This window comes from Xenopus laevis, chromosome 3S (genome assembly GCF_017654675.1).
Source record: "Xenopus laevis strain J_2021 chromosome 3S, Xenopus_laevis_v10.1, whole genome shotgun sequence".
Taxonomy (NCBI): Eukaryota; Metazoa; Chordata; class Amphibia; order Anura; family Pipidae; genus Xenopus; species Xenopus laevis.
This window is the reverse complement of record NC_054376.1, coordinates 115,354,591-115,498,769: the sequence shown is the minus strand read 5'-3', so window position 1 is coordinate 115,498,769 and position 144,179 is coordinate 115,354,591. Positions and strand designations below refer to the sequence as shown.

At 40.2% G+C, this 144,179-nt stretch overlaps 4 protein-coding genes across 9 annotated transcripts in view; all 4 read left to right on the top strand.

Annotated features, from left to right (window-relative positions):
* The window catches only part of ankhd1.S (ankyrin repeat and KH domain containing 1 S homeolog), a 75,950-nt gene extending 57,785 nt beyond the window's left edge, over positions 1-18,165 (top strand). Inside the window, exons 27-34 of one of the 2 annotated variants that reach the window (XM_041588761.1) lie at positions 1,637-1,771; positions 4,130-4,279; positions 4,682-6,225; positions 7,841-8,005; positions 10,433-10,675; positions 11,548-11,723; positions 14,299-14,475; positions 17,325-18,165. In XM_041588761.1, coding sequence (XP_041444695.1) covers positions 1,637-1,771; positions 4,130-4,279; positions 4,682-6,225; positions 7,841-8,005; positions 10,433-10,675; positions 11,548-11,723; positions 14,299-14,475; positions 17,325-17,384 — 2,650 coding nt within the window. In that variant the 3' untranslated portion in view covers positions 17,385-18,165. Of the gene's footprint in view, positions 1-1,636; positions 1,772-4,129; positions 4,280-4,681; positions 6,226-7,840; positions 8,021-10,432; positions 10,676-11,547; positions 11,724-14,298; positions 14,476-17,324 lie in introns of both variants that reach the window. The other variant, XM_041588760.1, reaches the window with a different exon arrangement.
* Positions 18,166-42,820: 24,655 nt separating this feature from the next.
* On the top strand, positions 42,821-67,385 carry hnrnph1.S (heterogeneous nuclear ribonucleoprotein H1 S homeolog). Of its 4 annotated transcripts, none has more exons than XM_041587596.1 (12): positions 42,821-42,971; positions 43,428-43,556; positions 43,646-43,801; positions 45,296-45,439; positions 49,505-49,643; positions 50,193-50,365; positions 53,844-53,915; positions 62,128-62,234; positions 62,321-62,456; positions 64,949-65,032; positions 65,664-65,762; positions 66,811-67,385. In XM_041587596.1, the coding sequence occupies exons 2-12, from the start codon at positions 43,463-43,465 to the stop codon at positions 66,927-66,929; spliced, it is 1,323 nt and encodes a 440-aa protein (XP_041443530.1). In that variant the 5' UTR covers positions 42,821-42,971; positions 43,428-43,462; the 3' UTR covers positions 66,930-67,385.
* Positions 67,386-80,555: 13,170 nt separating this feature from the next.
* hbegf.S (heparin-binding EGF-like growth factor S homeolog) lies at positions 80,556-96,267 on the top strand. 2 transcript variants are annotated; one of them, XM_018256211.2, is made up of 5 exons: positions 80,556-80,783; positions 80,963-81,121; positions 90,895-91,060; positions 91,680-91,835; positions 94,539-96,267. In XM_018256211.2, exons 1-5 carry the CDS (start codon positions 80,744-80,746, stop codon positions 94,603-94,605), a joined length of 588 nt encoding a protein of 195 aa, XP_018111700.1. In that variant the 5' UTR covers positions 80,556-80,743; the 3' UTR covers positions 94,606-96,267. The 2 variants fall into 2 exon arrangements, with proteins under 2 accessions (XP_018111700.1, XP_018111699.1); XM_018256210.2 differs by having other exon boundaries at positions 80,571-80,783; positions 90,892-91,060.
* A 7,181-nt stretch (positions 96,268-103,448) lies between these two features.
* Positions 103,449-113,993, top strand: LOC108713285 (prefoldin subunit 1). The gene is made up of 4 exons (XM_018256208.2): positions 103,449-103,604; positions 104,836-105,002; positions 109,465-109,549; positions 113,766-113,993. The coding sequence occupies exons 1-4, from the start codon at positions 103,527-103,529 to the stop codon at positions 113,847-113,849; spliced, it is 414 nt and encodes a 137-aa protein (XP_018111697.1). The 5' UTR covers positions 103,449-103,526; the 3' UTR covers positions 113,850-113,993.
* Positions 113,994-144,179: the final 30,186 nt, after the last annotated feature.

Genomic DNA, 144,179 nt, shown 5'->3' with positions numbered 1-144,179 from the left:
TCTGCTGTAATCTGAGCCCAGAGCAGGGAGAGACTCAGTCAGGAAGTGATGTCACACCATGTTAATACTGCAGCTCCTATCCTAAACAGAGAGTTTCTAGAGCTTTTTACTCAGGTATGGTAAAACATTCTACAGAATAAATATAGCATTATAATACACAAGAGCCATGAATATCTTGTAAATGATATCTTTATAAACGGTGAGTTCTGATGTCATCACTTATAAACGGTGAGTTCTGATGTCATTTCTGTCACATGACTCACTGAAACTTGTGTATTATAATAAATAAATTACCCTCAATTGCAAAATATGAAGATATTAGAAGTTATCTTGGAGTTCCATGACCTCCTCGGTAACTTATAATATCCTTATATTTTACAAGAGGGGGTACTTTATTCACTATCTATCTTGCACTATTGCAGCTAATCTATTTGCAATAAAATGCCTCCATAGCTTTCCGTAGGAAAGGCTAAAATTAATTAAGCTTTATCAGAAAGGTCTATATTAATACATCAGTAAACCCTCAAAGTAATGCGGCTCTGATTCCTTTGTCAAAAGGAACACTGCATTTCTTTCCTTCTATTATGTACACATGGGTCTCTGTATCAGACTTCCTGTTTTCAGCATAAAGCTCCAGTGTTTGGGCTTGAGCATGCTCAGTTTGCTCCTCTCTCCCCCTCCCTTTTCCTCATCCCTCCACCCCTCCCTGCTGTAATCTGAGCCCAGAGCTATAAGTGAGCAGGGTGAGACTCAGGCAGGAAGTGATGTCACACCAAGCTAATATGGCAGAATAAATATAGCATTCTAGCTTGCTCTATTTTGGCTAATCTATTGGCAATAAACTGCCTCTGTAGATTTCCTTCTCCTTTAATGCATTTGGAGAAAAAAGTCGCCATAACAAAAACGGGCATTGACTTTAATGCTTTTGGAGCAACAAAAATTCTTGTGCGCTTAAAACCCGCCATTGACTTCAATGTGTTTTTCGAAATATCGACTTTTCACGGGTTTTTGGCAAAGCGAAATGGGACAGATTTGCTCATCACTAATTAGAAACAATCACTTCAGCCTGTAGTCCATTTTCCTTGGATGTGGAAAAGGTTTAGCTTGATGGCATTTGTATTTCACGTCTTGAATAAGAATTCTTACTGGAAATCTCATTTATATCCAGCATACGGGGTAAAGCACAGGTCAGTGACTGACCATAGTAATTTAGTCATCTCTTCCAGCTCAACTGTTAGGGGGTTATCAAAATCCGCATTTATCTCATTACTTTCTGAAATATACTCCGACTAAATCCGCACAGGTTATTTCCCCAATATATTTTCCTGAAAATTTCTTGGTTGGGATTTAAATCGTACAAATTTTTCGGGTTTTTCCATCCGGAAACCCGTTTTTTGCCCGAAAAGCATGAAATATTCGGATTATTACATGAAACCCAGCGCAGATCTGGATATCTTCAGGACTTCTCCCATTGACTTATATACAACCTCTGCAGGTCTGAGATTTCAGATTTCTGACTTTTTCCATCCTCAGGCTATAATAAATCCTGAAATCGTTTTTTTTTTCCTCTAAAAATTTGGTTTTATTTGGCATTGGGACTTTAATAACCCCTTAAATGTTTATTCTTTTTAAACAGACTTGAAAATGATTTGTGCCACAATGCACTAGCCAGTTACAAAACTGTGAGCGTGCCACCAATTGTGAAACTGAATCTAACCAGCCCTAAAAGAGGACAAAAAAGAGAGGAAGGATGGAAAGAAGTTATTAGAAGGTTGGTAATGGAATACAAATGTAATGTTATGTGTTATTCGGACTATGCAAGCTTTTGCCTTTTCTTTTATACTACTCGAACCTTGATTTCCTATAGAATAAAATCCTTAAATGAATACAAGAGCAAATCAACATTACTATTATAGTTCTGTTTTCCTTCATTAATAATTGCTGTGCAGCACTGATTTTCACGACTGTTACACGATGCAGTTGCCTGGAATGGAATTTTCCTGCAGGATGTTGGATACATTGTACAATACAGAAATTAAATACCACTAGATGCATTTTGTAATTTTTACTGGAAAGCCATGCAGATGAATCCAGATATGGAGTACAAATTCACATCAATCCCAGAGATCCCCCCAATAGATTGAAACAGTCACAGTTCGAATTAATCTTGGTAACTCTCCTCCCCAGTGGTAGTAATGCCTGTATTCGTGATCCTTTCCCCAGCAGAGGTATACTCACGGGGGTATCTTTCTGTCTGTCCCCTCCCCCCTGCCCTTGTGCTTACCCATTCTCTGTGATCTCTTGCTTCTTTGGCAAATCTCCTGCTCTAAGCTCACCCACTCATGTCCCTGTGCTGGCGGCTGATCACAGCAAGATTACTAACCCCACTAGCTTCCTCCTTAGAGCCTTAAGCTGCCTGACTAAACAATCTGGCCCTGCTTTTATCTCCTAGAGCTACTATAACAATGTTAACTATACTGAACTGTAACTAACAGGCCTGACAACGACCTGGACCCAATCCTGCACGGAGGAAGAAAAGCCCTGAGCACGTGTGTTCTCCTTTTATACTTTTAAACACTGCCACCTACTGGGCAAGCCTTGACCTAGCTCCATTACAATTGACCCAGGAAAAGGGACAAAGTTGCCTGGGTGAATCCAAGGCATACCTCCCAACTGTCCCTTTTTCAGAGGGACAGTCCCTCTTTTGACAGCTCAACCCGCAGTCCCTCATTTGTACTGGAAAGTCCCTCTTTTTTTCTGCACTGAACAGCCAGAAAAAGAATCAAAGTTTCTCACTTAATTGGCTTTTAGCAGAGAGCCCAGAACAGCTAACAGGTGCAAATAAGATACTTTGTAACAATTTTGAGACACAAAAACACAGTTTAGATAAGGAGAAATATTTTCAAACTTTCATAACCTGCCAAATTTTGTAAAACGAACATGGTAATTAGGGGTTGTGGCCACAGAAAGGGGTGTGGTCAAAAAATTGCTGCGCTACGTAAAAAAAATGTTGTCCCTCTTTTTACTTCCAAAATGTTGGGAGGTATGATTATTCCAAGGACCACTTAGGTGTCCCAAATACAGGAGAAACTGCCTGAGTAAAACATACCTAAACCTCAGGGTCTCTACACTAGAGTAGTCTTTATTAAAGGGCAAATAAAGGCAAAACAAATAAAATCCCATTTTTACTTTCTTTAATGAAAAAGAAACCTATCTCCAATATACTTTAATCAAAAAATGTGTACCGTTTTTATAAGAAACCTGACTGTATGCAGTGAAATTCTCCCTTCATTTACTGCTGTGGATAGGAATTGGCAGAACTCAAGCAGCTTTGTTTATGACGATCCCTAAGCAGCACAGACAACACTGAGCATGTGCACAGTCTTAGTCTTGCAAAGATGTTTAACAAAGTTAAAAGATGGTGACCCCCTGTAGCCAGCTTTAAAAGTATAAATTATTTGTTTGATTAGGCTTGTGGTGCAGTAAGTTCATGTTTATATTTAGTATACAAAATACAGCATTTCTAGCCTTATTCTATTTTAGATATGCCCTTTAAAGGACCAGTGACAGCAATTTTTTTAATTAAAAAATGTGTTGGTGTAGAACGAAAAAAACCCCACAAAGACATTAAACTTTTAAATCGCTACGTCTTTATTTGCGCCCCACAAAGACATTAAACTTTTAAATCGCTACGTCTTTATTTGTGCTCCTCTTCAAAAAAGGCAATCCATTGTGCGGCGCTCGATTTCTCCTCCCTGCTTTCCTTATAGGAGATAGCCAGGGAGAAGAAATAGAGCTCCGCATGATGGATCGTCGCCTTTCCTGAAGAGGAGCGCAAGGGGAGTTTCGGTAAGTTATTTCTTAATAAACACTTAGCGATTTAAATGCTTAATATGTCTCTTTGTATGTTTTTTTCGTTCTACACTAACTATTTTTTTAACAAAAAAAATTTGTTACTGATCTTTTAAACAAACATATAACTTTTACCAGCAGTGCATTTTATTTTAATTACTTTTTGGTGTTACTTTTTTTGTTCATTTTGTTTTACAAACCAAGAAAAAAAGCACACGACGAGAAGTTTTCATACAAATGCTGATTTTTTTTTTAAAATGCTTTTGCCCCACCACAGGTCAAAGAAGCTTTCTGTACCTGCATCTGTAGTTTCCAGGATAATGGGGAGAGGAGGATGTAACATTACTGCCATTCAGGATGTGACTGGTGCCCACATTGATGTCGACAAACAAAAGGACAAAAATGGAGAGAGAATGATTACAATCCGGTATGTTCTAATAGTATCTGGAAGCTGCAAGTCCCACATTTCTCCGTGAGAGAACAGTTGTAATCCATGCACCGTACATTGATTATTGTGTGTTTTTTTTATTTTTATTAAATTTACACATAAGTGACCCAGAAAAAGTACTGAGTTTAACATGATGGTATAACCCTTCCATAGGAGCAGTACTGTGCTGTTGCAGGCTGAGCAATAACTATATCAAATGACATGGGGAGTCATTAGCCAATGGACTAGCCTGCTTTGGCTGTATGTTTTGAAAAGTATCCGTAAAGCAATATTTTTCTTTTTAATGGGGTACTTGTTAGCAAGTGTAAATACGCCACATTTCACCTGACCAAATGGGACATGTAAAGCAAACAGATCATTAACGTTCTCTTTGTTTTTCAGGGGAGGTACAGAGTCGACCAGGTATGCAGTGCAGCTTATAAACGCTCTCATTCAGGATCCCGCAAAAGAACTTGAAGACTTGATTCCAAGAAACCACATCCGCAATCCTATCAACTCGAAACTAAATTCCATGTCTCAGTCGGGAGCAAGCAACTTATCCTCAAACAAAGCTGCGTTTTCTCTGAGTACTGCCACAGTATCCACGTCCCAGCCTATGGGTTTACCAGTGTTTCCGACCCCCAATAGACCAAACAAAAGTATGCAAACAAATGTACGTTCACCTTTCAAAGTAAGTCTCCCGGTATCTTATTCTCATCCTCATTTTGCCCTTTTGGCTGCTCAAACAATGCAGCAAATCCGACATCCACGTTTACCCATGGCCCAGTTTGGAGGAACCTTTAACCACGCCCCGAGCACATGGGGTCCTTTCCCTGTGAGACCAGTCAGTCCTGGTAGTGCAAACAGTTCTCCAAAGCACAATGGTAATGGGCGTTCAGCTCATCAAATGGGAAGCTCCATGTTCACAGACAGCACAGCAACATCAATGAGTAGCCCAGTTGCAATGTCTCCCTTAGCTCAACATTTGTGCATGGCCGATAGTTCTTCTCCCTCTTCCAGAAAACAACTGACCTTCTGCCCTAAAACCAACAACGTGTCCTCTGTGACTTCCCTGGCATCCAGCATCACCCCTCTTCCTCCGGATTCATCAAATAGTGGGACAATCTCCAGTGCACTTTCACCTCCCAGTGTTGCACAAACAGAGCACTTTATTTTATCTAAAAGTGAAGCTTTTTCATCACCCAAAGAAAAACCTTCCAAGATAGATCAGCCAGCGGATGTGTTCTCTTTATCTCCTGCCAGGTTCAACAACTCTTTGTGTAATAATAATCGAGTAGGCCAGTCCCACCAAAATAGTAGAAAAGATGAAATGCAGCTTTCTGGCATTTCAGATATGAGCCAGCCAAAGACTGTGTCCCTAATGCCTAATGTAGATTCCTCCTCAGTATCTCCATCCTCCATAAGAGCTGCAGTACAAGGAGGTGGGGAGTCTCCGGATAACGGCAGCATTTTACATCTAACCGCTGCTTCGGTTGCAGCCCCAAATGGCTCTCAGAGAATGCAGTCTACAGGTACTTTCTACTCAGTAGGTCCTTCTATGGTGATGCAACAGGAGAACCAGGCTATTTATGGGACAGATCAACTTTCAAATACCCCTCAGGAAGCACAAAAACAACTAAGCCAACAGCCTGCGGTGCCAATGACCCCTGTTATGAACAGTTCACAAATGCACCTTAATGTGGCCAATAAACATTTGCCTCCTTCGTTTGGACCAGCATTTCTCAATCACTTTTCTAGTCTTTTTGATAGCCGGGTATCATCAATGAACCAAAACTGGGGGGGATGCCCAGTGGCTCCACAAATGGGCGATCCAGCTTTTCACACCCAGTCTCCTTTTATTGGACATATGGACGGTATGCATTCTTCAGAAGGTTCCAAAGCTCCAGGCTTTAGGTCATCTCAGAGAGCGCCATCTGGTTCAATCGGTGAGTTATCGTAAATACTTTAACGGGAAACTATTGCGTAAATTAAAATTTAATAGAAGCTTCAGCATGCTGAAATAAGAAACTTTCTAAATACAGTTAATTAAATATTCTGTACTGTTTCTGAAATAATCAAGTTTATCTTCCCTATTCCTCTCTCAGCATCTGTTTCTCGTCATTCTCTCTTCATGCAGCAGTTGGGTGTCAGATATTCATTGACAGTTAGATCCAATATATCTTATAGGGGGGCTCCTTTTGCCTAGAAGATGTATTAGAGCTTCCTCTATTAAAATCACCAGTAGGGATGTAGCGAACTGCCGAGTATGTGTTCGCGAACGCCGTTCGCGAACACCGGCAAAAAATGCGAACAGTTCGCGAACAGTTCGCGAACTTCGAACATCCGAAAATCGTTCGAATCGAACGATCGAAGCCATTCGATCGAATGATTTCATTCAATCCAATGGCTTCGATCATTCGATTCGAACGAAAATCGTTTGATTTTAGCGATCGAATGGTCGAACGATTTTGACGCGAACGCCTATTGGCGAACGTCGCGCGACGTTCGCGAACTTGCGGCGGACGCGAACAGTCGAAGTTCGCGCGAACTAGTTCGCCGGCGAACAGTTCGCTACATCCCTAATCACCAGACATCATGTCTCTCTACATGCAGAATTTTTGCAAAAGGCAGTTATTTTGTCAGATTTTGTTTGTACTGGAATCAGTTACAAACTGTTTTTTTGACCATCAAGAAACAGGAAGTGCTGTCATTGTAAACCGGAAGTGACATAATTAGAAGTAGGCGTGATCAGAAAAAAAGGAGTAAAACTCGCTATTGAGAAGACCCATGGCCCGAAACACGAGCCGCAAACCCGGAGAACCGCTAACCCCCGTCTATACCCGCTCCCGTAACCTCTACCTGCTGGTAACTCGTGGGTACCCGACCCACTGCAGGCCTCTACTACAAGGGTCATAACCAGCAGTGCAGGCACAGACAAAAACTGCTTTCCGTTATAATTAATGAATATACAATGGATACGTTTTCCTAGGGAGGAGTGGGAGTATAGTCCTGAGTGTGGCCTGTGTTTCAATGTACAAATTTATTTTCTGCTTTAAGTGCTTTATATACAAGTTATATAATTTTGGATATTTAAAGGAGAAGGAAAGCTACCACGGCAGTTTGTTGCCAATAGATTAGCCACAACAGTGCAAGCTAGAAGACCATTTTAATTCTTTAGAATGCTTTTCCATACCGGAGTAATCGGCTCTAGACACAGTCTCTGTTTGTTTACTAGCTTGCTGTGACATCAGTTCCTGCCTGAGTCTCTCCTTGCTCGCTCATAGCTCTGGGCTCAGATTACAGCCGGGGGGGGAGAGGAGCAAACTGAGCATGCTCAAGCACAAGCCCTGGAAGTTTGAGCTGAAAACAGGAAGTCTGATACAGAAGCCCATATGTACACAATAGAAGGAAATAAACGTGGTGTTTCTTTTGACAGAGGACTCAGAGCAGCATTACTTTGAGGGTTTACTGGTGTATTTATATAGACCTTTCTGATTAAGCTTACTTAACTTCCTTCTCCTTCAAAAAGATAAACCACATATATTCCATTTTTATTTTTAGCTATAGCCTCTTTAGAGACATCGGACCCTTCCTCTTCTGCACCCCTGATGGCGTTTTCATCAAGTGTCCATGCAAATCAAGCCTTTCTGCAAGGTCCTACAGGGACACCCAACTTTAGCAGGCAACATTTTTCCCCGCATCCTTGGACGAATGCTTCCAATACATGTATGTACCTTACAGGTATGGGAATTTGTTATCCAAAATGTATGGAAATCTGTTCTACTAAATGCTTAGGACCTGGGGTTTTCCAGTAATTTAGATCACAGGATCTTAATTCTACTGAAAAGTATTTAAACATGAAATAAACACAATAAGATTGTTGTACGCCATTAAGAATCCATGCAGCTCTGTTTCATTTCAGGTACTGTTTTGTTGAAACCGAGTCATAAGCTTAAAATAGAATCCGTGATGGGCTTCTTGTAATTCACAGCTTTCTGGATAACGGGTTTCCAGATATGAGATCCTATACCTTTTTATTTGTTTTTTTATTACGTGGTCATAGAATATGTTGCTACGTAACATACCTCACAGGGCTGTCTATAAATTTGACTCAACATGGTTGCTACAGAAAGTTTGGTGTACTATGGATGAAATGTCCCTTACCAGTGATGAGCGAAATTTTTTGCAGACCATTGATTTGACGTGTGAAAAGAAATACTTTGATGCATTGTACCGAGTTTCGCAAGTTCTTAGCTAAGCGAAACAGGTCAGATTCATCCACCACTAGCCCTAACCAATTATTATTCTTGTTTTCGAACTTTGCCAATGGGAAAAGAGAGAACACTCCCTTGGGTTTTATTGCTTCTCTTGCTAGCTAATAAAATCCCTATGGCCGTGTGCATTTAGGCTATGGCATAACCCAATCTGAACTGTCAATTTTGTGACACTTGCTATGGGCAAGAAATTGACTGCGATTTCATAATGTTCACACTGACCCCGTGAAAAGCTTTAAAGCACTGTAATTACATGGTTATACATTTACTTTTGAGGCCTCTGCTAGTGTAGACAAACAGTGTACATTAATATTTACTGTTATGATATTCCAGAATAGAAGTTGTAGGTTTGTTTTCCTGCATATTGATATATGATCAGGTGCAGGGAGTTGCAAGGGAATAAATGCAGCAGTTCTGGGATGATTTAGTTTAATTGCAGGGAGTTGCAAGAGAATAAATGCAGCTGTTCTGGGACAAATTATGACCAGGTGCTGGAAGTTGCAAGGGAATACATGCAGCTCTTCTGGAACAATTTATGATCAGGTGCAGGGAGTTGCAAGGTAAAAATGCAGCTCTTCTGGAACAATTTATGATCAGGTGCAGGAAGTTGCTAGGGAATAAATGCAGCTGTTCTGGGACAATTTATGACCAGTTGCTGGGAGTTGCAAGGGAACAATGCAGCTCTTCTGGAACAATTTATGATCAGTTGCAGGGAGTTGCAAGGGGAAATGCAGCTGTTGTGGAACAGTTTATGGTCAGGTGCAGGAAGTTGCAAGGGAATAAATGCAGCTCTTCTGGAACAATTTATTGTCAGGTGCAGAGAGTTGCAAGGGGATAAATGCAGTTGTTCTGGAACAATTAAGGTGCAGGGAGTTGCAAGGGAATACATGCAACCGATGTTCTAGAAATGTATAACATATAATAACAGATACAGGGAGTTGCAAAGGGGGAGGGGTGAGCAAAGTCTTCAAGCTAATACAGACAATTTTGATCTAAAAGGTATTAAAATAAAAACGATTTCTTCTATTTTACATGGTTTTAAGCATTGTGAATATTTATGCTTTATGTCCCCTTTAAAGGAATTGTTCAGTATAAAAATAAAAACTGGGTAAAAAATGTTTCTAATATAGTTATTTAGCCAAAAATGTAATGTATAAAGGCTGGAGTGACTGGATGTCTAACATAATAGCCAGAACACTACTTGCACCTGCTTTTCAGCTCTCTTGGTTTCCATTGATTGGTTACCAGGCAGTAACCAATCAGTGACTTGGGGGGGGGGGGCACATGGGTCATAACTGTTGCTTTTCAATCTGAGCTGAATGCTAAGGATCAATTACAAACTCACTGAACAATTATGTCCCATTTGGCCCCCCTTATAGTCACTGACTAACTCAGAGTTAGAGAGCTGAAAAGCAGGTTTGTGTTCTGTTATTTTACACATCCAGTCTCTCCAGCCTTTATACATTACATTTTTGGCTAAATAATTATATTAGAAACATTTTTAATTTTGCACAGCCTATCTATCCAGTTTTTATTTTTATACTGAACTGTTCCTTTAAATTTTCACCATCGCTACCTTAAAGTGGAGAAGCTGTAGGTGTTTGGCACACAGAAATGTCCCTTTTCAAATATCACAGGTTTGCACAATACATTAAAGCTGAAATAATATCCCTTATGAAACATGGGTGCAGTACACTAAGATCGATTTTATTTGGGGCCATAAGCAAAGCATTCCTGGGGAATATAGTGAGTTGCTGGACACTGTATTTTAGATAAAAAAGGACAAGACTGTGCACTCGTTGGGAATAAGAGGCATATTTTTTACACTGGCAGCATTTTGGGAAATACTTGGTACTTTACTAATCTTCACATTTTTCAGGTGAGTGTCCAGTTTCGTCTGGAGCACCATCTCCATTGTCCTCTGTATCAACATCTTCGTCCCTGGGTCAGCAGATACCACCCAACTTGACTTACGACCGCAAAATACCTCCTCCAATTGGAACAGAAAGGCTTGCACGAATACGACAGGGAAGTTCAGTGGCTCCTGCTGCTTTGGGAACCGGGTTTTCAGCTCCAGTTGGGAATGCCGGCATTTGGTCATTTGGAGTAAACAATGAATCTGGTAGGTAAATGCCAGGTTAAAGGAGAACTAAAGCCTAACTAAATGGTGTACATTATGTTTTGGTCTTATGTACCAGCCCGAGGCAACCACAGCCCTTTAGATCTGTGTCTCCAAAGATGCCCCAGTAGCTCCCCATCTTCTATTCTGCTGATTCACTGCACATGCTCTGTGCTGCTGTCACTTACTGAGCTTAGGGACCCACTCACAATATACAGTACACATAGAATAGAAATGTCACAATATAAGGCTGATTAGTAATTAATACAGATAATTACTACATGGCAGCACAGAAACCAGAGCAATTAGCATCAGAATTCAATAATCAGCCCTGTAGCATCAGCTTATATTACAGGGGAACCTCATTTTCTGCTGGATAATTAGTGACGAGCCCAAAGCTTAGCTTCTCAACAGCTGCTCAGAGTCCACTGAGCATGTGAGTGTCACAGACACTTTCCAAGATGGTGACCCCCTGTGACAAGTTTGAAGTCCCGGATCATTGCTGCTATTGACAAGCTGAAACTTTAGGCTGGTGCTATGGGTTCAGTATATAAAATGAAATTTTTAGCCATATTCATTTTTATGGGTAAGTTCTCATTTAAAGAGACAGAATGGAATTGCCCACCTGTTGCCATGTTGGTTTCGTTTTTTTTAATATACCCAAGCTTGAATGCGAGTTCATAGATCTCTCACATTTCTGTAGGACACTGACCACAAACCTCTGGTTTTAGCAGTCAGCTCTCCATGTAGAATACGTCTGCTCCTACTGTACCTGACTGTCAACATTTGTATGGTTCCCCTTTTCTTTCTATCCAGCTGCCTCCTCCATATTTATTTTATGTCCAATGAATGAATGCTTGTTTTTATTCTTTCAGAGGATTTCTCTGGTTGGTCCCACCCAGTCATGGGCAGCCATCCTATACACAAGGCTCATCCAGACAGCGTGGCCTTTTCACAGCATCAGCAGATGGAGCGAGACGAATCGGGAATGCTGAATCCTTCCAATTTATTTCACCAAACCGTGTCAAATAATTTTGTGGATATTTCAAAAGTAAGTTTGCATGAGACTATTTACTTCTGGCTGCCTCCATCTCTTTACATTTTTTTCTCAGCCGTGTCCTGTTGCTTTTCCTTGCTGTCCAAAACACTGCCTTGCAAAAGTATTTACCCCCTTGGCTTTTTACCTATTTTGTTACATTCCAACCTGTAATTTAAATGTTTCTTAATCTTATTTTATGTGATTGATCTGCACAAAATAGTCTAAGTTGGTGAAAAAAAATATATAAAATATATATAAAAAAGAATTTAAAAACAAAACTGAAAATTGCCATGTGCATATGTATTCACCCCCTTTGCCATGAAGCCCCTAAAAAATCCTGGTGCAACCAATTACCTGCAAAAGTCACATAATTAGTGAAATGAAGTCCACCTGTGTGCAATCGAAGTGTCACATGATCTGTCAGTATAAACACGCATTTTCTGACATGGTACCACAACAAACCTGCCAAGAGAGGGCCGTCCACCAAAACTCAGATGGGGCATGGAGGGCAATAATCACAGAGGCTGCACAGAGACCAAAGGTTGCCCTGAAGGAGTTGCAGAGTTCCACAGCAGAGACTGGAGTATCTGTCCATAGCACCACAATAAGCCATAGGCTCCATAGAGCTGGTGTCACATTCGGCACCCTAACTCCAGAACCAATGCTAAGTTCCCTGGTCCCGGCTCTTGCTTCTGCCATTAACATACGCCTTTCACCTCGGGAGGAGCCCTCAGCTAACTGGATGCCGTCATGTCTTACTAAGAGAGTAGCAAAGCTAAAGGTTTTGGACGAGCAAAGGGGCACAATTGTCTCACCAAGGATACTGGATGGAAGAACACAACTAGGAAGGCAGAACAGACAATACAGCGTGAAACAGGCAGGCTGGGCCAGCACAAGCAGAGTAGAATAGTCCGCCAGGCCGGAATCAGGATTGGAGAGCATAGAATAGTCAGACAGGCCGGAATCCGGATTGGAGAGTGTAGAATAGTCCGCCAGGCCGGAATCAGGATTGGAGAGTGTAGAATAGTCAGACAGGCCGGAATCAGGATTGGAGAACGTAGAATAGTCAAGACAGGCTGGAATCAGGATTGGAGAGTGTAGAATAGTCAGACAGGCCGGAATCAGGATTGGATAGTGTAGAATAGTCAAGACAGGCCGGAATCAGGATTGGATAGCGTAGAATAGTCAAGACAGGCTGGAATCTGGATTGGATAGCGTAGAATAGTCAGACAGGCATGGGTCAGCTTGGAGAGGTCAGAATAAACAGGCAAGGTAAGGGTCAATAACCAGAAGAACAATAGAATATACTTAGAAATAGCACCAGGAACAATGGGCAATGTGTTTAATTACAAAGCCCCTTTAGAATTTCGTGCTGTTGCACGATGATGTCATCACGCCGGTGCGTAAACCGGAAAGCGTGCAGTCGCATGCACCATAGGAACACCGGCTCTGAAGGGGACCAGAAACATGCGGCGGGTTGTCCCCACTGAAGGCACAGCGTACGCCCCGCATGCCAGCGAGTGGACCACTAGACCACCAGGGTAACTATTTGTCGTTACAGCTGGGCTTTAAAGAAGAGTGGCCAGAAAAAAGCCATTACTCAAAAATAAGAAGGCATGTTTTGAGTTTGCCAAAAGGCACATGAACGACTCCCCAAACGTATGGAGAAAGGTGCTCTGGTCAGATGAGACTAAAATTGGACTTTTCGGCCACCAAGGAAAATGCAATGTCTGGCGCAAACCCAACACATCCCATCACCCCAAGAACACCATGGCTACAGTAAACACGGTAGTTGCATCTTGCTCTAGGATGTTTTTCAGCAGCAGGGACTGGGAAACTGGTCCGAGTTGAGGGAAAGTTGGTGCTTAATACAGGGATATTCTTGAGCAAAACCTGTGTCAGTCTGTTTGTAATTTGAGACAGGGCCAGAAGGAGCTGGAGCAGTTTTGCCTTGAGGAATGGCAGAAATCCCAGTGGCAAGATGTGGCAACTCATAGATACATATCCTTAGCCACTCGCATCTGTAATTGCCACAAAAGGTGGTTCTACAAAGTACTGACTTTAGGGGGGTGGGTGAACAGTTATGCACACTGAAGATTTCTGTTATTTTGTCCTAATTGTTGTTTGCTTCACAATATAAAAAAAAACAAAAAACATCTTCAAAGTTGTAGGCATGTTCTGTAAATGAAATGGTACAAACTCTCAATCCATTTTTATTCCAGATTGTGAGGCAACAAAACATGAAAAATGCCAAGGGGGGTAAATACTTTTGCAAGGCACTGTATTCCCTCTTGTGTCTTCTCTTTTATTTTCTTTCATTGATATGCCACTGTCTGGCAGTAGCCTTTGTTTCTCTATGGCTTGCTCCATATTTATTCTGTTGCACTGTACATTATGTATGAACGCCTCCTCTTATGTTTCTCCAGCCAGATTTTGAAATGAAATCTGTTGGAAAATAACTCCATTCAATTTGGCCTGTTCTCAACCTTGACAATAAAGTGCAGATAAAAACCAATCTCACTCAGGACCGTACAGATTGCTTATTACTCCTGGATATTAAATAGAAAAACACTTTTGATTTCAATAGGGTCTCCCCATGTCTTTGTATGGGGGCACAGTGATCCCTTCACATACACAAATGTCGGACGCTCCTGATTGTCCCGTATTTAATGGAGTTCACCCACAAGATGCTGCTGCTGCTGCTACTTGGAGTCCAATGATTAAGGTGGTGCCCAGTTCAGTCGAATGTACGGATGCCCAGAAGGTACAATTTACTTAATCTGTGTTTTGTTTCATTATTTAAAGGGGACATGCATCCACACAACTACCCTGCACTTTGTACAGTTTTAAAATGCCATGGAGTTTGGAATCTGTGCTGAGGGGCATATTAGTGATAATCGGGGCTAGTAACCTGCCCTCACCCAAACCTGAGATTGAGCCGTGCCTCTGCAATGATTTCTCGAGGAAATGCCCCTATTTTTATATACAGATTCAGGCATCGGAGTTCCACGCAGCCATCTTCCGAGTGAGAGACTGGTAAAGCGGCGCATGCGCAGTTGGAGCAATTTGCCGGTATGCGACAACTGCACATGTGCCGAAATGGACAGAAATCGCAGAAGTGCCGGAAGAAGACAAAGACCCGGAGATGGCTGTTTGGAACTCCGATGCCTGAATCTGTGCCGACGGGTAAGTATAAAGTTGGGGGTATGACCCCGGGGGGCAACTATGCTGGGGAGGGAGGCGGGTCTACGTGGTTGGGGGGTAGGGGTTTTTTTGACTGCATAAAACTGCAAAAAATAGTAGGAATGCACCGAATCCACTATTTTGGACTCGGCCAAACCCCAAGAATCCGTCTCGAAAGATTCAGCCGAATACCAAACCGAATCTGAATTTGCATATGCAATTAGGGGTGGGAAAAAAATTTTACTTCCTTGTTTTGTGACAAAAAGTCACACAGGATTCAGTTCAGCCGGGCAAAAGGATTCCGCCGAATCCGGATCCTGCTGAAAAAGGCCGAACCGAATCCTGGATTTGGTGCATCCCTAAAAAATATAAAAGAAAATTGCAGTAGTGCTTACCGGTAGTCAGTGGTTTCATTTTAGCTTTGCCTCTTGAATCTTTTGGGGGGCTTTTTTCTCTTTCACAAACTCCTTCTTTTTGTTTTTGCAGTGGTTTCAGATTTTATGCTCCCTGTTCAGTTGTTGCTGACCATTTCCCCAGAGACAGGGACACTTTTTACAGTAACAGTTGGTGAGGGGTGGGACAGAGGCTGATGCAGGGGAAAGCGGTTTTGTTCTCCTTTAATTTCCCTAGCAACTAGACAGCAGCTGGAAGATGAATTGTCTTGAATAGAAACCTACATAACAAAAACTGTAATAATAAGACTGCAAAGCAGAATGGCGAGGGGGATAGTGATTCAGCAGCCATGAAAATAAAGCTTGAAAACTTGCTTAGAATTGGTCCATGTATAACCTACTAAATAGGGATGCACTGAATCCAGGATTTGGTTTGGGAGCCTTTTTCAGCAGGATTCAGCCGAATCCTTCTGGCAGGCCAAACTGAATCCTAATTTGCATATGCAAATTAGGAGTGGAGAAGGGAAATAGTGTGACTTTTTGTCACAAAACAAGGAAGTAAAAAATGTTTTCCCCTTCCCACCCCTAATTTGCATAAGCAAATTAGGATTTGATTCAGTATTCGGGCGAATCTTTTGCGAAGGATTCCGGAGTTCAGCTGAATCCAAAATAGTGGATTCAATGCATCCCTAATACGAAGTGGCAGATTTATTAAGGGATGTACGGTAAATTCGAATTTTCAAATTGTATTTTTGGTCAAAACTCACAAATTGGAATTGGGAATAATCGAAACTCGATTTGAATTCGAAATTTGAGATTTATGAAGCCTTGACCCTGGGAACAGCTTGAATTTTGACTATTCACCACCTAAAATCTGCCGAGTTCATGTACAAGTCAATGGCAGAGGTCGAGTGACCCATTTGGAGATGTTAATAGCCTTCCTGACATTAGTCTTTTTCAGAAAAAAAAAACTATTCAAGTTTATTCGAATCAAATTCAGTTAAGAGTTTTCGAGTCGATAATATTCGTTCGCGTTTTAGAATATTTCTTAAATAACCTCCCATTAAAATTTTGAGTATATTCATAAAAAATAAAAAAAAAGTTCACACATATGGAATTTGACCTTTGATAAATGGGCCTTCCCATGTTCATTTAAAGGGGAAGTAAAGTCTAAAATAGAAGGCTAGAAATGCTGTATACTAAATATAAACATGAACTTACTGCATCACAATTTTCAAAACAAATGATTTATGCTTTTAAAGTTGGCCACAGGGGGTCACCATCTTGTAACTTTGCTAAACATCTTTGCAAGACCAAGACTGTGCACATGCTCAGTATGGTCTGGGCTGCTTAAAGATCGTCATAAATTATGAAAACAGCACAAGTCAAATAATATCTGCCAGAAGCCGATACAGCAAGAAATTAATAATCAGAATATACAGACTGCACTGGGTCCTGTGTTGATATATAATCTAATGTGGATTTATAGTTTTTGTATTGTTTAATACAAACTTTCTCCAACTCTGCAGAACCAGTGGCTACAGCAAAATAAACCTCCAAATAGAATCCCAGTTTATTTGTTTAAATCTGGCTCCATGATCGTTGTCCCTGCAGCTGGAGCTGGAAACAGTAAAGGGGATGTAAAGGCAAAAATAAAATCCAATACAAATCTCGACATAGTCGCCGACTGCTCTACAGGGAAACAAACAAAGCTGCTTGAGTTCTGCATGGCTGGGAAGTAAGGCGGGGGCTCCCCCTGCTGTTCATAAGTATGATTGTTTCCCTGCCCAGCAGTTAGGGACTGTCTGACAATTCCTATCCACAGCAGTAAATGAAGGGAGAATTTCACTGCATACAGTCAGGTTTCTTATAAAAACGGTACATATTTTTTAATTAAAGTATATTGGAGATAGGTTTCTTTTTCATTAAAGAAAGTACAAATGGGGTTTAATTTTTTTGCCTTTACATGCCCTTTAAAGATGAAAATCTCCTCGTCATTCAATATTGTCTGACAGTTTCTTCTTCTTCTTCTTTACAGATGTGGCCAGGAACCTGGACACCCCATATTGGAAATGTGCATTTAAAGTACGTTAACTGAATTAGAGGAAACCGTTCAACACAAAACTGAAATACTTGAGCGCACCGGGGAGTTTGGTTTATTTCATTTTTATGGTTTAGTTTTCCTAATGACACAGTTCTAAGGTGGGCCGGTGGGCCGGAAACAGAGTCCCGTTGCTTCAGAACAAACTTTCCATATTTAATAGCGAAATTGGGTTGAGTCTGGTCATGTGAAGTAAAAATCCATGACTTCATGCAGTGGGTATTGGCCAAGCATTATTAAAACATGGCGGCATTCAGACAAGAAACATTTACGAAAAGGGGATTTCCATTCATAAAGTGAAAACATAACATTTTGCATAAAGTTTAAGAAAATAATAATAAAGAGGCATCGGTCTGATCTTTTCTATTCTCTGCAGCAGAAACAAAGCAGTAAGAGTCGGCTCTCCTCCTGCCAAGACTCCAGGTATTGCGGGGACTTCAGTCTTTCCAGGAGGGAGTTGACTCTGATGTTTCAACAGTCAGGAGCAGCAGTGCAGAGGATTGAAAGGAACGGGGGGGGGGTTCTGATTTCAGTTACATTTACAAATAAATCTATAAAAATCAAAAATGTTTTCAATGCTTTATTTCATTATGTAAAATGTAATGGTTCTCATTGTTTGGCCGGAGTTCCCTTTCAAGACGGTAAATGTTTCGCGGGTTTTCAAACCCACAACAAAATCTGAGTGCAGCTTCCTGTTGTTTAGTTGTTCTGCCTTATGTAGCCTTTATTAATGTGAACTATATTCCCAAATATACAATAAAAAAGTGCTTACACCAAACTCCAGCTTTAGCCGTCATTTTCTGTAGTATCTTTTTTTAGGGTGAGGAGCCTCCTATTCAAGTGTATTTTATTAGGGGCATATAAATAATAAAACTTGTCAGCCATTGCAGTCCTTTCCCAGGTCATTTGCCTTTCTTTCGTTTCTACAAATTCACATCCACAATCTCCGCTGTCGCCATCTGAAGGGAATGTCGTCTGTCCAGCCAGGCCCAGAACAATGTGCAGGTTACAAGATAACCCATCTCCCTGATTCCTGAAACTCTCACCATGTTTCTGAGCTGCTCTGCTTCCAACTGGCAACACCCTGCAGGTGGAAAAACCAGACATTGTTTTATCTAATGGAGGAATGGCCAAAACTACCCATGATGCCTTTCATTCACTTTAAGGCTAGGACTAGTCTGGGCCTAAGTTCATCAGCCTGATGAAATCCACAAGCCGACTTCAGACCCTGACCACTAGCAGGATCTTCTTCTCTGTTTATGTCTGGAAGCCTCATGTCTGCTCCAGTCTGAACACACCAGGTGGATTGCGCTGAAGAAACTCAAAACTTTGCATTTGAAGCTGAAATCCGCTCTTTGGGGCAGATTTACTAAAGTGTGTAGTGGCCATCGCTAGCGACATTTTGCCAGAAATCATCTGCAGGGACATCGCCAATTCACTAACAGGTGTAGAGGACAATTCGCTAGTGTACGAGACCGTTGCTGTCGTTCAATCCGCTCTTTGGGGTGTAGGGTACAATTCGCTAGTGAACGAGACCGTTGCTGTCGTTCAATCCGCTCTTTGGGGCGTAGGGTACAATTCGCTAGTGAACGAGACAGTTTTGATCGTTCAATCCTCTCTTTGGGGTGTAGAAGACAATTCAAACGAGACCGTTGCTAGCGTTTAATCCACTCTTTGGGGCAGATTTACTAAAGAGTGAAGTGGCAGGCGCTAGCGAAATTTCGCCAGAAATCACATCCGCAGGGACATCGCCAATTCACTAACATGCGTAGGGGACAATTCGCTAGTGAACGAGACCGTTGTGATCGTTCAATCCGCTCTTTGGGGCGTAGAGGACAATTCGCTAGTGAACGAGACCGTTGTGATCGCTCAATCCTCTCTTTGGAGTGTAGAGGACAATTCGAACGAGAGACCGTTGCTAGCTTTTAATCCACTCTTTGGGGCAGATTTACTAAAGAGTGAAGTGGCAGGCGCTAGCGACATTTCGCCAGAAATCACATCCGCAGGGACATCGCAAATTCACTAATGGGCGTAGAGGACAATTCGCTAGTGAACGAGACCGTTGCTAGCATTCATGCACACGCTTATCGCCAGGCGACTTTTCACTCTAGGGAACGGTCGTTACGCCGCAGATTTTACTGAACGTTACCTCTTACCCAGTGTACGAGACCGTTGCTGTCGTTCAATCCGCTCTTTGGGGTGTAGGGTACAATTCGCTAGTGAACGAGACCGTTGCTGTCGTTCAATCCGCTCTTTGGGGCGTAGGGTACAATTCGCTAGTGAACGAGACAGTTTTGATCGTTCAATCCTCTCTTTGGGGTGTAGAAGACAATTCAAACGAGACCGTTGCTAGCGTTTAATCCACTCTTTGGGGCAGATTTACTAAAGAGTGAAGTGGCAGGCGCTAGCGAAATTTCGCCAGAAATCACATCCGCAGGGACATCGCCAATTCACTAACATGCGTAGGGGACAATTCGCTAGTGAACGAGACCGTTGTGATCGTTCAATCCGCTCTTTGGGGCGTAGAGGACAATTCGCTAGTGAACGAGACCGTTGTGATCGCTCAATCCTCTCTTTGGAGTGTAGAGGACAATTCGAACGAGAGACCGTTGCTAGCTTTTAATCCACTCTTTGGGGCAGATTTACTAAAGAGTGAAGTGGCAGGCGCTAGCGACATTTCGCCAGAAATCACATCCGCAGGGACATCGCAAATTCACTAATGGGCGTAGAGGACAATTCGCTAGTGAACGAGACCGTTGCTAGCATTCATGCACACGCTTATCGCCAGGCGACTTTTCACTCTAGGGAACGGTCGTTACGCCGCAGATTTTACTGAACGTTACCTCTTACCCAGAGTTTACTTCTCCACCTCAGACCAGTCAAACTGATATAAAATTGAGGAAGATGTAGATTCGTTTTGTTAGTGACATCATATCCTGTCTGACGGAAATGCATTAAAGTTGTAAAAAAATGCTGGCGACTTTTTTTTTTTTTTTTTTTTTTTAAACCGGGTTTGCCTTCACAAGTCCAAACTATTAAAGATTTTTGTGAGGAATATTTTAAAACTAATTTGAGGGACATGCCACATTTGTTTAAGGGTGGGCTCATGTCTAGGGGATTAGAGGATTTCTTTAGTCTTTATTATGGCTCATTGGACGTGTTTGAAAAAGTGGCCAAACATTTGTACCAACATTACTTATAAAGCCGTCCATACAACTTTTAGGCATCCGCCATATTCAAATGAACCTAAGTGCAAGACTGCTAGCAAAGTTTCGCTAGGCCGAAATGAACGCTACGAAAATTTGCTGTGAAATGTTGGCCCAGCCAAAGTAACTAGAGAAAATTCTCCAGTGTTTGGCTGCTGAGACGCAACTTTACATTTTGCTAAATTAACGAATTTGCTCCTGGTTAAGTGTCGTGGAGTGTGTTGAAGGGGTCGCTGGCGAAAATTCGCCTTTTAGAGAATTTGCCCCATTGTGTTTACGCCTGAGCTGACACGAGGCTTCCTTACTCGAACAGAGAAGAGGATTCTACTAGCGGTTGGGGCTGAAATTGGCCTAGATCAAGGGTTAAGTATATACCAAAAAAAGATGTGGCTTGAGGCTATTCCTCCATGAAGATATTTTGGTTACAAGAGACCCTGAAAATACAAATCTGCTTCTTTTAACTCCATGTTTACAACAGAGGAGTTACACAAACAATTGTTCATGTCTGACACAGGTTAGGGTTCTTGAATATCAAGGACTCTGGTATGGTTATGTGTTTGAAATTTAAAAATACATAATTCACTGGTGCACTTAATGGAGCGAAGGCAAGTACCTGATAGAAAACCACTTGTAACCATTCAGCAACACAAAATCAAGCTATTGTCCTGTATTCTATGGGCAGAGACGCACGCAAAGATTCGGGGAGATTTTGTCGCCCGGTGACAAATCGCCTCTTCTTCAGGCGACTAATCTCCCTGAAAATCGTCGGCGGGATGGCAATCGAAATGCTTTGTTTTCTAAAGTCGCCCGAAGTTTACTTATGAGGCGACTTTGGAAAAGAAAGTGATCAGAGTGCCATCCCGCCGGCAATTTAGATTCTAGCCGGCGGGAAGGCAGTTTGGGGAAATTAGTCGCCTGAAGAAGAGTCGATTTGTCGCCCGGCGACTAAATCAGCCCTGAATATTCGCGTGTGTCTCTGTCCTCAGATGTAATGATCCATGAGATGAAGGGCATTCTTCCCTTTACAAATATTCAGTACAGCAGTCAGTATTCCACTCTAGAGTACACAAAAGGGATATTAATGACAGAAATAAATAAATAAGAGAAAGTCCACAGGCGCGACTCAGCTGATAAAGGGTAAGGAAGGTCTCAGGTTAGAATGGTTTTATTATAGTGAGAGCTGTGAGGTTGTGTGTGGTAGTACTGGCAGCTACATTACATTGTTTCATGGTCACATGTCTTCTTAACAGAGAAGATACAGACATCACTGAAATGAACTCTTAGTACAGACTGGACTGAAATGAACTCTTAGCACAGACTGGACTGAAATGAACTCTTAGTACAGATTGGACTGAAATGAACTCTTAGCACAGACTGGCCTGAAATGAACTCTTAGCACAGACTGGCCTGAAATGAACTCTTAGTACAGACTGGCCTGAAATGAACTCTTAGTACAGACTGGCCTGAAATGAACTCTTAGTACAGACTGGACTGAAATGAACTCTTAGTACAGACGGGCCTGAAATGAACTCTTATTACAGACGGGCCTGAAATGAACTCTTAGTACAGACGGGCCTGAAATGAACTCTTAGTACAGACTGGACTGAAATGAACTCTTAGTACAGACGGGCCTGAAATGAACTCTTATTACAGACGGGCCTGAAATGAACTCTTAGTACAGACGGGCCTGAAATGAACTCTTAGCACAGACTGGCCTGAAATGAACTCTTAGCACAGACTGGCCTGAAATGAACTCTTAGTACAGACTGGACTGAAATGAACTCTTGGTACAGACTGGACTGAAATGAACTCTTGGTACAGACTGGACTGAAATGAACTCTTGGTACAGTCTGGCCTGAAATGAACTCTTAGTACAGACGGGCCTGAACTTGAAGTCAGGAAATAGCCAGTAATCACAATTTTCCATTTTAGGGAGCCAGGTGGCAGAAAAGCAAAGTATTTCAGTGATTTTATGGAGACTACATCAGTTCTCAGTGGCAGCTCTCAGCTCATATACAGTGTTCAAAATAATAGCAGTGTGTTTACAAAAAGTGCATAAAGCTCAAATTCCTTTTAATAACTTTTATTTCCATAAAACTGCATTGGGGACACTGCACATTGTATTCCAAATCAAAACATGAGGTAAAATGTATCAAATTACAGAAAGTGAAGAAAGGGGAATATTAGGCTGTTCCAAAAAAAAACTAGCAGTGTCTGCATTCTTCTTTACAAACTCAAACGTTCACTGTATAAACTGTAAAATATCTCAAGATTTTGCTTTCCTTTGAATCACTGAACTGATATTTAGTTGTATAATCAGTGTTTGTGAGAACTGCTACACATCTGTGTTACATGGAGTCCACCAACTTCTGGCACCTGTTACATTCCATAATTCTTCTGCATTTCTTGGTTTTGCCTCAGAAACAGCATTTTTGGTGTCACCCACAAGTTTTCTATTGGATTAAGGTCTGGGGATTGGGCTGACCACTCCATAATGTCAATCATGTTGACAAGATGCTGCTCATTTACTGGTGAATTTGGGGTCATTGTCTTGTTGAAACCTCCATTTCAAGGACATTTTTGGCATAAGGCAACTTGACCCCTTTGTGGAGGTTTCTTGCCGATAGCTTGGCTTCACATAGGAGTCTTCTAATTGTAACAGTATCACAGGTAACTTTACACCTTCTCTGATCTTCCTGGAGATGATCATTGGCTGAGTCTTTGCCACTTTGGCTATTCTTCTATCCATTCAAATGGTAGTTTTCTGTTTTTTTCAGGTTTTAGTGCCATTTTAAAGCATTTGAGATCATTTTAGCTGAGCAGCCTATCATTTCCTGCACTTCTTTGTATGTTTTCCCCTCTCCAACCAACTTTTTAATCAAAGTACTCTGTTCTTCTGAACCATGTCTGGGAAGGGCCATTTTCAGAGAGAAATGCACAATAACCAGCAGCACAACATTTGCTCCTTCCTTCCTTAAATAAGGGCCGGAATTGACACTAATTGAACTCCACACTGCTATTATTATTATTATTATTTGGAACAAGCCTCAATGATACAAAATCTTCAGCATGTCATTATTGTTGGGTCTGTTGGTTTTCTATTGCTCTAGTGCACTTACTAGTAAATTGTTTGTTATATAGAAATATAATTTCTACCAAAAACACTGATGGATCAGGTTAGTGATGTTGGACTGCTATTATTCTGAACACAACTGTGTATTATATATGTGTATATATGTATATATATATATATATATATATGTGTGTGTGTATTAAATATATATTTAAAAGGAGTATGGTACTTAAAAGACCAACAACAATTGTTCCTACACAACGGAAAAAAAACACCAAGACACATTTAACTTTAAATTCGCAAAGTCTTTATTAAAGTGATACTGACACTAAAAAATGAATTTAAGCATATGAATGTACATTAAATGTTACCTATAGGTCATGTTGATCATTTTTTTTTTTGCTGAGAGGTTTGTTTTTGTATATAATTGTTAGTTGAAGTTCCTAAGCCTGACTCTCTGACACTCTGACTTTGCCAACCTGACTGTCCCATCTCAGCCTGTTAGTTACAGTTTCTAATACTAACGGACTCCTGCTGCACAAATATGGCAGCCCCCTCATACAGGAACATGGGGGATCAGACAGGTAATGGAAAAGCATCATGCAAATACTTTATGGCAAAGTTAGAAGTAGCTTAAAAAGCCAATATTATAATAGATGTAAAAAAAAGTTTAATTTCAGGTGTCAGAATCTCTTTAAGGAATAACTTACCGATTCTCCACTTGCGCGCCTCTTCAGAAACGGCAACAGGGCTAATTTTGTAGGCAATTATAAGTAATATATGGTGTTGCTTTTACATGGTGCTAAAAATTAATATTATCTTTAAAAATAGCCCCTTTATTGGAGCTCCCTATAGATGTTCTCTGGTCCCTGTCTGTGTTTCAAATGAGGGGTGGGCGTGTCCTAACGGTCCCTGCCAGAAGCACAGTAGGAGGGGGACAGCCAATCACAGCCCTGCAGTCACACAAGCACAAACAGGCTTCGGTTCCCTATCGGGTCCTGCTAGCTGCTGATTGGTTCCTGTCCCACAGTGCAGTGAGCTGAGAGCCTCCACCTCCCCTGCACAGCCTGGGAATTCAGGGAGCAGGAAGCGGAAGAGAAGGGAGGAATAATTAAGGTTTTTGCAGAAATATTCAATAAATCAGCCTGAAACACTACTTTTTTAAGCACAATTCTTCTATATCTAAATGATTACAATGCACTGGTACATTCTTATTTTTTATACAAAATGTCTCCTTTAAAAAAAAAAAGGTCTGCCATTTGCCTCAATATAAAGTAAAAGCCGTATTATCGATCATTACACAGACAGACCGGCAGTGGTGATGGCTTTTTGCACTTGTTCTTGTTTATCAAGTAAACATTGTTCCAAGGCAGGTTCCAAGCATTACTGTTATACTTCACCGTTCTATACATCCGACACACAAAATCTCATATTGTCAATTTAAAAATAGTTTAAATATTGGTTTCAATAAGAATCTACAGTATAAAAGCAATATAGAAATACAAACATCAGCAATTCCTTTGCACCAACTGTGACAGGCAGTTCCAATAAAATTCTTCTGCCAGTTGGTAGTTTTGGGTGTTTGTCAGCGGAGAGTCTCGCTGGTGTAGCGTCGTGATTTTTATGATGTCGTTTTTATTTCTAAATGACACTGTTTACACTGAAAATAATTCACTATACAATATAAAATGTCATTCCTGAACCAGCAAGTGTATTTTTTTAGTTGTAATATTGGTGTGTAGGGGCATCTCAGGTCATTTTGCCTGGTCATGTGATTTCAGAAAGAGCCAGCACTTTGGGATGGAACTGCTTTCTGGCAGACTGTTGTTTCTCCTACTCAAAGTAACTGAATGTAACGCAGTGGGACCTGGATTTTACTATTGAGTGATGTTCTTAGATCTACCAGGGAGCTGTTATCTTGTGTTAGGGAGCTGCTATCTGGTTACCTTCCCATTGTTCTGTTGTTAGGCTGCTGGGGGGAAATGGAGGGGGGTGATGTCAATTTAACTTGCAGAACAGCAGTAAAGAGTGGTTGAAGTTTATCAGAGCACAAGTCACATGACTGGGGGCAACCATATCAGATTTCAACCATATCAGATTTCAAAGATTTCGAAGACGTTTCACTACTCATCCGAGCAGCTTCTTCGGTTCAACCTGGTTGAAACTTGCGGCTCCTGAAGTTTCCTCGAGAGACAACTTCCGCCTACTCTAAAAATAAAGCGACGTGTTGGCTTTACCACCGGGGATTTCAATTATTGCCAGTGGAGAAGCGTTTTTGGAAGAGTTGACATCCGCATGGGTGCATTTTTTTTTTTGCGGGTGAAAAATGCTCGGCCACGACCCAGTTTTTGAGCTATGCTTTTACATGGGTATATTAGCAGTGTTTTTTTTAAATTACCCAGGATTTTTTTCTGCCCTCCATAAACCTTTGCCCAAATTCACAGATCCCAAAAATCAACCACACACAATTCGAGTGGTCACACCCGCACATAATGCGCAATAAAAAGAAACCATTTGCAGCAATGCATAATTGAGCCTGTGTTTATATCGGGAATGATTTGCAACAACATCTACAATGGACATGGAGCCTGAACAAAAGACATTAAATAGTATTACAGGTAGAAGACCAGTTATCCAGCATGCTTGGGATCTGGAGTTTTCCACATAAGGGATCTTTCCATAATTTGGATCTCCGTACATGAAGTCTACTTAAATAAACCCAATAGGATGGGATTACCTTGGTGCGGATGAATTGTAGCTTAGTTGGGATTGAGTTTACTTTACTATACTTACTATTTAAGAACAAATTGAAATGTCAGTGATAGTGGTGGGGGAAGAGAAATACTCGACCCATACACTAACCCTCCCAACATGCACCAGGCCCAGCCCCCCCTCTATTTATAGACCGCAGTGACGTATATATTTAGGCACCAATCAAAAGATTTTGTGAAAGAGCTGCTTGAACTCTCCCGACCCAGGGGTTTCAGGCCGGAGCGCATATCACTATTGAGGGATATCCTGGAACTTTGTAACACAGTGAGAAAATGTCATAGATCTTTAAAGGAAAGGCTTGGTGCACTTCGGGGTGCCAAATGTTAGGTACCCCAAGGGAATGAAGAGAATCTCTCCATGGTGCTCACTGGTATAACCTCAGGCCGTTGCAGTTTTCTGCTGAGAGGAGCACCGGCCCAGGGTTTCAGGTAAGTCAATACAATCACTTGGGGTACCTAACATTTGGCACACCAAGCCTTTCCTTCTCCTTTAAAGGAGAACTAAACAATTAAAATGAATATGGCTAGAAATGCCATATACAAAGTTGTGTCCCCATCTGCTACACTCACATTCTCAGTGGGTTCTGAGCAGCTAATGAGAAGCTTAGGGGCCGTCAGAAATCATCAAGCAAGAAATGAAATGTCATAAAAGCAGATGCCAATTGTGCTGGTTGCCAATTACCAATAATTACTAGTCTCAGACTCCGTATATTTAGCTTTAGTTTACCTTTAAGCTAAGACAATATTATTATATTGCCTATAAATAAGGAAACATATCGTTTAATGTGTTTAATATTCACAGAATGCTGCATGAATAAATTCATAATCAAGAAAAAAAACACATCAGAAATTACATTTAATGTAAGCATTTTTTAAAATATAAATATTGAACTTTACATAATAAGTTTGTGTAAATAATCAATTTACATGCATAAACTGCCAACAGCTTAGACGTGGTCACATTGATATAACACACAGGGCATTTCACTCACCACTAATTGCTAAAGAGAAGCAACAGTGATAAATACAAATGAAAGACGTAAAAAAAAAAAAAAAAAGCCTGATTAGATTTTGTATGTACAAAAATGACAGGATATGATAATACACAGAAACGAGACGAAATACAATACAAATGCAGAATTCAGAGTTTGGGACAGGCAAGTGTTTGTAGGTCCCAGTGGCCAGTCTTTTCAATTAACTTGCGGTTAGTTGCTTTAAAATAGGGATACACCAAATACAGTATTTTGGATTGGCCGAACCCCCGAATCCTTCTCTAAAGATTCGGCCGAATACTGAATCAAATCCTAATTCGGTTTTACAGATTAGTTTTTTGTTTTTTTAAAAATAAACAAACCCCCCCAATCGAATTTAAATAAAATCATTCGTTAAAAAGGGGAAAAAAAACTCATTAATTCAAAATTCGACCCTTGATAAATCTGCCTGTATATATAGCCAATAGCAAACAATTGTTTTGTTCAGATGTTAAGAGCAGTTATATTAATGGCTCCCACTCTGCCGGCTCCTAATACTGTAAAAATCATTGGTATTTGGTAGGGATGCACCCAATCCACTATTTTGGATTTGGCTGAAAAGATTCGGTTGAATACCGAATCCGCATATGCAAATTAGGGTGAGAAGGGGGGAACAATTACTTCCTTGTTTTGTGACAAAAAGTCAGGCGATTTTCCTCCCCACCCCTAATTTGCATATGCAAATTAGGATTTGGTTCAGCCAAATCTGAATCCTGCTCTAAAAGGCCAATTCCTGGATCCCTAGTATTTGGATATATTGAATACGGCTTTTGGGGAATAATAATATCAGCTATGGCTGTGACATACTAGTTTTGTATGGAGTATCAATCTAATTCCATTTGTGGCAATCGAGCAAGGCAATGGCAAACTTTCCATTCACAGGAGTAGTTGACCCTTGATCACATGGTTGTTGTCAGGTACCCACATTATGTGCTCGATCACTAAATTACTTGGAAATAGACATACGTTAACAATTGGTTGCATGCTGGGGTCCTCTAGCAAATAGAGGTACAGCCTCAATATTTCCATATAAAAAAGAAATCCCACAAGCGTGTTATTAAAGGGAATGTAGAGGCAAAAGAATAAAATCCCATTTTTACTTTCTTTAATAAAAAAGAAGCCTATCTCCAATATACTTTAATTAAAAAATGTGTACCGTTTTTATAAGAAACCTGACTGTATGCAGTGAAATTCTCCCTTCATTTACTGCTGTGGATAGGAATTGTCAGACGGTCCCTAACTGCTGAGCAGGGAAACAATCATACTTATGAACAGCAGGGGGAGCCCCGCCTTACTTCCCAGCCATGCAGAACTCAAGCAGCTTTGTTTATGATGATCCCTAAGCAGCCCAGACCACACTGAGCATGTGCACAGTCTTAGTCTTGCAAAGATGTTTAACAAAGTTACAAGATGGTGACCCCCTGTAGCCAACTTTGAAAGTTTAACTTATTTGTTTGATTAGGCTTGTGGTGCAGTAAGTTCATGTTTATGTTTAGTATACAAAATACAGCACTTCTAGCCTTATTCTATTTTAGACTTTACATGCCCTTTAATATAAAAAATAATTTTATTAAATCATTTTAAAGTATCAAACAATCCCCACATGGAGCCTAATGCGTTTCATGCTTACCTAGCACTCTGATCTCTGAGATTGCCTAATAAAATTGTTTTTTATATTAATAGCATGCGTGTGGGATTTTTTTGGAAATATTGAGGTACCAACATTATCCCCCTCCCAAAAAAAAACCAGCTACACACCAGGTGGGTACTGGCACAAGCCATTTCACTTGTGGAGAGTTTGTCAACGTTGAGGTAGTAAAAGTTATAGTGGATCAGTTTTAAATATTAAACAACACTATGACAATAAAGTATGAAGTTACAGCTCACTGTAGTACTGCAGTAGGAGTAGTGGCACTTCTGTAGTAGTTGTATCACTCCATGGGCACAACACTGTCTGCAAAACTGTTGTTTATCAGATATGGAGCACCATCCAAGCCTTGAAAAAAACCCAACACAAGCTTTGTGCTGCAAAAGCACAGGAGCTCCTTTTGTAGCCCGTCTAAAACTACATATTTATTGTAATTGCTGCTTTTTTTTTTTTTTTAATACTCTTCTAATCAGGCCAAGTCCTATTCAGATTAGTCTCTTATTCAAATGAATTCATAGTCTCTAGGGAGCTTTGGCCCCTAGGTTGCTGTAACTGCAAACCTGAGTTTGTGAATAAAAAGCTAAAAAAAAATTCTCAGGTCATTTTCAATCATACAAAAAGTTAATTTAAAGGTGAACACCCCCCTTTAAAAGAGAACTAAAGTAGGTAGAAATGCTGTACATGATGTTTTGTGCTTCTGTACCAGCCCAAGGCAACCACAGCCCTTTAGCAGTAAAGATCTGTGTCTCCAAAGATGCCCCAGTAGCTCCCCATCTTCTTTTCTGCTGATTCACTGCACATGCTCTGTGCTGCTGTCACTTACTGAGCTTAGGGAGCCACTCACAATATACAGTACACATAGAATAGAAATGTCACAATATAAGGCTGATTAGTAATTAATACAGATAATTACTACATGACAGCACAGAAACCAGTGCAATTAGCATCAGAATTTAATAATCAGCAAACCTGTAGCATCAGTTTATATTACAGGGGAAGCTCATTTTCTGCTGGATAATTAGTGACGAGCCCTAAGCTTAGCTTCTCAACAGCCAATCAGAGCCCACTGAGCATGTGAGTGTCACAGACACTTTCCAAGATGGTGACCCCCTGTGACAAGTTTGAAGTCCTGCATCATTGCAACTATTGATTATGAAAATTCAGGCTGGTGCAATAAGTTTAGTATTTAAAATATGGTATTTTTAACCATTTTTAAGGTTTAGTTCTCCTTTATGATGGCCGAGTTCTTATTTCAGCACAAGGCAGTGACCTTTCCATGCAAAGCGGATTGTGGAATTGATGAAGCTTTCATTCAAGTATAAGGGCATTCACTTCTGGATACTCACTGCAGATATGGGTTTCCTATCGATCAAATATGCCAGCAAGTAAGGAATATCATTTAGAACATTAGGATCTTAATACACAGTGGTGAAAAGCTCCAGCCCCAAACTTTAATGTACTTATAGAATATTAAAGGAACCCACAACGGAACTCCAATCAAATCAATTGGGTGGATATAGAAATGCGCAAACCAACATAGGAAGTCTTCCTTTCTTCACAGAAGATTAGAGGGAAGCCAAAAATTCCTTCATCTGTAATTAAATAACATTTTTTTAATGTAATGTACAATAAATGTTTCAATACAATGAATACATTTCGTGGACACAGGCTTACTTTGTCGATCGATGCTTCCTGTTTGATTTTGTCTTTTTGAAGTCTTCGTTAACGTCCAAAACCAAAACGGGCGTGTGCTGCAGGTTTTCAAAATCCACCCTGAGACAAATAGAAAATGAGACACCACATTCTGCATGTTATACAGGCCAGTAACATTACTTTTATCTAGGGATGCACCCAATCCACTATTTGGGATTCGGCTGAATTTCTGAATCCTACATGAAAGATTCAGACAAATACCAAACCCTAATTTGCATGTGCAAATTAGTGACAGGATGGTAAAAAGTGGAAACAAATTTTTTTTTACTTCCTAGTTTTGTGACAAAAAGTTACGAGATTTCCCTTCACGCCCCTAATTTGCATATGCAAATTAGGATTCTGCTCGGCCAAGCACAAGGATTCAAATGCTGAATTAGAATGCTGCTGGAAAAGGCCGAATCATGAATTCGGTGCATCCCTTCTTTTATCCATTCTTGACAACTGGCTCATTAACCTCAAGAGATGGTTTCTTGAGCTAAACTGGGAGCAATATTGGGAACTGAAGCAATGCCATGTTTGGTCCTTGTGAGTTGTACAATTAGATTTCCAATGCAGAGTGGACTGGTAATGTATTAATCTACCTCAATAGGATCAAACATGGAGTAGTGTCAAATCCAGTTTAGCTGAAAATATAAAAAAAAAATTGTTGCAATTAAAACAAGTGTATATTCAGCACAAGCACTAAAATATTGTTCAATAAAGGGGTACATTGACTGACCCTATAAGGGGGAGTTTATTTACCAAACAAAAACCACAACTTTTTAAAGGGAATGTAAAGGCAAAAAATTTTACTTTCTCAATGAAAAAGAAATTTATCTCCAATATACATTAATTAAAAAATGTTTTTATAAGAAACCCGACTGTATGCAGTGAAATTCCCTCTTCGTTTTACTTGCTCTCACAGCTGCAGATAGGAAACTTCAGACGGTCCCCAACTGCTCTGCAGGGAAACGATCATACTGTCAAACGGCACGGGGGAGCCCACCACCTTACTTCCCACAACTCAAGCAGCTTTGTTTGTTTCCCTGTAACAACTGTGTAGATTTGTATCCACAGACCCAGTACAGTCTGTATATTCTGATTATTAATCAGTCTTGCTGTATCTGCTTCTGGCAGATATTATTTGACTTGTGCTGTTTTGATAATTTATGACGATCCCTAAGCAGCCCAGACGACACTGAGCATGTGCACAGTCTTGGTCTTGCAAAGATGTTTAACAAAGTTACAAGATGGTGACCCCCTGTGGCCAACTTTGAAAGCATAAATCATTTGTTTGATTAGGCTTGTGATGCAGTAAGTTCATGTTTATGTTTAGTATACAAAATACAGCATTTCTATGGTTTCAATTCTGATGGATTGCCCTAGGTGCCAGACAGCAGTGTGGAAGATGAATAGGGGAAAAAAAAGCATAAAAAGTTAAAACCCTCACTTCTATTTGTTGCTATGGGGACATACAACTGCTGCAGCCTAGAAAGGCCAATTCAAAAACAATACAAAATAATTTAGACCAACTGAAAAGCTGCAGAAGATGGCAAACATAAAAACTTTCAACCAAGTACTCACAACATTGTTCTGTCATAAAGCCAGGATTCATGCTTGTAATGTAAACTGTCCAAGTATTCAAGCTCAATGCCTTGCTCCTCTTCTTTACCGCGAGTGTGTAACCGATCCATACATTTCTGTTGGAACAGCTGTAGTTAAAAACCGGCTCTTGCTTTAGGTCGGAGATACTGTAAGCAACTTAATTCCGTTGCTTTAAAAAAACATCCAAAACATTTTAGAAGGGAAAAAGTGCTCTATAATTCCTGCTGTGCTCCGTGTACTTAGTGGTAGTGTAGATCAGTTCAGAAGGAATATTCTGGTGAACTGCCTCTGGCATGTTAGAACAATGTAGGTAAGGTAAGTCAGATCCGTAACTTCGAGATAAGGATTGGCTCTAAGGGCTGGAGCACGAAGCGTGGCTGGGCACGCGCCGCGGCTGGACTAGGCGCCCTGGCGGCCTCCATTCTCCCGCCCCCCTCTCTCTCCGGCGTCCGCTCGCGGGGGGCCGGGAGCCGCCGGCGGCTACTCTGGACTCGCACCGGGCCCTTCCTGTGGATCGCCGCAGCTGCAGCGCGCCCCATCCCCCATCATAGGACAGGGCGCAGAACAGGACACCCCATTATTAACCAAGCACTATTTGCCAGTGATCAAAACAGCCCTAATGCCAAATATGAATTGGAAAGAATGTTGCAGATTGTGTTGATTTGTTTCAGTCATTCATACATGGAGCATGAATCTGGTCAGTAGGTTTGGGCGAATTTTACCCGTTTCGTTAAAAATTCACTGGCAGCGAAATGTCGCCAACACCCATTAAAGTCTATGGGATTAAAAAATAAAAAAAAAGATGCACACCATTTATTTTTTTTTGGCGCACAAAGCCAAACAAGTCTATGGGCATCATTTCCATGGCAAAACAATTCGCCCATCCCTAGTGGTCAGTAATGAGTGGTGCAGTTGCGGATACAGGCAATGGGTGTTTTAGGTCACCTAAAAAGGGTCTATAAAAAGGGTCAGTTGGCATCCTAACTAATTGAATATTATATGAAGAGCAACTGCTGCTTGTATGTAGACATTTCTCCACCAAATATTAAATAATGAGTTGCAAAAAGAAGTTAATGGGGAACCATCGCGAAAAATTAAAATGTAATATAAGCTTCCTCATGCTGAAGTAAGAAACTTTCTAAATACAATCAATTAACACTTCTGCATCATTTTTGAAATAATCAAGTTTATGTTCACTATTCCTCTCCCCATTTTTGTTAAAGGAGAACTATCGCGGAAATGGAAATATAAGCTCCATCACACTGAAATAAGACACTTTCTAAATTAAAAATCCTGCATCATTTCTCAAGTTTATGTTCACTATCCCTCTCTCAACATCTGTTTCTCTTCATTCTGTCTTCATGCAGCAGTTGCGTGTCAGATATTCATTGACAGTTAGATCCAATATATCTTATAGGGGGCTCCTTTTGCCTAGAAGATGTATTAGAGCTCACTATTAAAATCACCAGACATCATGTCTCTCTACATGCAGAATTTGTGCAAAAGGCAGTTATTTTGTTAGATTTTGTTTGTACTGGAATCAGTTATTTGAGTGAGCTCTAATTCATCTGCTAGGAAAGGAATCCCCCCCTATAAAATATATTGGATCTAACTGTCAATTAATATCCGACACCCAACTGCTGCATGAAGAGAGAATGAAGAGAAACAGATACCAAGAGAGTAATAGTGGATGTAAACTTGAGAAATGATGCAGGATTTTTAATTTAGAAAGTGTCTTATTTCAGTGTGATGGAGCTTATATTTCCATTTCCGCGATAGTTCCCCTTTAACAAAAATGGGATTGCTGTCTCATGTTTGAACACACTTTGCCTATGTTAATGCATAGGGGCATATTTAACAAGGGTTGAATTTGAAAAACTTCAAAATTCGAATAAAAAAAGACCAAGTGAAATTAAGTTGAAGCTTTTTTTGGCCGAATAGGTCCGTTTTCCATTGAATAGGTCATATTCGGCCAAATTCAAATCGTACGAATCGAAGTAATAGTGCATTAGATTGAATTCAAATCTAAGTTTTTCCAAAAAACCAACTGATTTTTCAAAGTCCAATTGACTCCAAATAGGTTCTAGGAGGTCCCCCATAGGCTAAAAAAAAGCAAATTCAGCAGGTTTTCAATGGCGAATGGGCGAAGTTGAATTTTTAAAGAGACCATACATGATAAATTTCGATATTTAGATTTGATTTTTTTTTTCAAATTTGCACTATTCCCTAGTCGAGGTACACAAAAATAGAATTTTTTTTAATTCGAAAATTCACCTCGACCTTTGATAAATCTGCCCCATAATGTAGAAATTAAGAAATCGACAGTTCCCACCAAGACGTGAGGGAGCTGCCAAACTCTTAGCTGAGGCGTTCTCTAAAGACAAACGAGAGGGCGTCATTTAAAACTTCCAACGGTAGAATTTGCTTTGCTAAACAAGGAAGAAATCTGGTAATTTTTCTATTACTAAATCATATTACATTTTTATAATTTAAAATATTTTTATAATATTTAAAATGTTTTGGGAATATGATCTACATTGAACACCCTGAGTGTCGGTACCAACTGGAGCATACAATGAAGTGTCTCAGGTAAAGTGCCGAGTACTGTATGTTACATGGGTATAGGGTTGCCACCCGGCCAGTAACACGACTGCCAAGGCTGGTATTACAAATTTACGGACAAAGAAGATAAACTTAATGGACAAGTCTCACCCCCTCCCCCCCCCCCCCCGTGCTCTTAGGCCAGTGTCCTCTCCACATGCAAAGATACACCATCAGAGGAGGAAGATTTGGTCCCTTATGAGTGCATATGGACAGGCACAGCTGATCAGCATGTACATTGCGTCGCAAAAACACATAGTTGCCTGTTGTAAACTCCATTCCAAGTGCATGCTGATGGGCCAATGCTGTGGATGCAAAAGTTAGAGGACTTGACCTCCAGCTCATCGAATCGTCATGCAGCTTTACCGGGACTTCAGATTCTGTGACCAATAAGGGAAGAAAATGCTGTCACTAGAAGAAGATGCAGCCACCTGTGCTCCCCCCATGCCTTCGGACATTGGCACCTCCCAGACAGCAGGTGGACCACGCTAATGAAGTGCAATATGGCAACAATTTTTCATTTTAAACTTCGGGGGGGGGCAATATTTTTACAATAAAAAAAAAAAAAATTGGTGCCCAGGGCCTCACCACGTTGTAAAAACATTGGTTATAAATATTTTTATGAGGTGGGGGGCACTAACCACCAATAATTTTTAATGGGGGGCCCTGACCACAATTTTTTTTATGGGGGGTTCTCTCCTTGACAGTCTAATTCTTTCCACCAGAATCTGCGCCTTTTCCCCAATATAAGTGGCGCGCCAATACTTTCAGCCACTGAGCGTCCGCTGCCGAACAGCAACCAATGAGAGACGAGTGGCTGTCCCTTACTGTGCGCGCGGGTTTCCCAGTGATGCAAATGGGTAGTGACCCGTTAACTAGTTTTGTTGCCTTTTGTTCTTTCCGGATCGGGCTCACTGATTTTTAAGGTTTTATCATTATTCTCAAATCTGGGAAACGTCAATAATCTGCCGTTACGAATAATAACGATGGCAGCTAAATACAGAGTCGCAACTACCCCCCTCTTCGTGGTACAGTCCAGATTTTGACAGCTCAGCCTGCAAAGTTTATTGGAATCCCCCAAGCCGACAGGAAACCATAACATTTCTAATATTAAATGAGTCTTTTTAGCACAGTCCTAGAATGAGTAACCTCTGCACTAAGTTACAATTGTAACTAATAAGATGAGCCAGATTCTTGGTGAACTAAGACATGCGCTTTAAAGTGGAATTTCACATTCATTAGCAAACACTGTCTGTAATAACAGGAGCAGGCCTGGACTGGCAATCTGTGGGTTCTGGCAAATGCCAGAGGGGCTGCTATAAGATTCCATAGACAGTCACTATTTATTGGGCTGCTGGGTGACTGTTTGGGCCTCTGTGTACTTGAAATGCCAGGGCCTATTTTGAATCCCAGTCCAGATCTGAACAGGAGGACCCTCGGACCCCAGAAATGTGGGGACCGAGCGGTTGCACCAGACGGGTGATAGTAACGAGTGGCCTAGGGGCACCCATGATCCAAGTTCGGCCCTAATTATATTTAAGTACCTTGTGTGTGATATTGAGGGTCCTTGCTTCCCTGAGACCGCCTTTCTGATGCCACCCAGTGGCGTAACTATAGAGGAAGCAGACCCCATGGTCTGCTTCCTCTGTAACCAACAAGAATCCCCTGGCCGCTCTCTTACCTGTGGGGGGAAAGCAGAGCACGTCGGCACAGGGCTCATAGTGGGCGGAGTCTTGGCGGGGGAGTGAACAGAGTCTTGGAGGGGAGTGGGCAGATTCTGGGTGGGAGGATGGGGATCAGAGTGCGCTGGGCCCCTCTGAAGATTTCATTTGTAGGGGGGCCCGGCACACTCTAGTTGTGGCACTGATCAGTGGCGTAACTAGATCTTACTGGGCCCAACAGTGGTTGACCTGTTTTACCAATGTTTATTGAAATTGTGTATGAATTAGAGCCTCATGGGGCCCCTATACCTCTTGGACTGGAATAAAGCTATCAGACTGTTTCAGAAAAGCAGTCAAACTATCAGACCATTTATTTTAATGCACACAGTCAAACTATCAGACTATCCTTTTCCCTTGCATTCCACCACTAGTCAGGCCTGGGTTTGTGGAAGGTCGGGGCCTAGGGCGGCAGGATTTTAGGGGGTGGCATGCTGCCCAACCACAGCCACATTGGTTCAGAAACATTGGGGATGCACAAGAGATAAGATAGTTTTTTAAATTTCCTGTGCACCAATCCCCATTTGTATGGTCCAGATAATGAAAATTTGAGTGAATAAAAGGGAGGTGATGGCGAACGGCAGCGGGCCTAGGGGCGCCCACTATGTAAATCTGGCCCTGCCACTAGTGCCATGAAGCTTACCTATACCTGACTAAGTCCACTTGGGTTCATGCAATTTCACTGACGAATTTTCTCCTCCTTATGTGATCAATTCTGCAAGAGCAAAACACATTCACCTGACTCAGTCCACTCAGTTTGCTGCAATTTCACTCTCAAAATTTACCATAACACTGCACCAAATATTGCAAGTCCCACAAAGTGACCACAAAATAAGTGTGACCAAAAATTTCATGATACTAAGCAAAACAGATCTTTCTGTCGTTCTTCACACATTGGGAGGCATGTTGGATCCTCAAAGCTGTGAAGCTCTACTCGGATAGGTGAATGACGTATAATCTCTGTAAAGTGCTATGGTAGATATTTACATAATTTTAGGTTGAAAAAAAAAGAAATGTGAAAAAAAAACTGAAGCATGTAAAATCAGGGAACAGGGGTTGTTCGCCTTCCAATGACTTTTTTCAGTTGTTTTCAGATTGTTCACCATAAACAAATACTTTTTTTCAACTGCTTTCCGTCTTTTATTTTTGACCGTTTTCACAAAATTTTAATTAAAAGTTGAATGTTGTTATCTCTGATGTTCAGTCTGGCTGCTCATTGATCCTGGAGTATTTTCTGAACTGTTACAATTTGCTCCATTTAGTTGATACATTTCTCATCAGCATGGGTGCAATATTAGCAACTATTGTATCAATTCTAACAGCCGCCTTTAATGAAACTCTGGGATTCTGCTCAGCAGGGACAAAGACAATAAATGTATCAACTAAATGTATCAATTTACAACAGTTAAAAGAGTTGGAGACCCCCCCCCCTCCCAGAGCAGCTTTAGAGGGTGAAAAATTAAACTTTACACTCCAGTATTGGAAAAACTGTCAAATATAGAAAATACAAAGTAATTGGAAAAAGTCTTTATTTCTGGTGAATTAACTGAAACCAATTGAACTGGAAAAAGTGTTTGAAGGTGAACAACCCCCTTTAAGCATTATATATTGGTGGGACCACAAAAATACAGTGGGCAGAAACTTAAAGGGATACTGTCATGGGAAAAAAATTTTTTTTCAAAATGAATCAGTTAATAGTGCTGCTCCAGCAGAACTCTGCACTGAAATCCATTTCTCAAAAGAGCAAACAGATTTTTTTATATTCAATTTTGAAATCTGACATGGGGCTAGACATTTTGTCAATTTCCCAGTGGCCCCAAGTCATGTGACTTGTGCTCTGATAAACTTTGATCACTCTTTACTGCTGTACTGCAAGTTGGAGTGATATCACCCCCTCCATTTTCCCCCACAGCAGCCAAACAAAAGAACAATGGGTAGGTAACCAGATAACAGCTCCCTAACACAAGATAACAGCTGCCTGGTAGATCTAAGAACAGCACTCAATAGTAAAAACCCATGTCCCACTGAGACACATTCAGTTACATTGAGAAGGAAAAACAGCAGCCTGCAGGCACAAGTCACATGACCAGGGGCAGCTGGGAAATTGACAAAATTGACAAAATGTCAAAATCTGTTTGCTCTTTTGAGAAATGGATTTCAGTGCAGAATTCTGCTGGAGTAGCACTATTAACCGATTCATTTTGAATATTTTTTTTTCCCCATGACAATATCCCTTTAAGATCAGGGTATTTAATATTGAGGTTTCACTATATATAGGTGCTATGTAAATCAACTATTACCCTTGAAAATTGCAGGAATATCCAGAGATTTGCAAACGCATTCATCCCCTTGACCAGTTCTCTTGGTGTACTGATTCCAAATCCTACACCACATGAGGGTAAATTTGAACTCAAATAATTGGAAGATCATTTGTTTAGCCCTAAATAGAAGCTTAAAGGAGTCTAAATGTCATAATTGTAGTCCAAATTCCCTGATATTTTATTTAAAAGCACTGAAACTTACACTTTAGTAACATCATATTCTGTGAAAAATAACATAAACTGGACTATGTCATTTGCAGAAGTATTCAGCCTTTCACACTTTAATATATTTAAAGCAAAGCTTTTGCAGCAATAACAGCTTGTAGCTGAGAATTGCATGAAAATGTATATCCTCCCCACTTCGTAACTAATGCCTAGTCTTAATCTCCTAGAGAAAGGGCTCCTCACTAAACATAAACATGACCCAAGGGTATGGCAGGAGTATTCAAATGCAAAATCTTTTTTTTCCATATCAAAAGCAACTGTTCCAATGAAAGTGTAATGTATTGTAAAGTTGTAGTGATTTACATTATTGTTAAATGAGCAGCTTTTCTCTTCATTACTATTAAAGGACAAGGAAACCCCCCAAGCTTTGAGCTGATGACTGAAGCGATGTCGATATGATGGTCGCATCATTCTTCAAGACTGCCTGCGCTGAAAGGACATACTTAAATGTACGTAATTCTGCTCATGTGTGTGGTCTTGGTCTTTGCCTCTGAAACGTGAATTCAGTGGATGTGACAAGGACAAGCTGTAGAAATCGATTGTTTTGTAGTGAGCTGCTGGGGATGCCTAGACACAGGAGAAGATTTGGAAGTGCCTAAGCTCTACACCATATCCATTTTTGTAGATCGTCTAATCAGGGAATATGTTTTGGGACATATTTGAAGGATGACTTATTGGTTAAGTTAATGACCTTGACATATGTTCCACAGCATGCAGTACTGGTAGCGTTGCCACCTTTTAGAAAAAAAATTTGGGGGCGGGTGTGATGTCAAAAGGGCGGGGCGTAACATCAAAAGGGGCGGGGCCACTCAACGGACACACGCGGACGCTAGAAGAGGCAAAAGAAAAGGTAAGTTGCAGGGGATTGGGGGCAGGCTGAGGGCTCCTTTTGATCGTATAACAAATTTACCGGCAGCTACATTGCCGGTAAATTTGTAATACCAGCCCAGGCAGGTATTTAACTGGCAACCCTTAGTACTGGTCACACTGTACGTCGAGAGCCTCTACACCTCTATCCCACATGATGGTGGTATGAACAGAGCCGGATTTACATAGTGGACACCTTTATGCCCGCTGACGTCCATTGCCCCCATCCAGGCCCGGACTGGCAATCTGTGGGTTCTGGCAAATGCCAGAGGGGCTGCCATAAGGTGCCATAGAAAGTCACTATTTAGTGGGCTGGTGGGGGCTACAAACCTTTGTTGAATGCATTAATGGGGCCTTACCACATCTTAAATTTACTTTGCATTCTGATTCCCAAGACATTGCATTTTTAGATACTAAAGTGATCAAAGATGGAAAACGGTTGATAACAGATCTGTTTGTGAAAACAACCGACAGAAATACCTATTGCACTTAAACTCCTTTCATCCCTTACAGACAAGGAAATCCCTACCTAAATCTCAGTTTATGAGGGTAAAAAGGATTGCATCCAATGAGATTAGATTATCTGAGCAACTGGATAGAGGAAAAATTTGTACAAAGAGGGTACCCCGTTCCCTTATTAAAAAAACAAAGATCTGTAGTTGAACAAAATGACATGAGGGCTGTACATTCATCAAGTGATAAGGTGAAACGGGTTCCCTTTGTCTCGAAATACACTTCCCTGAGTGAAAAGGTGGCACAAATCATACTGAAACATTGGGGAATACTCATGGATGGGATCCCCAGTGTGGAGATTTTTAAGGAACCCCCATTTATGTATTATAAAAGAAATAAAACTAAAGGATCAATGCTGGTTAGATCTGATGTTACACCCCAGGAATAATGGATCTTACCCATGTTTGTCCTGCAGCTTTTGCTCAAACTGTTTAAAAGGGGACACTATATACCATCCACGGAGAGGTACCCTTATTAAAATCAGGGGGTACTCTACTTGTACATCCACCTTTGTGGTGTACATTATTAAATGCCCCTGTGGGCAACTTTATATGGGACAGACCATTAGAATCATCAAGGAAAGAATATGAGAACATATGTCGACAATTAAATTGGAAAAAAACAGCCCGTTACCCCTTGTTATGATCTGATCATTGGGACTTAGGGCCCACAATCGGATCAGTCCAATATTGCCCACCTCAAGGTGAGCATATCGGGGAGAGATCCGCTCGTTTGGCAACATCTACAAACGAGCGGATCTCTCAGTGTATGGCGACCTTTAGGGAGCTGCTATCTGGTTACCTTTCCATTGTTCTGTTGTTAGGCTGCTGGGGGGGGAAGGGAAGGCATGATATCAGGGCCGGAACTAGGGATAAGCAGAAGAGGCACATGCCTAGGGCGCAAAGGTGAGGGGTATCTGACACCGTACCTCTTCTTCTGCCTTGCCCCTAGTTCAGACCTTGTTTCCCCACCTGTAGCAGCAATCTCTTCTTCTGGGATGTGCGCAATCTTCTGAGCATGTGCACACACTTGGCTTCTGTGCGTGTCCCTGCGATGTGTGCGATCTTGTGATCACACACGAATCAGGAGTGGGGTGATGTAGTTGGCCAGGTTGCCTTGGGCGAGCGGCCAACTTGGCCTGGCCAGTGGCGTAACTACCGGGGGAGCAGGGGGTGCGATTGGGCCAGGGCCGCACCCCTCAGGGCCCCCGGGAGCTCATGCGCCACGAATTCCGGGTGGTTCCGGGCATACTGTGACAGGGCCCACCCCCCTCTAGTTGCATTACTGGTAGGGATGCACCGAATACAGGATTCGGTTCGGGATTCGGCCAGGATTCGGCCTTTTTCAGCAGAGTTCGGATTCGGCCGAATCCTTCTGCCCAGCCGAACCGAATGTGAATCCTAATTTGCATATGCAAGTTAGGGGTGGGGAGGGAAATTGCATGACTTTTGGTCACAAAACAAGGAAGTAAAATGTTTTTCTCCTTCCCATCCCTAATTTGCATATGCAAATTAGGGTTCGGATTCGGTATTCGGCCGAATCTTTCACAAAGGATTCGGGGGTTCGGCCGAATCCAAAATAGTGGATTCGGTGCATCCCTAATTACTGGGCCCGGCTCTGGATGATATCATGTAGAAATTCACCGGCACACAGGAATTAATTTAGCAGGGCAAGCCCTTGCAATTGTATTAATGCAGTGCATTAATACAATTGCAAGGGCTTGCCCTGCTAACTTAATTCCAGTGTGCCGGTGAATTTCTACGTACCTTTGAGGATGCCGTTTTCTCTACCACCGGGCACCAGGACACGCTGTTTTGGTTTTGTAAGGTGTGCGGTTCCTCCAATTCTGCTTGGATCTGGATGATATCACTCCAACTTGCAGTACAGCAGTAAAGAGTGACTGAAGTTTATCAGAGCACAAGTCACATGCCTGGTAGCACCTGGGAAACTGACAACATGTCAAGCACAATGTCAGATTTCAAAATTAAATATAAAAAAATTCTGTTTGCTCTTTTGAGAAATGGATTTCAGTGCAGAATTCTGCTGGAGCAGCACTATTAACTGATGTTAATTGTTTTTTTTTTCCCCTTAAACGTTTGTCATCCTGCCGTACAGAAACCTAAGACCAGCATCAAAAAAAAACTTAAAAAAAAAAAACTATCCCACGCAACACCACAGAACATTATGTGGGAGGAGACACCGGGTGAGGGCGTGGTTTAGTGGTAGTCTCTACGCGCATGCGTTGTTCAGAGAGCCTTATTACAAGAACGCTGTGATTGTTTCAGTCAGACTGCAGCGCAACTTCATCGAGCGGTAAGATTAGGCCACGGGCTGGGGGTGATTTAATCTCCGTATTTACATGGAGTTTTCATTCAGAGAGGCTGAGAGAGAGAGTTTATTAGCCGCCTGCTTTGTTACTGGGCCCGTCTCCTCGTTCCGTCCTTTGTTATAATGTCGGTCGCTATGATTAATGGACTGAGTGTAACCGCTGGTTCAGAAATAATCATTGATCGAATCATTTATTCAGACGCAACACGAGCGTAAAAATGTTTTCTTTATATAATTCTCTCTGTGTAACGAGGAAGCGCTCCCTTTTAGACTTTGAGAGCCTTTTAAACGTTTAAGTTGTTGCGATGTTGCCGCAGTACTACAGGGGCGGCTCATATAAATATTACGCGGTGCATTGTTTCCAGGGCTAGAGTGAAGGCCGCTCATTTCCGCGGTCGCCATTTTGTCTCGCTAATCATTGCAGTCACGTGTCTGTTTCAGTTAACTCCTCCCCCCCGAGACGTATCAGCGGCAAAATGTCCACCTCCGAATGCTCCGATGGGTTTGTGGTGAAAGTGCGCGGCCTGCCCTGGTCCTGTTCTCACGATGAGATCGAGAATTTCTTTTCTGGTAAGATTTGATTTATTTATTTGGGGGGGGGGGGTGTTTACTCTTTGGTCTCTGTTACAGTATTTAGCTGCTCTTCATCTTCCACACAGAAAGCAAAATTGCCAATGGATTAAGTGGAGTTCACTTCATCTACACACGGGAAGGAAGGCCTAGCGGCGAGGCTTTTGTCGAGTTTGAAACTGAAGATGACCTGCAACTGGCCGTGAAGAAAGACCGAGCTACAATGGCCCACCGATATGTAGAAGGTAATGTGTGTAGCACGCCATGTTCCTAGCAACACACACACGCTGCAATTTGGGGAGATTAGTCGCCCGGCTACAAATCTCCTCTTCTACGGGGCAACTAATCTCCCCGAACTGCCTCCCCGCCAACTAGAATGAAAATCGCCGGCAGGAGGGCAGTCGGAGCGCTTAGATTTCCAAAGTTGTCTCATGAGGAGATTTGGGGCAACTTCGGAAAACAAAGTGCTCCGACTGTCATCCTGCTGGCGTTTTTCAAGCTAGTCATCGAGGAGGCAGCTTCAGGGAGAATTGGAGAGTGTGTCTATGCCCTTAAAGGAGAATTCAACCCTCAACTAAAAAAAAACCCCTACCCCAGGCAAGTCCAAAATCAGGCCCGCGGGCCATTTTCAGATTTACACCGGCCCTCAGCTTCCATCATGAAATTATTAATAATGCGGCCCCCCCAGCACAGTGCAATCAGGAATCCCATAGCAGTAATATTTGGGCACATTAGTGAAATGATGTGTGGGGAAGGTGTGCCCATGTATTACAGCTACGCGATTTCTTGTTAAAGGAATAGTAACACCAGAGAATGAAAGTGTTTTAAAGTAATGAAAATATCATGTAATGTTGCCCTGCACTGATAAAACTGATGTGTTTGCTTCAGAAACACTACTATACTTCATATAAACAAGCTGCTGTGGAGCAATGGTGGAAGTTGAAAAACGGCTATATGGCACAGGTTAACGAATGGATAACAGATAACACCATTAGACAGACAGAGCTTATTTGCTATCTGATGTGTAACCTGAGCCTTTTCTCCTTTGAATGGCTGCCCCCATTGGTACACAGCAGTTTATTATATAAACAATAGTAGCTTTCATAAGCAAACACAGCAGTTTTACCAGTGCAGGGCAACACTGCATTATATTCTCATTACTTTAAACACTTTTATTTTTTGACGTTACTGTTCCTTTAAATCCAAATAGACTCCACTTCCTAAACGCTGTGTACGTGTCCATCTCCAGGAGTGATTGACCCTGATCGCAAGCTAGCTACCTCGAAATGGATATCAGGCTGAATGGTCGGCCCCCACACGTTTTCAATATGCCTTATAAAGATCTATATAAAAAATATATATGTAAAACTTCACAGATGGTAAAGTTTGTCTTTATAAAAACAATACAACTGTCTATTAAGAACACAAAACACTTCAGCAGCCCTGAATTTATTATCAATATCAAGCATGTTATAATCCGATGAAAAACATTGGCAACTGCCTTTCTTTATACAGTAATATTACCCATCTGGCACGGTTTGTATTATCAATGTTACCTGCCGATTACTTTGTCCCTACATAGACTTCGTTGTCTCTAGTTGTTGCTTGTGTATTTGCACCCCCCCATTATTAACATGTATTTATAGAGTGCCGACATATTGTGCAGCGCTTACTCAAAATATTAGCTGCTGTGTGATGCTACTCGCTTGTTTGTAACAATTTTTTTTCTTTTATTACAGTTTTCAAGTCAAATAGTGTTGAAATGGACTGGGTTCTAAAACACACGGGTCCTAACAGCCCAGATACGGCAAATGATGGCTTTGTTCGTCTCCGCGGTCTGCCCTTTGGATGTAGCAAAGAAGAGATTGTACAGTTTTTTTCAGGTATGCGGGAAAACATTAAAAGTTGAGTTGCTAGGGAGGTTCTCGTGTTAGCAGAAACTTTTTAGGTTTTTACAGTCCTGAGGGGTACATTGTGGGGAAATGCTCCGACTACAATTATGGGAAGTATTTTGAGTAGCTTTTGGGAGTGATTACAAATAGAACATGCTTTGTTTATAACAGTGCCCATGTTCACTAGGATTATACCCCTTTACTATGCAATCTGTAAGAGACCCAGCCACCTGTCTCACAACACAGGAGATGGACTGTTTGCATCAGATAAGAGCATAGTTGTGAACATTTGCTCAAATGCAGTTCCCTATAGCAACTGGCTTTTTTTTTTGTTTTTCATCTTGTACTTTTCAGGCTGTTTACATGTCTGGTTGCTATGAGTAACACTGGTGCAAGGTATCTTCTATGTTCTTTAAAAGGACCAGTATTTGAATGATTTTTTTTTTTTTGTACCATGTTTTCCTTGTAGTGATTTTCTATAAAGTCTTGTGGAATTTTTTTGTACTCTAGTGAGCTATGGATGGCATGTAACTTTTTTTTTTTATAGTCCTGTGTAAGAAGGAATCCACTGCATTCTGTCCCGCTTGTTCTTTATGTAAACATGGCAGATTTTAAATAGGATGCCTGATCCCCCATGGCTACCGTAGCAACTTATTTAAACCCTTTATTGTTTCTGAGCAGTGCAGGTTAACTGACGTTTATGTGAAACCTTTCATTTCTTGCCCTTTCTAATATGTATTTACCCGTTATGTTTAGTGAGTTACATTTTCTTAATAAGGTGAATGTGGCAGTGCTGAAAATCTAATTTACTTGTTTATTTTTGTGCACTTCTGAAAGTCCACTTGTCCATGTCCAACCTGCATTTGAAAGCTCTCCCTGCAAGAAAATCTTAACTTGTCCCAGATTCATCGTCTGGCTAGATGTTATGTTGAGTTCTGTAGACAAAGTCTTTTATACTGTAGGAAACCGTATCTATTTCTGAAATGTTACAAATTATCGCTTGTGTGACGTAACCATGGAGCTTCTGTCCCATTTTTCAAACAAATTGTTGATAGGTGCCCCCCCCCCTCCATCTATGCAAACTTTACTCAGGTTAGTTGCTGGAAATCTTTGAGGTGCAGCTGTAATAAGTGAAGTCTAAATGCTAGTGTATACATGCGGGTAATTGTTTTCAACTATTCTATGTGCTTAATGGAGCAGTAACATCAAAAAATTTATTTGTTTTTAAAGTAATGCACTGGTAAAAATGGTGTTTGCTTCAGAAACACTACTACAGGTATGGGTTCTGTTATCCAGAAAGTTCCCAAATTACGAAATGGCCATCTCCCATAAACTCCATATTATCAAAATAATCCAAATGTTTAAAAATGATTTCCCTTTTTGCTGTAATAATAAAACAGTAGCTTGTACTTGATCCCAACTAAGATATAATTAATCCTTATTGGAAGCAGAACCAGCCTATTGGGGTTATTTAATGTTTACATGATTTTCTGTTAAGGTATGAAGATCCAAATTACAGAAAGATCCGTTATCCGGAAAACCCTAGGTCCCGTGCATTCTGGATAATAGGTCCCATACCTTTATATAAATAAGTTGAGTGTCGGGCAGGTTTTAAGAAACTATTCATTTAAGGAGGCAATATTGAAAGACTAAAAATCTGAGTACCACACCAAAGAACATTTTTTGGTGGTCCAATGTGTTTATATATGAAATTTGCTACTCCCATAGTACCTTCCTGTGACCATAATAGCAGGGAAAAGACCGTTTTTGTTTTGTATTATAAGACTTGTAAAATTAGCCACCTAAATGCTCCAAAACCCTTTGTTTTAAAGTCCTGGACATTTCTGGATAACGGATCTCTCTGTAATTTGGATCTTCATACCTTACATCTACTAGAAATAACATAAAATGAACCCAAAAAGCTGGTTTTGCCTCCAATAAGGATTAATTGTATCTTAAGGTGGCCATACACGGATAGATCCGCTCGTTTGGCGATGTCGCCAAACGAGCGGATCTCCCTCCGATATGCCCACCTTGAGGTGGGCAATATCGGGCTGATCCGATCGTGGGCCCTAGGGCCCAACGATCGGATCCTAGCGTTCACCAAACGGGCGGTCGGATCGCGGGACCGCATCAACTAACAGATGCGGCCGCAATCCGACGGGATTTTTAATCCCATCCGATCGAGAAGATCTCGATCGGGGAAGCCCGTCGGGGGCCCCCCATACATGGGCCAATAAGCTGCCGACACGGTCTGTCGGCAGCTTTTATCGGCCCGTGTATGGCCACCTTTAGTTTGGATCAAGTACAAGCTACTGATTTATTTTTACAGGAAAAAGGAAATCATTTAAAAAAAAAAAAAAATGTGATTATTGGATAAAATGGAGTCTATGGGAGACGGCCTTTCTGTAATTTGGAGCTTTCTGGATAACTGATCCCATACCTGTATAAATGCAACCAGAATATATATGTTGTGCCATACCAAACAAACTTTTAGCTGGTTACTACAAATGAGCTGTTTCAATTTGGGTCCAGTAAATCAGTGGTGGTACTTAGCATTGCAACATGTTTACACTGTCCCAGCACTGATCTTGCAGAGACTGGGATCTGGTTAGAAATTAGTGCACATAATTGGGTTATTTGTTCCACGCTAGTCACCGTAACTGGGGATTTTCCCCCAGTCTTGAATTTGTGTATCCAGATTAGCACTCTTAATTTGGGACTAAAGTTCATGGTCTGAAATAAGTACTTGTATAGGAAATACAGTTCACTACCTAAAGCATTTGTCATTTCTTCTTTGTAAAGTGCATCTGGTTTAACATTCTTGCGGATGCTTTAAAATGGCCTCCATCCAATGCAAAAATGTTCTTCCTTAAAGCATAGCCCAGGTAGCCATGTATTTAAGGTTCTTTCAAAGTAAATGTTTGCCATTTCTCTGACTTTCTGGTTTGACTTAAAACCGTTCCTTGTTTATTTGGCTCACTGATACTCGTGACCAGGCATCTGTCTAAATGTCTGCTAAAAGTAAGGCCCCAAAATGACTGCATTCTGCTTACTTGTTAGGGACCCAAGCAGTTGGTTAAAGTTGCTTTATGAAATGTATTATCCAGAATGCTTACACCCATTACAAGCATAGTTATCAAGTACAGGTATGGGACCTGGAGCTTTCCGTAATTTGAAACTTTATACCTTCAGTCTACTAGAAATGAATTTAAACATTAAATAAACCCAATAGGCTGGTTTTTGCTTCCAATAAGGATTAATTATATCTTAGTTGGACTCAATTACAAGGTACTGTTTTATTATTACAGAGAAAGGAAATCATTTTTTTAAAACTTGGTTTATTTGGATAAAATGTAGTTTATGGGAGACAGGCTTTCCGTAATTCTGATTTTTCTGGATAGCGGGTTTCTGCATAACCGATCCCATACCAGTACAATGTTTTCTACTGCAGTGAGAAAGCAAATATTATGAATAGTTATTTACACTCAGTATGACCCCATCTGACTTAGATGGAACATGCGTTTTTCATGATGAAAGTGCCTCTTGAAAGGTGGGGCAGGCAGTTACTTTCACTTTCCATTCAGCACTTCCTAGATGTCACTGCTCTCCCCACATTCCCCCAGTTCTCTTTACCATTTAATTGTGTAGCCAGGACATGGGGATGGACATCAGGTCCCCCATTCTGGTGCACAAACAAGATTCTGAGATGATACAAGACTTGCCTTAATAACAGTGTCCACAAAATGGCTCCTGCCTGCTTGTTATAATTATGAATTCCCAGACTGAAGGAAACAAGATTCAAATAATTTATATAGTGTAATTAAAGTTCATTTTGCTTGACTAATGTGATAGGATTTTGAGAATTTTTGTGCGACGGGTCCCTTTAATTTCTGTACATGGCCTTATTTGTTTTTTTGTTTGTTATAACTGAAGTAAATGCTACTGAACTTTCAAAACAAATGTATGTTCTACTTTATGTAAAGAAATGAGATGTATGGGCTTGTGATTTTTAATCTTAAACCCCCACTGGGGTTATTTGTCCTTGGGTTGAAGGGTTGGAAATCGTGCCAAATGGGATAACATTGCCGGTGGACTTCCAGGGGAGGAGTACGGGGGAGGCCTTCGTGCAGTTTGCTTCACAGGAAATAGCTGAAAAGGCTCTAAAGAAACACAAGGAGAGAATAGGGCACAGGTGGGGATGGATGGTTGGTTGCTTGTCACTTTTCTTATGGTATAGTTGCTTTATCCATTGCTTAACAAAATATCTTTTACTTTAACAGACCTTGAATGCACATTTTAATGTTTTCTTACTACGGTGTTTAATTTAGGCAATTTGTGAAATGTGTAAAGGGACGGAATGTTTCTAAAAGTAATTACTAGATTAGTATTACCATAAGAAAATGTGATATGTGCTAAACTTTCATTTACTTTATTATATGGTGTCTTCTGTTTAGGTAAAATGCATATTTACTGTCACAATGGGTTGTGTTACATACCAGTGACTTGTTTTACCCATAAAAATGTGCAGTAAAGTTTTTATCTTGGTGTACATAACATTTACACTGTTAAGATGCACATGTGGTAACACTGCTGATGTGCTTTATGAATAAACCAACTGCAGACGTTCTCATCTGCCGTCACTAATGTTAAAATATTCAGCATTTTGCTATAGCCGTTACCTGCTTATTTTATGTTCTGCTTCTAAACATCTTCTTTAGCTCTCTGCATTCAAATGTTTTAGGTATATTGAAATCTTCAAGAGCAGTCGGGCTGAGGTTCGTACAAACTATGATCCTCCCAGAAAACTCTTTGGTATGCAGCGACCGGGCCCATACGACAGGCCAGGAGCCGGCAGAGGCTATAATAATTTAGGCAGAGGTTTTGACCGAATGAGACGTGGAGCATATGGAGGAGGTATGTATTTGTGTATTACTAACTGCTACCTTTTACTGGTAAAAGTTATATAGTGAATAAAGTACCACCCCCTCTTGTTAATTATAAGGATATTATAAGTTACAGAGGAGTTTCATGACCATATAAAAACACGAGGCCAAAGGCCGACTGTTTTTATACAGGTCATAAAACTCCGAGGTAACTTCTAATATCCTCATACTTTGCAACAGGGGGTACTTTATTTATTATAATACACAAGTTTCAGTGAGTCATGTGACGGAAATGATCAGTACTCACCGTTTCTAAGGATATAATTTACAAGTTATTCATGGCTTTTGTGTGTTATATAGTGAATAAAGTACCCCCTCTTGTAAATATAATATATATATAATTTATAAGGATATAATTTACAAGATATTCATGGCTTTTGTGTATTATATAGAAATATCCATGTCTTATAGGGTGGTTCACCTTGAAGTTCACTTTTAGTATGTTATAGAATGGCTAATTCTAAGCAACTTTTTTAATTGGTCTTAATTGTTTATTTTTAATAGTTTATGAACTATTTGCGGCCTTCTTCTGACTCATTGAAGCTTTCAAATGAGGGTCACTGACCCCACCTAAAAAACAAATGCTCTGTAAGGCTACAAATGTATTGTTGCTGCTTTTTATTTCTCATCTTTCTATTCAGGCCTTTCCTATTCATATTCCAGTTTCCTATTCAAATCAATGCATGGTTGCTAGGGGAATTAGGGTCCTAGCAACTAGATGTCTGAAATTGCAAACTGGAGAGCTGCCACATAAAAAGCTAAAATTGAACCACAAATAATAAAAATAAATAAAATCAATTGCAAATGGACTCACTCTCTACATCAAGGGTCTCCAACCTTTTTACCCTTGAGCCACATACAAATTAAAAAAAAAAAAAAAAGTTGGAGAGCAACATGCATTTAAAAAGTTCCTGGGCTGCCAAATATGGGCTTTAATTGACTATTTGCCACTATGTAGAATGGCAGCCTCCAAGAGGCTCTGTTTGGCAGTACACCTGGTTTTTATACAACCAAAACTTGCCTCCAAGCCACGAATTCAAAAATAATCAATTGCTTTGAGGCCACTGGGAGCAACATCCAAGGGGCCGGAGAGCAACATGTTACTCACGAGCTACTGGTTGGGGATCACTGCTCTTCATCATACTAACAGTTAATTTAAAGGTGAACAAACCCTTTAAGACTTATGTGGTGTTTGGCAGTTTAGGATGTAAATGTACATGTACAATAGAAATCCATATACAGTACACCGAAACTGAATGTGAAGAAAAACAAATCCTGGTTATAATAAAGAGGTATTCAGGCCCTGAAGAAAACCTTTTCACACCAGATTTGATACTTGTCATTTTATATAAATTCGTTTTGTTTTTTACTTAGTGAGAAATCAAAAAAACTTTTTAATAACTCTGATTTTTGTTTTTCACATTTTTCCGTTTTGGTGTATTGTATATGGATTTCTATGTATGGAATTTTGACTTTATTTTTCTTTGTTTTTCTATATACATTTTTTGGAAAATGGATTATTTAATATGAATGCCTATTCGCATATATGGAACGACAAATAATAATAAAAAAAATATATATATATATTTTGATATAATCACCAACAGAGGGCGTTATTCTATGTATCTGTATATAGAAATTATTCTTTTGGATCATCTGCTGTATATGTCCATTATCAGGCATTTTCAGATAGTTAGTCATTCACCAGCAGAGGGCGTTGTGATTTAGGCCTGTTCTTAATTATGGATAAAAAAACGTAAGCTATGTTAATACTCTGGCATTACATATACGTGTGTGTATACCGTATATACATTGTTCTTTTAAGGGTACATTAAAGGGGTGGTTCACCTTTAAATTGCCTTTTAGTATGATGAAGAGTGATATTCTGAGACAATTTGTAACTGGTTTTCAATTTTTATTTGTGGTTTTTGAGTTCTGTAGCTTTTTATTCAGCAGGTTTTCAGTTTGTAATTTCAGCAATATGGTTGCTAGGGGCCAAATTACCCTTGCAACCATGCACTGATTTGAATAAGAGACTGGAATAGGAGAGGGTCTAAATAGATCAGAAATAAAAAATAGTAATAGGAATACATTTGTAGCCTTACAGAGCATTTGTTATTAGATAAGGTCAGTGACCCCCATTTGAAAGCTGGAAAGAGTTAGAAGGAAAATTATTCAAAAGTGATAAATGAATAAATAATGAAGACCAACTGAAACGTTGCTTAGAATTGGCCATTCTATAACATACTAAAACTTGAAGGTGAACCACCCCTTTAAGGGCTGAAATGCGTCAGGTGACACTGCGTGCTGTTTTAATGTGGATTAATAAATTGTTTTATGCTACACCATGTTTTGGTAAGTAGATAATTGGATAAGCAGAGCAGATAACCCCTCTACATAATGGGCTTCTGTTTGTGTGGACTGGCCATCGATCTAAGTTAAAGATGGCGTATCTTTAGTTTCCCTCAGTCTTGAGTTAAACTGAAGAAATAAAAACCATATTTTCTGTGAAGCATAATGTTTGTTCAGCACAAGTCCTCTTTATTAACCCCATGTTGAACAAGTAGGTGTACTGCCTCTTTAAGTGATTCTACTTCTGTATCAGAGTTGGGTGAACAGTACTGAATAGGATTTTAATACTTGGTACAGTGTTGAACCAGGGGCCATCTCCACATATTCTCCATAATTTTTATTTATTTTTTGGCCAGTGTTATGGAATACCTATCTCTGTGCATGTGTTCTTTAAAGGAATTGTTCGGTGTAAAAATAAAAACTGGGTAAATAGATAGGCTGTGCAAAATAAAAAAATATTTCTAATATAGTTAGTTAGCCAAAAATGTAATGTATAAAGGCTGGAGTGATTTGATGTATAACATGTCAGTCTGAACACTACTTCCTGCTTTCAGCTCTCTTGGTTTACACTGACTGGTTACCCTGGCTACCAGGCAGTAACAAATCAGAGATTTGAGGGGGGTGGGGTATGCTGAGAATCCAATACAAACTCACTGAACAGAAATGTACCATGTGGCCCCCCTTAAGTCACTGACTAACTCAGAGTTATAGAGCTGAAAAGCAGGAAGTTGGATTCTGGCTGTTTTATTAGACAACTGTTCACTCCAGCCTTTATATATTACATTTTTGCCTAACTATATTAGAAACATTCTTTATTTTGCACAGCCTATCTATTTACACAGTGTTTATTTTCACACTGAACTATTCCTTTAAGCGCTAGGGCACATTCTGCTTTTTCCCCTACTTGTTGCACATATGAACTAATGCTGTCTGTCATCACATTAAGAGCTTTGGTCACCCCTCCATGTGCAGATGTTACTAGTCACAACCTTACAGTGAATGGACTGTGATCTGCAGTGGCTAGTGATTAACTTTTTTTTTTTTCCTCTCCTGGCTTCTTTATTTCCCCTCTTAATGTGCATTTTCATGTATCTTAGGTTACAGTGGATATGAAGATTATAACGGATATAATGAGTATGCTTTTGGTGCAGATCAGAGATTTGGGCGTGGTAAGTATTTGTCACATTAGATGTTCAGATATCGTGTTTTTTTAAGACTCCCATTGATTTTTCTCTTCCTCGTCTAATCTCGTGTGTCGCTCTTATGGTTGAAGGAAATATTACCCCTACAAGCAGCTGAGCAGGAATTGCTACACTACCCATCTCTATTACAGGGGTAGTTCGCCTTCAAGTTAACTTTTTAGCATGTTCTAGAATGGCCAAATGTAAGCAACTTTTCATTTGGTCTTAATTATTTATCATTTAATTATTTGCCTCCTTATTCTTTTAGCTTTCAAGAGAGTCGCTGACCCCATCTAAAAACAATTGTATTGTTATTGCTACTTTTTATTACTCTTTCTATTCAGGCCTCTCCTATTCATAATCCAGTCTCTTATTCAAATGCATGGTTGCTAGGATAATTTGGGCACTGGCAACCAGAACGCTGAAACTGCCAACTTGAGAGCTACTGAATAAAAAAGCTAAACTCAAAAAACAAAATTAAAGAAAATGAAAATCGGCTGCAAATTCTCTCAGAATATCACTCTACATCAGGGATCCCCAACCTTTTTTTACCTGTGAGCCACATTCAATTGTAAAAAGAGTTGGGGAGCAACACGAGCATGTAAAAGGTTCCTTGGGGTGCCAAATATGTCTGTGATTGGCCATTGATAGATCCTATGTGGACTTGAAGCCAACAGGAGACTGTTTGGCAATACACATGGTTTTTAAGCAACTAAATCTTGCCTGGAATTCAAAAAGAAGCACCTGCTTTAAGGCCACTGAGAGCAACATACAAGGGGTCGGAGAGCAACATGTTGCTCAAAAGCCACTGGTTGGGGATCACTGCTCTACATCATACTAAAAATGTAATTTAAAAGTGAACAGACCCTTTGAGTTAACTATTGGTACAGGTATGGGACCTGTTATCCAGAATGCTCGGGACCTGGGGTTTTCCGGATAACTCATCTTTCCGTAATTTGGGTCTTCATGCATTAAGTCTACTAGAAATTAATTTAAACATTAAATAAACCCAATAGGCTGGTTTTGCTTCCAATAAGGAAGTTTGGATCAAAGTACAAGCTACTGTTTTATTACAGAGAAAAAGGAAATAATTTTTAAAAATTTTGGCTTATTTGGATAAAATGGAGTCTATGGGAGACAGTCATTCCGTAATTCAGAGCTTTCTGGATATCGGGTTTCCGGATAATGGATCCTATACCTGTATTATGAAGAGATTGAGTTCACCATTTGCAAAATGTCTCACAATTTCAAAGGGGTTGTTAACCTTTAAATAACCTTTTTAGTATGATGTTTAAGTAATATTCTGAGAGAATTTGCAGTTGATTTACATTTTTTATTATTCAGCAGCTCTCCAGATTGCTATTTAAGCAGTTTGGTTGCTAGGGTTTAAATTCTAGCAACCATGCATTGATTTGAATAAGAGACTGGAATATGAATAGGAGATGAGGCGAATAGAAAGATGAGTAGCAATAACAAATGTGTAGCCTTACAGAACATTTGTTTTTTTTACATGGGTTCAGTGACCCCACTTGAGAGCTGGAAAGAGTCCAACGAAAAAGGCAAATAATTAAAAAAAAAAAAAAAAATGAGGACCAATCGAAACATTGTTTAGAATTGGCCATTCTATAACATGCTTAAAGTTAACTGAAAGGTGAACCACCCCTTTATGGAAAATGTCAGACATTAAATATATTCTACTAAATATAAAATTGTATAGAAATAATAACATACTGAATAGTGATGTGCGGGCTGACCCGATACCCTCGGGCAGGTTTGGGTCGACCTCTCACTGCTCCTTGCAGGTGCGGGTTGAGCTCTTCTCCTGCTCTCCCTGACCACCACCTTCAAATGCCGGGTTCCGGTTTTATAGTCTCATGTCTGCCGCCCCTCTTGTGAAGTCATCGGCGGGTCTATAAAAGGACCCCAGAGGTGCGGGCAGGCTGGAGCAGGTTATGGTCGTGTATGTCAGGAAAACCCTGACCTGCACATCACTAATACTGAAATATAGGTTGCTTGACTCCTTTAGTTCTTTCCTGCCATCCAAAACTCCATTTTCTCTTGCCTAGATTGGGGGACACAGGCACCATGGGGATGAAGATCCTGTTGCTTGGAGAAAGGACACTAAAAGGTTAAAGTGGCTCCTCCTCCTCCTGCTCTGGGCTTCATCCCCGCCTACCTCCTCAATCCTCAGTTTCTTTTAGTGTCCTCAGAAGGAGGATGGACACTTCGTGGCTGGGAGCAATGGTACAGATTTATTCAGTATCATGCCACTACTAGGGGTCAGTGTTTCTCTTCCAGAACCCCTCCAGCCAAGGACTTCTGATCTGAAGATGCTCTATAGCCTTCCCGCTCTACGGAGGCTGCAGGCTGGGGAGCTCCCCCCCACACTACCCTGGGCACTGGTTCCCGCTCTCCGGAGGCTGCACCAGTAGCCACGACGGAGGGTATATCTTTTATTGAGCATTCCTGGCTGGCATGAGGAGGTAAGTCAATTCCCTCCTCCCTCCCCCCATTACATGCTGCCTGTCAGCTCTGCAGAAAGGCATTTAGTTTCACTTTCACTGCTATTCTCTCACACAGATTTTCCTAAGCATTTAGTTTCACTTTCACTGCTATTATCTGACAAAGATTTCCCTAGGCCAGGGATGTCCAAAAGGTAGATGGGATCTACCAGTAGACCTTTAGCTGGTCATCAGTAGATATAAAGACACTGTCAACACACAGTTTGTCTAAATCACCCTCCTGTTTCATGCTTTTTATTTGATATTTATGTTAAGGTTACAATATACATTTCCTCATGAATCAATATTAAGTAATATTTTCCATAGAACAGAATTCTAACAATGCTTTTATATATGTAGATCATAATGGGACAACAGCACTAAAAGTAGTCCCCGCATTGGTAACCCAGTGCCATTCCCAGCGATCTTTCGCGCCACCATCTGGCGCTGCGTCTATTTCATTGTGCACGAGTCGCTGCACACGCGCCTCACGGGCGCCATCTTACTAAGGTACTATACCAAAGCCCGGGAAACCTCTCTGGCAGCCATTTTGGATCCGCATCTCTCTCTCCAGTACTGAGCGTTTCCAGCCTCACTGTCTCTCACAGAGAAGAACAAGGCACCATTCCTTCCTACCTTGGTGAATAGGTAGTTACACTTCCCTTACTCTTTCTCTAGGGGATTAACACTTCCCTCTCTCTATGGGACCTACTGTGGGGTTTTTCACTACTTCCCTCTGTCTCCACAGATCGCACTCTAAGGGAGAAGTGGTTCACTCCTCTGGACTCTCCTAATATTCCCCAATATCTTACTTACTGGGTTGCACTACATAGTATAGCCATGCAGGCAGGGCAGATGACCAGTCCCTTCCCAAGCAGGCAACTGCATGTACCACCAATGCAATTTAGTATTTGGCATGGGCTACTTGCAGACCTAAATTTGCTAGTGTTTTGGCTGAGCCAATATGTGAAGCCTGTAAGACTGCAGCAGTCACTGCACAATTACAATCCCACACAGCCCTACCAGCCAGCTCTGCGACAGCTACGGCTAATCAAACGAGCTTGGATTCTGAATTGGTGTGCGCTCTATCTCTAGCTGGTCTACAAAACCTAGCCAGAGTTCCAGAGACTCTAGATAAGGTCCTACAGCATCTATCTACAGAGCCTCACAGACCAGTCACTCAGCAGTCGGCCACAAAGCGACCTCCCCTTTCCCCACCTGTTTTGCCTGATGAACAGGAAGAGGCATTGGGAAGAGGGACAGATCCTATCCGCAGATGAATAGGATCAGGATACCCCTATATCACAATGAGAGGTCGAGAGCCTGATTCAGGCACACCCCACCTTTAGCAGAGCGAACCAATAACATTTTCAAGAGGCAAAAGAAGTCTTCTTGTGTCTTTCCAGCCTATGAACAGCTGGGTGACATTGTTAAAGCACAATGGAAAACGCCAGACCATAGAGTCCAATTTTCCATCGCTTTACTCAAACTTATCCTTTTACTTTACAGACCTTGGTCTTCACCCCCAGCAGTGGACCCACCGGTCTCTAAATTGTCAAAGACCACCACCATTCCAGTAGTCGATGCGGCTTCCTTTAACGATCCTATCGACAAACGTCTTGAGGGTTTCTGCAAGTAGATTTTTACAGCAGCAGGCAGAACTCTACGACCTATTATTGCCACCCCATGGGTATCCAGGTCAATGGAAGTTTTGGTGGAACAGGTGGCCCAACTCATGGCTCAGAAGACCCCTCCACATACCTCTTTCTAGCTCCGATAGCGGACACAAATACATAAATTTGCGTAGCAGTCCTGGATGCGGCTAAGCTCGTCACAAGGGCTTCGGCATAATCCATTGCAGCCAGACGTTTCCTTTGGCTAAAAAACTGGTCAACAGATCTTACCTTGAAGTGGTCTCTGCTTGGTCTCCCATTCTCTGAAAAAAAAACAAAACTTTTTGGTGCTGAACAGAGAAGGAAAATTCTCAAGCTACAGAGCCAGAGGTCCCAACATGAAAAGCAACAAGCTCCGACCCGCCCCAGATTCCAGTCAAGGCAGAGCACTTCTTGGTCAGGAAGCAGAGCAGCACCTAAGCCCGCACGGGACAAACAGCCTCCGCATGAGGAGGTGCCCACCCCTGAAAGCTAAACCCTTTGGGGGACGCTTAAGTCACTTTCGGGAGGTGTGACGGCATAGAGTACTGGAACCCTGGGTCCTACAGATCATTTCTATCTCATAGAATTCGCTCAGCTACCTCCGAGGTGATTTTCCATCTCAAGGCTCCCTACCACAGAACCCAGGCACTCAGCTTTCCATGGGGTTCCACACGCCCCTGACTGCCTCCGCGGTAGTAATGGCGGTCCCTCAAGGGTAAAAGGGGCTTCGGTTTCTACTTAAACCTGTTTATAGTACCCAAAAAGGATGGATCTTTTCACCTGGTGCTAGACCTAAAGGCACTAAACGACCATGTAAAGAAGCACCACTTCAAATGGAATCCATCCAGTCAGTCCTAATGTCCCTGGACATAGAGGATTTCAGGGCGGTGATCGACATCAAAAGATGCATACCTGCATGTCCCCATACATCCCAACCACCACTGGGTCCTTCACTTTTTAGTGGCAGGAGAACATTGGCAATCCCTGGCACTCCCCTTCAGACTATCCTCCTCGCAAAGGCTATTCACAAAGGTCATGGCTGCGGCTCTAGAGGACCTGCGACTGCAGGGAGTGAGTGTCATACCATACCTGGACGACCAACTGGTAAAGGCCAGTTCCATGGCACTGGCCACAACTCATCTCCAGACACTAATGCTGTTCGGTTGGCAGATAAACTTCCAAAAATCTCGATTCATACCTTCCCAGAGTACAGAATATTTAGGGCTTGATCTAAATTCTTCATTGGGAAGAGCCTTCCTTCCCCAATCCAAGATCACCTCCATGCAGGGGCTCCTGTCATCTCTGCAGAAAATGGATCAGGTACCTTTAAGGTTGCCATGAGAGTGCTAGGGACTATAGTGTCATCCTGCGATTCCATATGCGCAGCTCCACACCAGAGCCATGCAGAGCCTTACTCCAACACCAGAGGAGGAACTGAGCGAACCTAAACTGCAGGATTCCCCTATCAGATCTAGTTTGAACCTCTTATCAGTTGGTGGCTTTGACCAACAACACTTCCGTCAGGAAAACCCTTCCCCAATCACCAGTGGACAGTCATCACAACAGTTGCCAGTCTAGAAGGTTGGGGAGAAGTATTGGGAGACCTAACCGTACAGGGACGTTGGTCACAGAAAGAACTACTCCCCATCAACATCCTGGAATTAAGAACAATCTACCTGTCATTGCTCCAATGGTCAGGCAGACTTCAAGATCTACCTGTAAGAATACAGTCAGGCCATGTGACAGCGTTGGCTTACATCAACCACCAGGAGGCACAAGGAGTCAAGCTGCCCTCGCAGAGGCACAGCAAATTCTTCTGTGGGTGTAAAACACGGTACCAGCTATCTCCGCAGTATCCCTGGAGTGGACAACTGGATAGCAGATTTTCTCAGCCGAGAGACCTTAGATCAGGGAGAGTGGAGCCTACACCCAGAGGTTTTTTGATTCTGGCAAGGCGGGGCACTCCGGAAGTAGACTTAATGGCATCCAGTTACAACAACAAGCTTACGAGGTTCTTCACAAGAAGCAATGACCCTCTGGCCCTAGCATGGACACACTGGTGGTTCCGTGGCAGTTTCACCTAGCATATGTCTTCACACCACTGGCACTTCTGCCAAGGGTAATCAAGAAGGGTAGAAACAGTTGTAGTGGCACCCTAATGGCCACACCACACTTGGTTCGAAGAGCTCATAAGTTCATCAGTGGACGCACCATTCCACCTTCCAGACAGAATGGATCTGTTATCTCAGGGACTGATCCTCCACCTGAGTTCACCATGGCTGGATTTAACGGCATGACACTTGCAGCCATAATCCTAGCCAGATCAGGAGTTCCAAAAAAGGCCATACCGACCTTACTATGGGCCAGAAAGCCCGTCTTCGCACGCATCTACCACAGGGTATGGAGGACATTCATATCCTGGTGTAAATCTAAGCCAAAGACCCACAGTCCTGGGACGAAAGTAGCCTATTGTTATTCCTTCAGGAGGGTTTAGAAATAAGGGCTGGCACTCAGCTCACTGAATGTTCAGGTATCAGCCTTATCTATCCTTTTTCAGCAGCAGCAGCTTGCAATGCTGCCCAACATAAAGACCTTCCTACAGGGAGCATTGAGGATGATACCTCCATACCGTCATACAATCCCTCCCTGGGATCTCAATATGGTACCTTCTGTATTGCAGGAGCAACCGTTCGAGCCATTGGCTCAATTCCATTAACTCTGCTGACTCTTCAGGTAGTTTTCTATTAGCCATCACTTTGGCTAGACTAGTTTCAAAACTAGCAGCTCTATCTTGTCGTCCACCATTTTTGATTTTTTACAAGGACAAGGCGGTGTTGAGGCCTACCTTGGATTTCTTCCTAAGGAGTTCTATCTTAACCAGGACCTGCTGGTTCCTTCATTTTGTCCTGAACAAAAGACAAATTTGGAACAGTTACATACGTAGATGTGGTTCGTTCTCTCAGAACATACACCAGGGCTACCAAGAGTAGAAGGAAGCTAGACAACCTCTTTGTCTTACCAGAAGGACCACGGAAAAGCCTTAAGGCATCTAAGGCTACCAATGCAAGATGGATTAGGTCAACAATCTTGAAGGCCTATGAGGTACGAGGTAAGGCCACACCCTTCCGGGTTCAGCTCATTCTACTTCTTCACTCAGCACTTCTTGGGTGGTTCGCCTCCAGGCTTCAGCAGAACAGGTCTGTAGGGCTGCAGTGTGGTCATCCACACACACCTTTTCCAAATTCTACAAGGTGCATACATTCGCCTCAGCCGAAGCGAGCTTCGGCAGGAAAGTGTTGCAGGTGGTTATTCCCTGAACACTAGGGGTAAAAAGTCCCGCCCTCATGGTGCCTGTGTCCCCCAATCTAGGCAAGAGAAAAATAGATTTTTGTACTTACCGTTAAATCCTTTTCTCTTGTCCTACATTGGGGGACACAGGCCTTCCCTCCCTGTATTAGTTCATGTTAATATTGATCAGGTAATATCTTATATAATTTTTGTTGTTCAAATACCAACAATTTCAAACAGCAGGTGGTTCATACCTTGCGTAGCTTGCATTGGGGTGGAGCTCCTTCTCTTCACATGGGCAATTGGTAGGGCTCGTCATCTCTTCTTCGGTCAGAAAACTGAGGATTGAGGAGGTAGGCGGGGATGAAGCCCAGAGCAGGAGGAGGAGGAGCCACTTTAACCTTTTAGTGTCCTTTCTCCAAGCAACAGGATCTTCATCCCCATGGTGCCTGTGTCCCCCAATGTAGGACAAGAGAAAAGGATTTAACGGTAAGTACAAAAATCTATTTATTCCTTTTGCAAAATGTTTCCACAGAGATCTAGTAGAAATATGCAGTCCTGATATATCACTAACTGCCATTACTGCAAAGTTCATTCTGGGTTTCCCTTTAATATGAATTGCCCTTTTGACAGTCATGCAAAATAGTGTTGTTCTCAAAATGATTTGTATGATCCACCATTAGGCTGCCCATAGTTCCAGATAGAGGTGTGTGTGTTCTATATATAATTTATTTATTTTTTTAATTCTTCCATCAGTGTCTGATAATAGATATGGAGATGGCAGCACGTTTCAGAGCACAACTGGCCATTGTGTACACATGAGAGGACTCCCCTACAGAGCGACTGAAACAGACATTTACACAGTGGGTTTTGGTTGCTTTGTAACTTATACATTCAAACATTCTGCTTTATTTCAACTTTGTTTTAATTAATTTTTTTGTTTCTTTAGTTCTTTTCTCCTCTGAATCCAGTGAGAGTTCACATTGAGATTGGTGCCGATGGTAGAGTAACCGGAGAAGCAGATGTTGAATTTGCAAGCCATGAAGATGCAGTAGCAGCAATGTCCAAGGACAAAGCAAACATGCGTAAGCTGCTCGTCTGTGTACAGTGTCTAGTCTCACATTAGAGGCAGAAATATGGGGGCTTTTAGCTTCTCATTGTGACCTTTAAAGGACCAGTAACGTCAAGTTTTTTTGTTTTTAAAAAATTTGTTCATATACCGTATATACTTGAGTATAAGCCGACCAGAGTATAAGCCGAGGTACCTAATTTTACCTACGAAAACTGGGAAAACGTATTGACTCTAGTATAAGCCTAGACACAACTACAGCCCTGTCTCCCAGCAGCGCACATTCTGCCAAAGCGACCCCCCCCCCAGCGATCAACCGGACTTCTTTGCAAAGTTGATGGTGACATAGAATTGCCAAACGGATTACTGTGTGCATTGTCCCACTACCATGTGCAGAGGGTGCTGTTTGATATTGCCATCACTGTTAATCTTTCGTATAACCAACAGAGGGCGCTGTGTGATATTGTAGTCACTGTTATTCTTTCATATAACCAACAGAGGGCGCTGTGATATTGCAGTCACTGTTATGCTTTCATATAACCAACAGAGGGCGCACTGTTATTCTTTCATACAACCAACAGATGGCGCTGTGTGATATTGCAGTCACTGTTATTCATTCATATAACCAACAGAGGGCATTGTGGGATATTGCAGTCTCTCCCCAAGTGAACTGTTGGTATAGGAATGATTAAAAGTGACTGCAATCTCAACTACTCGGGTCGGGTACCGCTGACCCGAGTATAAGCCGAGGTAGACTTTTTCAGCACATTTTGGATGCTGAAAAACTCGGCTTATACTCGGGTATATACGGTACATGGGGAAAAAAAAACACCAAGACAAATTAAACTTTAAAATCACAAAGCCTTTATTAAGAAATCTTACTGAAACATCTCTTGCGCTCCTCATCAGAAAAAGCTTGTGCATCTATCATGCCACGCTCTTTCTCCTCCCTGTCTTACCTTATATGAGAGAGCCAGGGAGGAGAAATTGAGCGCTGCACAATGGATAGTCGGCTTTTCTGAAGAGGAGCGCAAGCGGAGTTTCAGTAAGTTATTTCTTAATAAAGGCTTTGTGATTTTAAAGTTTAATTTGTCTTGGTGTTTTTGTTTTTTTTTCTATGTAAACTAACAATTTTTTTTAATTGTTTTTAAATTACTGGTCCTTTAAAGGGATGGTTCACCTTTAAGTTTGTTATAGAATGGCCAATTGTAAGCAACTTTTTAATTGGTCTTTTATTTTTATTTTTTATAGTTTTGTAATTATTCTTCTGAATCTTTTCAGCTGTCAAATGGGGGTCACTGACCCCATCTAAGAACAAATGCTCTGTAAGGCTACAAATGTATTGTTGCCACTTTTTAATACTCTTCTTTCTATTCGGAGCCTGTTATTTATATTCCAGTCTCTTATTGAAATCGGTGCATGGTTGGTAGGGTAATTTGACTCCTAGCAACCAGATTGTTGAAATTGCAAACCGGAGAGCTGCTAAATAACTCAAACCAAAAATGTAAAAAAAAATGAAATCCAATTGCAAATTGTTTCAGAAATCACTTCCCTACATCATACTGAAAGTTACCTCCAAGGTGAACAACCGCTTTAGAGCTTATGTTTGCCTAAACATTAGATATGTAACTAAGCTTGTATTAGCAATCTATTAAGAGCCATCTGACAGGTCTGGGGTTCCCCCCCCCCCCCCCCCCCCCGAAGTTCCTGCCCCTTTGGATTTATTTGAATCTTCGCGTGTTAAACACTTCACAATCATTTTATTTAATTTTGAAATCTGACATGGGGGCCAGACATAGGTCAGTTTCCCAGCTGCTCCCAGTCATGTGACTTGTGCTCTGCTGAACTTCAATGACTCTTTACTGCAAGTTGGCGTGATATCAACCCCCTCCCTTTCACCCCAGCAGCCTAACGGAGCAATGGTAAAATAACAAGATAACAGCTCCCTAACACAAAATAACAGCTGCCTGTTACATCTAAGAACAACACTTTATAGTAAAATCCAGGTCCCACTGAGACACATTTCAGTTACATTGAGTAGGAGAAACAGCAGCCTGCCAGAAAGCCGTTCCATCTTAAAGTGCTGGCTCTTTCTGAAAGCAAATGACCTGAGATGCACCTACACACCAATATTACAACTAAAACAAATACACTTGCTGGTTCAGAAATTAAGTTTTATATTGTGGAGTGAATTATTTGCAGTGTAATTTAGAAATAAAAAAATATATCACAAAAATCATGACACAATACCTTTTAAGCTTTAGATAAAATTAATGTCTGACCCCAAAAATGACATTTTATTTTTAAGTGCTTTACAAAATAGCTTTCATTAATGGTTTAGACCCTTATGGTAATGTATGTTTGAGGAGATTCTCTGCTAAATCTTATCTCCTGTTTCAAACTGAAAGTCATTTGGGTTTTTCCAGCAGCACCCATAACCCAAAAACACACAGATTGTCTGAACGTTTTGCAGTTTGCAAATGTAATATATTTTTTATTTTCTTTCAGAGCACAGATATGTGGAGCTGTTCCTGAATTCGACAGCTGGAGGATCAAATAATGCATATAGCAGCCAGATGATGGGAGGATTAGGTATGTGATCGATTTTATATTTTTCTCTTGCCTCCACAGACAAATCTGTATCGTGTAGTGCCACAAGGGTGGGTTTTATGGCCTGCTTATAAATGCAGGACAAGAATTGTCCGTGCTTCTGTCCGTTGTGTCTACACAAACACTGGGTTTGCCTCAGTACAGACATGCAATGTTGTTTTTTAACAAAATACCTACATTATGAGTGCAGGCACCAGAATGGGCGGAGGCCTGACAATCAGCCCTGTGTGGAGCTGTCCTTAGGAGCATATTTACTGTGGAGGCAAACTTCATTGGTGACATTGCTCTTAGCAACCAATCCAATCTTTGCTTTTGTTTTCTTACTAGTATATTACTGTTCATATCTAATTGCCCATTGGCTGCTATGGCCAACTTAACAGGTGGTTTGCCTTCAGTGTTAATAAATATTTCCCTTAGTTTTTGGAAGGAGGAGATGGGTGGCTTTTCGTGAACATCCTGTGTGTATCGTTTTAAGCCCTCCATGTACTTTTTTTTTAAATTTCATTTAAGAAGCTGTTTTTAGAGCACTCACAATAAAATCAGTGTGTATGTATATAGATGCAATATAGTGATGTAATATTCTATGCCATTATTTTTTCCCCCAATTTAGCAGCTGCAGGTGCTCAAACAAGTTATGGCAGCCCCGGGACCCAGGCTCTGAGTGGAAGCTATGGTGCAGGGTATGGAAATCAAGCCAATTTAAGTGGTTATGGTAAGTTGTTTTAACAGTAACCCCAAACAATGAAAGTTTTAAAGTAATTACAATGTAATGTACGGTTACCCTGCACTGGTAAAACTTTGCTTCAGCGACAACACTATAGTTTATATAAACAAGCTGCTGTGTAGCCATGGGGGCAGCCATTCAAGCAAAGGATACACCGTAGATATCAGATAAATACTACTATAGTTTATATAAACAAGCTGCTGTGTAGCCATGGGGGGGCAGCCATTCAGAGCTGAAAAAGAAAAGGCACAGGATATACAGCAGATAACAGATAAGCTCTGTGGTATACAATGGGATTCTTTATAACTTATCTACTATGTATCCTGTGCTTGAATGGCTGCCCCCATGGTTACGCAGCAGCTTGTTTATATGAACTATAGTGTAGTTCCTAAAGCAAACACCAGTTTTACCAGCAAAGGGCAACCATACATTATATTTAATTTTTTGGTGTTTCTTTAAGTTGAGGTCGTTTTTTTTTTTTTTTTTTCCCCTGAATATTTTGAATTTAAAATGCTACCATTTTAAAAAATTCTTGGGCAAAAACGACCCATCCTTTTGAGTGAAACTAGTTTGATGTCTGTCTTTTGTTGTGTACACTTAGTGAGACGTGTAAATAAGTTCTACATAAATCCCCTTTGTTTTGTGGCTAGTTTCTCAAGCCGTTACCCTTAAATTTATACACTTAGGTCTCCTGCACACTCCATTCTAAAACTGCAAAATAAATCATTTCTCCTCAAACTGCACGGGTCTACTGACCTATGAATGTCCTAATGCCATTCATTACATGAACCTGTAAAGGGCCTATTCCAGGAGTTTGCCTTTCTATACAGCCTTTAAGGTAACGGCAGTTATTAAAGTGACCTTTGCAGGACATTGTTTAGTCTTCTAGATGTAGTCCTACCACTTTGTATGGCCCAAGCTGTATAAATGTTTTCATCCAGACCCCATAAGTTGTTAATGGCTGATATTTTTGAAAAGGCTTAATATTGTTTTAGATCACTAAGTTTTATTTTTTTATTTTTCCCCTCTTTCCAAGGAAGTACAAGTGGAATGAGCAGCAGCTACTACAGTAGTGGAACACGAGGATCATTAGGCGTAAATGGAATGGCGGGCATGTCCAACAACATGAGCATGAGTGGTACTTGGGGGATGTAACTGAACATTTTTGACTCCATTTGTTTTTTTTTCTCCCCCTGTTGGGAGGTTTGTTTTAAGCAAAACAAATTTAAAAACATGGTTTTTTTTTTTTTAATAACTCAATATTTCATTCAGACATCTGGGTACGGTGATCTGAAGTAGCATATGTATCTGTTAAAATTTCAGGATTTCAGTCAGTTTTGTAAAAGTACATATGCAAATCTCTTATTGGATTTGCTTTTCCAGTTGTTGAGTATTACTGATGTGTACATTGTTCTTAATGCGTGTTAAAACATGCTCCCTTTTGTAAAATATATAGGCTTTATTTGGGCTCTACTGGTCTGCTTTTTAAGATGTTGTTCTGTGGTTTTTTTTTGTTTTTTTGAGTAAACCTAAAGCCTGTTTGTTTTCGTTTTTTTGTATTACTTTTGAGTTATTGCTCAGTGTACTTTATCAAATAAATTGGTAAAAGTATTTTACTTCTGATCTATTTCATCAATTCTTCATGTAGTTCCAGGCCTCTAGTTCCTGTGGTATCTGACCAGCTCACATCCAATAGACTCTGTATCTCAACTTTTATTGACCACCATATTTTACATTTTTCATATGGAGTGCAGCAGCTTCTTTCCAAAATGCTAATTTCTCTGGCTGGCTCCCCCCTTTCCTATTTAAGATGAGATATATGGAAAAGGTTAAAGGAACATCTAAATAAACACTACTTTTGCCCCAAATTAAGCACTGATCAAATTTACATTCACCTATTTTAAAGGTTTACTTACCCTTTAAGTACTGGGGGGGGGCAAAACACCAAGTGGCTTGTTTAGAAAAAAGTTCTACTGTACAGGCACACTTTCCACTGGAAGTATATTGCTTAATACATAGAAAACATTTTAATCTTTATTTAAAACAATAACACAAGTTCCCACCCCTGGCAGTGAATAAAACAGATCTGATATACATGGCTATTCTGAAAAACAAGGTTAGACAATGTAAAAAATTAATACATGGGAAGTAAGAATTTAGAGAAGTAAATCTATGGAGGCATTTTATTGCAAATAGATTATAGCATTCTAACTAGCACTGTTGCAGCTATTTATTCTGTAGAATGCTTTACCATACCATACCTGAGTAAACTGCTCTAGAAGCTCTGTTTAAGGATAGCAGCTGCAGTATTAGCTTGGTGTGACATCACTTCCTGCCTGAGTCTCTCCCTGCTCACTTATAGCTCTGGGCTCAGATTACAGCAGAGAAGGGAGGGGGGGGGGAGAGGAGCAAACTGAGCATGCTCACGCCCAGGGCAATGAGGTTTAAGCTGAAAGCAGGAAGTCTGATACAGAAGCCCATGTGCACACAATAGAAGGAAAGAAAAATACATTGTAATTGTTCAGTGGCAGATTTATCAACGGCCGAGGTGAATTTTCTAATGGAAAAAAAAAAAAAAATTAATAAAAAAAATAGAATTTCAAGCTATTTTTTGTGTACTTCGACTAGGGAATAGTCCAAATTCGATTAAAATTTGAAATATAAATTTATCATGTACTGTCTCTTTAAAAATTCAACTTCCACCATTTGCCATCTAAAACCTGCCGAATTGCTGGTTTAGCCTATGGGGGACCTCCTAGAACCTATTTGGAGTCAATCGGTGGACTTTGAAAAATCGAAGTATTTTTTGGGGAAAAACTTCGAATTGAATTCAATCGATTGCGCTATGAATTCGAAAACAGGCCTATTTGACCCAAAAAAAACTTCAACTTAATATCGGTTGGTCTTTCTGAATTTGAATTTCGAAGTTTTTTTTCCAATTTGAAATTGGACCCTTGATAAATGTGCCCCTCAGACTTTTGGTTTAGAAATGGCCTGATGTGTCTGTGTCTAAAAGGAATTGACTCTCCTTTTTTTATGTTTTGTGTCTCCATTTATGATTGATGTTGTATCACCACCCTCTTATTTCACATGTTGCTTCCAAAATACCTCCCCTTCTTTTATTTTGATAGAGACTAGCAAAAGGGTTTTTTTTTTAGTTTTTTTTTTTTTAATCTAGTTCCTGTGCTAAGGGCTAAGAATAAATGTAAATGAATTACAATTCAGACAATTTTGGAAGGCCTCCTGTGATAGCTGAATAAAGTTTTGAGTGAAAAGAACCTGCTACTTCTGTTACCTGCACCTTTCGTTGGAGATAATATTCTTGGGCAATATGTGCCATTTAAATAGATCCCCCGAAGTCACCTCAGATTTCCATGTCCTGTATAAAAGTCATGGAGCTCCTCGTGATTTATAATCTTATATTTTACCATAGGGGGTCACTATATTACCCCCAGACAAATTGTTGCAGAAGCAAAAAATGTCCTAATGTGTCCAGTTCATAAATTATTTTTTTTTTTTTTCTTCTTCTATATTTGCCATATCACTTGCTCCATCACGTATTCTTTTAAACTGTTGTTTTCTACTTAACTACCACTGTATTTGTTCTTGGCCACAGCCAGTTGCAAGAAAAATCCCATTCATTAAAGGAGAACTAAACCTTAAAAATAAATTTGGGTAAAAATGTCATATTTTATATAGTGAACTTATTGCACAAGGCTAAAGTTTCAGCTTGTCAATAGCAGCAATGATCCAGGACTTCAAACTTGTCACAGGGGGTCACCATCTTGGAAAGTGTCTGTGACACTCACATGCTCAGTGGGCTCTGATTGGCTGTTGAGAAGCTAAGCTTAGGGCTCGTCACTAATTATCCAGCAGAAAATGAGCTTCCCTGGCTGTAATATAAGATGATGCTACAGGTTTGCTGATTATTAAATTCTGATGCTAATTGCACAGGTTTCTGTGCTGCCATGTAGTAATTATCTGTATTAATTACTAATCGGCCTTATATTGTGACATTTCTATTCTATGTGTACTGTATATTGTGAGTGGGTCCCTAAGCTCAGTAAGTGACAGCAGCACAGAGCATGTGCAGTGAATCAGCAGAAAAGAAGATGGGGAGCTACTGGGGCATCTTTAGAGACACAGTAATCAACTATAAAAAAACATGACCGATTAAGAATTGTTCATTCATCCCCTTACTGTCAACGTCTAATCCAACGCCCCTTTAGGTGATTTGGGTGGCTTTGGATAAAAGGACTGCCGTGGATTTGTCCTGCATTTCTTTCTTTCGTGAGATATTATTTACCATGCACATGTCCCTGAATGTATTTTTATTTGTTGGAAAACCTGCTATTAGATTAAATACTCAGATGAAACCAGTAATGTAGAATCTCTAGAAATTCAGGCATTTTGATGTAAATAATCTAGGGAAAACAGTTCATATTTCAATAAGATCTTTTTATACATTTTCTCTTATCATTTCTGTTTGGCATAATTACTGGTTTTATTTTCCTGATTCTGGCAATGAAATATTTAGGTTGCCATGTGACTCATCAACTATATTATGGTGTTTTGGCTGCGTTTCAGCTTGACCCTCAGCCCACCACAACTTTCCAACCTGACATCACTGCTGCCCCATGGCACTTTCACTGGCCCTTGGCATTTGTTGGCCTCTTTGTGCTTTGTCAGGAAAGAAGCACTTACAAGTCAATGACTATTTCCATAACAATCCCGGCTACTCTCTCTGGGAGGCACAATGTATAGAATAAGAATGTTGTGCTCTATAAGAATGTATGGGCCTTTATCCATCTTGTTCATGAACTGCTTTATTCTTCATAATACATAAAAGCTGTAATAAGCCGAAATGGGGGGGGGGGCCCATATACTTAGTTCGAGTAAAGGAATAGAGGAAAAAAAGTTCTAATTTCCAATGGTCGAATATGGCTTCATTCGACCATCGAATGGGCTACTTCGACTACGACCTTCGAATCGAACTAGAAATCGTTCGACTATTCGACCTTTCGATAGTCTGAGTACTGTCTCTTTAAAAAAATTCTTCAACCCCCTAGTTCGCCACCTAAAAGCTACCGAGGCCAATGTTAGCCTATAGGGAAGGTCCCCATAGGCTTCCTAACAATTTCCTGATCGAAGGATTTGATCATAGGAATAGCGCAAAATCCTTCGATATTCGAAGTCGAAGGATTTTACTTCGACGGTCAAATATCGAGGGTTTATTAACCCTCGATATTCGACCCTAGGTAAATGTGCCCCTAAGAGGCACATTTTTTTTTTTTTTTAAACTCCCATAAAATAAAATTTATTTGAATTACATTTTTTAAAGTCAGACTAATTGAATTGACCCGAAAACTCGAATTACATTCCAATGATAAAAAAAAAAAATTTGAATGGTAAAAAAACGCGAATGTCAGGTTGCAGACATCGCCAAATTGATCCCTGGACCTCTCCCATTGACTGGACAACCCCAGGTCCTGAGCATTCTGGATAACAGGTCCCATATGAGTACTCCATGTTTTCAACCATTTTAGTGCCTGCCATGGCTCCCGTGCCTATGACTAAGTGCTAGGTAAGCGTGAAACGCGATAGGCTCCATTTGGGGAGTGTTTGATATTTTAAAAATGATTTAATAAAATTACACTTTTTATCCTATAAGCATGCACGTGGGATTTTTTTTTGGAAGTAATGCAGCTCCATTTGTTGCCTGAGGCCAAGAAAAGGTAGACATGTGGATTCTGTGGAGCAGTTGATTCTGCAGTCAGTGACAGGGGTTAATGAGTCTGAAGCCAGCTGTAATTATGGAGAATGTATTTGGCTTATTTGTGCACCACAATATTGGTCACCACCCAGTCTGTACAGAAAACACCCATGTTTTTAGCACCAATTGCTGCCTGCTGTCATATAATCATGTTCCATGAATGAAAATACATAGAATTCAGGGCAAAACTACTTGATAGCAAATATATTTTGTGAGCCTTTTTAACACTTAACCAGTGGCATCACTAGATATTACTAGACCCCACAGTAAATTATTTTTCAGGCCCCTAAAGGCTGACCTGTTTTACCAATATTTATTGAAATTTATATAAAGGGCCTTGTGGGGCCCCTATATCTCCTGGGCCCCCCTGCAGCCGCAGGGTCTGCTTCCTCTAGAGTTACGCCCCTGCACTCAACCTTACTAATTAATGATGCACAGGGTGTGCTGAGGGTTCTGGGTAATAACATTACAATGGGAATATTATTATTCTCTCTAGATTGTAATCCATGGCAACCAATCCGTGCTCAATTTGCAGCTGTCTGAAAAAAGCTAATCTTTAAAGGAGAAGGAAAGCTAGAATGCTATATTTATTCTGGAGAATGTTTAACCATACCTGAGTAACAAGCTCTCTGTTGGTTTAGGATAGCAGCTGCAGTATTAGCTTGGTGTGACATCACTTCCTGCCTGAGTCTCTCCCTGCTCACTCATAGCTCTGGGCTCAGATTACAGCAGGGAGGGATGAGAGGAGCAAACTGAGCATGCTCAAGCCCTAGCCCTGGAGGTTTAAGCTGAAGGCAGGAAGTCTGATACAGAAGCCCATGAGTACACAATAGATGGAAAGAAATGCTGTATTTCTTTTGACAAAGGACTCGGCAGCATTACTTTGAGGGTTTACTGGAATATTTAGGTGGACCATTCTGATAAGGTTTACTTAGTTTTAACCTTTCCTTCTCCTTTAATTGGTTGCTGTCGGTTATTGCCCAGGTGCAAATTTCCTCAGTGTTAATAAATAAGCCCCAAAATAAATGTCCAGCCTGAGCAATATCTGCAGAAAATCAGGCAGATATCTTTCTAGCAGGTTGGAAAATCTAGATAATCGAGGACTTTATTGTACATTGATGTGTTTTTTGACAAAGCCCCGCTGTATCATTCAATTGTGGGCCCCAGGGACAACCGTTTCATTAGCCTGATTTAGCCCAGTGTTTGGGAGACCTCTCCTTGTACAGCCAGCTTAATTGGGATCCCATCAACCAGATTTCAAACTTAAGAGCAAAGAGTTCATTCAAAAAAATAGAAAAATGATCTGCAAAGAATATCATTGTCTTACAGGTTAATGTGAAGTTGAACTGTTTTTGTCTCACTGCAAAAAATATTCCCTGTGCCCATTGTTCCCCTTTTCTATAACCGGGACCTTTAGGGACTGGTTCTGCACTAGCGGCTGCACCTCATCAATCTAAAAAACACATGTATCTTTTAACTTGCCTCAAAACTCACATTTTGACTTCTTTTCTTTACCACACAGATTTATGATTTTTTTTTTGTGCACTTAAAGTATTCCAATACTCATTTATTTATTTTCAATACATAGAGTTGTTCCAATATTCCCTTATTTGGCTACTTTTCTGTTGGGTTGATGTCTGTACTTCTGTTGCATTGTCTTGATTTTGGTTTAGTCACAGTACAATCCTTTGTCCTGGAGGAAATGATGAGGTCAGCATTATCTCATTCAAGAGATTTCCTTCTCCCACTGGAAGGAAACATTTGTCATACCAACAGAATTATAGATCATGCTGCTCAAGGAGAACACTTAAAATATTTAGACACTGATAATATATTGGTGCAATTCGATGCGATTACAATGGAATAAAAGATAGGAGTTGCATGTGCAAACAAAGCAGAAATAAAAGAAAAAGAAGTGGGTTTCAGATAACGTCTCCGGTGTATATTCTGCCGCATTGGCCTAGAACCAGTAGCTCGTGAGTAACATGTTGCTCTCCAACCCCTTGGATGTTGCTCTCATTTTCCTCAAAGCAGGTGCTTATTTTTTGAATTCCAGGCTTGGAAGCATATAGTATTGGAAGTATAGTGCCAAGTAGAGCCTGTGTAGGCTGCCAGTCCACATAGGGGCTACCAAACAGCCGATCACAGCCTTTATTTGGCACCCCAACTTTTTCATGCTTTTGTTGCTCCCCAACTCCTTTTACATTTGAATGTGGCTCACGGGTAAAACGTTTGGGGACCCCTGGCCTAGATTAATATGACTCTCAAAGGGGGGAGTAGACATATCCTGGATCAGCATTTTCCTCTATTATATCAAGACAAATTACAGGCATAAACTTCAGTATATAGTGCCACAGTAAGACAGTAGGCTATTATACAATGCAGAAGGAAAGAAAAGTGTTATAGACAAGGGTTTGCACATTTTTAGGCACCCCCCTCTAGCAAATATAATCAATAAATTTGTACATGGGATGCTCTTCCATTGAGCCCCTTGCTGTCATGTTCTGCCTTTCCCAAAGACCCCCTGGCTATCCTGAACTGCTTGCTCTGGAAATTTACATTACTTCATAAATATGAGTTCAGGAACAGCCAAGGGATCCCTGCAAAATGAAAGAACACTGTGGCAGGGTGCTTTACTTATTAATGCCCCAGGCTAGTGCATTTTTTAGTGAAATGAATTGAGATCCAAGGTTAGCAATTATTTTCACTTGTGGGTGTCTAACAAAATAACACCCCCAAACTGGAAGACCATTGTTTTATTATGGCATGGTGATATGGAGACATAAACCTCTTCTATCTATGAAACACATCACATGATGACAACGCTTCTTGTACAGAGCACACAGTATAACTGATTACTGTCAATATAAGAAAGGTTTAAAGATGAAGGCTTGGCCAGCATGGGAGGACAAACGTGGATCTGGCAGGCCATGGTGCAAAAGATATATCTGTGTTCGGTGGATGTAATTGAGGTGTCAAGTGGCCTGTGAAACGAGAGTTAATTCAATTTGTGACCACCATCTGGCTAAAAAAGCATTCTTACCGATTATCTAGTAAACTCATGAGAGAGAGTTGAAGGCCAGGTTCCAGGAGAGGGCTTGTCCTATAATATGGGACCTGCCGGTATCAAACATAGAGATAAGTATCAATTATTGTATAAACTTAAAGGGGACCCGTCACCCAAAAAAAAAAATATTCAAAATACAATTTTATCACATTGGTCAAGCAAAATGAACTTTAATTACACAATATAAATTATTTGAATCTTGTTTCCTTCAGTCTGGGAATTCATAATTCTCGGTCTCCACTGCTGAAGGAAAGGACCAACATTAGCCCCACACGAGCGATATCTTGAGATGGGAAATAGAAAGCGGCCTGAACCCGGAAGAGGATTTCTGTAAGGATGTAAATGCTTCAGTGCAAGTGGCTCTATTTTGAAAAATACAGAATCTAAACTGACTAACCAATAAATGGTGGAGCAGTTCCTTTATTTGGTGACCTTTATGTCCCTATCTTACTGTTCCTTTGCCATGTCCATAAAGAAGTTAAGTTGCCATGTAGTCATCTTGCTGATCTACAGCCACTTTATCTAGAAACCCTCATGTAGTGTAAGGGTTAGGTCACACTGGGCGTTTTGGGGCGACTAATCGCCTCGTCTTTGCAGCGACCAATCTCCCCAAACGCCTTCCCTCACTCTGCGCTGGCTAAAATGAAAAATCGGTGGCGCTAATCACATGCGGAGATTAGTTTTCCGAAGTCGGCCAAAGTTGCCTTCAGACGACTTCGGAAAAAGAAAGGCCGCGTGTGATTAGCGCTGCCGATTTTTCATTTTAGCCAGCGCAGAGTGAGGGAAGGCACTTGGGGAGATTGGTCGCTGCAAAGACGAGGCGATTAGTCGCCAGGCGACTAATTCTCCCCATAACGCCCATTGTGACTTACCCTAAAAGTAGGGTAGGCACCTTTAACTAATTAGGGGTTTAAAGGAAAAGTTCAGTGTACAAATAAAAGCTGTGTAAATAAATAGGCTGTGCAAAATAAAAAATGTTTCTAATATAGTTAGTTAGCCAAAAATTTAATGTATAAAGGCTGGAGTGACTGGATGTCTAACATAATAGCCAGAAAACTACTTCCTGCTTTTCAGCTCTTACCCTTCAGTGTAATAATATGTCTTATAACTTGTACAAACAGTTCCTGCATTTACCGTTACATAATGCTCATTTTCATGGTGCCAAACTTTTTATGTTTTTACATAACATGATAGCAGTCCTTCAATTTGGACAAAAGTAGTTTTAAAGGGGAGAAAGGGAGAACTATCCACTCATGGAATACAGCCTGATTCCTTATGAAAACTTTATTTTAGAAAGGATTTTGGTGCCAAGGCCACTATTACCGTGTATGGAAGTATGTTGGTCCCAGCATTCCACAAGCTGCATTTGCAGCATTACAAACAGTAAAAGCCGGCTTGTCTTCTGCTCTCTCTATATCAGGGATCCCCAACCTTTTGAACCCGTGAGCAACATTCAGAAGTAAAAGGAGTTGGGGAGCAACATAACCATGAAAAATGTTCTTGGGGTGCCAAATAAGGGCTGTGATTGGCCATTTTTAGCCCCTATTTGGATTGTCAGCCTACATTGAGACTCTGTTTGGCAGTACACCTGGTTTTTATGCACCAAAACTTGCCTTCAAGCCTGGAATTCAAAAATAAGCACCTGCTTTGAGGCCACTGGGAGCAACATCCAAGGGGTTGGAGAGCAACATGTTGCTCACGAGCTACTGGTTGGGGATCACTGCTCTATATATGTATTCTGCAAACATAAAACCACTATAAGAGGTTATAGAAATATTTAAAATATAAATTCCTTTAAAAATGGGAAGCAAATGATTAATTTTCTGTAATGTACAAAAACTATTTTGTTGCATATTTGTGTTCTCTAAAACTGTTTCCAAAAACCTCTCTAAATAAATGTGCCTATATTTATGCACACATTTTCCTAATTGTAACTCTTATCTCCTGGTCGTTGTTCATTTTCTTTTTCCAAACCAAACGTGGAAACTTTTCTTCCTGTTTCTTTTCTTGAATACTTTCTCTAAGCTTACACAAAATGCTATGAGTTATACACGTGTGACACTGTATACTTGACAAAATATAGACAAACTAGAAAATGGCACAAAAGAAAACAATGGAAAGTGCTGGGAAAACAAGTTTGCAAATATCAGATTAACCCTTTGCCTGCTGAGCAAGCCAGTACGTAGTATGTTTTTGAATTACAGTGAAGCTTTAATTTTACATCCTCTGACTTTTACAATACAATTTTTACAGTTTTACATCCCCTGAAGTTTTCTTGCATTTTATGAATTTTTTTTTTAATAAAATTTCTCACTAAAAATCACTTTGACCAAACTCCCATGCACATTTTTACCTAATTTATCAATAAATTAACTTGAAAAAATCTGGTGCGGGCAAAAGATTTGATAACATGGTGAAAAAATCTGTATTGTACAGTTTTTTTGGATTTGACGCCTGAAAACACCCATTATTTTGGATTATCGCCTGAAAAACCGCACATTATTCTGATTATTGTATGAAACCCAGCACGGATCATGATATCTTCCATTTGTAAATGGGACATCTGCAATTGACTTCTACATGACCTCAGCAGGTTTGAGATGGAGTATTTTTTATTCTGACTTTTAGCAGGAGTTTAATAAATTTCAATAAAATCAAAATTTCCCCCCCTCCAAAAATTGGTACTTTCCCTTTTAAAACTAGAACCAGAAAATATCAGACTTTAATAAAATAACCCCCTTAATGTAGGGATACATTTAAGGTTCAGCCGAATCCTCTTCTCCGGTATGAAATGCAGAAAAACTTTAAAAAATTAACCTGAATCATCCTTGCTGCGGTAAATTCATGTTGTGTAGAAATTGCTGATGCACGTGGGGCACATTTTTCACTTTTTTTTAAGGGTTGAATTTGATTCAGCCAGGCTTTGGATTTAGCCAAATGCTGCTAAAAAGGGCTCAAGTTCAGTGCATCCCTACTATAATACATATAGTATACATATAATGCATAATACATTTCCTTCACTTTACATTTTCCTGGATTTAACACTATTTTTTCCTGGACCCATAAAAAATTTCGGTTCTACTGTAGTTAAAAATCACAAAGTCATGAATTCATGTATAAGGTATATTTCTGGGTCTCTACATGCCATATGCTAAGATAACCCAATGCACATTGGGCATCAAACTGTTCAGTGAATCCCTGACATTCATATTTAGGCTGTTTTATCTGTGTCTCTAAGGTCCTATAGGGGATAGGATTCTGCAAACTGAAAATTGGGATTTTAAATAATGTTTTCATAACAGAAACATATGGTTTATTGGGGTAAACTTACTGTTAGCTGAATTTCTGGCCTTGAAATATGAAGTATGCCAGTTTGTGGAAAATTGTTTTTTAAATGTGGTTGTGTACCACTTGGAGTTTTTGATCTATATAATTTAGAAATCTCCAAAAACTATATATAATTGGTCTTGGCACATTCAGGAGACATGGGACTTGGACAAATCAGTTTTATAAACATGCATGAAAAAAAATGAGGTTTCTGATATATATGCTTTTTATATGTTTATTAAAGGAGTTGTTTTCGGTTCAGTACAGAAATAAAAAAAAACTACTACTTTCTAATTTTGACCATTTTTATAATATTAAAGATTAATGTTACATTTTTCACCATCATATGTCTTTCTAAAGCAGCTGGGGGAGGGGGTGTCACAGACTCTGTAACTGTTCTAAATTGATACATTAAAGTTGATACATTGTTCTTTGTCCCTGCTGAGCAGAATCCCCGAGTTTCATTAAAGGCAGCTGTTAGAATTGATACAATAGTTGCTAATATTCCACAGATAGTCCTGAGAAATATATCAATTAAATGTAGCAAATTGTAACAGTTCAGATGCTCCTGGATCACTGAGCTGCCAGACTGAAAAAACAGAGGGAGGAACATTTAAATTTAAACTTCAATTTTGGAAAAACAATAAAAAATAGAAAGCAATTGAAAAAAGTAGTTTTTTTCTGGTGAACAATCTGAAAGCAACTGAACTGAAAAAAAAGTGTTTGGAACCCCAACAACAGGCAAAAAGTATGTTAAGCACAAACCTTATTCATTGTATGCTGAACAAGGTTACCAGCATTTTCTTGCCTAAATTACTTGGAAGCCCATTAAACAGTAAGTTAGGATTAAAAAAGACACACCTCCATCAAGGTCAACCTTTTATTATTATAATACACAAAAGCCATGAATATCTTGTAAATTATATCCTTGTAAACGGTGAGTTTAGTGACAAAAGTCACCAGTTATAAACAGTGAGTAGTGATGTCATTTTTGTCACATGACTCACTTAAACTTGTGTATTATAATAAATAAAGTACCCCTTGTTGGAAAATATGAGGATATTAGAAATAACCTTGGAATTCCATGACCAGTATAAAAGCACTCGGCCTTCAGCCTCATGCTTTTATATGGTCATGGAACTCCTCTGTGACTTGTAATATCCTTATATTTTACAAAAGAGGGTACTTTATTCACTATATATAATTTATAGGATATTATTGTGTATACTATATTCACTCACACTCATACAGATGAAGATATCGGACATTATACAACCAATAGAATAGAAGGTAGTGTAGAATGGTTTATGGATGGAAATTAGCAATTCGATCTCTATGTATAATTATGAAATCCTAATTGGATTGTATTCTATATTTAACTTCTCCTGAAATTGCCTTCCCCTTGTCTGATGTTTGGATTGCGGCAAGTAAAACATATTACTAGTGGCATTCCAGGTTGTGAAAGAAGGTACTATCACACTCTTAAAGGAGAAGGAAAGACTAAAACTAATTAAGCTTTATCAGAAAGGGCTATAAATAAACCCTCAAAGTAATGCTGCTCTGAGTCCCCTGTCAAAAGAAACACAGCATTTCTTTCCTTCTATTGTGTACACATGGGCTTCTGTATCAGACTTCCTGTTTTCAGCTTAAACCTCCTTGCCCTGGGCTTGAGCATGCTCAGTTTGCTCTTCTCTTCCTCTCCCCCTCCCTTTCCCCCCTCCTCTCCCTGCTGTAATCTGAGCCCAGAGCTATGAGTGAGCAGGGAGAGACTCAGGCAGGAAAAATAACCTGGTATTATATAATTTAACGGGGTAGTTCACCTTTGAATTAACTTTTAGCATGTTTTATGCAGAGACGCACTCGCACTGAGCCGGCGCTGTGTTGGCCCGGCTTGCCTAGGGCGCCCGTGCGGCGCGGCCCTGCTTATAGGACCCCTTTACCCCATGGTCCCCCCTCTGTAGTTACGCCCCTGGTGACGGGTAGAGTTGTCACCTTTTCTGGAAAAAAATACCGGCCTTCCTATATATTTATCTTTTTTCCCTATTAATAACATTGAGATCAACCATCACTTTTACGGGCCAGGTGGCAACCCTAGTGACGGGCGAATCTGTTCCATTTTACTTTATGGACAAACTTGCGAAACAGTGAAAATTTGAAAATTTATATTCACATATATTCAATTCTTTTTTGACTTTTTTCACTGCACATATGGTGCTATTTTTGGGCTACCTTGAAGTGCCTCTTGGCTAGTTTTTGGGCTTGTTTTTTAGTTGACTTTGGCTGGTTTTGAAAATTAGACCTGGCCACCCTGACTTCCAGACACCACAACCAGGGATCCAGGCCCCAAAATGGCCCCCAAGCCACATCTGTTTTCCTCAGAATTATATTTCAAAATGATATTTCTATTAAATGCGCAGTCAAGGGGAGAAATAAGTGTTTATTGTATGTCTCGGATAATATGGGCACAGTCCGGTTGTGTTGGTAGTGAAAGTTTCCTCACGTCACTGTCATGAAACAATACCGCGTGGAAAAGTTATTTTAAGGATCGCGTTTCTTGGTTCTACCCCCAGCGGCGGCGGCTTTAAAGCCTATACACCGTGATGCTGGTGCAGTGACTAAATTATTAGTCAAGGATGGGAGTGGCCGCCCATATTTTAAGCCACGCCCCGCTGAGCTTCCCCGCAGCCAGTCCCATCGCGCGTCCATTCAGTGTGTGACCCGACCCCCCTCCTCTCAGCTGCATGGACCCGTCCGAGCTCTCCTGCCTGTCTCTCTCAGTCACTGCACTTCTCATAACTCAACATGGACTTCATGAAAGTCGCTCTGCTGCTTCTCCTGCAAGGTAAAGCCATAGTCTTCTCCTCTCTCTCTGCACTTTGCGTTCAACCCCAAGGCTCAATGACTCCCCTATTTTTAGTTTGTCCCATCGTATAAATGGCTGCTCCCGTGGCGCTCGCACGTTTATTCCGGGCAGGTGGCGTCACTTATACGTGTGTAACGGGCTGTCGCTTTGTTTTGCAGTCTCCTGTGTGTTTGTGTACGGGGCGGTGATTGGAGCGCGTCACAATGAAGTTTTCAGTAAAGACGCCACGAGTGACTTTGCCGCGGCTCAGGAAAGTTTCCAGTACGAGGATAAGAGGGTGTTCACTGCACCAAACCACATCGTTGCCTCGCCGAGGGGTAAGTGTGATGTCTCCTGCTGCTGACACCGCCTCATGTCAATAAAAGCCTCCCCCAAATCTCATGTCAATAAAAGCCTCCCCCAGACCAGCTGCAAGTCATTCCCTACTACAAGAGACAGGCTGGAGGTGTTGTACATCAAATGCTGAATTCTGGGGTATGATAAATGGCACAGGCGCAATAACATGTATTAGTCATGTTCTCTGGGGTATTATACCTCATACTGGCACCGTACAGTTATCCTGCCACTTGTTCTGCAGTAATATACCCAAAACCAACACTGTACAGTTATCCTACCATTTATTCTGAGGGATTATATTTGAAACTGTCAGTTTACAGCTATCCTGTCATGTGTTCTGGGGTATTACCTGAAACTGTCACTGTACAGTTATCCTGTCATGTGTTCTGGGGTGTTATACCTGAAACTATCACTGTATAGTTATTGTGCAACATGTTCTGGAATATTATACTGGAAACCTTTACTGCAAGTTTAACCTGCCATGTGTTCTGGGGTATCATACCTGAAACTGTCACTGTACAGTTATCCTGCTATGTGTTCTGAGTAGGGATGCACCGAATCCAGGATTCGGTTCGGGATTCGGCCGAATCCTTCTGCCCAGCCGAACCGAATCCGAATCCTAATTTGCATATGCAAATTAGGGGCGGGAGGGAAATTGCATGACTTTTTGTCAGAAAACAAGGAAGTAAAAAATGTTTTCCCCTTACCACCCCTAATTTGCATATGCAAATTAGGGTTCGGATTCGGTTCGGTATTCGGCCGAATCTTTCAAGAAGGATTCGGGGGTTCGGCCGAATCCAAAAAAGTGGATTCGGTGCATCCCTAGTTCTGAGGGATTATACCTGAAACTGTCACTGTACGGTTATCCTACCATTTATTCTGGGGTAGTGTACCCGTAACTCGCACTGTATGGTTATTGTGCAACATGTTCTGGGATATTATACTGGAAACCTTTACTACAAGTTTAAACTTCCATGTGTTATGGGGTATTTTATCTGAAACTGTCTCTGTCCAGTTATCCTGCCATGTGTTCTGAGGTAATTTCTCAGAACACATGGCAGGATAGCTTTATACGGGTTACGGTCACTGTAAGTTATCCTGCAACATGTTCTGAGGTACTATACCTGAGGTTATCCTGCTATGTGTTCTGGAGTAATATATGCAAAACAGACAATGTACAGTTATCCTACCATTTATTCAGGGGTTTTATACCTGAAACTAGGGATGCACCGAATCCAATATTTTGGATTTGGCTGAACCCCAGAATCCTTTGCGAAAGATTCGTCCGAATCCGAACCCTAATTTGCATATGCAAATTAGCGGTGCGAAGGAGAAAACATTTTTTACTTCCTTGTTTTCTGACAAAAAGTCACACAATTTCCCTTCCGCACCTAACTTGCATATGTAAATTAGGATTTGGTTCGGCCGGGCAGAAGGATTCGGCCGAATCCTGCTGAAAAAGGCTGAATTCTGCCCGAATCCTTATACCTGAAACTGTCACTGTACAGCTATCCTGAAACATGTTCTGGCATAATACAGTGACAGTTTCAGGTATAATACCCCAGAACATGTTGCAGGATAATGTACAGTGACAAGTTTCAGGTATAGTACCTCAGAACATGTTGCAGGATAACATACAGTGCCAGTCACCAGTATAAGGCTACCCTGCCATGTGTTCTGAGGTATTATACCTGAAACTGTCACTTTACAGTTATCCTGCTATGTGTTCTGGAATAATATACGCAAAACCGACACTGTACAGTTATCCTTCCATTTATTCAGGGGTGTTATACCTGAAACTAGGGATGCACCGAATCCAATATTTTGGATTCGGACGAACCCCAGAATCCTTTGCGAAAGATTCGGCCGAATACTGAACCTAATCTGAACCCTAATTTGCATATGCAAATTAGGGGTGTGAAGGGGAAAACATTTTTTACTTCCTTGTTTTCTGACAAAAAGTCACAAATTTCCCTCCCAGCCCCTAATTTGCATATGTAAATTAGGATTCGGTTCGGCCGTGCAGAAGGATTTGGCCAAATCCTGCCTGAATCCCGAACCGAATCCTGATTTCGGTGCATCCCTACCTGAAACTATCACTGTATAGTTATTGTGCAACATGTTCTGGAATATTATACTGGAAACTTTTACTACAAGTTTAAGTTGCCATGTGTATTATAAATGAAACTGTCTACTTACTGCCCACTGCATGTGTTCTGAGGTAATACCCCAGAACACATGGCAGGATAGCCTTATACAGGTGACTGTCACAGTACCGTTATCCTGCAACATGTTCTGGGGTACTATACCTGAAACTGTCACAGTACAGCTATCCTGAAACATGTTCTGGCATAATACAGTGACAGTTTCAGGTACAATACCCCAGAACATGTTGCAGGATAACATACAATGACAGTCACCAGTATAAGGCTATTCTGCCATGTGTTCTGGGGTATTATACCTGAAACTGTCACTTTACAGTTATCCTGCTATGTGTTCTGAGGTATTATTTAACAGGAACAAAGTGAAGCAGAGCACACTCTGGTATCTTAATAGAGAATGCCTGGTGCACAGCGTAGAGAGTACGGCAACCCCCAATGTATAAATCAAATAGAAAAACGCTGGCACTCAAGGCAAGTGAAATGCAGGGTTCCCCCTTGCTTTTTATTTCTTGTGCGAACATGCAACGTTTCGGGGCGAACCCCTTCATCAAGCATACATACTGACCACAGTGCAGACAATATAAAGAGTGACCAATTAAATTAATTGGCATACAAAATTACCAACATTCATTTTGAAAGGCAAGGCTCTCGACCAATCAACATAGTATGTGAGAAAAAAAGTTTTTTTTTTTTTTTAAAAAAACCTTAAAAACAATCAGAAAATATTTCATGAGAAAATGTTATTTAAACCAGCAAAAATTCTGTGAAAAGTCCCAATTGTGCCAGGGCGTTCAATCCCTTCAGAGTGCTAAAATAAACCATGTGTCTGTAATAGAGATAAAATAGATACAAAGTAGTTAGGCAACAGCCTATTATACTAAAAAGATAAAAACATTAAAAGGTAACAATTTTGTAACCACAAACTTGCCCTAATACAGATAAGATAAATTACCTGTCCCTGGAGAATACTCCAAGAATTTTCTTATCTGTAAAAAACATGAAAGGAACAAGATTATTCATAGCAGGCTTGTTCACAAATATATTTACAAAAAGTTTAAACAAAGCAGGACAAGTTATATTCCTTGTTAAGACCTTTTGGGCTCCTGGATTGGAGTAACCAAATCCAGTAGCATTCTCTTTGGAGTAGCATACGTTTTTTTGTCCTGCCCCTGACTAAAGCTGGCCATAGATGTTGAGATTTTTAAAAGATCAGATCCTCATTGTGAAAACACGATTTTCTCTGAACGATCGTATGAATTTACCATCAACTAAAAAGACCAATTTGCCAGGAAAACAAATGGAGCTGCCTGCTTGGCCCTGCAAACATAGATAGATTGCACTGGGACCGACAAAGATTTTTTGACCTGGCCGATCAATTTCCTGACAGATGTCGGCCGAAAAATCGTAAGATGTACGATCGTTCGAATCCCACTAACCGCACGATAATTTCGAAGGATTGGTCGGACTTCCCTAAAATCGGTCGTTCGGCAAGAAGAATCGTCGCGTCTATGGGGATCTTTACACTTACTTTTTCTAAGATGTGCCATCATAATTGTGCCACCCGATGACCGTGGATATGAAAATGTTTAGCCAATAAAGTTGATCGCAACAATTTGTTCATAATTAAATTACAGCAGTGGGGTGCAAACTAACGCGTTTTGTGCCAAAAACGGCACTTCCTCAGAAGAAGAAAACCAAAGGTCCTGAGCACGGCCCGCACCAGGGCCCGCCCCCACCTAGTTCCATCACTGACTCTTTACTATCCTTTTTATCATTTTTGTAAAGCACTCTTAATGCTTATCACATCTTTTTGTATGCAGAAACCTATTCCATAAATCTATTGATAATCTGAATGGTGATGGTTGAATGCGTATGGCTACTTTACTGGATAAATAAATTGTTGCTGTTATTCTCATATTCGCGGCTAACCCTTTTATTGCTCAGCAGGGACAAAGATAAGAAATGTATAAACTAAATGTATCAATTTAGAACAGTTTGCAGGGTCGGAGACTCCCTCCCAGAGCTGCCTTAGAAAATGAAAAATGACACTTTACACTTCAATATTAGAAAACCTGTCACACATTGAAAATAGAAAGTAATTGGAAAAAGAATTTAGTGCTGGTAATATAGCTGAAAACAACTAGGTGTTTGAAGGTGAATCCCTTTAAGGTATGAAGATCCAAATTACAGAAAGATCTATTATCCGGAAAACCCCCAGGTCTTGAGCATTCTGGATAACCGGTCCCGTACCTGTACCAGGTGTTTTGGGTGCATTGTATATGGAGTTGGCACTGTATTTGTCTTGGCATGTGTTTTGGGGTATATGAAATTTGACACTGTATATATGTTGTGTTATGTTTTTCTTTAGTATTGCATATGAAATTACATGTATCCTGCAATGTCGTCTGGAAGGTATTTTACATGAAATTGCCTCTGCATTTATCCTGCCATGTGTTACTGTTATCTGGCATTTACATATCGGCATCACATTAATCCATTCCTCCCAACATTTTGGAAGTAAAAAGAGGGACAAAAAATTATTTTGCACGTAGCGCAGCAAATTTTTTGACCACGCCCTTTCTGTGGCCACACCCCCTGATTACCATGTTCATTTTACCAGTGTCGGACTGGCCCACCAGGATACCAGGAAAAGTCCCGGTGGGCCAAATTGTCAGTGGGCCCTCATGCTGCTAAACATTTGGCCTATTTCATGGTCATTCCCTATTCTATAAGAAAAAGAGGCTAGATAGTTGGAATAATGGATTATAGTATGTAAAGAAAAGAAACTAGGAGAATAGAGGTTGAGTGAGGAAATGGGCCCCTGGTCTAAAGTTTTTGGGTGGGCCCCTGGTGTTCCAGTCTGACACTACATTTTACAAAATTTGGCAGGTTTTGAAAGTTTGAAAATATTTCTCCTTATCTAAACTGTTTTTTGTGTGTCTCAAAATTGTTACAAAGTATCTTATTTGCACCTGTTAGCTGTTCTGGGCTCTCTGCCAAAAGCCAATTAAGTGAGACTTTGTTTTTTTTTTTTCTGGCTGTTCAGTGCAGAGAAAATAGAGACTTTCCAGTACAAATGAGGGACTGCAGGTTGAGCTGTCAAATAAGGGACTGTCCCTCCGAAAAAGGGACAGTTGGGAGGTATGTTAATCTCTGTCATGGTGGAGCTTTCAATGTAAGGTTCCTAACACATTCCCCTTGAGCAGGGTTGGTTTAATCAGAAGCCAATTAACTTGCCTTTATGTTGTTGGAGTGTAAAGAGGGCTTGTACTTTGAGGTCTGGGGCAATTTATATAGAACTGGCCCTATTTGTGTTTCTTTACATCTTGCTGGTCAGGACATATGTTAAAATTCAAGTTTGTATTGGACCTTGGAGAGATCTTTAAGCTCAATGAAATACTGACCCTGTAGTGATGACTGTTCCTGTTACTTCCTGCCGAGCAGATTGAAAGCTAATAAACACATTGCTAGTCCACTAAGATGCCCCCTGATAATGATATGCTCAAAGACTGCAGCTAAATTGTGAATTTTGTCTGTGCAAAGTGAGACCGTGAACCCAGTTTTTGATTGGTGTTTTATAATCGCAAGGCTTTTTTTTTGGGGGGTTTTTTGCAACACGTACAAATATTGTGTAACTGAAGGCAGCTGGTTAATAGACCTTGAGACCTGACTTCTGCTGCCTAATTTCAACTGTCAGAGGTAGGAGGTAGAAGATGGAAAGTCATATCCAAGTACCTATTTCAGTTGCACTTACAAACACTGAGGGGTTATTTATTAAAGTCCAGTTTTTTCTGATTGTACTTTTAAAGGGGAAAAACAATTTTTTTTTAATGGGGAAAAAAACAAACATGATTCTTGATTTATTAAACCCAGATGGTATGAAAAGTCCGAATAAAAAAAGTACTCTAACTCAGACCTGCCGAGTTCATGTTGAAGTCAATGGCAGATGTCCTGAAGATATGCCGATTTGCGATGGGTTTCCAAAAAAGTTGCAGTATTTGGGTGTCAAATCTGAAAAAGTTGCGGTATTTGGGATTCAAGTCTGGAAAAGTCATAGTATTTGGGCATCGAATCCGAAAAAATGGCAGTATGCGGGCATCAAATCAGAAAAAGTTGCGGTATTCAAATTTTATCTCCCGTACGGGAGAAGTAAAGCTAAATTTAAGAAGTAGCTAGAAATGTTGTACATGATGTTTTGTGCTTCTGTACCAGCCCAAGGCAACCACAGCCCTTTAGCAGAAAAGATCTGTGTCTCCAAAGATGCCCCAGTAGCTCCCCATCTTCTTTTCTGCTGATTCACTGCACATGCTCTGTGCTGCTGTCACTTACTGAGCTTAGGGACTCACTCACAATATACAGTACACATAGAATAGAAATGTCACAATATAAGGCTGATTAGTAATTAATGCAGATAATTACTACATGGTAGCACAGAAACCAGTGCAATTAGCATCAGAATTTAATAATCTGCCTTGTAGCATCATCTTATATTATCATATAGGTTTGGAAAGTCTTTGACTAGTATGTGTAAGAAGCATGAAATCTTCTTTTCATGGTTAACATATTCATTTTAAAATCTAAAGTATGCAATATATTTAAAGGTCTTCTATAGAAGAATAGGAACGTCTGACAAACTGGTACCTTGCATACTTTATTCCCACATTGCTCAAATAGGTTACATTGTTTTTAAATCTATTATGTAGCCTTTGGTTATTTGGATTTTAAGCAGAGGAGAAAGAAGGTCAAATAACCATGAAAATAAATATTATTTTGTATCGGATATAAGGATGGAAAGCACCGCATGCTTGTAAACTAAGGCTAGATGCACGGTTTTATATTTTATCCCCAGCACCACAGCATCGGGCTACCCAGGTTCTTGGAAAACCTGGATTATTTTCCTTTTCTACGAAATGATGCACAGCTGGGGAAATGCAGAATGTAAATCCATTTGTAGAACGATTTCATTTTTGTTCAGCAGTGACAAGGGACGGCAACACTTGTCTGAGATGTTCTACAAGCAATTTTTTCAATGATATTGGTTTATGGGATTTCTAATGAAATGGATTTAGCCTAAAATCAGTAGTGCTACAAATGTGTGTGTGAATCCTTGTATGCGTGCATGTGTGCTCTGTGCAATCCTATTCTGCACTGTCAAGGGTGTTCATGGCAGGAGTTGTTGGAAAACAGGACCCTGGCAATGCAGAAATGCTGCAATCCTTAATATAAGATGGGGGATACAACTCAAGGGGCAACATCTGCTCTTGCGCCTCATCTTCCAACTATTCTTCATCTTGAAAGCCGTAGGCAAAGATAAAGTACCGCATGTTAATAGACTAAGATCAGTGATCCCCAACCAGTAGCTTATGAGTAACATGTTGCTCTCCAACCCCTTGGATGTTGCTCTGTGGCCTCAAAGCAGGATCTTATTTTTCAATTCCAGGCTTGGTGACAAGTCTTGGTTGTATAATAACCAGGGGTACTGTGAAACAGAGCCTCAATTTAGGTTGACAATCCACATAGGGGCTACTAAATGGCCAATCACAGCCCTTATTTGGCACCCCAGGAACATATTTTTCATTCTAGTGTTGCTGCCCAACTCCTTTTACTTCTGAATGTTGCTCACGGGTTCTAAAGATTGGGGATCCCTGACTTAGATGGAAGGAGGACCCTGCCCTTTGGAGCTTATAGAGATGCACCAAATCCAGGTTTCAGTTCGGGATTTAGCTAAGATTCTGCCTTTTTCAGCAGGATTTGTATTTGGCCAAATCCTTGTGCCTGGCCAAACCAAATTCTAATTTGAATATGCAAATTAGGGGTGGGAAGGGAAATCATGTGACTTTTCATCACAAAACAAGGAAGTAAACTGCATATGCAAATTAGGATTCGGTTTAGTAGTTGGCTGAATCTTTCGCATAGGATTCGGCCAAATCCTATATAGTGTATTCAGTGCATCCCTAGGCGCTTAGCCATGGTCTAAACCACAAAAGGCATGAACAATGTAAATCCACTTGTTGGAACCACACTTTATGCATTTAGCTTTATGCATTTATACCCCTTTAAATGGTTGTTGAACACATTAGTAGAGTCCCTACACATTTAGGGGATGGGCAATAAGTACTTTAGTCAAAGAGAATTTCTGCCATGAGGCAAGACTAAAGGTGGCCATACACGGGCCGATAAAAGCTGCCGACAGACCGAGCAGCTTATTGGCCCGTGTATGGGGCCCCCCGACGGGCTTCCCCAATCGTGATCTGGCCGAAAGTCGGTCATTTATTGTTATTGTGAAATTTTTGGTCCCAGAAACCAGACAGTAATTTGAATTACAGACTAGAAGATTCATAAAGTGGACCTGGAGAAGAATATAAAAAAAATGCAGTCTCAATTGTTCTTCCAGCATTAAAATATAATCTGACTGCAGACACAAATCTGAGGGCAAAGGACGTTTGCAACTTTCCTTGGATGGAAAATAACATTAGCGTTAGCCTGGGAATAAGTGGTGGTTTGATTGATCAGAATAGTTTTTTTGCAGTTTATCTAATTTTTATGGTTATGTAGATGCACATTGATAGTATAGCAACAGTTGCATTAAGGACGACATGTGGCTGTGGGCAATCCCCTCTCCCACTGACTACACACTAGCTGAAAATACATTTTAATTCAGAAAAATGGGAATCTAGAATCCTAATTGTGGGGAAATGATTGATAGCTGCATGTTAAAGGACAACTTAAGTTTAAAACACTGGGGGTGCTAATGTTAGACACCGCCAGTGATTACAATAGATTCTTGTTGCCATCTTGTTGTGATTCTTCCGTCTTCTTTTCATTCGGGGCAGGAGCATGCACAGTAGAGTGAAGACCGAACGTAGAAGGGAAAAGCCATTTGTTTTCGCTCTAGTGTGCATGTCCATGCCTGGAGCAAAGAAGAGCGAAGATGAAGAAAGATTGCATCAAATAATTTTTGCAGAAATACCCCCACTGTTGCATTTTTCCTCTAACTGGAGCACTGCCTGGGGTATTGGGTATGCTATTGCAATGCCTGTGGGGTGCCTAACATTTGGTAACGTGTATTCTCTGGTACTTTGTTGTCTTGTTAAGCTCTGACAATAAAGCACTATGTTTATTAGCTGTGTAAAACGTTCATAGAAACCAGTAGTAGTGTAGTTGGCATTATTTCATAATTTCCACTACATATAAGTAATATGCTATCCAATTCATTGTTCTATTTTAAACTAACCTTGAAGAGAATTTTTTTTTTCTCACCTGCAGTCTAAAATGACCTTTTATGACCAACAACTTAGATAACTGTTTTAAAAGCAAAAACCTTAAGAGTTTGTTTTAATAAATGTTTGGTCTTGTGTGAATAGACAGAGGTACATGGAATGTCACTCCGTTGTTTTGCTCAGAGTAACACTTTATTTAAACTGGGTATCTTCTGTTTTGTACATAGCTTTATGGATGCAGAAAGAACTTAGAAAGGTAGTTATTATTGGACTGTACACAATATTAATTTAAGTTTTCGTTGATGCATTGCAATATGAGAACTATGCATAACTATATGCTGTGTATTTCTTCTTTTTGCTTTTTTTTAGCAGTGTCGCCCTCGAAGCCACTGAGCACCGATCGACAAAATAAAAGTCAAAACTCAAGAGGCAAGAAAGGAAAAGGAAGGAAAAGAGATCCTTGTAAAAAAAAGTACAAAGACTATTGCATTCATGGAGAATGTCGATACATCAAAGCAGTTAAGGCACCATCCTGTGTGTATGTGCTATTTTTATTTTAACTTCTTTAACAGAGGAAATAATTGTCACTGCTCAGTTTGTTTCATGCATTATGTTTAAGGTGCTGAACATGCGAACTAATAGCTAAAACCTAATGAGGACATATAGCTGGGGTATTTCTTCTCAGTTATATCCTTCTAAAAATTTAGTTTCATTCTGTCTGCCAAGGTCCTGTAAGACATATGTTAAACAAGTTGTTGGATTTACAGTAAAACAACACATTGCTATGACACTGACTGGATTGTGAGCATTAATATCCTAACGGCTGTTCTGGAATTCTACCTACTCCTTTTTTGGCGAAGGCGGCAGGTACAAATGGTCAGCAACCCAGAAACTCTTAAAGGAGAACTAAAGCTTAACTAAAGTAACTAGAAATGTTGTACATTATGTTTTGGGCTTCTGTACCAGCCCAAGGCAACCACAGCCCTTTAGCAGTAAAGATCAGTGTCTCAAAAGATGCCCCAGTAGCTCCCTATCTTCTTTTCTGCTGATTCACTGCACATGCTCTGTGCTGCTGTCACTGTTTAAATTGTATGCCAGCATGTTCCTCTTCCAGTGTTAATATGTGTCTCTGATAATGCCGTCATTTGCTTTTTTAGATGTCAAGCAGATTATGATGGTGAGAGGTGTCACGCACTTACCCTTCCACTGGAAAAGCCTTTAAATCCATATGATCAGACCACAGTCTTGGCAGTAGTAGCAGTTGTTCTCTCATCAGTTTGTTTAATTATTATTTCATCTTTGCTAATTTTAAGGTAAGTTCAGATTTCATTTCTTTGATGCAACTATACAGTATTTTTGGCTAATTGTAACTCTTTAAAGGGGTGGTTCACCTTCAGGTTAACCTCTAGTATGTTCTAGAATGGCCAATTCTAAGCAAATGTTTAATTGGTCTTAATTATTTATTTTTTATAGTTTATTTGCCTTCTCCTACATCTTTCTAGCTTTCAAAAGGGGGTCACTGACTCCATCTAAAAAACAAATTCTCTCTAAAGCTACACATTTATTGTTATTGCTACTTTTTATTACTCATCTTTCTGTTCCGACCCTCCCCCATTAATATTCCATATTCTCATTCAAATCAATGCATGGTTGCTAGGGTAATTTGGACCTTAGCAACCAGATTGCTGACACGGCAAACTGAAGAGCTGTTGAATAAAAAGCTAAATAACCCAAAAACCACAAATAAAAAAATAAATAAAAAATGAAAACCAATTGCAAATTGTCTCAGAATATTGCTCCCTACATCATACTAAAAGTTAACTCAAAGGTGAACAACCCCTTTAAGTGTGGATGAACTATTTTCGCTCAGCTGCAAAGGAGAGCAGGAAGGAATGCACAATGTAAATTTAAATGGCCCCATACTGACACAGACACACGTAAGCGTCGAAGTTAGGCTTACATGTGCCTGTGTCAGTTCAGGCCCATTAAAGGGCATGTTAAATCTAAAATAGAATAAGGCTAGAAATTCTGTATTTTGTATACTAAATATAAACATGAACTTACTACTGCACCACAAGCCTAAAAGGACATGTAAAACCTACATTTTCCTATCATGTATATAAGTTGGGCATATCTTACCCACCCAGGCCACATCATTTGTACTCCATATACCCTCTCCATTTGCCAGCACTTTTACATTTTCCTTAAACAAATAGCAGCTTTCACCCCGTGGTAGAGTCCTGCAGGGGGTCGGGTACCCGCAAAAACCTGCGGTACCCTGCGTGTTGCCAGTAGAAGTTTGGGGAGCGGGTATAGTCGCGGGTCGGTGGTTCTCCGGGTTTGTGGGTCTTCTCAATATTGAGTTTTGCTCCTTTTTTTCTGATCACGCCAACTTCCAATGATATCACTTCTGGTTTACTATGACAGCACTTCCTGTTTCTTGATGGTCAGCGGATAAGGTATTTGCGGGTTGGGTAGCGGGTAAGTATGTGGGTTGTGGTTCGGGTTTAACAAATTGGTTACGCGCAGGACTCTACCCAGGGTCCATTTTCCCTCTGACACATCATCAGTAACATTGACATCTGCAAATAGTACATGTATGCAATGCAGAATGCAGGGTTACACAGGCACAACATTGATAAAAAGTTCTGGTGGGGTTAAGCACTTTAATGGTTAAAGGAGAACCAAACCCTTGCTAATATAAAAACCCTACCCTACAAAGACTCCCCCCCAAGCCTAGGTGGTACCTTTGGTAAATGCCCCTAACTCTTTACTTACCCCTCAGTGCAGATTCAGGGCAACGGAGTTCATGGGTGCCATCTTCGTCTCTTCAACAATCTTAGGGAATAAGGAGGCGTAACAGCGCATGCGCAGTTGGAGCAATGTTCTGTTTCGAGACAACTGTATATGTGCCGAAAGTCATGGAAATTGCTGAAGTGCTGGAAGTACCGAAGATTACCAAAGAAAAGAAGATGGCGCCCGTGAACTTTGATGCACTGAATCTGCACTGAGGGGGTAAGTAAAGAGTTGGGGGCCTTCACCAAAGGTACCACCTAGGCTGGAGGTGAGCAGGGAGGGGGGTCTATGTAGGGTAGGGGTTTCTTTTTTAGCTAGGGTTTGGTTCTCCTTTAAGCTGAGTTCAGGAGAAAAGAGAATAGCATAAAGAGACACAAGGCTTTATTAATGAACCATATATTATAAACAATTTCCAGCATAGATTATTCTACATAACGTTATACATAGACACCAAAAGTATGTTTTGACCTCAATACAGGGCAAAAGTATTCAGAACTGATTGAGTCCTATGCTAAATGTTTTCAGTAATGTTTATTAAGCAGTGACATTCAGAATCCATTTTTATAATGTGACTAAAACTAAATGCTCTTTGTGTAAAAAGGTTTATCTGTACTTAAAGGAACAGCAACAACAAAAGATTAAAGCGTATTAATGTTAAAAACTACAGTGTAATTTATCAGTTGCACTGCATTGGTACAGGTGGTGTGTTTGCTTCAGAAACTCTACTATAGTTATATAAAGAAGATGCTGTGTAGCCATGGGGGCAGCCATTCAAAGTGGAAAAAGGAGAAAGTGCACAGGTGACACTGCTGATAACAGATAAGCTCTATAGTATACAATGGGATTCTTCAGAACTTATTTACTATACATCCTGTGCTTGAATGGCTGCCCCCATGACTACTCAGAAGTTTGTTTATATAAACTATAGTAGTGTTCCTGAACCAAACAGAAGGGTTCTACCCGTGCAGGGCAACAGTGCAGTAAATTGTCATTCCCCTAAAAGGCTTTAATTTTTTGGTGGTGTTGTTCTTTTAAATGGGTGTTTGTTTACATGGTGCCTAGTTAATTTTGTTTTGGCTTATTAAGTGTTTTCATAGTTTTAATATTGTGTCCTGTATCTAAGTATATTTGAGTAGATGGTTATAAATGATTACATCAATTACGTATGAGTGTAATATGTGTTGTTTTTTTATACTAACAACAACTTTTATTGTTTTTAGGTACCATAAAAGAGGAGCTTATAATGTGGAAAATGAGGAGAAACTAAAACTTGGAAATACTGCATAGATATGATTCCTTGTCTTCAAAACTGACATGACATCACATTTGGAATAGAAAAGTTACGGGTTGATTTTTTTTTTTTTGTTTATCTTTTTTTTTCTTCTGTTAATGTAAAATCTTCTCCTGGATTGCGTCCACTTTGTGACCTGATACAACACGTAAAACACTGCCTGAGATGACTGAAATTTGAATTCTGAATTCACTTGACATTTTAATAACCGATGCAATCATTTATTACAACCCTTTGACCTGAAACAATAGATGCATCTATAAGGACATTGGGTTTTAACTTCTACAGTAACTTTTTTTTCATTTATGACCCCACTTACAGCAGAGTAACATAATGCCTTAAAATATTCTACCTGGCAAATAGAAGAACCTTCATTTAAGGCACTTTTCCAGGTATAACTGCAGCTAATAAATTTCAGTTTAGACCTTTCAATGACAAGGCTGTAGGTATTAGGCCCTTGGCTTGTAGTTCTAATGAATTTCCGGTGCATAGTGGAACACAATGAGGGTATTTCACTCTTGTTCGCAAATGACACAGGAAAGCAATACCTTTTCACACTTGTATCCCTGGTATTTCTCTTGAGTGACTGACATTTGTTCCATTCATTTAGATGTTGCTGTAGGATTTCCACATTAGGTTTCTATTGAAAAGAAGGATTTAAAACTGCATCTATTTTCCTATTGTTTACCTATAGTGGGTTATGAATGTAAGGACTTCTGAGCATACAATTAGAGTAAGGGTAGAACTAAACGAGCGTCTTCAACGTGATTCTGGCGGATCCGACACACTGCGCCAAAACGCAGGTGTCAGAGTCGGATGCGACGGAAAATAAGGTAAGAAATACAAATGTCTGATCTTGTCGCAGCGTTCATCCGACATAACTCGACGTAGCATGCAACGTCTGCATCCGACAGTCGTGTCAGATGATCGATGCCACACAATTCAACATTGCTATTGCTTACCTTATTTTCTGTCGCATCCAACTTGACAGCCTGCGTTTTGGCCTATCGCGTTGGATCCGCCAGAATCGTGTTGAAGACGCTTGTTTACTTCTACCCTAAGGCTCTTTGAATAAGTCCTAATATATTTTGATGAGTTGCTGTGTAACACACGTGAGCATAATGGTAGAGAAATGTTTCTAATGGAAGAAAGTATAGTCTGATTATGTTCCTATCATTCAAAACGTCCTCACACTTTGGGGTATATTATTGACTTTAGCACAGGGAGCTCCGCAGCCCTTATTCGGGTTTCTAACCAGTAAGTATTAATAGAGCATCTAAACAAAAAAGGAGCTGCCACTTAGAGGCGTTAAGGAACAGAAGATTACAGGAACAGTTAGCTTGAGGTCAAAAACACTCCGTTTTATTTGTAAAATAGGTTAATGGTTTGGATTGATATTTGGGCAAATGTAGCTTCCAGGACTTCGTGTTTCACTAAAACCTAAAATCACTGATTTGGTGCTACCTGGCCGACTATTTGCCTAAAAGTAGGGATGTACCAAATCCACTATTTTGGATTCGGCTGAACCTCCGAATCCTTCGAGAAAGATTCGGCCGAATACAGAACCGAATCCGAATCCAAATTTGCATATGCAAATTAGGGCTGGGAAGGGGAAAACCTATTTTATGCCCTTGTTACAAAAAGTCACACGATTTCCCTTCCTCCCCTAAGTTGCATGAGCAAATTAGGATTCGGTTTGGCCGGGCAGAAGGATTCGGCCGAATCTGAATCCTGCTGAAAAAGGCTGAATCCCAAACAGAATTTAATTCGGTTTGTGGTCAAATTAAAAAATGATGGGTTTGAAGCATCACTTAAATAATAAAGCTTCTACTGAACATTTGATCAGCTGTTTTTAGTACATGTGTAAAACGGCTAATGTTATTGATGATTTAGTCAACAAGGAGGATTTTATTGGGCTCAAACACCACTTGTTTATTACTGTAAACAATACTGCTTACTCTGAGGGAAAAGGACTAACAGGCAAATTTAGTTTACAGTCTAGAGAACACCCAATAATCGTGCTATGGCTATGGTGTGTCTCTTGTTTGTTGATGGATAAGTGAAAGCCCTTGCCAGTCTCGTGGTCCATGGCAGTCCATGCTTGGTTGATGTCTGTCAATAGGGTAAACTCGTGGAGGATGTTTTCTATGATAGAAAGAAAGTTGGCAAGTGGACCCAAGGAAACAATCACATTTTTGCTTTCATTATCTTATCTGCAGCTGGAAAGCCACTCATAGTTTGGTGGCTACTAAGTTGCTGCACTTATGCAAAATTGCCCAGATATTGGTAAACAAGCTTGTTTGATTTCAAGTTCCCTGTTCCAACATTTTGTAAGTCCCCCCTAGGTCAGTAATAGTGTTACAGATAAATAAACCGTTTATGTAACAATCTCCTATAGTTTTATGTGTATCCAGATGAGGAACTAAGCATTAACTCTATAGGAAAAGTGTTTTGATTGCGGGCGATCACACTGTTTCCATCTACAATTTACTGCCCATGGAAAGTACCGCAGATCATCCTGCTCTGCTTTATTTTCAGGTGCTAATCGCCAGTGTAAAGCAAACTGCAGTTCTTCCTATTAATTAGGGATGCACAGAATCCAGGATTCTGCCTTTTTCAGCAGGATTCGGATTCGGCCGAATTTGCATGTGCAATCGTGGAAATCGCGTGACTTTTTGTCACGAAACAAGGAAGTAAAAAAATGTTTTCACCTTCCCACCCCTAATTTGCATATGCAAATTAGGGTTCAGTATTCGGCCGAATCTTTCGCGAAGGATTCGGGCATCGGCCATATCCAAAATAGCGGATTCTGTGCATCTCTACTATTAATATGAATGGACAGTAAAGCAGCAGTAAAAATGCTATAGCAAGAAATCCCAGCCGTATTATCTTCCAAGTAGTACTAGTAACATTTGGAATGGGAAACCTGTAGTATTCTTCAGTGAAATAAATACCCTATACACATTAAATGCACAGTCAAAGAACTGTAATACAGTACCACTGCTATGACTTCTTTTTTTTTTTTTTTTTAATGATCTGCCAAAGCATAAGAATGTCGGAAATTTCAAGCTTTAAAAAATTGGTAATTTTTGCAACACACTTGGAAGGAAGTAGAACATGCGGAATGCTTGAATCTCATGCACATTTCTAAGTATATAGGATAGCTGTAATAATAATACATCTTTGTTAATTAATGCATGTTGTACCATTATTTGAGTAGAGCTAACATAGGGCAACAACACTACTTGTTATATTGGGTAATTTTGTCATCTAATACACGAGCCAGGAGTTTCCTGTAAATAACATCCTTCTAATTGGTGCTTAGTGATGTCATCGGTTATAATTGGTGCTCAGTGATGTCATGTGTCACATGATTTAATGAAATTTGTATATTATTTTTTTTTTAAATTTACCTCCTTATGAGGATATTAGAAGTCATTTTGGAGTTCCGTTATCTGTATAGAAATCCTTGGCTTTCTGCCTTTATATGGACATGGAACTCCTTTCTGATTTCTAACATCCTTATTTACTGGGGGGGGGGGTACATTATTCCCTATATTTTGTGGGGGATGTCTCAGGCCAAAAACGTTATTTGGTGCAAATGATGCAAAACTGTAATAAAACATCACCCACGGTTAACTTTTATATTCGTATTTATAAAGCAGGTTTTTGTATTACATTTCATTTATGGATGTACAGAATTAAATTATGTTGCAAAATGACGTAATTTTGAGCCACTGTTTTTATATTTTAACAATATTTATGTATTAAATGCATAATTCTGCATTGTATTTATTTAAATATTATAAATGTTCTAAAAACGTTTTTTTCCATGTGGTTTTTGCCATGATTTCAGAAAATACAATTGTGTTCGACAATATGGTGAGATTAATGTAACACATCTGAGTTAAACAGGGAACTCCTTAAAAAGCTTTAAGCATAATGTTTACTGTGGATCTGGAGTATAAAACACACACGCGTAATGTATGTATAGCTTTTTTTTATATTTGTTTACCCAATGGAGATATTATTACATATCGTGTCACCAGACCCATGGCCAATAGCATGTCTGTCTCAAAACACTCTTTTATATTGCTCTTAACAAATGTGGGTTTGTTTAATATGATTTAGTAAGCTTAGCATATCTAGGCTAGATTAACTCACATAACAGAAAAAAAATAACTTGCATGACTGCAAGAAGCTGAACAGGTGAAGCTAATCCAATAAATTGAGTGTGTGCATTCCATAAACCGGTACAGCTATGGAATCTCTGGGAACCCAAGATCCAGAAAGCTCCAAATTACAAAAATACCTTCTCCCCATAGTCTATTTTAAGGAAATAACTGATGGTTTTAAATGATTTCCTCCTTCTTTGAAATAATAAAGCAGTACCTGTACTTTGTACTTAGATAGAAACTGCTGCATAAATCTATATTGGTACCAAAAAGTCCTTTTGGAATAATGTGCCATTAACTTCTACATGAACTCAACAGGGTTTAAGGTGGTGAATAGTCTGATTCTAATTGTTCCCAGGGTCCATGTATGGTAAATTACGATTTAGAATTTGAATTCGAGTTTGGATTATGCGCAACTCGAATTTGTGAGTTTTGACCAATAATCCAATAAGAAAATTGGAATTTCCAAATTGAACCTTAATAAATCTGCCCCATAAAGTCTGCTTAAATGAACTCTTCAGTGTACCAAATAAATAAATAAAACTGGGTAGAAATATAGGCCGTTGACCAAGGAAATATTTATGTAAATATGTATATTCTCATATACACATGTTCCTGGTTATAAGTGTGGACGCACCGAATCCCAGATTTGGTTCGGGATTTGGCCAGGCAACCATCTCAGGTCATTTTGCCTGGCCATGTGCTTTTAGAAAGAGCCAGCACATGATGGAACTGCTTTCAGGCAAACTATTGTTTCTCCTACTCAATGTAAGTGGAGGAGTCACAGTGGGACTTGGATTTTTACTATTGAGTGCTATTCTCAAATGTACCAAGGATAAGTTGTTATCTTGTGTCATAGAGCTGTTATCTGGTTACCTTCCCATAGGTCTATCATTAGGTTGCTGGGGGGGGGGGTGATATCACTCCAACTTGCAGTAGAGCAGTAAAGAGTGACTGAATATTATCAGAGCACAAGTCACATGACTGGGGGCACCTGGGAAACTGATAATATGTCTAGCCCCATGTCAGATTTCAAAATGAAATATAAAAAAAATCTGGTTGCTCTTTTGAAAAACAGATTTCAGTGCAGACGTCTGCTGGAGCAGCACTACTAACTGATGCGTTCTGAAAAAAAAAAATGTTTTCCCACAAGGGAATCCCTTTAATTAAATTGCCAACAGCTTAAAAATGTGTCCCAGTTTCCTTTTGATGGCACAGGATGAATTTGACCCATGTTTAACTTATTTAAAGCAGCTGCTATCTCTTCAGCAGTATTTAAGGGTAACAATACAAAGTTTGTGGCCCTAGCACTTGCAGGTGGGTAACTTGGGAATCACTCTGACCATGTGGTTCATGTGATTAGCATTTGGGAAAAAAATCAATGACGGATTTCCTCCATACCCATAGGTAGGATTGCTGCCATATTATCAATCTAATAATTCCATATGCATACGTTTGTCACGTTTTCAGCAGGACAGTCCCTTTTTTTTTTTTTTTTTACAGCTCAGCCTGCTGTCCTGGTTTTCTTACTGAAAAGTCCAGAGTCTCTCTTTGATCTCCTGCACTGACGTCAGAAAAAGATACAAAGAGACTTTTGGCAGAGAGCCCAGAGCACTGAGCAGCTGCACTTTGATACATTTGTAACAATTTAAGATAAGCAAAGATACAAATGCAGCTATTTAAGATAAGCAAGTCTCTTGGGAGATCTGAGACTCACAGCTTAAAAGGCAACCTGTCGGGTAAATATATTATCCCCAGCCAAACGTGTGAGCTAATTGACCCTGCAATCCGGTTGGGGGATAACAGTATTTTTTTTTTTAATTACCCCCACCCCGCCAGCACTTCCTCCTGGTGTGAGCGGCCATGTCAGATCCCATATGCAAATGCATTTTTGATGTCATGCACATTATGAGAAAGTCGTATCAATCGCTCATGCGTGTGCCCCAACGCACTCCCTCCTGGTGGGGGGCAATTTTTTACAAAAGACCTACTGTTACTCCCAACTGAAGTGCAGGCTCTATTAGCCCCCAGCTTTGGTTGGGGATACTATTTTTATCCAACAGGTGCCTTTTAAAGAGCAAGTTCACCTTCAATAGCAAAACGGTTATAACACATAAAACATGACCCTAAAAAACTCCCAGAAATTTGTTGAACTTTCATAACTTGCCAAATTATGTAAAATGGACATGGTAATTAGAGATGTCGCGAACTGTTCGCCGGCGAACTTGTTCGCGCTCGCCGGAAGTTCGCGAACGTCGCGCGACGTTCGCCATTTTGGGTTCGCCATTGTTGGCGCTTTTTTTTGCCCTCTCACCCCAGACCAGCAGGTACATGGCAGCCAATCAGGAAGCTCTCCCCTGGACCACTCCCCTTCCCTATAAAAACCGAAGCCCTGCAGCGTTTTTTCACTCTGCCTGTGTGTGCTGAAGAGATAGTGTAGGGAGAGAGCTGCTGCCTGTTAGTGATTTCAGGGACAGTTGAAAGTTTGCTGGCTAGTAATCGTTTTGATACTGCTCTGTTATTGGAGGGACAGAAGTCTGCAGGGGTTTGAGGGACATTTTAGCTTAGGTAGCTTTGCTGGCTAGTAATCTACCTTCTACTGCAGTGCTCTGTATGTAGCTGCAGTGGGCAGCTGTCCTGCTTCTGATCTCATCTGCTGACTGCTGCAATAACAGTAGTCCTTGTAAGGACTGCTTTTATTTATTTTTCAGATACATTTTTGCCCTTGATCCCCCTCTGGCATGCCACTGTCCAGGTCGTTGCACCCTTTAAACAACTTTAAAATCATTTTTCTGGCCAGAAATTTTTTTTTTAGATGTTAAAGTTCGCCTTCCCATTGAAGTCTATGGGGTTCGCGAACCGTTCGCGAACCGCTCGCGTTTTTGCGCAAGTTCGCGAATATGTTCGCGAACTTTTTTCCCGACGTTCGCTACATCCCTAATGGTAATAAGGGGGTGTGGCCATGAAATGGGCGTTGTCAAAAATGTTTACCACGCTATGAGCGGCAGATGTTTTTGTCCCTCTTTAATTTTTTCAACATTTAAATTTTTTAGATGTTCGGAGGTATGCGTGTCACATGAAAGGAGTGGGGTGATAATGTCACATGATGTTAGGGTGATAATGTTGGGGTTGGTGTGACATTTTGGTCAGGGCTGGAACTAGGGGTAGGCAGAGTAGGCACGTAATTAGGGCGCAATGCTCGGGGGCGGCAGGCACGTACCTTTTCTGTCACCTACCTCATGTCTGCTATTTCTCCGTCTTTTTTTTTTTTTTTTTTTTTTTTGCATCTGCGCAGGTTAAATCGTGCATGCATGTTGAGCAGCAATCTGCGCATGCATGCTTGTTTGTGGCTACTTGTGCATGGGAGCTCCAGTTTCACATGCATAGCAGGCGCAGCGACCAGCCAGGTTGCCTAAGGCACAGTAGTTTAAAAAAAAATAAAAAAAAGGTCCCCTGTCGGCACTAGGACCATCCCTCCTGGTGAGAGTGGCCATGTGAGATCATATGTACAAATGCATTTCTGATGTCATGTGTATAATGAGCAAGTCGCGGCACTCACTCATTCATGTGCCCCAACACACTCCTAGCGCCCACCAACATACCCCCTCCAGTGCGAGCGTGCATGCACCTGAATGCTGGGCTCCCCGAGTAGTGACTGGCGGCAGTGTCGGACTGGGACACCAGGGGCCCACCCAAAAACCTTTGACTAGGGGCCCACCAATTAATCTTTGACCATGGGCCCACTCTTAGTACTATTATTCTTCCTTTCTTCACTCATTTGTTCTCCTTTTCTTTACATACTATCATCTATTATACTGTCTATTTAGCCCCTTTGTTCTTATAGAAACAGGGAATGGCCATGAAATAGGCCAAATGTTTAGCAGTATGAGGGCCCACTGACACCTTGGCCCACTGGGACTTTTCCTGGTATCCCAGTGGGCCAGTCCAACACTGCTAGACGTTGTGCTTCCCCTAATATTCTGCCGCCCTAGGCCCGGGATTTTGTTGCCTCGCCACAAATCCGGGCCTGGCCAGGAAAGCAGAATCCGGGGATCATTGTGGTTTTCAGCTGAAAAATATTTCCCTAACCAGAAGGGACGTCACCCACATGCGCAAATGGTTGTCTGAAGCTGAACGCTCCTCATGGGCCAATGCTCCTCTATGAGGGCACTGAATGCTGCCACAGAAAATGCAGTTGGGTGAATGGACCAAGGGGAAAAGGGTAACAATTGTGTTATCTCTGGAGAAATAGAGGGATTTGGCAGCTCTGTTATATACTCTGTTTATACACACATGTACTGACAGCCTCACTGGGATCCCTGTGTCAGTTCATACAATGCTATTTTCTAGCCCATCCACCAGAGCTTTATGTCTGTCTGGCGCCACCCCAAGTGCCCAACTTCTGACTGAACCCCCAGCGTCTGGCAAATGTACAGTAATAATTGGGCATATTTATTAACATTAGAAACAAACATCACCACCAGTGACTTGGCCCATAGCAACCAATCAGCAATTACATTTGCTCTACAATCACAGCGCCTCACAGTTTCTGTAGCAAAACACACTACCGCCAAAAATGTGCTGCCAAACTACAACTCAAACTACCATCCAGCAACGAGACGCTGAGCGTTACCCAAGGACGCCCATTACGCAAGCGTAACCTTAGCAGCAGCCAATTGGAAATTCCGGTGACGCACCAAGAGCCAATCACAAGGCTGCTTGCTCCGACGACTAGATTGCGTATGCTTTCCTCGCGAGCACGTTGCGCATGTGCCAGCGGCAGTAATATGGCTACCCCCATGGATCTCGAGCTGAAGAAGGTATTAAAGATAATTGCCTTTATTTTATAGTTTGTTTAATCATCGCCGTGCTTTCATTCAGATCAATATGTATTCGTATAATAATTGTGTGGCCAGAGAACGTCTGCCGTGTGCTGAGAGCACGGGATTTAAATAACATGTGACCAGTCAGCTAATGTGCTCGGCCGGAGGAATATGGGGAAATTCAGTTGTTCTTTTATCCCTACTAGCGGATACTGGACTCACAGATACTGGCTGTTCACTCTCTGTTATTGGAAGCAAGGGAAGGGGCTGACCCGGAGATTTGGGGCATGAGGGGGTTTGACCCGGAGATTTGGGGCATGAGGGGGCTTTTACCCTTATATTTGGGGCATGAGAGGTTTTGACCTGGAGATTTGGGGCATGAGGGAGTTTGACCTTTAGATTTGGGGCATGAGGGGGTTTGAAACAGAGATTTGGGGCATGAGGGGGTCTGACCCAGAGATTTAAGGCATGAGAGGGTTTGTAACAGAGATATGGGGCATGTGGGGGCTTTCACCCTAATATTTGAGGCATGAGGGGCTTTCACCCTTATATTTGGGGCATGAGGGGGCTTGACCCGGAGATTTAGGGGATGAGGGCAGAGATTTGGGGCATGAGGGGGTCAGACCCGGAGATTTGGGTCATGAGCGGGTTTGCCACAATGATTTAGGGCATAAGGGGTGTTTGACCCAGAGATTTGGGGCATGAGGGGGTTTGACCCAGAGATTTAGGGCATGAGAGGGTTTGACCCGGAGATTTGGGGCATGAGTGGGTTGGACTGGGAGATTTGGGGCATGAGGGGGTTGGACCGGGAGATTTGGGGCATGAGGGGGTCGGACCGGGAGATTTGGGGCATGAGGGGGTCGGACCGGGAGATTTGGGGCATGAGGGGGTCGGACCGGGAGATTTGGGGCATGAGGGGGTCGGACCGGGAGATTTGGGGCATGAGGGGTCGGACCGGGAGATTTGGGGCATGAGGGGGTCGGACCGGGAGATTTGGGGCATGAGGGGGTCGGACCGGGAGATTTGGGGCATGAAAGGGTCGGACCGGGAGATTTGGGGCATGAGGGGGTCGGACCGGGAGATTTGGGGCATGAGAGGGTTTGACCCAGAGATTTAGGGCATAAGGGGGGTTTAACCCGGAGATTTGGGGCAGCAGGGAGGAGCTTACCATGAGAATTGTTTTAGGGGGTGGGGCTGACATTGTTTTAAACTTTTTTTTGTATTGCAGGCTTTCACAGAACTTCAAGCCAAATTTATGGATACCCAACAGAAGGTTAAACTTGCAGATTTACAAATTGAACAGCTAAACAGGACAAAGAAGCATTCTTATCTTACCAGTGCAGAAATTAGGACCCTGTCTGACTCTACGCCTATGTATGAGGGAGTAGGAAGAATGTAAGTGAAGCTCTGCTCATAGTCATGCTTTAACTTATCTATCATTAAAGGTTTTAAGGTGGGCATATACAGGCTGACCAATCGACTTGCAGGAAAAACAGATGGATACCATATGAGGGGCCATATACTCTATGGCCGCCTTTTTTATTGTTACTCTTATTCATGCGGACAATGTTAATGGCCAAAAATGCATTAGTTTTTCATCATATTCATATGGCTTTATTTGTTCATCATATTCATATAGCTTTATAATTGCTGAACTTTGGCAGTGATCAAATGCCATGTATGTTGTGTTCTCTCAATAAACATAGAAAACACATTAACATGTTAAAAACTGAGGAGCCAGAGGCACCATATACTGAAGGATTTAAGTACAGACTCCACAGCCCTGGTGACCAGCAACAGTTATGGTGGTGGTCATGAACCTTTGGTCCTTTGAGTAAAAAATACTGGCTTATGTCCAACAGATAACAGATTTTTTTTTATATTCAATTTTGAAATCTGACATGGGGCTAGACATTGTCAGTTTAAACTAGCCCGCTTTCGGCCAGATATCGATCGGGGAAGCCCGTTGGATGGCCCCACACACCGGCCAATAAGCTGCCGACAGCTTTTATCGGCCGTGTATGGGGGCTTTAATGCATGCAAATGGTTTTTTTTTTGGTGTTTACTTGTCCTTTATTGGGGATGGTCATAGATTTCTTAATACTACAAATGGAAAAAAATCAGGTTGCTGAGTGTCTAAACTGATAAAATGTAATGCCAATAATGTATCAGTTCTGCTCAGCTACTGTAAATGGCCGTTATTGTCCATGGCGTATATAAAATACACATATGTACATGTAATATAGACTATGCACAAAAATTCTTTGGAGTATTTTGAGCTGCGTTATTGTCCGTATGCATCATGCCACCATTTGTATGCAACGTTAAGCAGTTAAAAGTAGGGGCGGGATAAAACAGGTTAATAACAAGGTCCTGTGGTGCCACCAGTAGCCCCTCACTGGCCCATTTGGGCATGTGACAAGCAATGGTTGTGTTGCTGAATGAGGTCCAAAGCATTTTTGTACCATGCAAGGTGCAGTTCAAGGTGAGACCACCCTCTAAAAATATACTTCATTTCTTAATTTGACAGAAGTGCACTGGACTGGAACCACTTTAGTATTGGTTCTGTTATACTGATTCTCAGAATCCTTTTACCCACTCACAGATCTACCCCAAGTTACCCCCAAAATCTATGCGAGTGCTATTCCATATGGTAACTTACACTACCCCCCCCCAACAGCACAGGTAGAGATATGGAAAGGAGAGAATGAGACCGGAAAACAGAGGATTCTGATCTGCAACATTATCAGAACATACAAACTGAATCAACACTATTTGCTATGTTTTCTTTTAAAAAAAAATTGAAAGCAATTGAAAAAAGTTAAATATACTGTAGAGAGCAGGTATGGGATCTGTTATCAGGAATGCTTGGGACCTGGTGTTTTACAGCTTTTGGGTAACAACAAACAACATTTAAAAAGTGTTTCATATGCATTTAAAGGAGACATATAGGATAAATAAAAAAAAAAAACCCTAATTTTGTAGGCAATTATGAGTAATACATGTTGCTTTTATATGGTGCTTAAAATTAATATTATTTTTAAAATCGTCCCCTTTATTGGAGCTCCCTATAGATGTTCTCTGGTCCCTGTCTGTGTTTCAAATAGGGGTGGGAGTGTCCCTGCCAGAAGCACAGTAGGAGAGGGACAGCCAATCACAGCCCTGCAGTCACACAAGCACAGACAGGCTTCAGTTCCCTCTCAGGTTCTGCTAGCTGCTGATTGGTTCCTGTCCTACAGTGCAGTGAGCTGAGAGCCGCCGGCTCCCCTACACAGCCTGGGAATTCAGGGAGCAGGAAGTGAAAGAGAAGGGAGGGATTATTAGGGTTTTTGCAGAAAATCGACCGAAACACTACTTTTTTTTTAAGCACATTTCTTCTATATCTAAGTGAATATAATGCACTGGTACATTATGTCTCCTTATGTATAATGTACTTTTACTGTGCCCTAGTAAAAACTTTTGTTTTCTTTTCCTTAGAAACACTACTGTAAAAAAAGCTATAGGGCAGTTGTAGGGGCAGTTGTTAAAGCTGAAGAGGGCAAAAAGGAACGTTCATGCATAGATCACAGATAAGCTGCATAGAATACAGTGGGTGTAGCTCTTGCTCAGGAATATAAACCGGGGTCAAATGGCATTCATTGCTCTTTTCTGGACTGTAAATGGGACATTTGTTGCAAAGAAATTGTAGGTGTTCGGATAATTAGATAGAAACTCTAAATGTAAATACAATATTTTCACTTTTTACTGTTACTAATCCTCACAAGCAAGAAATAATGTGAATTGTATAAATAATTGTGCATGCATGAGCAAGGCTTTGCAGAATAAAGTCCACTTACATCATTACAATTTATTAACACAATTATTGTACACACAGAGCATCTGTAGTTTATTTTATTCATTATTTAAAATGTCTCTTATTTTGGAACCCAATCGTAGTTTTCTGATGCGAGTGTAACTGTCTAGCAATTCCAAACATGTTATAACGTGTTATTTCTGTGTCTTGAGGTAATGTAATAGGTGGAACCAATGACAAATACTAAGAGCTGTCTGACTCGTTGAGTGAAAAAGATCCTGTAAAATCTGTCTGGTCACTTGCTGAGAATCAGATGCGTCTCCTTGGAGAAATGCATTGGATTTGTAAAAAGCAACCATTCATTCGCTTGGATTGTTTTAATTACAAATTAATGACATACAGCCCCCATCATTCAACTATAATATTAATAAGAGGGTACTTTCTTTTCTATCTAGTGGTTGATAAGGTAGCTTAGCATAAATGATTGCCTGTTGGATTGTCACCTTTTCAGTCTAGAGATCTGATACAATTGTGTGTAGCTGCTGTAATGACAGTTGGGATGACATATAGATTTGAATAAGAGACTGGAATATGAATAGGAGAGGCCTGAATAGAAAGATGAGTAATAAAAAGTAACAATAACAATACAATTGTAGCCTTACAGAGCCGTTGCTTTTTAGAAGGGGTCAGCGACGCCCATTTGAAAGCTGCAAAGAGTCAGAAGAAAAAGGCAAATATTTTAAAAAAAAAACCTATAATAAATAAATAATGAAAACCAATTGAAAAGTTGATTAGAACTGGGCATTCTATAAAATACTAAAAGTTACCTTAAAGGGGTGGTTCACTTTTGAGATAACTTTTAGTAGAATGCAGAGAGGGATATTCTGAGACAATTTGCAATTGGTTTTCATTTTTTATTATTTGTGGTTTACGAGTTATTTAGCTTTCTATTTAGCAGCTTTTCAGTTTGCACTTAAAGCAATCTGGTTGCTATGGCCCAAATTCCCCTAGCAACCATGCATTAAAACCAATGGAAAAGCTGCTTAGAATTAGCCATTCTATAACATACTAATAGTTATGTTAAAGGCGAACCAATTCCTTTAAAGGCGAACCAATTCCTTTAAAGGCGAACCAATTCCTTTAAAGGCGAACCAATTCCTTTAAAGGCGAACCACCCCTTTAAGGCTTCCTGCACCTGCTGAGCAGAATCCCTGAGTTTCATTAAAGGCAGCTGTTAGAATTGATACAATAGTTGCTAATATTCCAGAGATGCTGCTGAGAAATGTATCAACTCAATGTTGCAAAATTGTTACAAAATTGTTACAGTGGCACCTGAATTACTGTGACCGGAACATTTACCTTTAAACGTAGATTTTGAAAAAACAGTAAAAAATAAATAACAAGTATTTATTTCTGGGGAACAATCTGAAAACGATTTAACTGAAAAAGTGTTTGGAAGGTGAACAACCCCTTTAAGCTATACATGGATAGTCTATGGGGGTTATTTACTAAACTCTGAATGCAAAAATCAAGAATTTTTTTTTTATATATAAAATCTGACTTTTAAAGAAATCACAAATTTGTTTGAATTTATTAAACCCTGAGGATGGAAAAGTCCGAATTAGAAGATCAGGCCTCTCATATTTTTAATAATTTGGATTTGGATAAAATGGAGTCTATGGAAGACGGCCTTTCCATAATTCGTGTCTTTCTGGATAATGGGTTTTCCAGATAACTGGTCCCATACCCCGTAAATGTTTCCTTAAATATGGTAAAGCCATTACATTATCTGCTCCTTATGAAACCATTCAGATATGTAAACTTTCCATAACAAGATCCTCAACACAAGAATTTTGTCGCACGCAGTAAATTCCACCTAAAAAAAATCACTAACTTTTTATGGAGAATGAAGTAACTTTACAACAGGATTTGTTTTGTTGATCTGCGATTGTTGAAATAAGTTTTAGTGGTGAGTATTACTGAGCCTGGCAGAGTTTTTATGTTTAATGTGGCTTTTTAAGCAATTTCCTTGACATTCTGCAATCAATTTACCTTCTTTTACAGGTTTGTCCTGCAAACAAAAGATACAATAAATAGCCAACTATTAAATAAACAAAAAGCCGCTGATGAGAAAATTGCAGAGTTGGAGGTTGGTTTACAATTTATTTTTTGTTTTTATTTATTGACTTGTTCTGTGAATAGCTGGGCTATAATTGATAATACCTTTCTTTTCAGGAGTATCAAAACATTAAATCATATTTTGGCTCCCACTGAAATTAGGGACAAAGGGATTCTTTCCCTAGGGGGTTTGAATTGGTTTTTGGATGGGTTAAAAAGGCAAATTTATATATTTTTTCTTTTTTTTTACGAATTTGCAGCTCATTCAGGTTCTTTGCTCCAAGTTCATGTATCCAAAAGTTCTCTAATAAATTCACCAAAAAGTTTGACTTGAAATGTATTTTGCTTTTGAAGACCTGTGAGCAAAAAATACACGTGAGCTTTAGGCACAGATATCTACACAAGAGTTTAAGATAAAGGAATTTAAAGGGCTTTTTCACCTTTAAATGAACTTTTAGTATGATGTAGAGCAGTGATCCCCAACCAGTAGCTCGTGAGTAACATGTTGCTCTCCAGCCCCTTGAATGTTGCTCTCTGTGTCCTCAGAGCAGATGCTTATTTTGGAATTCCAGGCTTGGAAGCAAGTTTTAATTGCATAAAAACTAAGTATAGTACCAAGTAGAGCCTCTTGTAGGCTTCCAGTCCACATAGGGGCAACCAAATGGCCAATCACAGCCCTTATTTGGCACCCCATGGGACTATTTTATGCTTGTGTTGCTCTCCATCTCTTTTTACATTTGAATGTCGCTCACGGGTAAAAAAAGGTTGAGGACCCCTGATGTAGAGAGTGATCGTATGAGACAATTTGTTTTCATTTTTTATTATTTGTGGTTTTTGAGTTTTGAATAAGAATTTGGAATATGAATAGGAGAAGCCTGAAAAGAAAAAGACAAGTAACAAAAAGTAGCAATAACAATACATTTGTAGCCTTACAGAGCCTTTGTTTTTAGATGGGGTCAGTGACCCCCATTTAAAAGCTGGAAAGAGTTAGAAGTAAAAGGCAAATAATTAAAAAAACATAGAAAATAAATCATGAAAACCAATTGAAAAGTTGCTTAGAATTAACCATTCTATAACATGATAAAATTATCTTAAAGGTGAACCACCCTTTTTTTATCAATATAAGTATTTGCCATCTTCTATAATTATTTGCCTTTTTTGATGCTACTAGGTGGTTATATTTTCCATTCCAAATGCAACCCCCTGTTCTATTGATAGCTACACGCACGTCAAGCGCAAGAAAGTGCAACATCCTTCATCTAAACAAACGCATTTAACGCAAACGGAGTAAATCGCAACTAAGAATGCTCATGAGTACAACCAGGCAGAATATAATGGAATTAATTAGGAACTGCATTTATTTGCGCTCAAACCTATGTTTAAACTCACGTAAAACGCAGAGCCTAAGGCTACAAATGTATTGTTATTTCTACTTTTTATTGCTCATCTTTCTATTCAGGCCTCTCCTATTCATAATCTAGTATTTCATTCAATTCATGGTTTCTAATAAATAATAATTTAGGCCCTAGCAACCAGATTGCCAAAACGGCAACTGAAGAGCTGCTGAATAAAAGCTAAATAACAGGGAAAAAACACAATAGCAAATTGTCTCAGAATATCACTATCATACTCAAAGTTAATTGAAAGGTGAACAACCTCTTTAAACACAACGGGGCTGGTTAACTAACACGGTTACTAAATTGCGCCAGTGCAGTTGCCCCATGGCAGATATAAAACCAAACATATGGGCAATTTGCCAGCGACAGCTTTGCTCACTTCTCCAGGCGAAAATTCGCCAGGACAATGCTAATTCACTAAAATGCAAAGTTGCGTCCAGGTCGCTGAACAATGGCGAAGCTTCGCAAGCGTTAATTCAGCAAGCAAAGCAAAGTTGTGCTAGTGTTGGCTAATTTGCATACGGTGTAAGTTTAAGTTTAATTAGAAGTATATGTTGCAGCAAATACATTACACTACACAAGTCCAGGGAACCTTAATAAAATTAAATAAAGTTGTTATATTGCCCTACACATGAGCCCACTGTATAGTTTATGTACCATATGTTAGGAAATTGGGGAAGCTGGGTACCCTAAAAAAAAATTACGATCTTTTGCGTCCTATCACCCTGAAAAACGAAAAGTTCGACAGCGTTTTTTGGGACTTAGAAAAATTTTCAAATTTTTTTGACTCCTATCTGCTCTATTGCACTTCTCCTGGTCTGAGGTGGAGAAGGCAAGTGTGGCGCAAGAGGTAACGTTCCTTAAAATCCGCATCTTGGTGAATTTGCGTAGTTACGTCCATTCGCCAGAGCAAAAATTCGCCTGGCGTTCGAGTGCGAAGTAGCGCTACAGTCTATCTCCTTCGCTAGCGAATTTACTCAAGCGGCCGTTAGTAAATCTGTGAAGTCCCGAAATTACGAAAATTCACCAGCGTTAGTCACTTCACCCATGAATTTGCCCCATGGTGTGTCATTAGACTTCGTATCCTTGGAGGAATCTGGCTAATTTTGGATCTAAGCACATCTGTTAAGTCCTCTGACAATAAACTGATGAATATGTTCTCAAAGAGTTTTTGGGTACTTTAAATTCTGCCTACATAGAAGATTGGTGACAGAACAAAGTATATGTAACAGGCAGTGTCATCATCTTTTTTCTTTAAACTGTGTCTGAAAGGAGGGTGTAATGATCAGCGAGAAGTGTCACTGGAAAAAGTGACTTCATTTGGAAAATATCACTGTCCTTTTTTTCAGCTGGCCTGGGGAAATGTTACTTGCCAGAAATCATTCACTGTGCCATGCCTGTGAGTGGTATTTTGTATAAATCCAAAACATAGTAAATGTAACAGCAAAATCTCCTGTGCAGAGATTCAAGGTTTCTGTTTACATGACTTCATCCTGGAGAGGCCCACATAAGGCAAATGATACCGTGTTTATAAATTGTGAACCAGTTCCTTTCCCGTAAAGCAGTGATCTTCAACCTGTGGCTCATGCACAACATATTGCTCACCAACCCTTGGATGTTTCTCCCAATGGCCTCAAAACAGGTGCTTCATTTTGAATTCCTGGCTTGCAGGCAAGTTTTACAGGTTTACTGCCAATTAGAACCACCTTTAGGCTGCCAGATCACATAGGTGCTACCAAAGAGCCAATCACAGTCCTTATTTGGCACCCCAAGGACTTGTTTCATGCTTGTCTAAAAAAGTATTTTTATAGTGAAATGTGGCTCACAGGTAAAAAAGGTTGGGGACCCCTGCCCTAAAGGAAAAAAGTCATGAGCCTTATTCTTTGACAACACAGTGATTTGATTGATTACAGTGTTACCAATGAAGCAGAGAGCAACTCAGAAAAAACATTTGTTCTCTCCCATGTTAAACACTCGGAAGGTGGACTGAGATACATTATTGACTGCATTGCACTATGGTGGGAACCAACCCAACATGCTTCAAAATCTCAAAAAGCTTAAAGGGCATGTAAAGGCAAAAAAAAAAAATAATAAAATCCTATTTTTACTTTCTTTAATGAAAAAGAAACCTGTCTCCAATATACTTTAATTAAAAAATGTGTACCGTCTTTATAAGAAACCTGACTGTATGCAGTGAAATTCTCCCTTCATTTACTGCTGTGGATAGGAATTGTCAGACAGTCCCTAACTGCTGAGCAGGGAAACAATCATATATATCACAGGTTACATAACAGATAAGCCCTGACCAATACAATGGTGTTTTATGTGTTCTGCTATATAACTTTTTTTCTTCTTTTTTTATGAATGGCTGCCCCCACGGCTACACAGCAGCTTATTTATATAAACTATAGTAGTGATTCTCAAGCAAACACACCAGTTTTACCAGTGCAGGGCAACAGTACATTATATTTAAATGACTTTGATACACTTTGAGTGGAAGGATTTATGTACTGACTTCACAGCCATGAGATGGCCGTCCCATAATTTGGAGCTTTCTGGATAACGGGTTTCCAGATAATGGATCCTATACCTGTACTGTTACAATAAATGAATAGCATTGTCCACAGTTCTGTAAATGTTATAAATCATTCGCTCAACTGCTGCCTGTTCTGCTCCTGTGTTTTATATCTCCTATTTCCCTATCCCTTGTCCCCTGTCTCCCATAATGTCTCATGTTATACACAGACACTGTCCAGTTTACCTGTATTCAGCTCTTTGGTTGTCCGTGTCATTTTGGGGACCGTTCTGTAACATGGCAAGCCTATTCATTCTTCCCTCTTCATATTACAGCAAAAGAAGTCGTATCTGGAGCGAAGCGTAAAGGATGCAGAAGATAACATAAGAGAAATGTTAATGGCCAGAAGAATGCAATAAGAGTTGTCGGCACAGACACCGTCGTTATTTCATGTTTTTATTACATGGGGAATATGCCAGTGCTGCAGCCTGTAATAACATGCATATTTGAGTACATCCTGCAAGACACACTATAACTAATAAAGGCAAATGAGAAAATGTTAATAATTGGACATGTAGATTAAACTATTTAAAGGCAAAGGAAAGAGTTGGGGGTGCCAAATATTAGGCACCCCCCAAGTGATTGTATTGACTTACCTGAAACCCAGGCCGGTGCTCCTATCAGCAGAAAACTGCACCGGCCTGGGGTTATTCCAGTGAGCACCACGGAATAACCCCAGGCCTGTGCAGTTTTCTGCTGATAGGAGCACCGGCCTGGGTTTCAGGTAAGTCAATACATTCACTTGGGGGTGCTAACATTTGGCACCCCCAAGTGCACCAAGCCTTTCCTTCTCCTTTAAGGCTGCCTGGCTGAACTCCAGTGTAGAGTAAATAGTGTTGTGTAACTTTGCATCCACACAATAGTAAGTTGTACAGTGCTGTACATCACATCAGCGCTGAATGTAATAAGAGCGACAGTCACAATACCCATGAATAGAAACCACAATAACCAGCCGTGCCCTGCTAACCAGTTAGAAGTGGTGGGTTTATTGCAGTGACATTTTGGCATAGGACTAGCATAAATCCCCACATTATTGCTGCCTTGTGACATTTGTAATAAACCGAATACTTCAATGACTGTCCCTGAAGAGCTGCTTCTGTAATATCACATTTCTGCACCATTCATCTGTTTCATGCAGCTGCCCAGGAGTCTTCAACCTGCTTTCCTAACAAAAAAACTTTGCCATCGGAGCTAAGAGGACAAGTGAAAGCTGCTGCATGAGCCCAAAAGTATTTTACCACAAACATGGGGGGGAAGGACATTTATCGAGGGTCAAATTTGTGTTTTTTTTTTAAAGGAACAGTTCAGTGTACAAATAAAAACTGGGTAAATAGATTGTATGTGCAAAATAAAAAATATTTCTAATATAGTTAGTTAGCCAAAAATGTAATATATAAAGGCTGGAGTGATTTGATGTGTAACATAATAGCCAGAACACTACTTCCTGCTTTTCAGCTCTCTAACTCTGAGTTAGTCAATGACTTTAAGGGGGGGCACTTGGGACACAACTGTTCAGTGAGTTTGCAATTGATCCTCCGCATTCAGCTCAGATTCAAAAGCAACAGTTATGACCCATGTGCCCCCCTCAAGTCTCTCATTGGCTACTGCCTGGTAAACAATCAGTGGAAACCAAAAGAGCTGAAAAGCAGGAAGTAGTGTTCTGGCTGTTATGTTACACATCCAATCACTCCAGCTTTTATACATTACATTTTTGGCTAACTAACTATATTAGATACATTGTTTATTTTGCAGATTCGATCTATTTAGCCTGTGATGCTCCTCCAATTTGGGGGCCCTAGAAGGACAGCTCAAGTACAACAAAAAGCTAGGACAGGGCAAGTTCCCATTGTGTGGCTTCACCAACACTCTGTTACCATTTGGGGGTTAAGGAGACCAGTTGCTGTAGTGTTGAAAATGAAAGTGCCATTCTTACTTCAGCTGCTCATCAGTAGAAAAGAATACATGTACATCACATATGATTGTTTCCCCAAACAACGTACAGTGTAAATTCTGCATACCAGCTTCTATGGTAAGTTAGGTTAAAACACATATCCATTAAGTTCAACCTTTTAACCTGTTTTTTTTGGGGCCTACTAAAAGCCCACAAATGATACAGACTCACCCCTGCTCCTTATTACTACTGCCTATGATTAAGGGGTGTTAGGTGTCCATTACACTGCAACCTACTTGTTTTTAATTTTTTTCATTAGACAGTGGGGCCCGTTTACTAGTGTGGTAAATTTTCCGCATGTTATCGCTGCAAATATTTTTCCGCCAGAATCTTCGCAGCGACTACGTTTACTAAACCGCCATGCGCTCAGAAGTCTTTGCGGTAATTTTAGCGAGTTGTGAATTTTCTGGCGACAAATTAAGTTTGCGAATATTTATGCTATAAAATAGTCTTGTTTTATGGCGTTTGTTATGACATGATTCATGGCCAGATATCTTCAAAACGGCTAAACTTTATAGATATTATCAACAACACAGTAAACCTCAAATATGTAGGCATCTTATAAATCCACATTTCAATACATCCAGCAACAAGACTTACCCCATTACCCGCATTAATTTTGTCTTTCGCACATTTCGTTGTTTAGTAAACCAGGCATTAATGTGGACGTAGCGTTATTTTCAGAAAATGCCAAAAACATATTCTTGCGCAGGTTAGTAAACTGGCGAAAACATATTCGGCGACCAATTTGTCTATGTTTTGTGCGCATATTTTTACTGCTCTTTTGTAAACGGACCCCAGTGTGCCTACAAACTTCTTTATAGGTGTTGCCTACTAAAAGCCCACAAAGTATTTATTTGGAGCAAGTTACAGAAGATCCATCTCCATACAGGCTTCCTTTGCACCTTCCCTGGCTCTCCCTAACTTGTGTGTTGTCTTATAGGACATGGCACAACAATAAGAAAACATATATTTCTCTTCACTTTGGACGAATCAACAGTCTGACAGGATTAGAAGATGTTCTGACAAAACTGATCCCCCAAACTCATTCATTTTGGAATCTTTTTCTGACATCACAGACCCTTTTGCAGAACTGCAGATAAAGATGTGCTTACTGTATACATTACTCTGGAGAATGACGGCGTAATTTCTTAATTCATTTGTATGGATATTATATAGAGAGAGAGAAGACAGAGAGCAAACGAAGAAAATTACAGTATAGTGCCGATTAATCAAGGGTCGATTTTCAAGTTTTTTTTATTGTAAAAAGTGTCAAATTCTATTCGAGTTTTTTTAAAAAAATTTGATTTTCTAGATTTATCATACTCTGGCCCTTTAAGAACTCATATCCGACTATTTGACCACCTAAAACCTGCCAAACTGCTGTTTAAGTCAAACGGAGACGTCCAGGGATCAATTTGGAGATGTTTGAAGCCTTCCTGACAATCGAGTTTTTTTTAGGGAGAAAAAAACTGGAATCAAGTTTTTAAAATTGAATTCGATTTGAGTTTTCGGTTTGATTTAATTCATCCGATTTAATTTACTCTCGCTGTATATATCGGGTCTGTAGATGAGGAGATTTTGACTATACTGGTTGGTTAACGACACTGGCAAATTTATCAAAGGTCGAGGTGAATTTTCTTAGGAAAAAAATTGAATTTCAAGCTATTTTTTCTGTACTTTGAATAGGGAATACTCCAAATTCGATTTGAATTTGAATATCGAAATTTATCTTGTACTGTCTGTTTAAAAATTAGACTTCACCCATTCGCCATCTAAAACCTGCCGAATTGCTGTTTTAGCCTATGGGGGACCTCCTATGACCTATTTGGAGTCAATTGGTGGACTTTGAAAAATTTTAATTTTTTTGGAGGAAAATCTTCGAATCGAATGTAATATTCCTTCGATTCGTACGATTCGAATTCGGCCGAATACAGATCTACTCAATCAAAAACTTCGCTTTATTTCGCATTGTTTTTGGAAACTTTTTGAATTCGAATGTCGATGTTTTTTCAATTTGAAATTCGACCTTCGATAAATATGCCCCTTAATTTGAATTAAAATCATCTCAGCACAAATCACTTTTCTTGTGAGCCAAATAAGGGCTGGGCCGTTTATAAGTGCAATATCACGGAGCATAAAGCAGCAGAGCATAAATAAAGCAAACTCCACCCGTAACTCAAAATTACATTAATTATAGCTGGAAAAGTAATGCTGTTAGTACATCTGCTGCCAAATGAGCCAGATGTGATACAGTGATAGCAGACAAGTAATCGCCTTTTCACGCCATGATTGATGCTGTTTGGTCCCTAATGATACCACTACCCAGACAAACATATTTTAGTTGAAGCAATTAGATGCAATCACTGTGCTTTTCTTTCCAAGTCACTTTTATAGGCTTTCCATATACAGTAGTTAAATCTTGATCCAAGGAGAACTTCATTATCTGCACCATGGTGAGTGTGGAAGCAGTTTATTAGTGGAGTGCAAGTCTGCTCTTATGTCTGTACAGGGTGGCAAATAGGTGGTATCTATGGAAAAAGCCTAGATCTCATTTTCCAATATTGATGCAGGAGGTCTAGTTATCGTTGCCTGCAGCAGTTAATATGACAGTGTGTTATCCCCTGCACCTCAAAGAATGACTGGATGTCTGACTAGTGATCTCATGGGTCGCAAATCATAAAATTACCAGGTCAATCAGCTGCAGTGATTGCATGTAAATCAATGATATCCTTGCAGTGGGGATGCATGGGTCAGCCAGCAACTTGATTGGTTGGGCAGCTGGACTGGACTGGGAGTCAAAATAGGCTCTGCTGTTCCAAATACACAGAGGCCCAAACAGCCCCCCACCAGCCCATTAAATAGGAAGTGTCTATGGCAATTTGCAGCAGCCCCTCTGGCATTTGCCAGAATCCACAGATTGCCAGTCCGGGCTGAAACTTGAGAGCTGCTTAATTAAAAAGCTAAATAACAAAAAACACAAATAATAAAAAATAAAAAACAAATTGCCTCAGAATATCCCTCTCTACATCATATTAATAGTGAATTTAAAGGTGAACAACCCCTTTCAGCAGCAAAAGTTATTGAATTAATTTCCAATTGCAAAGCCAGGCCAAGTAGTACTTGCCCAAGGCACAAGGCACCACCACTCACTGCCCACTATCTCTCACTCCCAATCCCTGACATTGCCCCTTGCACAAGCCCTGCTGGGGCTCATGAATTTACTCTCCCACACAAGCCAGTCTATGATTCTTTCATTTGCTCTGGAATTGCACCTTAAGCAGCTGCCTCTTCTGCCTACCTGTAGTTGTGGCCCAGCCCCAGTGACATGTATCTTACATCCAACTCCCCTACCTGCCGCAGCTCACATAAGACCCTATGGATTCTCACTTGCAAACTCACCCTGGTGTTTAGATTGTTCACTAACTTACAATTGCACCCTCCTCCCAACCTACCCCTTTAATAATGGCTACATACTGAATTCACATCCTGCAAGGCTAGTTAGACATTCATTTTCTATGTGCAGCCATGCAGTATTCACAGGCTGAATCAGTGGTACAGGCTGATACATTAGATAGCTTTAAGAAGGGGTTGGATGGTGTTTAGCAAGTGAGGGAATACAGGGATATGGGAGATAGCTCATAGTACAAGTTGATCCAGGGACTGGTCCCATTGCCATTTTGGAGTCAGGAAGGAGGCAAATTGGAGAGGCTTCAGATGGGTTTTTTTTTGCCTTCCTCTGGATCAACTGGCAGTTAGGCAGGTTAAATAGAGTTAAAAGGTTGAACTTGATGGATGTGTGTATTTTTTCAACCTAACTTACTATGTTACTATGTTATTTAGATTAATAGCTAACTAGCCATGCTGAGTGTGGCTTCAATATATGGCCGGTATTAAAGGGGGTGAGTTGGCAACCCTACGTGCTCCCTAAGCAGCTGCAATATCTGCCTATTCCTAGTTCTGCCATTGCCCCAGTGAGTTGTGTCCTGCACCAGTCTGTCTTGCTCCAGGGTCTCTAGATCTTTGCCTTGTTTCGGTTTTTATTTCCCCTCTTCTACCCAGCTCTATTCTTGCCTGTGTGACAGTATTCTTGGATCACGTGTCTCTGGTCTAAAAATGTAGAGACAAATGTACCTTTAAGATGCATTATATAGACTTCTGAGGTTTCCCTAATGGAGGACAGGGTTCATTTCTCCTCCCAGGTAATGAATAGGTGGCAGCTGAGAGCAGAGGTGCTACTGCAAGTAAAAGGAGTGGTATCCTATACCTACGGGCTATTCACTGTGTGTATGTGAGTGAGGGCACCTAAGAAACAACCTGTGGGAAAGCAAGAGCTGCAAGAGAGTGTGAGAATTTAACAGACATGTAAGTGTTAAACACTGCGTTTGGCTTTGTATGGACTTGGGCAGCAAGTTGCATTCACCTGCTTTCGGCAGTTACAGGTATTTCAGTGGGTTCAGAATAAATGCAATATTTGTCTTTAATGAGCACTTAAATTCATAAGACATTTGCACTGCTGCTGAACTGTAACACCCCTCACCTGAACCCCTGGAAATCATCATTGATCACCTATTTAAACTTCTAATACGTTTGCCTCTAGCTGTTGCATACAATCTAGGTACATTACGTTCAATAACATCCAGGCCATTTATGAACATGATTACCAAGATCTCGGCTATTGCATGACTGACCTACCAGCTCTCACTGTCTGAAAGCTACAGTTGTACCGTTTATAATTCACTTTATACCCAAAATGGGTTTTCCGCCTCTTTTTTTTTTTCCTGCTGGAATCTGTCTGGGTTAGGATGGCAAACAATTGATCCAGTTGTAAGCATTTGGTGACACCTGCAGACTGCAGTCGGTATTACAGTATGGAGTTTACTCATTCTTCTCTGTGTAATAATCATATCACAATATTACTATAGTCCTATTTATAAGACATGTTAAGAGCATAATGCATAGACATTGGCATCTGTTGCAGATGGACCAGAAATTGGCGCCTTGGGTGAAGAATCCTCCAATCATGGCTTACAAAAGATCCTCTAATTTAAGGGATAAATTGGAACATGCTATAAATGAGCCTCCAAAAAAGCAGGGTACATGGCTGAGTGGAACTAAAGGCATGTATAGATGTGGGAGGTGTGTTAACTGTAATTTTGCCATTCGAGCAGACAAATTTTATCATCCGAGAACTGGGAAGGAGTATGATATGTTAGATTACATTAATTGTCAGACGGACTTTGTCATCTACATTTTGAAATGTCCCTGTGGGAAACTTTATGTAGGAGAAACAACTAGATCGCTTACAACAAGAATTGGGGAGCATAGGAGTGATGTGAGATTAAATAAAAGCACATCTCCAATAGCGAGACATTTTGCAGATGAAAAACATCAAGTTAGCCAATTAAGATTTATGGGGATAGAACGTGTGAGAACACCAAAACGTGGTGGAGATAGACAACTCCTTCTCAAACAAAGGGAGTTGAAATGGATATATAGATTAAATACACTCATACCCAATGGGTTGAATGAAGATAGAGAGTTTTCACTATTTCTCTGAAACCTTTGATCTTATTATATCTGGAGATGTGTTGTTGCCTCAGCCTGTTGTATGTTATATGTGAGGATAATTGTATATTATTCTGATTTTTAAGTTATTTTATTTATCTTTACAGAGTATCTCACAGACTGTGATGTTGCATTGATGAGACACATTGAATCCATGAAAAAGGAAGGGAGAGACATGATGTCATTATTGTATGCTATTGCACGGGATAGAGTTATTATTCCTTGATTCTTTGACATGGGCTCGGTTTAATGACATTATAGGTGGTTTGAAAGGGATTGTTACAATATACAATATACTCCATTGGATCGAGGTGCTTATAATTTTAAGGATATTGATTGATTGATTGCACTGTCACTTTTTTAACACGCATAGCACTAATTTAAAAGGATATAATTGATTGACTATTGATATAGACACATTTATTATTTATTCATGATGTAGACACGAATCAATTATGAAATAATACTCAACATGAGGTTGAGTTATGCACTTTTTAGTAATATTTATGAATTTATACAATCATGCACTGTCACTTTAAATATTTAACCATGTCTGTTTTTACTTGATAATGAAGGTTCATATATTTTATAATCGGTTTTAAGTTACCACACAACAAGTGAAAATGGTTAAAATTGATATTACATGTGCGTTTTAAAGGACATTGATCCTAATTGGAGTGTATTGTGGTAACCTGATATTAGTGCATCTCAATGCACAAGAATGGATAAAAGTATTAAGTCTCTGTGAAAAACTCTGTATATGTATAGTGGCTATATATAGAAGTAGAAGCGTGTCAAATTTAAAATGTTATAAGGTCGTAATGTTAATATTGTGTAGAACTTAAAACGGTTGCTAGGAGATACTATGCCATTGAATGGCTGCTAAGGTTAGTTGCTTGCGTTCCAAAGATAGTAACATAGTAACATAGTAACAGAGTAACATAGTAAGTAAGGTTGAAAAAAGACACATGTCCATCGAGTTCAACCTTTTTTTTTTTTTGTTTGTTTTTTTTTGTTTATTAACTACCTATCTGCCAGTTGATCCAGAGGAAAGCAAAAAACCCATCTGAAGCCTCTCCAATTTGCCTCAGAGGGGGGGAATTCCTTCCTGACTCCAAAATGGCAATGGGACCAGTCCCTGGATCAACTTGTACTATGAGCTATCTCCCATAACTCTGTATTCCCTCACTTGCCAAACACCATCCAACCCCTTCTTAAAGCTATCTAATGTATCACCCTGTACCACTGATTCATTGACTTGGACACGGCGTCCACGGATATGACATATGCGGAAGTGACGTCACGGCCTCATGCTTAGATTGCGACGCGCGGAACTACAGCGCGCGAAAACGCTGAATGATGACAGTAAAGCTAAAAAGGTATTTATAGCCGCTCGCTGTACACAAAGGTCAGAATTCCCCTTGAGAAAGGCTAAAAGCCGAAACGTCGGGGTGATTCTCCTCTTAGGGCAGGTGTATCCGCTTTTCTCTTTGTTCCCTATTGCTGTTTGACCATATTTACGTGGTATGTATAATTGATCTCTCGTGATATCTTTGGACATATTTTTGCCCTGTATTATGTATGTACATTCTTTTTTTAAATATATCAAAATATATGACTATTCAAATACCACGTGGTCTTGCTGTTTATTTGGTGTGCAGGCCCTTTTTGGTTAACATTGTCCTATTTATAAAACACTGGACCCTATGGCCTATCTAGTTATAGAGGTAGTTCAACTATGGCTCTCGCACACCCTTAGTAAAGTAGAGTAACGACACCTGGAGCACGAAGGTAGAGGATCGGCCGCCTCCCAAACAGCCCAGCAGAAAGAATCCCAACGCACACAGGATAATTGCAAGCAAGCTGCCTTGTGTGTTTATTGCGAAGTGCAACGTTTCGGGGTCATGCTTGAGAAAGGGGCGTGACCCCGAAACGTGGCACTTCGCAATAAACACACAAGGCAGCTTGCTTGCAATTATCCTGTGTGCCTTGGGATTCTTTCTGCTGGACTATCTAGTTATAGAGCTCATGCACATGGCCCTGTAATTCCCTGCTCTGAATACTAAGTTTCCAGGGAATTAACCTATTCCTGCTCTTCACACTTGTAAACGTTTCTCGCCAAAGACAGCACTCCGATTCGCCTTTATTTATTCCATCATTGGGCAGCACAAGCATGCCCCATGATGGAATAAATAAAGGCGAATTTTAATCTTAAAAAGAAGTTGGAGTGCTGTCTTTGATGAGAAACGTGGGGACCTTGGTGAACCGGTTTTTGTGACGTGCACCCAAATTTTGGAAAAGTGAGCTGAGGAGTAAGTGCGGTTTACTTAGATTTTTCACACACAGTTGGGCAAATCGCTCTTATCTACATATCTTGCACTGACTCCTGTCTAGTGACTAATACAATATTCTGCTGCATTGTGTGCAGAGCTTCACCCACACAGCATGCTGGGAAAAGGCTTTGTAGACTGAGAAATATGGGGCGTAATGTGAGTAAAAAGAGTAGCTGGCCTGCTGCAGCCCTTTAGCACATTGCATTTTTATATAGTGATCCTAAAACAGTTTTCCTTCATATGAGGCCAAATTCATTTGCAGACATTAGGTTGTTCAATAAATGTTTGTTTAAAATGTATACACGAATGAATTGTGTGAAAGTGAACCCACAAAAAAGTAGAATTCCAATAAAAATTGCAGATAGTTCTAATAAATAGTGATGGGTGAATAAATCCGCAGTGAATTTCCACATTTGGCCACCACCGAATAAATTCACGAATTTCCCGCGAAAATTCGCCTGCATCATAACATTTTGGACGCGCATCCAAAAAGTCGCTCGCGTCAAAATCGCAACGTGTCAACACTATTCGGACGCCCATTGACTTTACCGCCAGCGTCAAAATTCGCAAATATTGCGGGAAATTCGAGAATTTTTCAGCAAAGCGAAATGGGAGATATTCGCCCATCACTGCTAATAAACGATAGAGTCGTTTAAAATGTAAAAAAAAATCATAAACACAGTGTTGATATTCAACAGTCATCTACAAGAACTACACACAGATCTTTCAAGGTGCCGCTATTTCTCAGCCGGTGACTGGTGCAAGGCGCCATCAAGAGTGGCATACATAGGTAAAGGGTAGGGGATCTGTTATCCGGAAACCCATTTTCCAGAAAGCTCTGAATTACAGAATGGCTGTCTCCCATAGACTCCATTTTATCTACATAATCACAATTTTAAAAAATGATTTCCTTTTTCTCTGTAATAATAAAACAGTAGCTTGTACTTGATCCCAACTAAGATATAATTAATCCTTATTGGAAGCAAAACCGGCCTGTTGGGTTTATTTAAAGTTTAAATTGTTTCCTAGTAGACTTAAGGCATGAAGATCCAAATTACGGGAAAGATCCATTATCTGAAAGACCCCAGGTCCCGAGCATTCTGGATAACAGGTCCCATACCTGTATTTGCTTTGCTACTTGTTTGAAAACCAATGACAGGAATGTAAATCTCTATTGAGTCAATAGCCGTCTTTACAAACATTTATTAAAATACATTTTTATGTATTTATTTGTTTAGCATCAAATTTTATGCTTCTTTAAAATTCCACATATATTTAACGTCAACCCTAAAAATATTTTTTTGCCTAATAAAAGACAACTCAATTACAGGCAACTCTGCAATATATATTCATTAGAAACGTTCTATGGGTTTCAAGTTATTCGCATATGTATTGCTATTGAAAGCGGTGTTTGTCGCTCTCTATTCTCTGCACTGGTGGCTCAGACAGTTGATACAATGTAAGCGTCAGGGCAAACGCTCAGATTCGGGGAGATTAGTCATCAAGCGACAAATCTCCTTTTATTCGGGGTGACTAATCTCTGAACTGCCTCCCATTGGCTAGAATGTAAATCCCCGGCGGGATGACACTTGGAGTGTTTCGTTTTCTGAATTCGCCCAAAGTTGCCTCATGAGCCGTAACTGCCTCCTGACGGCTACAATGTAAATCGTCGACGGGATGGCACTCGGAGAGCTTAATTTTCCGAAGTCGCCTGAAGTTTCCTCATGAGGTGACTTCAGAAAACGAAGCACTCAGAGTGTCATCCCACTGGCGATTTACATTCTAGCCAGTAGGAGGCAGTTCAGGGAGATTAGTCGCCCCGAAGAAGAGGAGATTTGTCACCAGGCAACTAATCTCCCCAAATCTAAGCATGTGCCCTGACCATATGGGGGCAAATTCACTAACCTCCGGAAATTCGCCAGCGATGGCTTCGCTCACATCGCCACACTTTGTCAGTCGAAGATTTGCCAGGACAACACTAATTCACTAAAATGTGAAGTTGCGTCCAGGGCGCCAAACAATGGCATTAGTTTTGGTAGTTTTGGTAGCATTAATTCGGCAAGCAAATCGAAGTTGCGCTAGCGTTGGCTAATTTGCATACGGCGGGAAGTTAAATTTCAATGGACGTATATGTTGCAGCAAATACATTACATTACACAAGCCCAGGGAACCTTAATAAAAGAAAATAGAGTTGTTATATTGCCCTACACATGAGCCCAGTGTATAGTTTATGTGCCATATGTTAGGAAATGTAGGGGGGAAGCCGGGTACCCTAAAAAAAATTTACGATCTTTTGCAGCCTATCAAAAATGTTACAATTTTTTTGAGGAAGTCCTATCTCCTCTATTGCACTTCGCCTGATCTGAGTGGCGAAGGCAAGTCTGGCGCAAGAGGTAACGTTCAGTAAAATCTGCATCTTAGTGAATTAGCGTAGTTACTTCCATTCACCAGAGTGAAAATTCGTCTGGCGTTCGAGTGCGAAGTATCGCTACAGTCTATCTTCTTCGCTAGCGAAATGATGCCTATGCCCGTTAGTAAATCGGCGAAGTCCCGAAATGACGGCACGCTGCGAATTTTCGCCAGTGTTAGTCACTTCGCCCTTTAGTAAATTTGCCCCATGGACTGGGCAGCTCTATTAACAGACCTGTTTTGCTGGGGAACTAAGACTTTTGCAACATTGTTTAAAAACTAACAACCAGGAGTTAAGCAGATACTGCTTTTCAATAGCAATTGTTTTGAAAAAATAACTTAAAATGCACTGAAAAAATGTAATACATGTATACTGGAAAGTTGCTTAGAATTATGCTTTCTTTTATTAGCCCCATTTTTATTCTAGGCTTCCCTTTAACCATAGATGGCGCTAGTTCCCCTTTTATGCATTCTACTGCAAATCATATCCTTTGTCAGCCATAACAGCACAGCTGAAACAGAAAGGGCCCCTCTCTTTTGGGGTAACTAAACTTTATCGATAAAAATTTTTTTTTTTAAAATACAAACTCATTTACAAATTGTAAGAAAAAAAAATATGTATGAAAACAGTGTATGTTAAAAATAATCTAGTCTCAATAGTGTGAACACATTCTGTGAAATGATTGAATATTTGTCAGTTGCAGGAATTCATTTCATTCATTTTTTTTTTTGTTCTACCTGGAATGTGATTGGTTGTATTGATTAGATACGGCAGCGCAAACACATAGTGACACGAATTTGCGGGAATTTCCACGTTTCACTGCAGGCAAATCAATTAGTGAAACTGCGGCAACAATTTGCTAAAGAAAAATCCAACGTGTCAAAAAAAAAAAAATAGACTTATTTCGGGCGCCCATTGACTTTAATGCATTTTGATGAAATAGTCGCGCCTATAGAAATTTTAACACCCGTCAAAATCGACGTGTGTCAAAATTATTTTGACACCCATATACTTCAAGTGTTTCGCAAATTTTTCCCCATTTCGCAAATTTTGTGAATATCGGGGTGATTAAGAATTTTATGGAAAGTTTTAGTGCTCTGTATAACTTCTGTAAACCCTTTGAGTTTAACTATTTTTATTTTCTATGTTGAGATGGAAAATCAGGGAGGTGATGTTGCTCATAGTACAAAGTACAACCGAAACAGTTTAAAAAACTGTCTGAGTCTTTTTATTTTTTTGTCTCCATGAAAGTTGTCTAAATATCTGAAACCTCTCTAATTTGCATCAGGGAGGAAAAAAATGTTGACTCCCTAGAGCAGTGATCCCCAACCAGTAGCTCGCCAGCAACATGTTGCTCACCAACCCCTTGGATGTTGCTCTGTGGCCTCAAAGCAGGTGCTTATTTTTGAATTCTAGGCTTGGAGAAAAGTTTTAGTTGTATAAAAACCAGATGTACTGCCAAGCAGAGCCTCCTGTAGGCTGCCTGTCCATATAGGGGCTACCAAACAGCCAATCACAGCCCTTATTTGACACCCCATGGACTTTTTCATGCTTGTGTTGCTCCCCAACTCTTTTTACATTTGAATGTGGCTCACGGGTAAAAAAGGTTGGGGACCCCTGTCTTAAAGGAACAGTGACACCAAAAACAGAAAGTATATCAAAGTAATTAAAATTTATCGGTTATTTACTAAACTCCGAATGCAAAAATCACGAAAACTTGATTGGGGTTGCACATAAGTCAATGGGAGAAGTCCCGATGATTTTTTGATGTGCGTTGGGCTTTGTGCAATACCCCGAAGTTTTCGGGTGAAAATTCCGTAAAAAATCGAATTAAAAAAAAAACCACCGAACAAATCTTGAAAATCTGATTTTTTTTCCTGCAAAGCAAATTTTTGGGAAAATGTAATAATAAACAAGCATAAAAAAACCTGAGTGGATTTGATCGGAGTTTGTAGCAGAAAAGATTGAGATAAATTCGGACTTTGATAAATAACTCCCATAATGTAGTGTTAACCTGCACATAGATTGGGTATTTGCTTCAGAAAGACTACTAAAGTTTATATGATAAAGCTGCTGTGTAGCCATGGGGGCAGCCATTCAAGTTGGAAAAAAGCAGAAAATTGATTAAGCTGCCTCTTATAACAAAACTGCACTATATGGAATGTAAACAGGGGAAAGTACTTTATAGATCAGTGTTTATCCTTCTATGTCCAAGTCCATCCATACTCATTCCCTGGCAGATAACTCTTTTATTAAGATCTTTTGTTGCTTTTAATTTATCAGCCCTCACTAGATACTGTATTGAGTGGATCTCTCAAGGCAATAAATTTACAAACCCTTACATCGAGATCTTTCAAGAACCCTTCTTTGATATTTTATCTGTTTTACATAGCAAATGGGGAAATGTTCCTTGTGACTTTAAAAGGAATCCTCTTTATCGTGATTCTATTTTTGTGTGGAAACATTTATTCTCTCAACATGGGTATAGTTATACAGAAACCCCTTTCATGCCAGCAAAGCTCTTACTTAAACCCTCAGATTATCAAAAGTCTGATTCCTTTCTATTTTCTGCTAAGAGAAATTTACTAGTCTTAGTTAAAGACTTATTTGATCCACATAAGAAAACTTTATTGTCTTGGTCAAAACTCAAAAATGAGTACAAGCTTAATGAATCTGATAGATATTATTACTTAGCTTGTCAATGCGGTCTTTCTCTACTGCATGATAAGAACAATTTGATTTTAGCTGATCACAAGCTAGCAGATGATTTGGCAGAATTTTTGGAACTCCCCTTTTTGATTTCAATTAACTCTTTATCTAAAATTTTTTGGAATATTTATGGTACAGACTCACATCCATTATCTAAATTGTCCATTAAATGGACTGAGTTTTTACAATGTCAAGTGTCTCCCTCAGATTTGGTGAAATCTATTAATACTTATAATAAATTAATTTTGGCAGAGAGTTGGAGAATTCAACACTTTAAGCTTATTCATTTAGGATATGGGAAAATGTTTGCTAAAAGTACCTCTAATAGTCCTATATCATTTTGTCCTAAATGTGACGAGACTAATGTGTAAATTTTTCATTATTTATGGTCCTGTCCAAAAATTAACCTTTTTTGGAGGGAAGTTACTAATTTTTTGAATTCTAGACTGAAGATAAAAATTAAACTATCTCCGTGTATTGCTTTACTGCATCTAGATATGAATATGCTTTCTGCAAATCCTAAGTCAAATATTATCTCCCATGAGAGTAAATTATTGACTTCCTTTTTTCTAGCTGCTTCTAGGAAAGCTTTATTTAATTTCTGGTTACAAAAGGAACCCCCCTCATTATCGGACATCATCTCTTATATGAATCAGCTTAGTTGGCAAGAAGCCTTAATAACTAAAACTAAAGGAAGTAATCCCAAAGATTCTTTTAGGCTGGTTTGGTCTCCTTATTTTGAAATCTGTAACTCCAATACTGGCGATCAAATAATGCGCTTTCTTCAATAGTTAGATGACCTATCTGACACTCCAGATGATAAATGGGCTTTTTCTTTCTTTTATTACTTGTGCATCCACTGGCTTAGTTAATTTTTAGTTCGTTTTTTGTTATTTTTCATGAATGATATAGTTTTGATACTATCATGCCATTGTCTCCTTTGCAACATATTTTCTTCATCTGCATAACATTTGTTGTCATTTTGATTTCATTTGTTTAATATGAAAATCAAATAAAATATTTTAAACTAAACTAAGATCTTTTGTTGGAAGATCTTTCTGTTTTAATGGAACTGGGAGACCATTTAAGTTGGTGAGATGGTACAGTATAAAGCTGGCCATAGACGTAAAGATCTGATCGTACGAATCGAGGATTTGTACAATTTTCGGAACGTGTGGAGAGTCCCGACATTTTTCGTCCGGCGGAGATTGGTCGTTTGGTCGATCGGACAGGTTAGAAAATTTCTGTCGGCTGCCGATTATGTCTCTGCATGTATTGCCGATCGTACGATTTTCAGTGGGAGACTGTCTCTAGCTTTGGTTGGACATAGATATCGTACGATTGCTGTCAGGGGCAGAACATTGCTGATCTGTTCTTTAACTAATCTGACTGGTAAGAATTTGATCTGAATGGTTAGTGGCGGGTCGGGAGATGGGAAAGTCCGATCGTACGATGATTCGTACAATCGGATCTTTGCATCTATGGCCAGCTAAGACTGATCTTCTCAATTTGACTACATGAGTCTGGCTGGTTAAGATGTTATGGTGCCTAAATGATTCTGAAATGCTGCCCGCATAAGAAGGTCATCTAGATAATTAGAAATGCTGGTGATTCCTTCTTTCATTTTGGATATCAAAGAAATCGGTACTTTTGTAAGCACTCTGGAGTGATGTGGATGGGTCAGATAGAAGGTATACTGAAAGTCTCCTTTATGTGCGGCATGTCTGATGAACCTCTAATGCTGTTGAACAATTGGAATATGTAGGTAGGTGTCTAATCTATCCAGTGCCCTGGATGTATACCTTAGAGAATGTTGACAATAATTCTATTTTGAAATACGTGTTGAATTTTCTCAAGATGACTTTTCTCTAATCTCATGTTTTTAAGTCTATGGTCATATTTTATTTATTTTTAATTGCTCCCTGTAGAATACATTTTTTTTCAAATATATATTTATATAACCAAAATATTGTCTTGACAGAACAGTTAAGCAAACATAATGTGGAGTACAACCAGATAATGTTATTTTACTACTGACGATCCAGGCCTCCACAAAGCTTGACAAGAAAGTACCTATTCCTTGGGTCTGTGCTGTTTGAATTATAATATGAGGCTTTTTTTTTCATGAAAAGAAGAAGAAATATAACTTTATAGATTGTTCACCCTTTCGTGTTAGACCATCCATACTCCTTCACTGTCCAAAAACTCTTATAGTAAGATCTTTTGTTGGAAGAGGGATATCTTTTGGACTTCTCTGTTGTGACATTCTTTTTGATCTCATCCAATTTTCTTTAAATAGTTTTTCACCTTGATATCGAAACATACATAAATTGTAATTTGAGTTATTATCCACCGAACGTATCCATAGGGTGTGTCTGAATATGTCTGGAAGAGAAATGGTTCTGTCTGATAAATGTAATTCCAGGGAGATCTCTACTATAAAGTCCTGACCGTTGCTTGAGTTATCCCAAAGAATAACTTTTCTTTACAGACTTTAGATTTCAAGGCCTCTTCTATATTGGAAATCCATTAGTGTCTAGACATGGAAAACGACTGCAGGCTTGATGGCTCAGCCAGCCACTCTATACAATTTATTCAAGTCATTATCCATCTTCCTTTCCATGGCATCTCTGAACTTAGTAGCAGCCTCCTTGAGGAGGAGTTGTATTTAGATGGGGCAATGCAGCATTGACTACTAGAAGAAGAGTAGTCCCAGAATTTGGAATGATCTTAAGGAAAAGGATATAATTTTAAGAACTTCTTTTCTTCTCTCCTTAACTGCTTACTTTTTCCCCACAGAAGCTAACTCTGGGTCTCCGCCTCATTTGGAAAAAGAAGATACATCAGTGGCAACCTGCAGACCTTATTCTACTGCATTCTTATGAAGGGTAAAGGCCAAAAGAAGTATTATATAGCCCTGGTTGTGCCACACAGAGAAATGGAATACAAATTGAGGTGCTGTCGGTGAAGAATTAAAAACACAACTTTGTCCTCACCCACCAATTTATGAAGGCAATTATACAGGGGTAAAAGATGAAAGGAAGCAAATTTGACAAAAAGTGATGGGAGTGTAGACAAGAGACAACTTTGCTTGTGTATTTTATGTTCTTTAGGCAAAGCAGGGAAATGTAGAATCCTCAAGATAGGCAGTTAAGATATCAAATAAATCTCTCCAGATTTTAATAATTTTAAATTGTAGCTGGAATATTACATAACCCAAACCCCATTACCAATACATTGCTCATAATGACCCATTCTTGTTTGGAAAACTTTCAGTTGTTTCCTTTTGTAAGTCTGTCATCAGGGCCGGCCTTAGGCCTATTGGACCAATTTGGCCCAATAGGGCCCCACACCTCTGGGGGCCCCGCACCACAGGGCAGCACAGATAATATTTCCCTCAGCAACATGATGCTGCCTGTCCTGCCCCCAACTTTGAGAGTCCAGCCCATCCCCAAATCCATAGGTCCAGCCCACCCCCAACTCTGATAAGCCAGCCTATCCCCCAACTCCATAGGTCTAGCCTATCCCCAACTCTCATAGGCCCAGCTTTCCATCAACATTGTTAGGCCCTGCCTGCCCCCAATCCAACCAAGCCTGCTCCCAAGCTGAATTGGCCCAGCCTGCCCCAAACTAATTGGCCCAGTCCACTCTCCTATTTCCTCCCTGTCTCTCTCACCCTGTCTGCCCCTATTATGTGCCCCTATTTCATCCCTCTCACTCTCTTACCTTGTCTGCCCCTTTCCTTTCTATTTTGTGCCTGTATGCCCTTATTTTCCTAAATACTTGGTGTGTCAGCCCTGTATGTCATGTAAGATCTAGAGAAAATCTTAGCAGAGTGTACATTCTGGAAAAGTTCATGGATAGATAAAGAGTTGCAGCATTGCAAATTTCACATTTTTACAGGGCATTGGAAAGTAAAATATGGCAGCCCCTGCTAGTGAAGTAGAAGGATAAATAAAGCAATGAGGCGTAAGACGGGCATTGACCGTATATTACAAAAAGCAGTATTTTTCTGCTACAGAACCAGGATTATTAGTGGAACTGAAATTTTACAAAGAATTAAAGAAGCATGATATAAAAAGACTATATGCAACTGCGTGGTTAACAATCAAGGTGCATAAACCGGTACGGAAGAATTTAAAAAAATAAAACCAACATGGTGGTTGTTTCAGGCAGTGGCTGATCTTGTATCTATGATAACGTTTCAGAAATATAATGATGGTGTCAAGTATTTATTGACAGTTATAGATGTCTTGTCAAAGTATGTCTGGAGTGTGTGTCTACGTAATATATCGGCACAATCTGTGAGAAAAACATTTGAATTGATACCCCCCCCGTCCCTTTGTGTTATTACAGGAGTGTTGATTTAATGATGTATCCACTTTCGGACTGCAATTCCCAAGATCCTCTCTTTCAAAATGCTTTTTTAAAGTAGAAATATCAACTTAATTGAATTACATTTTAACTATTGACCAAGTACAAGCCGTTTTAATATCTTATTCCCATTTTTATTTTTGTAATATGTTTTTATTAATTGTCAAACATGTACATCAATGCTTATTCCCATTTTCAATATAGATACGGTATTTTTAATTGAGAAAAACAAAAGATTTGATTTATTCATTATTACATTATTTTAAGGGTCAGATTTATCAAGGGTCGAATATCGAGGGTTAATTAACTCTCAATATTCGACTAGGAATTTAAATCCTTCGACTTCGAATATCGAAGTCGAAGGATTTAGCGCTGAAAATTCGATCGTACGATCGAAGGATTATTCCTTCAATCGAACAATTAAATCCTTAGAATCGAACGATTCGAAGGATTTGAATCCAACGATCGAAGGAATATCCTTCGATCAAAAAAACTTAGGCAAGCCTATGGGGACCTTCCCCATAGGCTAACATTGACTTCGGTAGCTTTTATCTGCCGAACTAGGGGGTCGAAGTTTTTTTTAAAGAGACAGTACTTCGACTATCAAATGGTCGAATAGTCGAACGATTTTTAGTTCGAATCCTTCGATAGTCGTAGTCGAAGGTCGAAGTAGCCCATTCGATGGTCGAAGTAGCCCAAAAACACTTCGAAATTCGACGTTTTTTAACTTCGAATACTTCACTCGAGCTTGATGAATCGGCCCCTAAATGTTGAACTAAGAAATATATGTTATGTTGTTACTAAGTTATTTGGACCCCATTTTAAGTAATTTTAGATAATAACATGAACTCAGTACTTATCACTAAAATAAATACATATTTAATGTACCAGGAAAAGTTATATTTGAACAACTAAGGTCAAACTGCTCAGGCTAATAGACCAACAAACTCAACACCGCGCATAACACATTGTACTGCATTTGCAATGCCTGCTGATTCCCTAATACCTGAAACACGTGTCATGACGGCTGTTCGTGGGACCCTGGGTCAGCATGCAGAAGACCAAAAAACATTTTAGGTATGCGTCTTCCTAAAAACGACCACAATCTAAAGTGAAACAGAATGGTACATACCCCTGCAAGAACACAACAGTTACAGGTCACTGCTAAAACATTTAAGAGACGTATTTCATTTAGTGGTTGTGACACCCCATGGATTAAAAAAGTGTAGAGACACAAACAGACGGCAGGAACACTGTACTTAAACCAGAAACACATAACACATTTACAGTATGACTTGAGGATACACGATAACAGCTTTCATTCATTTGCAGGGGCATGTCAAATATGTAACTCTGCGTAATCTTTTTGCTTCTTTGGTTAAACAGACAACAGAGTTAAGTAACGGTGAACCTGATTCGTGCAGATATGCTGCTGTGGCCAGTCTGTAGGATAAATGTAAAAAATAGAGAAACCGATGAATCTGATACTTAACGAATCAGAAACCTCTTCCTGACTATGAGTGGACGTGGTCTGGGTAATCCAAAGAAAAAGTTACTTAGGGTTCAACACAGGTCGGGCAGACACATCTCAAAATTGTGATACAGCCAGATCAGGTATTAATAATCAGTTGTGTAATGAAATGGTAATTTTAGAACACATATACCACCATGAAAGAGACATTGTACGTTTTAATTCTAGAATGTACACCGTAGTGATGTGCGGGCCGACCCAATACCCGCGGGACCCAGTTACTGGTTTACCCGTGGGTCGGGCAGGTTTGGGTCAACCTCGCAGTGCTCCTCACGGGTGTTGGGCGGGTGTGGGTTGAGCTCTTCTCCTTCTCTCCCCATCTGTCACCTTCAAATAACGGTATCCGACATCCGGGTTCCGGTTTTATAGTCTCGTGCCTGCTCGCCCCACCCCTTTTGTGATGTCATCGGCGGGGCGGCGCTGGTCTATAAAAGGACCCCGGAAGCGTGGGTGTGTTCGGTTGTAGCAGGGCGGTTAGGGTTGGGTGCGGGTCAAGGAAACCCTGACCCGCACATCACTAGTACACAGACCATTTTCGGTTTGTAAATCTAGAAAAAGTAGAATCTTTCTTAGAGGCATTGCAGCTGTTCTTGTCGCTATAGAAAATTTGTTGGAGAGGGTAATTGCTGACACAGAACCTGGTGATTTTGTACAGCTGAGACTAGATTGTACCCATCTTTTGAGGCCTTTGTTTTCAACAAGACAGGTTGGTCATGAGTTTAACTCTGAATATTTTCTAAATGTGGTAGAAAATCTTTTGCAAAGGAATGCAGAGTGTCTTGGTAATGAGTGTTTAAAACTAACTGTTGTTAGGAGCAGAAGAGGTGGTTCGAGGCATGGCTTAAAAACCATTGCTTATACACAGATCATTAAAGGTAAAAAACGGTAGTTATACGATTTTTAATAACGTCGACAACAATCTTTGTTTTGCTGCTAGTCTCATCGCTCTGCTAGATGGTGATGTTGCTGATTCTGTTATTTCAGAACGGGCGAAAAGGGTTCACAGTGATTTGTCGATACCTGATGACCATTTGATGAGCTTTAGTGATACATCTGATTTTGAATCATATTTAAATGTAACCATTAAAATACTGTATCACAGATTTGGTAAATGGTGTTTTATAACACTGATGAATCATGTACTAATAAAGTCTTATAAATATTACATCATGATAACCATTTTTATGGAATCAGAAATGTAAAAGGGTTTATTGGTGCAACATACTTTTGTGATTACTGTAGCTCAGATTTCATCACAAGAATAATTCCTTTCCAATCTTTTCTGCTACAAACTCTGTTCAAATGTTTTTTTATGCTTATTTATTACAATTTCCTTGTAAAAATGATTAATGATTAAAAATGATTTTCACGATTTTTTTTCAAGATTTTTTTTGTGGAAAATTCACCCGAATACTTTGGGATATTGCATGAAAGCCAGCGCACATCAAAAAAATCATTGGAACTTCTCCTTATATGCAACCTCGACAGGTCTGAGATACTGGATTTTCAGATTTGGACTTTTCCATCCTCTGGGTTTAATAAATTCCGAAAAATGTGTTATTTTTTTTTTTAAAAGTCCGATTTTTAGAAAAAAATAATCACAAATTTTTGTGATTTTTGCAATCTGAGTTAAGTAAATAACCCCCCACGTATGCACCTAGATGTTCTAGTTGTTGTGTTTTCTGTCGTGGTGTATAAGACTATAAGTGTATAAGATATTTTGTGATATTTGTCACCGTTATGTGGACAAAAAACAGTGAGCACAAATGTACAGGTCTAAAATGTGGTGAGCAGTTATTTAAAGGGAGACTGTCATGGGAAAAAAAAATTTTTTCAAAATGAATCAGTTAATAGTGCTACTCCAGCAGAATTCTGCACTGAAATTCTTTTATCAAAAGAGCAAACAGATTTTTTTATATTCAATTTTGAAATCTGACATGGGGCGAGACATTTTGTCAATTTCCCAGCTGCCCCCAGTCATGTGACTTGTGCCTGCACTTTAGGAGAGAAATGCTTTTTGGCAGGCTGCTGTTTTTCCTTCTCAATGTAACTGAATGTGTCTCAGTGGGACATGGGTTTTTACTATTGAGTGCTGTTCTTAGATCTACCAGGCAGCTGTTATCTTGTGTTAGGGAGCTGTTATCTGGTTACCTTCCCATTGTTCTTTTGTTTGGCTGCTGGGGGGAAAAGGGAGGGGGTGATATCACTCCAAACTGCAGTACAGCAGTAAAGAGTGACTGAAGTTTATCAGAGCACAAGTCACATGACTTGGGGCAGCTGGGAAATTGACAATATGTCTAGCCCCATGTCAGATTTCAAAATTGAATATAAAAAAATCTGTTTGCTCTTTTGAGAAATGGATTTCAGTGCAGAATTCTGCTGGAGCAGCACTATTAACTGATTCATTTTGCAAAAAATTTTTTTTCCCATGACAGTATCCCTTTAAATTTACATGCCGGCATATATTCCAAAAAAAATTACAGATAAATATCTTATCTAAGATTTTAAGTGCATGCAGGATACAGGTATTCATATTCTGAACTACATCTATGGTACCACCTTATATAAGGTGTTTCATGCGTTCAGGATTTTTGTTCTATTTTTTACTGGAGGTAAATTTATTGGATACACATTCATTGCTCATAATGCTGGAAGGCATGATTCTTATTTTGTTGTTCAACAACTGATTAAGGAGAAGTTGGAGGTGAAATTGTTAACTCAGGGTGGTAAGCTGCTTTGTGTTACGTTTTGTAGACTCTCTAAACTTTCTCGCAATAAAACTTAGTAGGGTGTCATCTGTACTAGGTCTTAATGAATCAAAGGGTTTCTTTCCGCATTTTTTTATACAATGGAAAATCCAATTTAGGTTGGCCCTATGCCTGGTATTAAATTTTATGGCACAGAGTATATGATGCCTGATGAAAAGGAAACGTTTATACAGTGGTATGATGAGAATAGACATGAAACATTTTCCTTTCAGCAAGAGCTTGTTGTAAAGAGGATGTTGAAGTTTTGAGACAGGCTTGTAGTGGAAACGACAAAACAAAAGTTTAAGTACTGTAAGAAAAGGAAGAAGAATGTATCTGTCACAAGGTCTGTAGACCCATTTCACTTTACAACACTAGCCTCTGTCTATATGGCAATGTATAGACTTAAATTTCTGCCTGAACTTTCTATTGCTATTTTGCCTGGTGATAACTATCACATAAGAGATACTCGTCATCAGTAGTGATGGCCGAATTTATTCGCCAGGCGCGAATTTGCTGCAAATCTCCTTGTTTTACCAGCGGCAATAAATTAGCTAATTTTCACTGAGAATATGCCTGTGATCATTTAGACGCCCGTGAATTGACGCAAATTTTGTGGTGAAATGGGACAAAATTTGCCCATCATTAATCATCAGCTATACAGTGGCTTATATATGTAGAACACAGAGGGTATAACTATTCAACATGCTTTAAAACGTGGTGTAAAAAAGGGTAGGAAGGTACTATTTGGATGGGTATGCTTATGTGGATGGTGTTGAAACAGCCTTTGAGTTTCGAGGTTGCTTTTATCATGGTTGTCCTGTATGTTACAATGAGGGAGATTTTAATTCTGTTACAAAACCACATATTGTCAACTATATTATACATTTTTGGCTAAAAAAAGATACCTGTTGCAGTGAGGATTTAATGTCCACTTGCTGTGGGAACATGAGTGGAAAGTAATGGTAGAATCTGACTCTGAACTAAAGGCTTTCCTACAGTATAAGTAATTTCCTCAACCACTGGACCCCAGAGATGCACTTTATGGTGGTAGAACTAACGCCATAAAGTTATATCACAAGGCTGATCCAGGAGAGGACATCCATTACTATAATTATATCCCTTTGTTAATAAGACAAAAACATATCTTATCGGTCACCCGACAATTTCAAAGAGATTGGTCAGTACTTTGGTATTGCCAGAGTAAAAGTTTTACCACCAAGAGGATTATTTTTTCCCTGTTCTACCTACAAAAATCAACAAAAAACGAATGTTCCCCCTCTGCTATACTTGTGCTTTGAACACTCAGGAGACTATGGGGCAGATTTAATTAAGGTTGAATATCGAGGGTTAATTAACCCTCGATATTCGACTGTCGAAGTTAAATCCTTCGACTTCGAATATCGAAGTCGAAGGATTTAGCGCTATTCCTGCGATCGAACGATTTTTCGATTAAATCCTTCGAATATTTCCATTCCAAGGATTTTAATCCATCGATCGAACGATTTTTGTTTGACCAAAAAATGCTTAGGAAGCCTATGGGGACCTTCCCCATAGGCTAACATTGACCTCGGTAGCTTTTAGGTGGCGAACTAGGGGGTTGAAGTTTTTTTTAAAGAGACAGTACTTCGACTATCGAATGGTCGAATAGTCGAACAATTTTTAGTTCGAACTCTTCGATTCGAAGTCGTAGTCGAAGGTTGGAGTAGCCCATTCGATGGTTGAAGTAGCCAAAAAAAAACATTCAAAAACGTCTTACCAATCTTTTGCTCCCTATATTAAGTTACATTTTAGGGATAAACAGGAGGCTTCTGGGTATCCTAGTTGGTGTACAGATGATTCAAAGAAAAAAAACAGTATGTTGAATCCTACTTTGAAAAAGACGGTGTTAAGTTACAACCAGAAAACATATCACTGAATTCAGCCAAAATATAGATATCTAAGCTTTTTCTTTATTCCCTTTGGGGTAAGTTTGGAGAGAGATCCAATTTACCATGCACCAGCATTGTTACAGACCCTGACCAATTGTTCAGTTTTGCATTTTTACCATACTGTGACATCTCTGAACTAAACTTCATTGATGACGAGACAGCAATTGTGAACTTTAAATATATCAAAAAGAGGTACACAACCAACAAAAACAGTAACATTTTTATAGCCTATTTTACCACAGTTTATGCCAGATTCGAACTGTACATGTTTCTTGACAGATTACAGGAGAGGTGTCTCTATCATGATACAGATTTGGTCATCTTTGTAAGTAAAGAGGGTGAGTGGAACTTTGGGTGACTATTTGGGTGAGTTAACTAGGGAGGTACCAAGTGGAATGCACATAACTGAATTTGTTTCTGCAGGACCCAAAATTACGGATACAAATTGTCTAGTGGAAAAAACATTTTAAAAGTGAAGGGTATAACCCTAAATGTCAAAAATACACAACCCATTCATTTTGACAGAATTAAAGAAATAGTTTTGGACTACCCACTCAACTCTTACTGTGAGACCCAGAAAGGAATTTTAGTGGAACAGCCAGGAACTGGCAGAAACAAAAAATACTGGCAGATTGAAACCCGGCCACTGTGAAAAACTCAAAAGTGTGTTCATACAAAGAGGCAACTAACATCTGACTTTACAACATTACCATACTGATACTAACATTATGGATACTTGTTTGCAACATCCATTCTCATGTATCATAGCAGGTACTTCAAACTCTGGAAAGAGTTATTTTATAAAATCACTTTTACATCATTCTAATACACAAATGACGCATAAACCTGAAAATATAGTTTGGTTTTATTCATGCTGGCAGAGACTTTATGATGACTTGTCACAGTTATATTTCAACAGCAAATTCATTGAAGGGTTACCCAGTACATTTATTGATGATGTTTTATTCCTGATAACATTAATTTAGCAATTGTTGATGATTTGAGGGAGTGTGTTAGTGATAATATTGAAGTTGAAAAAGCTCAGTATCATGTATCTAGTACAAAATGTTTTTTGCCAGGGTAAGAAAAGTAGAAAAATTAGTTTAAACACTAAATATATGGTATTTAAAAATCCACGTGCCAAATTACAGATAACACTAGCTAGACAGATGTACCCTGGTAAAACATATTTCTTTTCAGAGGCTTTTGAAGATGCTACTCAACAACCTTATGGTTATTTGCTACTGGATTTAAGCGCAAATACACCGGAGGAACTGCGTTTAAGAACAGCATTCTTACCACTAACTATTCTAGTTGTGTACATCTTCAAAAGGTGCTCCTGTAAAAAGTAATTATGTCAATGAATGTTACCATTACTGCTGTGTTCAAGCATCAAGCAAGACGTCTAGTCGGCTACGCCGTAACTGGGATCTTTTAAAGATACTAATAAAATCACCAGCACAGGTCAAAAAAGCTATTTTACGAATGCCAGTAATGACATGATATCGGCTATAGCAGAAATAGTGTTCAATGTTCTAAAAGGAAAAATACCTTTAAAACCACATCAAAAAGGTATTCTAAAGAAGTGGCGCAAACATATAAGAAATATTAGTGATAAAAAATGCCCCATCTGCAAAAAGAAATTACTGGTGAAACAAACTGGCGGGTTCATTGGCTCATTATTAGGCAATCAGGAGCAACTTCAAAAAATATTATTCCTGATAACATTGATGCTATGATGCATGTGATTGTAAGTAAAGTAAATGATAGATTCAAGAAAAAGGACGAATGCTACCTAAAACTCTGAGCAAGTAAATTTAAGCATAACATGTATATTTATTGTACATATTGAATAAAAATGTATGAAACTATGAAAATGTATTTAACATTATTGGTTGTGTGTGTGTCAGAAAGATTTTACCTAGGGTTATGTTGGTATGAAAAACAATACATAGCTAATATAACGCTTTCTTGGCCTATTCTGCTAATTAGGAGTTAAGGGTGACCAGCTAGGTAGTGCGCATGGGTTACATTGCGAATCCTCACCCAGGGCAGAGCCTTCGCCAAATGGAAGCTTCCCCTTTAATCTGTAGTTGAACTACAACTCACAGGCATATAAGTGTAAAATAGAATAATGGCACCACAGGTGTCAGGTCCCTCTGGGGTAAATGCTTACTGGGGCCTATGGTGATCCCAGGCTCAATGGGGATTCACCTAGCAGCAGCACCAGGAGCCGAAGAGGACACTCCCTGCACAGCACTATATAGCAGTGTGGCAGGGGAGTGTCATTACACTCTTTGTCCAATAGGTGTGGGTGTTACACTTTACCAGTTACAAGGGCTTGGCCCAATAACAAGGAAAAAGAGAACTACATACAAAAGGTAGGGAATTAACTCTATAGGGATAGGATATCCTATAGGTCCCTACATACACCCGGGGGAAAAATCCATTTCATCCCGACAATGGTGAAATGATATAGACACAATAGTAACAAAGTGAATATATAAGTGCAAACCAACAATACCATTCTGGTATCCTCTCCTGAGGAATACCTGGTGACAATGGGTACTGTGGAGAAAAGAACAGTAAAGAGCAAAATTGCAATACTGTATTGGATAAGTTTCAGTGCAAATAATTTCAGTTGCATAACTTTATTACATTCACGAGGTCCTTATAGGAACACTCAGGCACATAACTTACGATACATGAACCATCCATAGTGTATCAGGAGGTCCAGGCACAGCTTGGCTGAAAAGAAAAATTAGCATAAATTTCTTTTCACACATGAACACTCATTTTCATTGCAGTTGAGTTACATGACCCCACCATAACCAAAAGCTTTATTCCATATCACCCCCCCCCCTACCCAAGTGTCCAAAGTTTCTGAGAGTCACTTGGGGAGTAGTAAGGCAAAGAATAAAGGTGCTACTCAGCGAGTAGTTAGAGGTAGAAGAGTTTTGGTGGGGGCTCAGCAGTCTTTGTCTCATGAACCCAACTATTTACAAGTTCCAGACAATGTTCAGAAGTCCAGAAATGGAACAATGAGTGAACAAACAATGAAGAAGGCCCAAAACTTGGGGCATCAATCTTGAAGAACAATAAAGAAGGCCCAAAACTTGGGGCAATCAAACGACGTCCTCAAGTGTAAACAAAATCTTCTCTAAGAGGAATTCTCACTCTTAGAGGCATACTGAAAAATTACAACACACAGGGTCCAGCCAGAACCACTGTGGACAGCTCAAACATTCACCCCATACTTCTCCAGGGTGTGTTCGTAGGACAAATAGTAGGAAGGATGAGGTTTCTCTACCTTCCCTCCATTAGGCAGAGTGGACGACAAGCTGAAGAAGCGGTCCTCTTGAAACTTCCCACAACTTTTGACATGGTGCTTTAAAATGGTACGCCCATACCACCATTCGCTGAGGGTGTCACAGAGGAAGACCATGTCACGCTGCCGCTTCTGTGGATCGCTTTGAAACAATCCCTTGGGTCCCACATCTGTTTTCTTCAAAAGTTCTCCATAAAGCCATTCTTCCAAATTCTTCTCCACTTCGTCATAAACCCACTCAGGCGCATAGGGCATTGGATAACCCCAACGGTCACGAACACGGGCATTGATAATACGTTGCACCCTAGAAACTGTGCGTGCCTTCTTAGGGTCGGCCCTGCCCTGAGCGACCCAGAAACCTTGTGCCTCTGGAGATAGCAATGGTGTAGACAAGCAGGCAACAGGCTGCTGAGAATTGGAACACACTGATGGAACCACTGTGGATGAAGCCTCATCTTTTGGTGCAGTGGTTTGCTTTGGAGTAGCAGGCCTAGGCGTGGCAGGCTTGGGTGTGGCAGGCCTAGGAGTAATAGGCCTAGGTACGACATCTGGGTTCCTGCGCATAGTACTCCCCCTCCCTCTGGGTGGAACACGCGGGTCCTCACTCTTTGTGGCTGCATCCCCACTAGCGCCTACTCCCTGTGACTGTGAAATAGACAAAGATTTTAGAGGAGTGGGTAGGCTTTGGATGTTGGGTGGCCGCACTGAGGAGAGGTGATGAGGATATGCGGGAACAGGTGCAGGAGCAGAGTCTCCTGACACTGAAGACAGTCCATCTGTGTCTGTGGCGATGGATTTTGTCTTTATGCCTTTTTTAGGATCGGCATACAGCACATAGGGACCTAACCAGCACTCGTGGAAACAATAGGGGCACGAAGAGTGGAAATTACAGGTCTCTGTGGATAGTTCACGGGTACAGTGCCCGCAGTAGGGAACAACTATCCTGTTAAAGTGGACATTAAGCTTTTCACCATATGTCCCGGCCCAAATATATCTAAGGCCAAAGTTTACATCTTCAATGTCCTCATCCGAGAACAGCGGGGCCCCAGTCAGGGTTTCTTCCGCATCCGCCCAACCCTCTCAGGAATGGTCAGCCATAATAACGGAAAAGGGTTTTACCGGAATGAAGAATGTAGTATAGTCCTCCACTATGCCCGCAGCCGCAGGGCAATTAGTAGTGAAGTCCGGAAGGTCCGCACGTGGATTGGCCACAGCCGTGGTCCGTGATGGTGCAGCACCTTGAACAGGAGCGATGTAAAAATCCTCCGGTTTGCTGAAATGAGGAGCGGTAGTAAGCAGGTACCACTTGGTGTGAAGAGTAGGTAGTGCAGTGAAACTTTCTAAGCAGCCGCCGGAAGTCCACAGGCACAAACAGATGGAGTGGTGATACACACGTCCTCTCTCTGCAAAGTCTCTTCACAAAAATGGTGGCGGGACGTGACGTCAGGGACCGCCTTAATCCCAAAAGCGCGCCAACAGTTACTGCGCGGGAAAAAGATTGGCGCCAGCGAAATCTCACGCTCGCGAGACTTGAGCTATGGCGCAGGCTCGTGTATCGGGAAATAGAACCTCCAAGCCTGAACCCACGGCCCTGAGATACTAGGGGAAAATACCTAGCAAATTTAGTAGAAAAAGACGTGCAGGCAGCCTTTTGCCAACCGCCTGTCACAAAAATTTAAAGCGACAGTGCACAAAAACACTAAATCATAAAAATACAAAAATAGCCTGGATTTAGGGGCGTGGCCCCACATTGGGCGCCAAAATGTAACGCTTTCTTGGCCTATTCTGCTAATTAGGAGTTAAGGGT

Excerpts from the sequence above, each read along its gene's own strand:
- hnrnph1.S (XM_018254223.2), top strand. The coding sequence starts at position 43,463 with ATGTCCACCTCCGAATGCTCCGATGGGTTTGTGGTGAAAGTGCGCGGC. Across the intron at positions 45,440-49,480 it reads GATTGTACAGTTTTTTTCAG|GGGTTATTTGTCCTTGGGTT; the intron begins GTATGCGGGAAA and ends AAACCCCCACTG. Across the intron at positions 65,763-66,810 it reads AGCCAATTTAAGTGGTTATG|GAAGTACAAGTGGAATGAGC; the intron begins GTAAGTTGTTTT and ends CCTCTTTCCAAG.
- hbegf.S (XM_018256210.2), top strand. The coding sequence starts at position 80,744 with ATGGACTTCATGAAAGTCGCTCTGCTGCTTCTCCTGCAAG. Across the intron at positions 81,122-90,891 it reads CATCGTTGCCTCGCCGAGGG|CAGTGTCGCCCTCGAAGCCA; the intron begins GTAAGTGTGATG and ends GCTTTTTTTTAG. Across the intron at positions 91,836-94,538 it reads TCATCTTTGCTAATTTTAAG|GTACCATAAAAGAGGAGCTT; the intron begins GTAAGTTCAGAT and ends TATTGTTTTTAG.
- LOC108713285 (XM_018256208.2), top strand. The coding sequence starts at position 103,527 with ATGCTTTCCTCGCGAGCACGTTGCGCATGTGCCAGCGGCAGTAATATG. Across the intron at positions 105,003-109,464 it reads TATGAGGGAGTAGGAAGAAT|GTTTGTCCTGCAAACAAAAG; the intron begins GTAAGTGAAGCT and ends CTTCTTTTACAG. Across the intron at positions 109,550-113,765 it reads AGAAAATTGCAGAGTTGGAG|CAAAAGAAGTCGTATCTGGA; the intron begins GTTGGTTTACAA and ends TTCATATTACAG.